The 106,188-nt window shown below is 40.9% G+C and overlaps 1 protein-coding gene across 2 annotated transcripts; it reads left to right on the forward strand.

Annotated features, from left to right (window-relative positions):
• Window positions 1–29,630: 29,630 nt before the first annotated feature.
• ccdc66 (coiled-coil domain containing 66) lies at window positions 29,631–102,780 on the forward strand. 2 transcript variants are annotated; one of them, XM_043708099.2, is made up of 19 exons: window positions 29,641–29,757; window positions 44,933–44,997; window positions 47,593–47,618; window positions 50,087–50,513; window positions 51,750–51,936; window positions 52,755–52,858; window positions 58,752–58,867; window positions 66,199–66,378; window positions 67,580–67,711; window positions 68,703–68,953; window positions 72,735–72,819; window positions 74,882–75,043; window positions 76,315–76,459; window positions 76,581–76,706; window positions 78,187–78,704; window positions 86,318–86,376; window positions 99,956–100,209; window positions 100,651–100,772; window positions 101,669–102,780. In XM_043708099.2, the coding sequence occupies exons 1-19, from the start codon at window positions 29,747–29,749 to the stop codon at window positions 101,771–101,773; spliced, it is 3,075 nt and encodes a 1,024-aa protein (XP_043564034.2). In that variant the 5' UTR covers window positions 29,641–29,746; the 3' UTR covers window positions 101,774–102,780. The 2 variants fall into 2 exon arrangements, with proteins under 2 accessions (XP_043564035.2, XP_043564034.2); XM_043708100.2 differs by lacking the exons at window positions 44,933–44,997; window positions 47,593–47,618 and having other exon boundaries at window positions 29,631–29,757.
• Window positions 102,781–106,188: the final 3,408 nt, after the last annotated feature.

The raw sequence follows: 106,188 nt of genomic DNA on the forward strand, positions 1-106,188 counted from the left end.
TGTGGTGACCAGCACTGCATGGGGTACTGTAGCTGTGGTCTCACCAAAGTTCTATACAATTTCAATATGAGTTCTTTGCTTTTGTAATATATGCACTGAGTTATCTGATGTCACTCGAGGCAATAGTTCATCATATATCTAGCAATTATTTCATGAAAGGATTATACACAGAGTCAGAGCAGGATCCAGGTGAATTACAAAGTCTCTCTCCACAGGCCACTTGCTGCTGGCCCCTGCTAACTAATTTGGACCATGTCTAAAATCACACGACACCAAGTTATAGTCCAACAGGTTTATTTGAAAATACAAGCTTTTGGAGCCTCGTTCCTTCTTCAGGTGTGAGCTAGGCTCCATATGCTTGTGTTTTCAAATAAACCTGTTGGACTATATCCTGGTGTCGTGTGCTTTTGACCTTGTCCAACCCAGGTCTAACACCAGCACCTCCACATCATAACTAATTCGGGATCTCTGCTTTAGAGAACATATACACGAAGAGAAAGTGAGGTCTGCAGATGCTGGAGATCAGAGCTGGAAATGTGTTGCTGGAAAAGCGCAGCAGGTCAGGCAGCATCCAGGGAACAGGAGAATCGACGTTTCGGGCATAAGCCCTTCTTCAGGAATGAGGAAAGTTTGTCCAGCAGGCTAAGATAAAAGGTAGGGAGGAGGGACTTGGGGGAGGGGCGTCGGAAATGTGATAGGTGGAAAGAGGTCGAGGTGAGGGTGATAGGTCAGACTGAGGTGGGGGCGGAGAGGTCGGGAAGAAGATTGCAGGTTAGGAAGGCGGTGCTGAATTTGATGGATTTGACTGAGACAGGGTGGGGGGAGGGGAAATGAGGAAACTGGTGAAATCCGAGTTCATCCCTTGTGGTTGGAGGGTTCCTAGCCGGAAGATGAGGCGTTCTTCCTCCAACCGTCGTTTTGTTGTGGTCTGACGATGGAGGAGTCCAAAGACCTGCATATCCTTGGTGGAGTGGGAGGGGGAATTGAAATGTTGAGCTACAGGGTGGTTGGGTTGGTTGGTCCGGGTGTCCCAGAGGTGTTCTCTGAAACGCTCCGCAAGTAGCCGGCCTGTCTCCCCAATATAGAGGAGGCCACATCGGGTGCAGAGGATGCAATAGATGATATGTGTGGAGGTGCAGGTGAATCTGTGGCGGATATGGAAGTTTCCTTTGGGGCCTTGGAGGGAGGTGAGGGGGGAGGTGTGGGCGCAAGTCTTGCACCTCCTGCGGTTGCAGGGGAAGGTGCCGGGAGTGGAGGTTGGGTTTGTGGGGGGTGTGGATCTGACGAGGGAGTCACGGAGGGAGTTGTTCAACCTCCTCGTGGGAGCACGAGGCGGCGCCGATACAGTCATCGATGTAGCGGAGGAAAAGGTGGGGGGTGGGGCCAGTGTAACGCGCAGCCCTCCACTCACTCCGTTGCAACCCCAACCTCACTATCAAACCAGCAGACAAGGAGGCGCGGTAGTAGTTTGGCGCACCGACCTCTACACCGCTGAGGCCAAATGCCAGCTCGCAGATACCTCCTCCTACTGCCCCCTTGACCATGACCCCACCCCACACCACCAAACCATCATCTCCCAGACCGTCCATAACCTCATCACCTCGGGGGATCTCCCATCCACCGCCTCCAACCTCATAGTCCCACAACCCCGCACCTCCCGCTTCTACCTCCTGCCCAAATTCCACAAACCTGACTGCCCCGGCCGACCCATTGTCTCCGCCTGCTCCTGCCCCACCGAACTCATCTCCGCATACCTCGACACGGTCCTGTCCCCCTTAGTCCAAGAACTTCCCACCTACGTTCGGGACACCACCCATGCCCTCCACCTGCTCCATGATTTTCGCTTCCCCGGTCCCCAATGCCATATTTTCACCATGGACATCCAGTCCCTGTACACCTCCATCCCCCATCACGAAGGACTCAAAGCCCTCCGCTTCTTTCTTTCCCGCCGTACCGACCAGTACCCTTCCACTGACACCCTCCTTCGACTGACTGAACTGGTGCTCACCCTGAACAACTTCTCTTTCCAATCGTCCGACTTCCTCCAAACGAAAGGAGTAGCCATGGGCACCCGCATGGGCCCCAGCTGTGCCTGCCTCTTCGTAGGATATGTGGAACAATCCATCTTCCGCAACTACACTGGCCCCACCCCCCACCTTTTCCTCCACTACATCGATGACTGTATCGGCGCCGCCTCGTGCTCCCATGAGGAGGTTGAACAGTTCATCCACTTCACCAACACCTTCCATCCCGACCTCAAATTCACCTGGACAGTCTCAGATTCCTCCCTCCCCTTCCTCGACCTTTCTATTTCTATCTCAGGCAACCGAATCAACACGGACATCTACTACAAACCGACCGACTCCCACAGCTACCTGGACTACACCTCCTCCCATCCTGCCCCCTGTAAAAACGCCATCCCATTCTCCCAATTCCTTCGACTCCGCCGCATTTGCTCCCAGGAGGACCAGTTCCAAAAACGCACAACCCAGATGGCCTCCTTCTTCAAGGACCGCAATTTCCCCCCCGACGTGGTCGACGATGCCCTCCACCGCATCTCTTCCACTTCCCGCTCCTCCACCCTTGAACCCCGCCCCTCCAACCGCCACCAGGACAGAACCCCACTGGTCCTCACCTACCACCCCACCAATCTCCATGTACAGCGCATCATCCGCCGTCATTTCCGCTACCTCCAAACGGACCCCACCACCAAGGATATATTTCCCTCCCCTCCCCTATCAGCATTCCGTAAAGACCACTCCCTCCGTGACTCCCTCGTCAGATCCACACCCCCCACCAACCCAACCTCCACTCCTGGCACCTTCCCCTGCAACCGCAGGAGGTGCAAGACTTGCGCCCACACCTCCCCCCTCACCTCCCTCCAAGGCCCCAAAGGAAACTTCCATATCCGCCACAGATTCACCTGCACCTCCACACATATCATCTATTGCATCCTCTGCACCCGATGTGGCCTCCTCTATATTGGGGAGACAGGCCGGCTACTTGCGGAGCGTTTCAGAGAACACCTCTGGGACACCCGGACCAACCAACCCAACCACCCTGTAGCTCAACATTTCAATTCCCCCTCCCACTCCACCAAGGATATGCAGGTCTTTGGACTCCTCCATCGTCAGACCACAACAAAACGACGGTTGGAGGAAGAACGCCTCATCTTCCGGCTAGGAACCCTCCAACCGCAAGGGATGAACTCGGATTTCACCAGTTTCCTCATTTTCCCCTCCCCCCACCCTGTCTCAGTCAAATCCATCAAATTCAGCACCGCCTTCCTAACCTGCAATCTTCTTCCCGACCTCTCCGTCCCCACCCCAATCTGACCTATCACCCTCACCTCGACTTCTTTCCACCTATCACATTTCCGACGCCCCTCCCCCAAGTCCCTCCTCCCTACCTTTTATCTTAGCCTGCTGGACAAACTTTCCTCATTCCTGAAGAAGGGCTTATGCCCGAAACGTCGATTCTCCTGTTCCCTGGATGCTGCCTGACCTGCTGCGCTTTTCCAGCAACACATTTCCAACATATACATGATGCACGCCATGAAGCAGATAAGGACTGGAGAGCTGCTGTGCATTTGGAGTCATATTTCGGTACAAATCTTTATTAATGAAATGAAGAGAGAGAAAAAAACGATTTTCATTCTTAGGTTTTGGTGAATTTCCAGTTAGAGATCAGTGTAAAGTTTAGTGACAGCAAACAGGCAACCATACATGGTAAAATAGGACAAAGTCAGCATGGTTTCTTCAAGAATAGGTCATGCCTGACAAATCTGTTAGAATTCTTTGAGGAGGTATTGAGCAGGTTAGACCATGAAGAGCCAATGGACATTATCTATCTGGACTTCCAGAAGACCTTTGATAAGGTAAACCTGAAAGTTGAGTCGGTAGTTAGAAAGGCAAGGTGGATAGGAGTAGTTAGGGAGGTGGATGGATCTGATTGAAACTTCCAGAATACTTAACAGCCTGGACAAAGTAAAGGTTGGAAAGATATTTCCTTTGACAGGACAGACGAGGACCCGAGTGCACAGCCTCAGAGTAAAGGGAGGACCTTTTCGAATGGAGATAAGGAGAAACTCCTTTAGCCAGAGAGTGGTGAATCTGTGGAATTCATTGCCACAGAAGGCTGTGGAGACTATGTCATTGAGTATATTTAAAACAGAGACATAGCTTCTTGATTGCCAAGGCTGTATAGTGTGATTGCATTGCCAACACTGTAAGTGTTATTTGTATTGCGCCATTCTTATATAGCGCAGGGTCGCATAGGAAGGCAACTATCACGCTACAGAAGAAATGAATGTACGTGATCACTAACAGCACAGGGTGTAGCCCTGAAATACACCCTGGTCCAATCCATGAATAGGTGCTTGTCCTTGGGCACAAAATATTCTGGCAGCAGCACTGCAGTGAAAGGTGAGGAGTGAGTGGTGTGGAGGGAATCTGAGGAAATAGTGGGTGGTAGAAATATGGAATGCATTACCTGAGAGGGTGATAGAGGCAGGTGCTCAATCAACATTTAAAAAGCTTCTGAATGAGCACTTAAAATGCCAGGGTATAGTTGGCTACGGACCAAGTGTAGCTAAATGGGATTACAATCGGTTCTACTATAACGTGCGTTTCTTCGACATGAATTGGCTGTAGTGCGATTGACAAATTAAGACCATTATTTGTAGAACGCAACCTTTCCTTACCTGTATTCGGTATAATATGATTCTGATCCCATTGGTTTAAATGATGTTGCTATTGCATGATTTCTTATAATGCAGGATCACACGGAAACGGAACTATTGCCAAATATCAGAACAGACTGGAAGTTAGTTTGGTGTTTGTTGGTCAGAGTAGACATTGTGAATAGTTTCTATGTTGTATGGCTGTAAAGAGCAGAACTCACAGGCTTTGTTTTTAATTCCTCAGGGGATGGTGCCATCACTTGTATACATTGGTGGGGGTGGGGGAGTGACCTGGAAGGTAATGCATTTCAGGGTGTTGTCATGGTAGGGCATAAATGACATGAGAGAATGGTATTGAGGTTTAAGTATGAAAGTAATTAAATGGGAGAAGGGATGGATTGGTATGGGAGAAATGGAAAAGGCATTGAGGATGGCATGGGAAGAAGGGGTGAGATGAGGGGATGGGATGATCATGGCATTAGAGTTGACATGAGATGTGGATTTAAAGAAATATCATTGCAACAAGATACTAATTGTCCTGCAAGTATTTTGCATGTATCTGCTCATGTAGATACATTACAGTACATTGTTAGTATTCAATGTTTACAGAATTTCAGTTGTAGTTTATGAAACCAGACACTAATGTAACCTATGCAGTACATTTTGTAAATAAGCAAAAAGCATGCAACATTAAGATTTTAAAACTGAAAATGTCATTGACAGGAACTTGATTGAAATGCTCTGAGGCATGGGATGACTAATGTATGACTCAAGACTGATACTGTGGAACAAAACCGTCAAAGTGATGGCTTTCCCAAAGAGACCCGAAGGCATCTATTAATTTATTTTCTGAAGACTTTCTCACTGCTGTGGGGTCCCAAGACTGTATCAATTGATTGAAATTTGTTTGGCCTATGAATTACAGGCACATGGATTATTATTTTTAACTGACCTGTATTTTCACTGCCATCAGATGCCAAAGCACCTTATTGCCAACTAAGAACTTTTTCAAGTGTAGTCACTGTTGTAATGTAGGAATGTAGTCAATTTGTGCATAGCAAACTCCCATTAAAAAAATGTGATAAAAATAAAATAAGCTATGTGATGTTAAGTAAAACAAAAAACTGCGGATTTTAGAAATCTGAAACAAAAACAGAAATTGCTGGAGAACCTCAATGGTCTGGCAGTATCTGTAGAGAGAAGGCAGAGTTAACATTTTCTTCAAATTGATTGAGAGATATGTATTGGCTCGGACACTAGCTGTAACTTGCCTGCTGTTCTTTGAAGGACTGTAATTAGATCTATTACATCCACCCAAGTGACGGGGGTGGTGGGGGATGTGGTGGAGGTCTTGGTTTAATTTCCATATAAAAACATGATCTGAAGACATTATGGGCATTTGTGGTTGCCTTTGTTTTACTCCAGATATCAGTCAGAATTAAATTAAAATAAAAAAATGACGAATATTAGTCACAAGTAGCAGACTCATCTGGCTAGACTTAAAGCAGATACTGATTCTCTTGTGGCTAACTTCTGTAATTTTTCAGACTTGCAATGCCTTCAAAGGATGTTGGTCTGGTTGGGATCAGGAACCAGTACTTGCACAATTTTATTTCACTTATTTTAATTTTAAAAATATTTTGAGCTTTCTATGCATGATAGGAGCATGTGAGAGCACTAGCCATCGAATTCAGGTCATCTCTCAAATAAATTTGAATTAATCCAAAACTATACTGCTCATTTTCTATCATGCATCACATCCCACGCACTGACACATTTTTCCAGTACTACAAGGTTCTGAAAACTCTGCTGCTTCAATTCTGACCATTTTCACATTCTACAAGCTTTGACCCAACATTGACTGTTCTCATCTTCAGCCATCTAGGTCAGATTAGTTTTGAAATCCCTCCTTTGAGTCCAGCTTCTCCCCTTTCTCCCAAGAACCCTTTGTTCCCCTGACTCTGGCCTCTTGTATCACCCTTTGGTTTCTTCAAACTATTCATGATCATGCCATCATCCATCTAGGTGATAAGCTCTGGAATTCCAAATTAAACAGTTCCATGTCTCCAAAATATCCTCTCTATCTTTAAGATCCTGGTTAAAATCTCTATATTGATTAAATGTTTTGTCATTTTTTCATTGTCTCCTCCTTTTATAATTTTTGACTGTTTTTTATTCTGTTAAGCACTTATGATTATCTCTCCCTTATCTCTATAATTGTGCACATCAAAAGGTGGAAGTGACAAAATGCTTTGATTATGTACAAGACAACACAAATGACTTCATTCCACTTGGTAGAAACTATGGTAATCTTGTCATTTACTTCACAATTATGAATTACAAGAAATTGTGACTTGCCTTATCATCAAATCTAATGACTTCGTGGGTATTATTACCCACAAAATGCTCACCTAAAAGATCAAATCTATATTAATATGTATTCCTTTCTAGAGATAACTGATTTATTTTATATCAATTATAGCTCAATTTATTTGCCAAAGACTGTACAACATACTGAGCTTAGCACCATCTGTAGATGGGAAAGAAAAATCCTAGAAGACAATACAGAGAACAGGACAGTGTCCTAGCTTACGTTATTTGTTACATTCCTATTCATCAATATGAATAATGTTATAATAATGAATATTAATAAAACAAGCATCAACTTTTCCATCTAATCAGACATAATTACAATTGTATTGTATTAATCTGTACTTTAAAATAAAGCATCTTCATTGTAAATGCCAAATTCCTTTGATATTTCTGGTTAGGTATTTAATTAATTTGTATAGACTTATGTATCAGTTAGGACACTTGCTTCGTGGTTCAAGCCCCACTGATGCTTGACAATTGAGTTCTCCAGCCAAGTGTATGATGTAATTTGATGCTGTACAGCTTGGTTGTTGGATCTCATGAAAAAAAATGACACTCAGTAAATGGAATTCCTGGCAAATAAATTGTAGGATCGAATAATATATGGACGCCATCAGCTATGATGGAACATAGAAAGGGGACAAACAAAAAACAGCAATTGAAGAAAAGCTGCAAGCCATTTATTTCGAGATAGAAAAATGCAAATTAGTATATTCTAAAAGTGAGAATGATAGCCTAGACCATAGTACCATAAGACATATAAGCAAAAATCAGGCCATTCGGCCTATCGAGTCTGCTGCACCATTTAGTCATGGCTTATAGGTTTTTCAATCCCATTTTCCCACTTTCTCCCAATGCACACATTTTAAAAGTCTGTGTTTTAGGAACAATATCCCTATCCATCAATTGCATTATAGTGAATTTGTCTTGACGAAATACGCGATTTAGCAGAACGACCTTTACTTTGAACCTACTTGATATTGGCAGCCCTGCCCTGCTTTTTTTACTTAGTACCCTCAGCCAGATCTTAAATGCTCACAATTTCTCTGTCTTGCATTGTATTTTTAGCACAGCCACAAAGCTAGGCAGCTTGTCGGGTTGCCAACAGTGATCAGTCAAGGAAATGGACTTGTTGCTGTACAATACCATGCTTTGTCAATCTTACACCATATGCCTGACATATGTGTGCCAATACACTGCATGTGCTTTAGCCAAATGGCCATGCCCTAAAGTTGACAGATAGGGTTACCAAGAAGGAAATTGTATAATTGTATAATGGTAAAAGGCTGAGCTTGAGGCTTACTGCTGAAAATGTGACCATTTCCACAAGCCTTCAATTGTGATGCAAATAATTAGTAAGAAATGGAGATGAAAATGGTGGGCACCACATCCAGAGTGGGCAGTGTAGCTGTTTTGTTCTGTGAAACACTTTCAAACAATATGAGGCCCTTCAAAGGCCAATAGCAATACACAGACAAACATATTGTACAACTAAGAGACACCCACATGCACTACATTCTGTGAACCTTAGGCATTAACCTGCTGAATGGACTTGACCCCAAGCACTCTTGTCAACATTATGCAGCATGAGGAATCAACCCCACTAATGGCTGTGATGCACAAGCAATATGTTACAGTCTGGAAAGGTTCACCCGAGTTGTCGAGATAGCAATCACCTTCCAAGGTACCACAGCCTGGATGTGATGCAGGAGCTGCTCACTTCACACCTTGGACCATAAGAACTCATGAAGCACCAAGGATGAGTGGCTTTGCACCTTATGTTTTCCACTTGTTCCTATACAAACATTCACTCTAAAAGCTGAAGATGGAAAGTAAACATATATTTACAAATATAAGAAACCATTTACAATGAAGTGTCACCTATGTCACCTACACACCCTCAGGAGGACCTCTTCTTCCTTTCCCTCTCACAGTATCTTAGTGCAAACTAGAAGTCCACAACCCAGGCAGAAAGAGGTTGATTCAGTGAGCATCCTGGACCTGGTTCTCCACAGCAGCCACCAACTGTTCTGTGGAAAATTGTCAGATGCTCACATACTAAAATTAGCTTATTACAAGCAACATTGGTACAGTCCTGCAACCTTTGTGTCAGTTCCCTCAGTGTCTCCAACAAACAAGCCTGTTACTTCTGTGTCTTTCTATGAGTATTTCTATGAAGTTGCCAACATCATGGGCTCCTTTCATGGCTATGCCTGAGCAGGTGCATGGTCTCCAGCAATCTGCCGAGTGCCAGCAGCCTGGACATTTCTTCCTCAACCAGCTACCAAGATATGGCAGTAAAGTGCTCACAGCATGTGCTTAACCTAGCTCACGTACCCAATTAGATGTCAGTATATAAGCTGTTGGTGGGTGGAGAAAGCAGCCTTACTGATGTATTTTCAGAGGGATCTGAGGCCTCTTCCTCCAAAGTGGAGGAGGAGATGCCTTGTGGGGCCAACACTTGATTGCTGAGATTGAGTAGGTGTCATTTATACCTGCAGGATGCAAATGAGTAAATGTATTGCTAACAAGGAATAGTAGAGCAAACATGTTAGAGTATATTCACAGTGCAAATAATGAGAGAGTTTCACAGCAATGGACAATGCATTTTACTTGGTTGCCTGGACATGGATGTTTCAGTATCATCACATGAGGGTCTCAGTCCTTACCATTTTCATGGGGGACGAAGAGCGAATGTCGGGTGACCCAACACCCATTGTGGCTCTCTTCACCTTGCTGTGAAAAGCAGGGACTGAGCGCGAACGCGATGGATGAGTTTGGCACAGCTAGTGATGCTGTTCCGGGTGGGGAAAAAGTGTTAAGAACTCCTGAGTGAGTGAATAGGCAGTGCACAGGTATACAGGGTTAGTAGTGGGTTTTGGTGGGTTTGGGAAGCTGAGAGCAAATGAGGGAAGATGTTGAGGCAATGAGTGTAGTACAGCATGAGCCTTGTTAGCTGAAAGATTGTGTCACTTACCCTGGTGGAACAAAGAAAGTAACTGACATTCTCCCTGTATTGCTGAGTGTTTCTCAAGACCAAGCACATCAAACTAACCTAGGTGGCAATCTCTGTCTAAGCTGGCAGTGTCTGGCGTTGTGGTCTCCTCTGCCAGTCCTGGGGTAAGAGGGCAGGCCTCCTCTGCACCATATTATTTACCAGTTCTCCAGGTCCATATCTGCAGAGACACATGCTAATCTTCTCTTTTCCGTCATGTCCGGGACAAGTAACATGATTATCCAGGGCATTCCAGACTGCCAGCTCTTAATCTGATGCACAATTGCCTTTTATAAATGGTGGTGACACCAAGGATCCCACGATATCCGAGAAGTGGCAAATACTTCTGTCTATAGAAAATCAGAGCGTAAGACAGACAGGATGCAAAAAGTAATGAGGCATAATAATAGGTTTGGGAGAAAGCGTGAGAAAGCTCACTATGAGCCTCACAGAGTGAAACCCTCCATGCAGCTTGCCAAAATTGACATTTAGCCGATTCCTGGTAAGATTCAGCCTTTGATTTCACTTTAAGGTGACCTAGAGTTAGTTTACTTTCAATTTGCTTTATTTATGCAAGCAATGCTTAAATCTTTGACACAGCTAAGAGATTTGTAGATGCAAGAAAATCCTGAACATGTTATGGAGATAACTACTTCAAGGTCAGAGCTACATTCTGAACAGAAGCTGTTTCGTTTTGGTTTTAAAATGTCAGTAAGTAGAAGAAGGCTTAACTTAGAGGCTGTCAAAGATATGGCTGCTGTTGTGAATGAAAGAACTCAGTTCTGTGTGTTTAGAGGGAGAAAGAGAGCTCTAGAGAGTTGGCTAAAATTAAAATATCTTGTAAATACAAAAGTCCTAATAGGAAATATATGCCAAAGGAGTGTGTGTCTCAGACTTGAAATATTAATTCTGCTTTCTCTCCACAGATGCTGCCAGACCTGCTGTTTTTCTCCAGCAATTTCTGTTTTTGTTTCAGATCTTCAATATCTGTAATCTTTCATTTTATATTTGTGTGGCTGGTAGGTTGTGGTGTGTGACTGTCAGTGATGTCTGTATTTGGACCGGGAGGTCATTATTGGTAGGAGTATACCATTGATTTGATCCACAATAACAAGTCACTGCCTTCAAAAGTATCAGAATGTCTAAAAGTCTAATGGAGTGAAAGTCACAGTAAAAATATAAAGCAGAATTAAATCTGTTGGATTGAATTTTGAGGTAGAAGGTTATGTTGTTTGTCTTACTTATTCAGAATATTATTTTTGTTGCTTTGTTCTAATTTGTATGGTAAAGAATCTTTTGGTGTTTCAATTTGGAGTTGTGACACCAATTTTCTTAACCTTGGTTTATCCATGAATTATATTATTTAAATAATTATGTTGTATCAATCTGGATCCTAATAAATATTTAGCTTGTCCAGTATCGTTCTCGTGCTCTATATTCGCATTTCAAAATCTCAAATATGTCACACTGCATAATTTAATAGTAAACAATGCAAAAAAAGTACAAAATCACAGATTTTCATTGAACATTTTTGGTGAAGTAGTAAACATTATATTAGCTAGAAATAAGAATACATAGTTGTTTCATCCTTTTTCCCAATGGTGCATCTTTTTAAAATCTTACCTTCCTTTTTGCTAAAATTATTGAAAGAATAAATGATCAATTGGAGGTTCACAATAAAATTGTTCCTCTTAGTGAAGTACAATTGTTGAGACCATGTAATTCAGATAATTCTTTTTCATAAATTGCAATGAAATTTTATCCTTCCCTTGCTGTAGTATTGTTGCCTCTATAAAACACGTGAGCATTCCATGTCAGGAGTTCACTGGAGTCGGATGCTATCAAGTCATTCAGTGCTGCATACTGCATTAGTACTGGCCAAAAGCAGACTCAAAGTGACATGTGTCGTGAGATGATAAGTCTTTAGTTATAAAAGCTGAACCACTGAGCTATAATCTATAACAGAACTTGAAGTGGATTTTCAAATCAGGCTCTTATGAGGAGACCACTTCCACTGATAGACTGTGTGAAGAGATTTATGTTTTCAATATGCTTGTTTATGTCGCTGCATGCCTTGCTTACTAAAAATGTATACAAAATGCAGTAAGGTCCATAGAACCATTTTTCACTCAAGTATTACCGATGTTAATCAGAACATTATCAGCAGTGGTCTTTTTACTGCATGAGATTGCAAGAATCACTTCCAATGAATGTAGATGTAAATCCTCCCACAGAATTGTTACTGTTAAAATGTCAGCCAGAAATGTGTCATGCAGATAGAGAATCACAATTTCTGATGCATGTGCTTAAGTTGAGATAAGTGTCATCATTTGGATTCAGTTGTGCTTTATATCTGAAAAATGGTGAATGTATTTGCTGCAGAGGAACTGAAATACATATAAAAACAATGCACACAATCACAGAGACAAATTATTTGAAAAATATGTCCAGATAGGTCTCCTATTTTTACAGTCTAATAATTAACAAATCATCAGTTTTGCTGTTAGGTATGAAGTGAGTAAAATGCCATTACGGGAGTCAGAGAACAGTTGGCCACAGAATAACTAAATTCAACAAGGAGTGAAAAGTCAAATGTAACAGTACTGTATTGGATAATAATAAAGTCAATTCAATAAAAAGGGATTTGGTTCAAACTGACTGGATAAAAAGTTTGAAAATATTGAAACAAATCAACAGTTGAAAATCTTCAAATGTAAGATTCAAAATTCATTATAAATATACTTATTTCAGGCAAAGAGGCAGTGCATGAATATATGGAACTTTCAAGAACATTAAAAACAAGGAGTAAAAGCAAATATTTAAATTGAGCCCACACTCCCATTCAATGCGATCCATGGCTGATTTTCTACTTTAATCCATTCCTGCTCTATTCATGTATCATTTGGTATTATTCATATGTAGAAATTAGCAATCTCAGTCTTGAACATGTTCGATGATTGAGTCTCATTTAACCCCAGGCAGAGAATTTCAATGAAATTCCTCCTCATCTGAGTCCTAAATGGTCTGTCCCATATTCTGAAACTGGGTCCCCTGGGTCTAGATCATCCCACCATCTTGCCAGCCAGCCAGCCAACCAGCCAGCAGGGGAAACTTGCATCTATCATGTTGATCCCTGTAAGGGTTAAGTATATTTGAATGAGATTACCTCTCAGTCTTTGAAACTTCAGAGAATATAGGCCCACTTTATTTAATCTTTCCTTATCGGACAATCCCTCCAGCTGAGGAATTAGTTTGGTGAACACTCATTGCACTCCTTAGACATAGACGTCAACACAAATTGATATATTGAACATAAAACATGTAGTAGTAAGATAAAAAGGAAGAATGGAAGAGCTAAAGGCAGATATGAAAATAGACCTTCAGATTGTGTAACGTAATAATGGATTTAGGTGTACATAAAATGTACATTAACTTTAAAGTGAGACAAAAGCAACTGAGGGAATGGATATCTAATTAGGAAGGATGATGGTCTACTGGAGATATGTTGTTGTTAGGCAAAATTCAGAAAGATCCTAGTTAAACTTTGAGAAAACTCTATATATCCTGATTCAGTGAGAAAGGGTGAGGAAACAAGTTGTTTCATAAAACAAATTTACTGGATTAGATACAGAATTTATTGGGATTGTTGATGAGCAAATATAATTTGATTAGAAAAATTACATTCCTATTCAAGAAAGGGAGTTAACTTGTTAACTAATGGCCAAAATGTCGAATGTTACTGGTGGAAAAACAACCAGAAACAATTATGATTATAATCAGGAACCTGTTAGATGAAAAATGTGTGTTGTTACAGGTGCACAATTCTTTCAGCATTTGGCTTTAAAGTGGCTGGCTACCATTGTTCTAAAAGCTGAATTCAGGTTTTGATGCACAAAGAATGAATATTGGGTCTTAATTCAGAATTCTACCATTCTTCTTGTCCAGATCAAAGATGGGGAGGAGTCTTAAAGATACTGGTGCTCACAACCAATACAGGTATTCAATAAAATGGTTAAATTGCAGCAGAATATGCTGGTATACTATTTCAACTGAATTTTGATTTCCAATATGAAAAGCTGCATGTTTTAGTGGATCCAAAACTTAAAAGTATGCGGGAAGACAACAAGTCAGTACCTGCAAAAAAATGGAGAGAAGGTCATTAACTAAAATGCAAATTGGAGTATGCAACGGTGTTTAAAATCAAAAGAGAAGTGAAAATATAAGCAAAGGCTGAATGGTGAAAAGGAAAATGTAGCAAGATATTGGAGGACATCAAACTAAGCACAAAACAGTAGAAACCAGGGGAGAGAGAATGATCGTGTAAAAGTGTTTCATAAAGTGAAGAGTCTGTACCCACACTAGCTAAGGTTACCATGAAGAACTCTCCTTCTCAATCTCTCCCTCAACTGAAGCGTAGGGACCTGAAAGTTAAACCTCCAACAGTCACCTCCCTCTAATGAGAAAACAGCCCTACAGTTCAATAGGACCATGGTGACTTTAGCTTTCCTTAACTTATAAGTGCCCCAGAGCAGAAAAAAAGAAAGTGAGGCAAATTGCCAACTATGAACTTTGTGTGTGACAGAGGCAAAGAGGTCAGAAAATAGTTCCGGAGTGTAGAGACCTTCAGTGAGGACAAATAAGGCAGCCTAACGACCTTTTCATTCCCAGCTACTTATTACAAGTCAAAATGAAAAGTAGAATAAACAATTAAGGAAGAAACAATGAAGAAAAAGAAAGGTACATGGATAAAGGGAACAAGAAAAACAGAAGTAGAAATGGGACTGAATGTCCCTAGCCCCTGGAGGATAGGAGTAATGGCAAGTCATTTAGGAAAATATGGCAAGATTGGAAAAATGAGGCTCCTGATATCGAGTGTATTTTTCACCCAAGGTGTGTGAGATAAGAATGCCGCTAGTGAGACACCTATTTGAGTACATTTACATCTCATTTACTTTATTTTATATGCAATTTGCTATTCTCCCACACCACGGAGAGAAATAGACAGCAATAAATAGGAAAGGCAGAGCAGATACATGGTGATTTCAGCTTGCCATATCCTTCACCTTAGCCAGGAGTCTCAAAAGACACCAACTGCATGTTCATGGAAGTTGGCATCAGAAATACACCACCTCTATCATATCATTATTGCATATCTCCAATACACTTAGAATATACTTCACCATTTCAATACTGCACTTTGGTGCACAGCAACATCTTGCAGTATTTTAATACTGCTGCCAGGCCACTTGTCATATTGAGAGGAGCACATCCAATCATGGGTTGAGCAGGGTGCATCTTGGGTTCTTTGCTTGTTCACACAGCACTCACTTGCCTTGCCTTATTGCACTTTGCCTCCTCATTCAGATGTTACACATTTATAGACTTTCTGTCTTCCCTTGCCTTCTAGCACAAACTCAAACAGTTCTGAAGAAGAGTTGAGAGTGCGGTGCTGGAAAAACACAGCCAGTCAGCAGCATCCGAGGAGCAGGAGAATCGATGTTTTGGGCATAAGCCCTTCCTGATGAAGCCCTTCCTGACTTTCTCCAGCATTCTCGATGTTTGTTTCAGACTTCCAGCATCCACAGTATTTTGCTCTTATCAAAGCCAAGCAGCTTGTTGTCAGCAATGCTCAGTCAAGAGTGTGGTCATGTTGTTGCACAGCACCACACTATCTCAACATCACACCTCAAGACATCTAAGGGGAGTGATCCTCAGTCAAGTCTCCAGGAGTTGTTGTCTGTCAGGGGGTATTAGCACAGTAAGTCCAATCTTAATTCGTGTGCTTGTATACAGTAAGTGGTTGTTTAGAATATGTAAATTAGGGGGTTCATACCAATAAAATCTGGGGAGTGGATCAGTCAGTCCTGCAGGTCCAGTGTAACCAGTCCGGGGATGAGCAGTAAGTCAGTTAGGGAGCTTCACAGAGATCAGTAGGGATCTGGTTGCTCATCAGAAGGGGTTGTCTTCTCAGAGGTGAGGTGAGAATGACTGTCTTGATATGAATGCAGCATTTAAACAAGTGTGGCATCAAGAAGCCCTAGCAAAATTAGAGCCATAGAGTCAATGAGACGCAGGGGGAAAAAAAGCTCAGCAATTTGGAGCTTCCCCGAGCACAAAGGCTGTGATTGTTGAAGGTCATTCATCCAGGACCTCTTAGCAGGAGGTCCATAGGGTAATGTCCTAGGGATAACCAACTTCAGCTGCTCCATCATTGACATACTCTTCATTGTAAGGGCAGGAATGGGGATGTTGTCAATGATTGCACAAGGTTCAGCACAATTTATGACTCCTCAAATACTGAAGCAGTCCAAATCCAGCAAAACCCAGACAATACCCAGGTTTGGCTGGCAAGTGGAAAGTAACATGTGCCACACCAGTGCTAGGCAACCACCACATCATAATTGTCAATGGCATTACCAACACTGAACACCCCAATATCAACAACCTGGGGAGGGTTACCATAGACCAGAAAGTAAACAAAATAGCCATTGCTACAAGAGAAAGTCAGAAGCTAGGAATCCTGTAGTGAGTAACTCACTCCTAACACTGCAAAATCTGCCCATCATCAATAAGGCACAACAATGAGTGTGAGGAATACTCCCCATTTACTTGGCAGTGTTTACCATAAATCATTTTCTTCTGTGTGGATCTCCAGGTTCCATGTGCAGCAGCAACCTTTGGAACCATAAGTCAATACTGTGATCTACATCAGCACAAAATGCCAGACCAGCTGTGCAAGCAATTTAAAGGATATGTTGTTGCCTGGATGAGTGCAGCTTCAACAACACTCAAGAAGTTTGATACCAGCCAGACAGTGCAACCCGTGTGATTACCACATCCAAAAGCAACCATTCTGCTAATGCTCAGTTGCAGCAAGGTGTACCATGCAGATTGATGATGCTAAATTGCCCATAGTGTTCAGAGATGTGCAGGCTGGGTGGATTAGCCTTGTGAAATGCAGGGTTACAAGTGGGGGTGTATGGTTGAGTGGGGGGGTTCTGAGTGGGATGCTTTTTGAGGTTTGGTGTGGGCTTAATTAGCTGAATGGCCTGCTTCCACACTGTAGGGATTCTATGATCCCATGATCTGCCCACAGCCCTCCACAGTGAATGCCCAAACATCAGGAACATAGGACTGAAGTAAACAACTGAAGAATTTTCAAATAACTAAAAAGAGGGTGCAAATGCCACAACCAATATAATCATGGTCCACAGACTCCCACACCACAAAGTAAACAGTTGGGCTGGGAGTCCATGAACTGCTGCAAACTGCAGTTATAAGGACTACTGTGTGCAAAACCCTCAATGGAAAATGGGAGGATTCCCAACTATAGCACTCTCCACTGGGGATTCCCACCACCCAGTGGCAAATAAGCATGCCAAGGTATGTCCAGGTGGTGGATGCAAGAGTCAAAATGGATGGTGTGCAGCAGCAGCCTGAATACCTCATTTTTAATGGGGTCTTTTAGACTGTCAAAAAAGTTTCAGATAACCAGACCAGAGGGTCTGTTTGCAGTCACCTCAGCCTCCACTGGATACCTTGTCTCAGTATAAATCATGGGAAAATGCCAGGTACTTTCCCTGCAGCTGTTGGCTCTTGATTGGCTCAGCAGGCTTCTCAGAGACCACTCCAATGCTATTAACTTTGATTCTACCAAGTCACTGCTGAGGAGGAGGTTGACCCCTTCCTCAGGTAAAGTGGGGATGACTTCCCTGATCCTAACACAAGCTTCCATTTTGCAGGCATCCAGTAAAAGAGGATGAGCATGTACCTTCCATCAATTCCTCTTGCCAGCATCTTGGCACATACTGCACTGTCCAGTGGGAAGACCCTGCCTTTGCTCAGCAATAGAATTTGGTAAGTCCTAGTATCCCTCAGCATCACAAGAGGCTTCGTTACCTCACCTTGGCAAAACGTGACCAACCTTTCTTTGGATACAAAATCTTAGTAATTCTTGCAGATTTGTATAATGTTATTCATGCTCTCAGGATTGCCTTTAAAGGGATTCACAACCACAGTGAGAGCCATAGCCTGGTCTGCTGTGCTTGCTCATTTACCTCCATTTTTTGCAGGCAGTGTACGTGATCCAGTATGTCCCATTGGTTTTTCCCTTATTCTCCAGCAGTTGGCCTAGACATATTATGTACCTTTCAGCAATTAAAACATCCATGCTATTTGGCCTTACTTTTGTCTCAGCATCATCCTTCCTACCATGAGGAAAGCTCCAGCATTTCTCTATCTTCCATGGATGCTCAGTTTCCCATCATTTGCTCCACCTTTACCCTTCCAGTTGGCAATTAGGAAAAAAAGTCAATTCTGGAACAGGATTTTGTTGATCAGCTTGTAACCACCAGCCAGAGTAGCTGCTGCATGCCTGGTCCCTATTACAATGTTCATCTAGATGTGTTATTCCCAAGGCTTCAGAACTTTTAAGGAGAATTCATTCAAAGATTTTCTTCAGTGGCAATTGTTGCAAATGTAAACATCTACTGATCAAATGTTTGTTTCTTAAGGCTTTCAAATTTTTAGTACTTCTAGTCAGACCATTTCCTGACTGTGTGGAATTTTTAATTGTACACCTTTGGCACGAACTAGACACTTAAAACAGCCATGTTTTCCAATAGTTACTGATCATTTCTACAGCAAGAGACAGCAAGCTTTGTGAGTCTCTACAGTAATAAACAGCAAGCAATATTAGATCAGCACTTAACTGCTCAAAAAGAGATAAAAACAGCACTGACCCTTTCTTCATCAAACTTTGCAATACACAAACCAGATTGCCTCAGCCCTCAAGTCTAAGCTAATGGTGTCTTTAAGAGATACAGTAGAATTCCTGCCCCTCACCTGGAGATGTTTTATTTTAAACTTCCTACCCTTCTTTCTCTCCTGAAAATTCTGTGCCCTTTCTTCTCCCTCCTTCTTGTACTCTTTCTTTTGTTTTCTTGAAATTCCAATTTCCGTTGCTTCAAATTTAATCTCAATCATTACGATGTTTCATCTTTTTCAATTTCCACTATAAATGTTTGGCCATCTCAGACCAGTTCAGTCAGGAACAAGCCCTTCACCTCTTAGAATTTCACTCAGAAGCCAGAATACCAGAAATTTTAATTCCAAGTGCCTAAATCTTTTAACTGATCGAGGGACAGAACTTGTAAATCCTCAAAAGTAATTTCCCCTAATTCTTCTGAAAAACTGCGAGCATCAGAGACATTTCTGTACTTTAGTCATACAGAATCAAGACAACCTTGTTGCAACAAAAACAGAAATTGCTGGGAAAATCTCAGCAGGTCTGGCAGTATCTGTGGACAGAAATCAGAGTTAACATTTCATGTCCAGTAATTCTTCTTCAGAACTAGACCCGAAACATAACCCTGACTTTTCTCCACAAATGCTACTAGACCTGCTGAGATTTTGCAGCAATTTCTGTTTTGTTTTAAGATTTCCAGCATCCACATAAGCATAGCTGTTTTGCAGTTTTTCTCTTTGTGCTTTAAAAGCTATTTTACAAATTTTACTTTTCATGCTCTAGTTCATTCATGTGTTGCTGGAAAAGCGCAGCAGGTCAGGCAGCATCCAAGGAGCAGGAGAATCGATGTTTCAGGCCTGAGCCCTTCTTCAGGAATCCTGATGCCTGAAGGAGGGCTCATGCCCGAAACGTCGATTCTCCTGCTCCTTGGATGCTGCCTGACCTGCTGCGCTTTTCCAGCAACATATTTTCAGCTCTGATCTCCAGCATCTGCAGTCCTTACTTTCTTCTAGTTCATTCATGTCATCTAAGACTATCAATTCCAGATAAACAAGAGCCCACGGACAGCGCCAGACACCCGGGTTCAATTCCCGCCTCAGGCAACTGTCTGTGTGGAGTTTGGACATTCTCCCCGTGTCTGCGTAGGTTTCCTCCCACTGTCCAAAAATGTGCAGGTTAGGTGAATTGGACATACTAAGTTGCCTGTAGCGTTTGGTGAAGGGCTAAATGTAGCAGAATGGGTCTGGGTGGGTTGCTCTTTGGAGGGTTGGTGTGGACTTGTTGGGCTAAAGGGCCAACACTGTAAGCGATCTAATCTAATCAAACTTGTTATTAAAACCGAAAGAACTGTGGCTGCTGGAAATCAGAAACAAGAATTCTGAGAAAGGGTCGCTTTCTGTTTTTTTCCCCCCAACTTGCTGAGACTTGTCTTGAGAGCCCAAAATCACTATGATGTGATGTGAAGAGGGAGGAATTGTTTCCCTGTTTTCTTCCACTCTTGCTTTCTGTTGATTGCAACAGGTTAATTTAATAGAAAGGATCCCTTCCTTTTTGGGTACTTTTCCCCATTCCTTTATATTTATATTTTAAAAACGAACCAAGAAAACCTGATTTGCTTTAGTGTTAAAGATTAAATCCTTTAGACAGTAAAACATGCAGAAAATTAAAACAGAACACACAGAGGTTAGAAATGAGTAAAAAGATTTTTTATTTCAAAAATACACATTATTCATAAAAATATCTTTATATACATAGTCACTAAAGCAGTTTGGTTCTATATAGTAGCATATGGAGAAACAAAGAAAAGTTGGAGCTTGACTTTATCCAGCAAAACAAACCAAAGGCATTTCTTACCTGAGGAGCAATAAGATAACAGGTAAACAGATATACAAAGCAGTTTTTGGTTTGTCCATGCAGAGGAGATAAGTAGTTGTTAAGTTGAATGATTCTGGTAATGTTGACTCTGGCAGTTGAGCAGCTGATTTGGAGAATCTGGATTCTGCAGATGAGCCAAAAGTTGTCACCTAGTTTCCAGGCTGATTGGCAATTTGATTTCAGCAGAGAGAATGAGAGAGGGAATTCACGTGAGCTTGGGGGTCTAGAAGATGTCCTTCAGCAGTAATATTCACAGCTTACTCCAGCGCACTTGCACTAGAATGCCAGGGATGGAGTTTAAAAACAAGGAGGTTATGCTGCAGCTGGTGAGGCCATACCTGTGGTACAGTATACAATTTTGGTCTCCTTAGTTGAGAAAGGATGTACTAGAAGGTGTGAGATTCACTAGGAGGATTCTGGAGTTTATAGTGTTGGCTTATGAGGAGAGGTTGGAGTAGACTGGGAGTATACTCATTGCAATTCAGAAGAATGGCGGGTGGGGGGGGGGTGGCGGGTGAATCTTTTAGAAACATATAAAATTATGAAGGAAACAGATAAGATAGAAGCAGTTCCACTGGCAGGTAAAACTAGAACTAAGGAGGCATAGTCTCAAAATAAGAGCAAGCAGATTTACGATTGAGTTGAGGAGGAACTACTTCTCCCAAAGGGTTGTGAATCTGTGGAATTCCCTTCCCAGTAAAGCAGTTGAGGCTACCTTGTTGAATATTAAGGCAAAGATAGATAGACTTTTGAGTATTAAAACATTAAGCATTATGATGAGCAGACAGCTAAGTGGAGCAGAGTCCACAAAAAGATCAGCCATGATCTTACTCAATGCCAGAGCAGGCTTGAGGGATAAGATGGCCTACTCCTGCTCCTATTTCTTATGTCCTTATGACTAGTGCACACACAAGGAGGGCAGTTGGTTCTTAATTCATTCTCTTGTGTATTACCGGCAGCAGAGAACACAAGACATCTTTTGCCTATACTGTTTTCTTTTACATCACAATATCATACTCTGACAATGTAACGCTCATTAGATGGTTCAAATCCTTCTAGACATTCCAAAATCTTTCTCAAAGTTGAGTGTAACCTAAAATAGGAGTTTTCCATAGTGATTTTTCAGCTGTCTCTAGCTTGCACATGCATCGTTTTTAATACCAAAACAATCTGCCTTATTTAAAAATTCAACATGTATCAGTAATTCAGGACTATGATCTGTGTGAAGTTTGCACTTCTCAGTGTCTGCTTGGGTTTCCTCCCAGAATCCAAAGATGTGCAGGTCAGGTGAATTGGCTATGCTAAATTGCACATAGTGTTAGGTGCGTTAGTCAGGGGTAAATATAGCATTGGGGAATGGTCTGGGTGGGTTACTCTTCGGATGGTTGGTGTGGACTTGTTGGGCCAAAGGGCCTGTTTCCATACTGTAGGGAATCTAATCTAAATTGAAAATCTGTTGTCATGACAGGAAGGAGGAAAGCAACAAATGGTGAATAAAAGTTTTACTTATATTTATCAGTAGTTTTATTCTTCACAACTACAATGTAAAATGCTGAGTTGCATATTGGGGTCCAGATTAAAAACCTGGAAGTAGCACAGAAAAAAAAAAATATTCTTAAAATTTATTGGTCATATTGACAATTAGCTTCAGCCAGCCTTTAATAAAGTCTTGTGATAATTTAGTGAGGTTTACCCGTAAACAGGCTTCCAAAGGCTTCACCAAGATTCCCTGGATGATTATGGGCATGAGCCCTTCTTCAGGAATGAGGAAAGTGTGTGCAGCAGGCTAAGATAAAAGATAGGGAGGAGGGACTTGGGGGAGGGGCGTTGGAAATGCAATAGGTGGAAGGAGGTCAAGGTGACCTCTCCACCCCCACTCCGGCCTATCACCCTCAACTTGACCTCCACCTATCTCATTTCCAACACCCCTCCCCCAAGTCCCTCCTCCCTATCTTTTATCTTCGCCTGCTGGACACACTTTCCTCATTCCTGAAGAAGGACTCATGCCCGAAACGTCGATTCTCCTGCTCCTTGGATGCTGCCTGACCTGCTGCGCTTTTCCAGCAACACATTTTCAGCTCTGATCTCCAGCATCGGCAGTCCTCACTTTCTCCCTGGGTGATTATGACTGTATATGCACAGATGTACAGCACAGAAACAGACCCTTCGGTCCAACTCATCCATGCCAACCAAAAAAAAAGCCAATCTCCAAATTCAGCAAAACCCAACAACATGCAGCCTTGGGATGAAAAGTAGCAAGTAACAGGTGTGCCACATAAATACCAGGCAATGGTCTTCTCCAATAAAGAGAAGTTTAACCACTAACCCTTGATATTCATTGCTGTTACTTCAACGAGTCCCCCACGATCAACATCCTAGGTATTACCATTGAAAAGAACTGAACTAGTTATATAAATACTGTAGCTTCAAGAGAGGGTCAGTGGCTAGAAACTGGAGCAAGTAACTTATCTCCCGACTTCCCAAAGCCTGCCCACCATCTACAAGTCACAGGTTTGATGGAATACTTCCCATTGTCTGGATGAATGCAGCTCCAACAATACTCAAGTAGTTTCACACCATCTAGGACAAAGCAGCCTGCTTGACTGGCACAACAATAAACATTCACTTCCTCCACCACTGACAGTCAGTAGCAGCAGTGTGTATCATTACATAATGCACAGCAGAAATTCACCAAGGCTCCTTAGAAAGCACATTCCAAACCCACAATCACTTCCATCTAGAAGGATAAATGAAGCAGATACTTGGGAATACTACCACTTGCAAGTTCCTCTCCAAGCCAACTCATTCACACTGACCAGATATCCTAAATTAATCTAGTCTCATTTGCCAGCATTTGGCCCATATCCCTATGAACCCTTCCCAATCATTTATCCACCCAGATGCCTTTTAGCTGTTGTAATTGTACCAGCCTCCACCACTTCCTTGGCAGTTCATTCCATACACACACCACCTTCTGTATGAAAGAGTTGCCCCTTAGGTCACTTTTAAATCCTTCTCCTCTCGCTTTAAACATGTGCCCTCTAGTTTTGGAAAAGACCTTGGCTATTCACCTGAACCATCCCCTCCACTCAATTTATAAACCTCTCAGGTCACCCCTCAACCTCTGACACACCAGGGAAAAAAAAATAGCCCCAGACTATTCAGGCGCTCCCTATCACTCAAACCTCCAACCGTGGCAAAATCCTTGTAAATCTTTTCTGACCCTTTCAAGTTTTGCAATATCCTTCCTATAGCAGGGAGACCAAAACTGCACACAGTATTCCAAAACTGGCCTAACCAATGTCCTGTACAGCCACATGACCTCCCAACTCCTGTACTCAGTGCACTGACTAATAAAGACAAGCATACCAAACACACCACCTTCGCTATCCTATCTGCTATCCTGCAATTACACTTTCAAGGAACTATGAACCTGCACTCCAAGGTCTCTTTGTTCAGCAACACTCCCCAAGACGTTATCATTAAGGGCGGCACAGTGGCTAGCACTGCTGTCTCAGCGCCAGGGACCCAGGTTTGATTCCAGCCTCTTGCAACTGTCTGTGTTCAGTTTGTACATTCTCCAGGTGTCCTGTGTGGGTTTCCTCCAGGTGCTTCGGTTTCCTCCCACAATCCAACGATGTGCAGGTTAGGGTGGATTGGCCAAATTAGATTGCCCATAGCCTTGGGTGCGTTAATCAGAGGCAAATTGGTCTGGGTGGGTTACTCTTCAGAGGGCCAGTGTTGGGCCAAAGGGCCTGTTTCCAAATTGTAGGGAATCTAATCTAAGTTAAGTGTGGAAATCCTGCCCTGATTTCCCTTTCCACACTGCAAAACCTCATATTTGTCTAAATTAAAATCCATCTGCCACTCCTCAGTCCACTGCCCATCTGATGAAGATCCCGTTGTACTCTAAGATTAACCTTCTTTGCTGTTCACTACACCTCCAATTCTGGAGTCCATCTGCAACTTACTAACTATACTTGTGTTCACATCCAAATAATTTATAGAAAATGATGAAAAGCAGTGGACCCAGCACCAATCCTTGTGGCATACCACTGGTCACAGGACTCCGGTCTGAAAGGCAATTCTCCATCATCACCCTCTGTCTTCTACCTTTGAGCCAGTTCTGTATCCAAATGGCAAGTTCTGTGTATTCCACATGATTTAACCTTGCCAACCAATCTCCAATGAGGAATTTTGAATGCCCTAGTGAAGTCCATATAAATCATATCCACCACTCTGCCTCGTGGGCGGCACGGTGGCACAGTGGTTAGCACTGCTGCCTCACAGCGCCTGAGACCCGGGTTCAATTCCCGCCTCAGGCGACTGACTGTGTGGAATTTGCACGTTCTCCCCGTGTCTGCGCGGGTTTCCTCCGGGTGCTCCGGTTTCCTCCCACAGTCCAAAAGATGTGCAGGGTCAGGTGAATTGGCCATGCTAAATTGCCCGTAGTGTTAGGTAAGGGGTAAATATAGGGGTATGGGTGGGTTTCGCTTCGGCGGGTCGGTGTGGACTTGTTGGGCCGAAGGGCCTGTTTCCACACTGTAATGTAATCTAATCTGTAATCTAATCTAATGTAATCTAATCTAATCAATCCTCTTTTTTTTGGAAAAGGTAACTATCATTAGTGAGACATGACATCCCATGAACAAAGCCATGTTGATTATCCCTAATCAGTCCTTGCCTTTCCAAATACATGGAAATAGTGTCCCGCAATGCCCTGGAACAACTCGCCCACAACTGATGTCAAGCTCACTGGTCTATAGTTCCTTGGCTTTTCCTTACCATCTTTAAGAAGTGGCACATTAAGCCAGCCTCCAGTCTTCCAGCATCTCATCTGTGACTGTCAAACAAATATCTCAGCAAGGGGGATAGCAATCACTTCCCTAGCTTCCCACAGAGTTCTTGGGTACCTGATCAAATCCTGGGGATTTATCCATGGTTGTGTTTTAACACATCTAGCACCTCTTCTTCTATAATATGGACATTTTTAAGATGTCGTTATTTAATTCTCCATGTTCTATATCTTTCGTATCCTTCTCCACATTAAAAGCACTGATGCAAAATACTCATTTAATATGTGCCCCATCTCCTGCGGTTCCACACATAGGTAGCCTTGCTGATCTTTAACGGCCTTATCCTCTCCCTAGTTACCATTTTGTCCTTAATGTACTCAAAATCCCTTTGGATTCTCCTTAACCCTGTTTGCCAAGCTTTCCCATGTCCCCTTTTCACTCTCCCAAATTCCCTCTTAAATATACTCCTACCTTTATATTGTTCTGAGAATTCACTCAATCTCTGCATATTTGACATGTGCTTTCTTCTTTTTCTTAACCAAAACCTCAATTTTTCTAGTCTTCTAGGATTCCCTATACCTACGAGCCTTGCCTTTAACAGGCACCTACTGCCTCTGGACTCATCTCATTTTTGAAGGCTTCCCTTTTACCAGCCATACCTTTACCTGCAAACATTCACCTTACTTATATAGATCACTTCTACCCTTGAGGATCTACATCTTAAGTTCCTGCCTAAATTCCTATATTCTCTCCTTGGAATCTCATCCTTTTCTATTCTTATGGAGTGTTAGTTCCAACTTGTACAACGACATCTTGCTGTTCCCTTTCGAGAATATTCTGCGCCCCAGATATCTTAACTCCAGGGAGGCAACACACAATTCTGATTTCTCACTGTTGGCCAAGGAAATATCTCTGTGCCTCTGACTTGAGAGTCCCCTATCACAATCGATGACTTCCCTTGTGGTCTCTGCCTTTGTCTCTCTTCCACCTTTTTAAAGTGCTATTATTTAGATTTTTATTTCCCCAAAGTTGCAAAACAACCCAGCTTATAAAACAGTAATTACTGCTTCTGGAATTCAAGGAAATCAGCTCCAACACTGAAAAATACCTCACAAATATCTAAAAGAGTAGCTCTTACAGCCACAAGTGTTTCCCATCCTCCATCTTGGATTACCCAGAATCCTATGTTTAAACAGATGTACTGGCGTGGTCCCTTCAGATAGAACTGCTTGAACAATAGGGCCCATTTACTGGAAAATGCAAAGGACTTTTCAAGTTTTAAGCTATTAGTTAACAGCTACTCAACTCCTGCATAAAGTCTGCATAGAAATACTCAAGGTACCAGATGGATATCACTTGAGGAAAAGAATAACTTGCACTAGAGAACGTAATTTCAGTTTTGGTCAGTTTTAGACTGACCTTTCAGAAGGATGTGCAAAGGTACGTAGTGGTGATTTACCAGAATGGTTGCATAGTTGAGGAAAATTAGTTAAAGTTCATCAATACTAGGAATAATTCAAATGAAACTTATGATACCACCACATGAGTACGAGAAAGCGAGGACTGCAGATGCTGGAGATCAGAGTTGAAAAAAGTGTGGTGCTGGAAAAGAACAGCCAGTCAGGCAGCATCTGAGGAACAGGAGAATCGATATTTCAAGCATAAGCTCATCAGGAACAAGGAGGTGGCCCAAGGGGACAGAGAGATAAATGGGAGGGTGCTGGGGTAGCTGGGAATGCAATAGTTTCACCAATTTCTTCATTTCCCCTCCCGCCATCTTGTTCCAGATTCACCTTCCAATTGAGCATTGCCCTCTTGAACAGTTCCTTCCAACGTCCTTTCCAAAATATCACCATCACCCCTCACCTCCACCTACCTATTGCATTCCCAGCTACCTTCCCACCAGCACCAGCCTCTCCCCCTCCCATTAATCTCTCAGCTCCTTGGGCCACCCCCTCATTCCTGATGAAGAGCTTACACTCAAAATGTCGAATCTCCCGCTCCTGGGATGGTGCCTAACCTCCTGTGCTTTTCCAGCACCATACTCTTCGATCCCACATGAGTAATGAGTGTGTCTAGATTACTATCCCAGTGACATTGCCAGTATATTCCTGCAATTAAACCTGGGGGGAGGAGAGAGAACTAACTTGCTCTGGACAGAACTGGTTTCAACAAGCCAACTGATTTCCTTCTGTGCGTTATGTTTCTACTACCTTTCAGGATCATGAGCCATCTTAAAAATCAATAACTGCCAAACAATATGACATAAACCAGACACTTATGATACTAACTGTAGATTAATTGCTTCTCAAGACACCATTCTTTTTTGGAATCCACATCATAGGATCTTTTATGGCTAGCTCAGAATTTAGGATGTCTGAAAAAGGACTCTTGTGATGAACTGTTAGTGTACTTACCTCTGGTCCAGGAAACCCAGGCTCAAGTTCCATGTGAGCCAGTAGTATGTCATAACATTCCTAAGCAGGATATTAGAAAATATCTACAAAGTTTCAATTAAAAATTTCTTTTCATCAGAATGAAGGCACCTCCTACAGCACAACTCTCTCAGTGCTGCACTGATGAGGTCAGCATTGGATTCTGTATTCAAGTTCCAGTCCCAACAACTGAAAGATAAAACGTGAACTGGTGAAACTGCTTGTAACTCATCAAATCTGTTCTTTTTTAATGGCTTTCTTGCTCCTGTTAATCAGCTCATCAACCACACCATCTACAACACAAGATCTAAGGAACAGCAAGGACCATTCTCTCCAGGACACCCTGGACCACTCTTCCTTGACTCCCAACAGCCCCCCACAGCCACTTCCATTGCAGCCACCAAAGTTGTAATATCTGCCCATTTACTTCCTCCTTCCTCAGGTGACCAAGCATCCAAACATACCATCCAGGTGAAGCCACACTTTACCTGCACTTCACACAATCTAATCTACTGCATTCACTGCTCACAATGTGCAATGTAGTAAACTCTTTGCTACCTTCTCCCCAGCCCCACACCCCCCATTTATCTCTGCACCCTGGAGGCTACCTGCTTCTATTCCCAATGAAGGGCTTTTGCCCAAAACATCAATTTTCCTGCTCCTCAGATGTTGCCTGAACTGCTGTGATTTTCCAGCACCACTCTGATCTAAACTCTGGTTTCCAGCATCTGCAGTCCTCACTTTTGCCTGCTCACAATGGGGTCTACTCTACATTGAAGAAAGGATATGTTGGTGCCAGTGTTGGACAGGGGCGTACAAAGTTTAAAAAACAAATCACAAAACACCAAGTTATAGTCCAACAGGTTTATTTGGATTTTGTAAGCTTTAGTTCCAACAAGAGCAGCAACAGAAACATGACTAGCAAAACTACTTATAACTTGTTCCAAATAAACCTGTTGGGACTATAACTTGGTGTTGCATGACTTTTAACTTTGAAGAAACAAAGTATAGACTGTCTGACTACTTCACAGAACACCTACATTCTGCCTGCAAAAAAAAGACCAAGTTTCCAGTCACCTGCCACTTCAACACGCTATCCTGTTCCCTGGCAACATTGCTGTCTCTCAGGTTTAGTACAAGATTCCAGCAAAGTTCAGTACAAGCTGGAAGAATCTTTCACATGGGGACACTACAACCCTCTAGACTCCACCCCAAGGCATAAATTTTCCTGCTCCTCACATACTGCCTAGCCTGCTGTGCTTTTCCAGCAACAAACTCCCACCTCTGGAGTCAATATCAAGTTCAATAACTTTAGGGCCTGAGCTCTCCTAGGTCCTACCCCCCCAGACCTTGTTACCACATATTCTGCCATTACACAATACCTATTGTTAGCCACTAACGGTCTCCGTTATCAGCTATTCACCCTCCCAGCCAGATCGTTATCAACTCTTTTGTCTTCCTCTCTCTTCGGGCTGCCTGCCGTTTACTCCATAACCCCGCCTTACCGCAATATAAACCGACATTTCCTTAAACTAACTTGAATTTCTCCTCACAAATCCTACCAGACCTGCTGAGCTTCTGCAGCAATTTCTACTTTTGTGTCTAAAGAACGGTATTGCCCATGCGCAGACAGACATGGGAATATGTGCTTTGCTGATTGGTGGGAGTCGGGCAACGGTTGTGACCAATCAGAGAGCCGTTTATTGCGTGAGTTCAGTAACGGGTGATATGGAGTTTGTGACGGATGGGAGCTAGGCAGCGGGCCCGGAGCGAGCGGCGGCGGCTTTCCACTTTACTGGAACCTTCCCCTTCCTTTCTCCAAACAGCTTATATGACGAATGTGCCATGAATTTGGGGTAATTTGTGAAATTTTTAAATGTTAAAAAAAAACCATGTTCGTTATGAGGAATAGCCCATTTCCGACCCCCCGCACCCGGGTTGTGAAGTCGCTGAAGGTGGTATTACGGGCTGACCGAAGCCAGGCTTATTCCTGTGAGCTGGCGATCGGGGAACAAGTTTCCATCGGAAATCCAGTGTAATCGCCTAGGTCGTGAGATAGGATAAGGCAGCCGATTGATGTGTTTGTTTCTAAATCAAAAAAAAAATCACTCTTACCACTTTTCCAGGGCAGCAACTTGTTTTTTTTTATATATCTCGGCAAATACTACGGTCATTTTGCACACCCAGAATGTTAACGTTACAGCACCTGGTCACTATCACCTGATGAAGGAGCGACGCTCCGAAAGCTAGTGTGCTTCCAATTAAACCTGTTGGACTATAACCTGGTGTTGTGTGATTTTTTTAACGTTACAGCAGTTTTGGCTCGCGACAGGAATGCCTAATTCATCAGATTATCCTCTCCCGTCCATCAGCACTGTGAGGACGTTGGCCCTGGCTCTGTCCACGTGCAATCTGTTGACACATATAGGTTCATCCCCCAAACATAGAACTTGTCCCACTGTCTGAGCAATTTAAACCCCTTGCTGTTTTTCCAGCTCTGTCCCAAGAAATACTATAGACATCATTACATTTTAGTTCCAGCTTGCTTCATTCCCTTAAATCTACCTGGATGGTCTGTTCCCTGTTTTTTACCTGTGGTTGTACCAATGATGTGGAGGTAACGGGGTGGACAATCCTGATGAAGGGCTTTTGCCCGAAACGTCAATTTTGCTGCTCCTTGGATGCTGCCTGAACTGCTGTGCTCTTCCAGCACCACTAATCCAGAATCCAAAGTCAGAAGTCAAATGACACCAGCTTATAGTCTAAGATGTTTATTTGAAATCACAAGCTTTTGGAGTGGAGCCCCTTCATCAGGTGTTGTGTGATTGTACCAATATAGAGAAGAATCTCTGATTACTGATCTCCTCAAAGTGCTTTGTAGCTGCTTAGTGACATCTTCTACACTGAAACGAGGCAGTATTCCATTTGAGAATCATGTCTGTGGCTGCAGATACACTGCTTGTTCCTCTAACAATAGAATCCCTAAGACTGGTGCTTCCCAATTATTTTTTCCTGATCCTAAGGTCCAATAGACTTGCTTCTGGCTGCTATCACTTCTACATGTTTTCAGAATTAGTTGCAGAGTGAAATGCACTCTGGAGACTGCTACGTTACCTATCTGATAATCTTTGCATGTGTAACCTTAAACTATGATTGACTATGTACAGTACTGTGTTTTAACATATACTGTTCTACAAATGTACCAAAGTGGCACCATGGGCTACTTGGGCTCTCAAAAACAGAATTTGAACTCTTCCAGCTAATGATAGCTCTTGCACACGTAGTTCTCCAGGATCAAAAATTGTCCTGGTGTTCCCATTTGGAGAAGCATATTGAGCTGACTAGATTGAGGTGCTCTGCCATGTCTCCCATTTATTGAAATTGAATTTCAGAAATTAAACTCCACTATTAATCATAAGATTTAAAACCTGATTAGTTATTCTATTTCCGTATTGTAGATGTTTACATTAATGCTTGCCTGCTGTACACACCTTCCTCTCCATTGATTAGCATCTCTTTGATGTTATTCTTGTAATTTCTACCCAGGTTAAGGTGGGTGAGGGGGGCTCTGCGCATCTACTGTGTCAAGCCTTCTAGGAATCTTTTATGATGTGATAAAGTTGCCTTAAATTCTTTTAAATTCCAATGAGTATGGCTTGACATACTCAGCCTTGCCTCATAAACAATCCCTCCACACCCAGTATCAGCCAAGTGAACCTTCTCTGGACTGCTTCCAATGCCAATATATCTTTCCTTAGGTAAGGGGCCCCAAAACCTCACTACTTTTATACACCATTCCCTTCAAAATAAAGGGCAACAATTCATTTATCTTCCCTATTAGCCTAGTGTTTTGTATTTCCTGCAAAAGGATTTCTGAATCCCTTATTTGTATTTTTTCTCCATTTAAATATTATTCAGTTAACCTATTCTTCCTGTCAAAGTGCATGACCTCACATTTTCTAACATTTTATTCCATCTGCCAAGTTCTTGCCAATTTGCTTAACCTGTTTTCCTCTGCATATTCTTTATGTCATCCTCATCACTCGCTGCATCACCCATCTTTGCGTCATCCAAAAACTCGTTTATAGTACATTCATGTTCCTCAGCCAAGTTATTACTATATATTATGAATAATTATGGCCCCAACACTGATCCTTTTGGCATTTCATTAGTTAAGGGTGGCCATCCTGAAAATGCCCTGCATAGCCTAACGTGCTTTCAGTTAGCCAATTCTCCATCAATCCTAATATACTACCTCCAACACTACGGGCTCTTGTTAAGTAGCCTAATGGGAGATACTTTATCAAATGCCTTCTGAAAATCCAAATATATTATATCCAAGCTTCCCTTTATCTATCCTGCTTGGTAACTCCTCAAAGAATGCTCGTAAATTTGTCAGGCATAGTTTCTACTTCATGAGGCCATGCTGACTTTGCTCGATCATTTTATGTACTTCTAAATACTCTAATATTATTAGAGTATTTATTATTCTTCATAATAGATTGTAACATTTTCCCCAATAAGACACTAAGCTAACTTGTGACCTGTACTTGTGTGTTTTTATCATCTTCTTTCTAAGTAAAGGTGTGAAATTGGCAGTTTCTATTCCTCTGAAACTTCGTATCCTTAGACGATTTCTACCAGTACATCCACTATCTCGGTAGCTACTTCATAGAGTCATACGGAAACGCCCTTCAGCTCACCATGTCTGTGCTAACCAAACTACACTAATCCTATTTACCTGCACTTGTTTCATTGCCTATTATGTCCTGATGTTTTAAGTGCTCATCCAGATGCTTCTCAAATGTTGAAAGAGTACCTGCCTCTATCACTCTCCTGGGCATATTTCTACCACTGTCTTGGTGAAAAGCAGTTTCCTCAGATTTTGTCTAATCCACTTACTCTTCACCTTAAACTTATGCCCTATGTTCCCTATGTTATTTGACTTGTCTGTCACTGGAAAAAGATTCTCTGAATCTACCTGATCAATGCCTCTAAATTTGAATATTCCAGTCAGATTCCGCATTCGCATCCCCAAAAAAGGGATAATATATCCAACCTATTCCATTTCTTCTCATAACAGAGACTTTCCATCCAGGCAATATCATGGTGGATTTCCTGTGCACCCTTTCCAGTGCCTTCACATCCTTCTGATAATGTGACCGGAACTGTACATAGCAGTGCTCATAAAGTTGCAACAAGACTTCCCTGCCTTCTTGAACTGCTGCAATCCATCTACTGTGAGTTGACCCACAATGCCATTAGGGAGGGAATTCGAGAATTTTGACCCAACAGCAGTGAAGGAATGGCAATATATTTCCAAGTCAGGATAGTGAGTGGTTTGGAGAGAAACTTGGAGGTGGTGGTGTTCCCATATATCTGCTACCCTTGGTCCTACTAGATGGAAGTGATCATGGGTTTGGAAGGTGCTCTCTGAGCATCTTTGGTGGATTTCTGCAGTACATCTTGGAAATAGTACACATTGCTGCTACTGAGCCTCAGTGGTGGACAGAATGGATGATTGTGAATGTAGTGTTAATCAAGTGGGATCCTTTGTCGTAGAGCCATACAACACGGAAACACACCCTTTGGTCCAACCAGTCCATGCCGAACATAATTCCAAACTAAACTGGCCCCACCTGCCTGCTCCTGGCCCTATCCCTCCAAAACTTTCCTATTCACGTACCCATCCACATGTCTTTTAAATGTTGTAATTGTACCTGCATCCACCACTTCCTCAGAAAGTTTATTCCACGCACACACCCTCTGTGTAAAAGAAAAATTACCACATATCTTTTTTAAACTCTCTCCTCTCACCTTAAAAATGTGCCTCCTAGACTTGAAATTTCCCATCTTGAGGGAAAAAGACAACTACCATCAACTCTATCTATACCTCTCATTATTTTATAAACATCTATCAGGTCACCTCTCCTGCATGATGTCAAGCTTCTTGAATGTTGTTGGGATCGCGCATATTTAGGCAAGAGGGGAGTACTTCATTACGTTCCTGACTTGTGCCTTGTAGATGGGAGTCAGGAGATAAGTTACTCACCAGAATATTCCTAGCTTCTGACCTGCTCTTGTCCCATTGTATTTATGTGGCAAGTCCAGTTTAGTTTCTGGTTGATGCTAACCATGGGATATTGATAGTGGGGGATTCAATGTTGGTAACACTATTGATTGTCAACGGATGGTGATTAGATTTTTTTTAATGGTAATGGTCATAGTGTGGCATTTGTGTGACATGAATGTTACTAGCCACTTGTCAGCCCAAGACTGGATATTGTTCAGATCTTGTTGCATTTGAAAATGGACTGCTTTGGTGTCTGAGGAGTCACAAATGGTGATGAACATTGTGCAATCATTGGTGAACATCCCCACTTGTGACCATATGATGGAGGGAAGGTCATTGATGGTGCCGCTGAAAGTGGTTGAACCTGGGACACTTTCCTGAGGAACTCTTGCAGAGATGTCCTGGAGCTGAGCTGACTGCCCTACAACAACCAGGGCCATCTTTCTTTCTGCCTATCCCTTCGAAAAGTCACATACCCCGACTGTTTAGTTCCCAGATTGGATCTTGTAACCGTACCTCTATAATGGCTATAAGATCATACCCATAAGCCAGTGTTTGTGCTATTAATTCATTTATTTAGTTCTAAATACTGCATATGTTCAAGTAAGGAGCCATTACTTTTGCTTTTGTCCATTTTTCCCCCTTTTGACCCTATTTACTGCTTTTCTTTATGTACACTCTGTATAATTATAGTGTTGGTTCTTTTCACGAGGTTTCACACGCAAGATGCAACTTGCACACACCAACTTCAGCAAACAGTTAAAGTTTATTATAGCTTGTACAAGCTAGGTGAACCCCCCCCACCGGACAATCTTCACTGGCTTGCGAAGTTGAGTCAAACGAGGCCCCGAACAAAGGAAACACAGCCCCTTTATACAAGTCAGTTGGTAATGCTCATAGGTTCTCCGGCCCCGTCTCCCTGCCCTCCGCCCCCCCAAAAAATCCCAGATACAATGGTAGAATGATTTCCTGATTCCGTGATTCCCCATGACAATGTAGATGTGATATGTCCCAGCTTTGAGGCGGCCCATCAAACTAGTTCTGGCTCCACTACTTCCCTGGACAACGTAGGTGTGATATACTTCAGTATCGGGGTGGGGGGGTTGGGGGGTTGATCACACAAATTAATTTGATTGGCTGGGGGATGGCTATGAAAGCATTTCTGAATGGAAGGGACTGAATGAGAGTTTAATTTGAAACTAGCAGTGGAGTAGTAGTAATTGGCTGCCCAAATGAAGTGTGGATTACAATGGATAGTCATGTAAATTCCTGCATGCTATCTGTGAGACAGAATGTCGCCCCCACCCACTTCCAGAGTGTTTAGCTTTTTAGAAAAAGATAGTACAATTTAATCTTTTAACATTACAATAGGTCTGAAGCTCTTCTGTTTTTCAGTCTCTTTCTCTCTTCGCCTCACTTGTAGCCCATCTCTCTGTGTCCCACCCCTTGGAAGTTTCACTCCGTCTTTGACTCCTTCCTCTACCTTCACTGTCTGTCCGAGTCACCCTTATAGTCTATTGGTTTACCCCATGCATCCCCTACCCCTAAGCAACAGCCCCCAACCCCACTTCTACTCCACTCCAACCTATCCCAGCAATTGTCTTGCAGCCTCATCTGTCATCCCAGGTAGTCTTTGTCCGTCACCCTGCCTTAACTTTCTCCCCAATTCTCTCCACTCTATTTACAGAACCAAGTTTTCTCTGATTAGTCACCTCCAATGAATTTTCCTAGGCAATTTGAGGACTTTGAAGAGCAGACCTGACTTTTGTTCACGTGCATTTTCAGCACTCATTGTTTTTGAGATGGTGGTAGATAGACTTTTGACTAACAATGGGTTTACTGCTATTGGAATAGTCGATTGTGATGTTGATGTTGTAATTGGATCAGCCATGACCTAACTTATTGATTGGCAGAGCAGACTAGAGTGGCTAGAGTTCATATTCTCATATGTTCATGGGATTTTAAAGCTGGAGTATTGTAACAACAAAAAGTTATAAAATACCTATGAACAGTCTTTCAAGGTAGGAGAAAGTGAGGTCTGCAGATGCTGGAGATCAGAGCTGAAAATGTGTTGCTGGAAAAGCGCAACAGGTCAGGCAGCATCCAGGGAACAGGAGAATCGACGTTTCGGGCATAAGCCCTTCTTCAGGAAAAGGGCTGAAGAAGGGCTTATGCCCGAAACGTCGATTCTCCTGTTCCCTGGATGTTGCCTGACCTGCTGCGCTTTTCCAGCAACACATTTCGAGTCTTTCAAGGTAGCCAGATATCAAAAAGAGGTGAGCTATAATTAATAATTGAGAGGTCAATTGATTAGAAAAATCAAGGAAAGGTCAGAAACAGTTTGCTTAGGGAGACACTACTGTTGATGATAGAAGTTGGAGGCTTAAGAATTACCCTGTGTTTAGGCTAATGGGCTATGAGTTTTACTACTTAGATAGGAATTACCATTTCATACTGTAATGTAGCTAACATTTAGTATTTTAGCTGTAATATATAGCATGATTTGTGAGGATAGTAAATGAGGACTTTCGATGAGTTCTCAAAATGCACTTTACTCTTTCACAAAAAAAATTCATTCAATTAATATTTTGTGAAATGTCTGAATCTCTATATGAATAGAATCATGTCTGTTGCTTGTATATAACATGACACAGCATGTATGGCATAGAAACAGGCAATGTAGCCCAACCAGCTCATGCTTCCTCCCATCATACTGACAATTTATGTAAAGTTTGCAGTTAGATGGTGTAGTGGACAGTGAAGAAGACTCTCTCTCAATACAATGGGATCTTGATCAGATGGACTGAGGAGTCGTAGATGGAATTTTATTTTTAGATAAATGGGAGGTGTTCCATTTTGGGAAAGCAAACCAGGGTAGAACATGTATAGTTAGTGATAGGGTCCTGGAGAATATTGCCAAACAAAATAATCTAGGGGTGGAGGTGATAGTTATTTGAAAGTGGAGTTGCAGGTAGGCAGGATGGTGAAGAAAGCATTTGGCACGCATGCCTTCATTGGCCAGAGCATGGATATAAGAGTTGGTACACCATGTTGCAGCTGAATGGATAATAGGTGAGGCCACCTTTGGAATACAGTACTGAGAAAATCTGATGATCTTTCTTTAGGAAGGATGTTATTAAACTTGCAGTGGTGCAGAAAACATTTACAAGGATGTTGCCAGGACTGGAGTTATAGAGAGAGGCTGAACGGTCGAGGGATTTTTACCCTAGAGCATTGGAAGTTGAGGGATGACCTTATGAAGAGGCATGGATGAGATGAATAGCCACGATCTGTTTTTCTAGGGTGGGGGAAGTCCGAAACTAGAGGCATAGTTTTAAGATGAGAGGGGAAAGATTGAAAAAAGACCTGAGGGATAATATTTTCATGCAGAAGATGGTATGTGTGTGGAAAGAGCCTCTAGAGGTTGTGGTACAGGTGGGTACAATTACAACATTTAGAGTCATAGAGATGTACACCACAGAAACAGACCCTTCAGTCCAACTTGTCCGTGCTGACCAGATATCCTAACCTAATTCAGTTCCATTTGCCAGCACTTAGCCCATATCCCTCCAAATCCTTCCTATTCATATACCCATCTAGAAGCCTTTTAAATGCAGTAATTGTACCAGCCTCCACCACTTCCTCTGGAAGTTCATTCCATACATGCAGTACCCTCTGCCTGAACAAGTTGCCCTTTGGGTCCCTTTTATAGCTTGCCCTTTTCACCTTAAACCTATGCCCTCTAATTCTGGACTCGCCTACCCCAGGGAAAAGATTTTGTCTATTTATCCTATCCAATATCCTCATGATTTTATAAACTTCTATTATGGCCACCCCTCAGCCTCCAATGCTCCAGTGAGAATAGCCCCAGCCTTTTTAGCCTCTCCCTAGAGCTCAAATCCCCTAATCCTGAGGCATCTGGATAGATTTATTAATAGGAAGAGTTTAGACGGATGTGGGCCAAATGCTGACAAATGTGACTAGGGCAGGTTGGAATGTCTGATTGGCATGGGCGGGTTGGACCAAAGGGTCAGTTTCATGCTGTATGACTCCGACTCTATCTATTTTCTTTCTTATTTACCTAGTTACATCTGCCACTGAGTTAATAAAAGTCAGGCTTTTCCTTCATTTGTTTAAAGATAAACAGACTAACAATATACTTCAGGCACTGATATATTTTCAACAAGTTAAAAATCACACAACACCAGGTTATAGTCCAACCCATTTATTTGGAAGCACTAACTTTTGAAGTGCTGTTGCTTCTTCAGGTGGTTGTGAAGCAACACCATAAGACACAGAATTTATAGCAAAAGATTAGTGATGCAATGATACATTGAACAAACCTAAATTAAGTCTTTCATCTTTTAGAATGGATTTTCTGGTTTTGGTTCTTTAATATGTAAATCCCAGAACTCCTTTTAAGTTACATTCTCAAGATAATTCTAAGGTTTTATAACAAAAGATGACATCTCAGCTTCGACAATGCTTTAAAGGTGTGAGTCAGACCAGTCTTGAGTCAGACTGGTTCTGTTTTCAAAGTGGAATTTCCAAATATTGTATGGATTCACTGCCTGCATTGACTGCTTGCAGGTTCTGCATTTCTTTGAGTAAAATAGAATGTTTCTGCCAATACAAATTTGCCCCATAAACTTATATGTGTGTGCACCTGTAGGAGAGAGAGAAAGAAAGACAGTGAGTGTACATGAGAGTGTATGTTTGTCTGTGTGCAAGCTTAGTAAAGTGTGAGTGTGATGGAGCTTGAGAGAGTGCATGTGTGTGGAAGGTATGGTGTATTTAAAAGAGAGTGTATAGTGCAGCGTGGTCATCTGCAGTGCGACATGAACTCAAAGTCCCGGTTGAGGCCATTTTTGTGGGTACTGAACTTGGTTATCAGCCTCTGCTCAGCCACTTTGCATTGTTGCCTATCCCAAGGTCCACCTTGGAGGATGGTCACCTGAAGGTCCTAAGACCACTGAAAAATTCCCCAACTGGGAGGGAACACCCCTGCCTGGTGATTGTTGTGTGGTGTCCATTCATCTGTTGCTTGGTCTCGCCAATGTACCATGCATTGGGGTATCCTTGCCTTCAGTGTATAAGATAGACAGCGTAGGCTGATTCACGTGAGTAACTGCTGCGTACATTTTGGGTGGTGTCCCCACGTGTAATGGTGGTATCTGTGTTGATACTCTGACACGTCTTGCAGTGGTTGCCATGACAGAGTTGTACGGTGTTGTGGTTGATGTTGTCCTGAAGGCTGGGCAGTTTGCTGCTAACAGTGATCTGTTTAAGCTTTGGCGGTTGTTTAAAGGTGAGAAGTGGAGGTGTAGGGAAGGTCTTGGCAAGGTGCTTATCCTCATGTGTTGTAGGCTGTGAAAAGCATGGCATAATTTTTCAGCTCCTGGGAAGTACTGGATAACAAAGGGTACCTTAGCTGCTGCAACCTATATCTGTCACCTGAGGAGGTAATTACTGTTTTTCACTGTGGCACGTTGGAACTGGCAATCGACAAGTTGAGCATTGTACCCTGTTCTTATGAGGGCATCCTTGAGCACCGTCAGGTGTCCGTCATGTTCCTCCTCCTCTGAACAGAACAGATCCTGTGTATGCGTAGGGCTCGTCCATAGGGGATGGCTGTTTTAATATGTTTAGGGTTGAAGCTGGAGAAGTGCAGCATCATGAGGTTATCTGTGGGTTTGCGATAGAGTGAGGTGCGGAGGTGTCCATCTATGATGGAGATGCATGTGTCCAAGAATGAGACAGATACTAAAGAGTAGTCCATGATACATCCGGTGGGATGAATCTCGTTGATATCACTGTGTACAGAGGAACCTTGATTATTTGAATCTTGATTATCTGAATATTGGATTATCCGAAGGTGATTTCTTGGTCCTGCAAAAATGTTACATCAAAGAGTAAGTGTATTCAATTTACCTGTACTAAAGATGCTATGAGAACACTGGCAAAAACAAAAAAACACAAGCATCAGTGACTGGATTTTTTTTAAAGGTAAGGGTTGTTACACAGCCTTTTGCAAGAGTAAGTATTTTACAGTATTCCCGGCACTTTACTGGGCTGTTCATTTAAAAAGAAAGGCTGAGAACATAAGCGCATGTGCGAGGAGAGGCTTCCATCTTTCTATCACTAGACTGCGTTCCAAGAAATTGATACTGTTTCTTTATCACTACTCCTAAATCCAAGTTTTCTTCCACTGTACAAACGATAAATTACCTCATTTATTTTCCTACCAAAGTGGACTATCTCACATTTAACTGTATTGAACTTGATTTGCCAATTATTTGTTCATGGTCTTGCGTTCATAGAAGCTGTTTGGGACCTTGTTTAATGCTGGGATTTCGTGGTAAGGTTTAGTTCTTATTTTAACCTCTAATTTGCAGACGTAAGGATTAATTTGTTTAAATGGCAGACTCATTAAAATTATAGATTTAAACAAATTCTTTGGTGGAGCAGTGTTATATCAGTATGGCTTCCCCTGTTTAAGCTAAAATCGATTATCTGAACGAAATAGTGCCCGCCCATCTGGTTGGGAGAACAGAGGTTCCTCTGTAGTAGGAAATAGAACCAGTCTGACTCTCACCTTTTTAAGGCATTGTCTGAACTGAGATGCCACCTTTTGTTATAAAACCTTAGAATTATCTTGAGAATGTGACTTAAAAGGAGTTCTGGGATTTACATATTAAAGAACTGAAACCAGCAAATCCATTTTAAAAGATGAAAGACTTAACAATCTAGGTTTGTTCAGTGTATCATTGTATCACTGTAATCTTTTGTTAAAACTTCTGTGTCTTATGGTCCTGCTTCACAACCACCTGATGAAGAAGCAGCGCTTTGAAAGCTAGTGTTTCCAAATAAACCTGTTTGACTTTGTCCACCCTAGTCCAACACCGGCTCCTCCAATTCAAATTTGTACAGTCCAAAGAAACACTGATACGTTTTAGCAAAGCTGCGGATTGGATTTTTTAAAAGGATGCATTAATGTTGGGAAATGGGATGAATTGACTTTTTATTTCAAATTGTGGATTGTTTTAATTAGAATGTAGCAAATTGTCTATGCTCTGTCTTAGAATTTATAACGCAGTCAACATCTGAGCAGATTTTGCAGAGCATGTTGTTAGCTCAGGATTGATCTGTAACCTTCTCGGCTGGGCTGTTATAGAGCATCAACTAGAGTTTGGGAATTGTAACAATATTCATAATGTTATAACCATATTGAATCTTAATTAGGACACACAGGTTGAGCAGAATTTCTAGAAAATTGAACTTAATTGTAGAAAAAGAAAGCATTGTATTCAGCTTGGATTTTTTAAGGACCTTACTAACCTATGGTACAAGTCTGAATGTTTGCTTTATCACTACTCCTAAATCCAAGTTTTCTTCTCCTGAACAAATAATAAATTACTTCGTTTATTTTCCTACCAAAGTGGACTATCTCACATTTAACTGTATTGAACTTGATTTGCCAATTATTTGTTCATCATTATGCAAGTTTATTAATGTCCTCTTGTAACTTTTTTTGTATTCCTCAATATTGCCTATCTCTCCCAATTTGTTGTCATACACAAATAGGAATTGTGTGTTCTTGATTCCGAAGCACAAATTGAGAGTGTAATTTGTGAACAATGTCGGTCCCATCACTGACTTTTGTGGAGCTTGCACCTTCTGTCATTCCGGATAACTACCTTTTATTGCTCATCTGTGCTTTCTGCAGGCCAATTAACAATCCATTTTGCCATTTCTCCCTTTCATGATAAAGGGGTCTAGAAAATCCAAATAAATAAAACTTACTGCATAGCGATTGTCTACTTTCTCTATTACCTCCGGTAAAGGCTCACAGAAATGCTTCTAGTGATCATGATTTTCAATTATATTGATAGATTAGAGAATTTAGGATTTGCAGTTGTTGTGGGTATGTTCGCTGAGCTGGGAATTTGGATTGTAGATGTTTCGTCCTCATTCTAGGTGACATCTTCAGTACTGAGGAGCGTCCTATGAGTCTGTTTACCTCGATTAGCCAAAGAAAGAATAGCCAACCTCTTGGACAAACAGACCAAATGACATGACTGGGAACCAATCAACAAGGACGGTATACTCAAACTACCGGACCTGTGCTTGGCAACACACCTCATATTCAATAGCCAGATATACAGAGAAATCAATGGGACACCTATGGGCTCACCCATCTCTGGACTTGTAGTAGAAGCAGTGATGGAAAGACTAGAACGAATAGCCCTCCCTCTAATCTGATCCAAACTTTGGATCAGATACATGGATGACACTTTTGTAATAATTAAAAGGACAGAGATCAAGAACACATGCCTGATTATCAACACCATGCTCACAGGGATCAAATTTACGAGAGAGGATGAATTTAACAACCAACTCCAATTCCTGGATGTGATGGTAGAAAGAACACAATGGGGAATGCACAACCAAAGTTGAGAAAGAGAATCCCCATACAAGGAACAGATCCTGAATTATAACAGCCACCATCCAAACTCTCACAACTGAAGCTGCACTAGGACCCTATTCAAAAGAGCCACAACGCAATGAACTACTCCCGACCTCCGAAGAGAAGAAGGACACCTCTCCAAGGTCTTTGCCAAGAACAGATAATGCCGCAACTTCACCTGCAGATGCCTGGCAGACAAACAATGCGATGACGACATGCCACAACCCAAGACACTAACTATTCTACATTCAATAAAAAAAAAGTCTGGAATCTGACAGCCAGACCCCTCCGACCATTTGGATTTATCACAGCACATGAACCAACAGCCATGCTCAGACAACTCATCAGAACAAAAAACCCAATAACCATCAAGTGCAGGTCAAATGTGGTGTACAAGATTCCATGCAGAGACTACATGAAACATTATATGGGACAAACAGGTGGACAACTAGCAATCCACATCATGAACATCGACGAGTCACTAAATCCCATGACCAGCTGTCCTTAGTATCTGTACACACAAATTCAACTGGGACAACACAACAATAATAGGACAAGGCAAACAGGATAGCCAGAGAATTCCTAGAAGCTTGGCACTCATCCATGGACTCCATGAATAAATACATTGACCTAGACCCAATATACCAACCACTGCAACAAGCGACTGGAACCGGCAACCAGAGGTAGTGGGAATAAACCAAATAAATTCCAACCTACACAGTATAACAGCGCTTCACAGGAGGTGCCACAGTACTGAGGATGTTACCTAGAAAGGGCATGAAACATTCTCAGTTCAGTTAATATACCTTCAACAACCGCAACCGGCACCTGATCTACAAATCTTTATACAAACGTAGAATTTAGGAGTGTTTTCCTTGGAGGAGATCTGATAAAGGTATTTATCATTTTGAGGAATCTGGGGAGAAACTAAACCAATTGGTGGAAGAGTTGAGAACAGGATGGCACAAATCTAAGGTAAATGGAAAAAGAAACAATGGTGGTGTGAGCAGAAATCTTTTCACACAATGTGGTTAAGATCTGGAGAAGGTGGAGGAGGCAGGATTGATTAATGCTTTAAGAGCGAAGTGGTTTATTATTTGGAAAGAAAAAATGTGCAGAGTTCTGGGAAAAAGCTGGGGAATGGCATGAAGTATACTGCTCCTTTGGAGATGTGGCACAGATGGGCTGAATGGTCTCCTGTGATTTTATGATCTTAAAAAAGAAGTCAACAAGCTGGATGCTGCAGCTGGCCTTTTCTGCTCATGGTCAACAGTAAAAATATTAAATTAAAATAGATTGAAACTAATCACCATTGATCCTTTGGACCACTGATTAGAATGGTTTTGGAATTGGTTGCTTTTTTATGTACTTTCATTCCAGATAATTATTTGCTGTATTATATGAACCCTGTGCTCTTTAGGGTCAACTATGCTCTTTAAGGTCAGCTTTATGTACTGGACTCTTTGTTTTCCATCAAAATGTACCATTTTTCATCTTGGCTCCAAGGCCTTATTACCTGCCAAAAGAAGCCTAAAACAAACCATGTATTATGGAGAAGAGGGATTGGTGGGAGAGAGGCCAATGCTTTTGCCTTCTACAGTTGCTTTGCAAAGAAGCAACAAACAATGTTGATCAGTAGTTACAAAATCTAAGTGGGAAAGACATTACATAGAAAAGCAAATTGTTGGAAAACTCGGCATGTCTGGCAGCAAGTGTGCAGAGAAAGCAGAATGTACATTTCAGGTATTTAAGACAATAAAAAAATGCCTTCCTTATGTGCACTTTAATGGAAAAAAAAAACTACATTTTGGAGATGCAACTCCATACATTTTTGTATACTCTGCAAAAATGAATTTCAGGACTAGAGAGTGTTGCTGAACCTTGGAATGCAGGTTCATAGTTCCTTGAAAGGAGATAGAATGGTGAAGAAGGCATTTGGTATGCTTTCCTTTATTGGTCAGAGCATTGAGTATAGGAGTTAGGAGGTCATGTTGCATCTTTACAGGACATTGATTAGGCCACTTTTGGAATATTGTGTGTAATTCTGGTCTCCTTTCCATCGGAAGGATGTTGTGAAACGTGAAAGGCTTCTGAAAAGATTTGCAAGATGTGCCAAGGTTGGTGGATTTGAGCAAAAAGGAGTGGCTGAACAGGCTGGGGCTGTTTTCCCTGGAGTGTTGGAAGCTGAGGAGTAACCTTATAGAGATTTACAAAATCATGAGGGGCATGGATAGGATAAATAGGCAAAGTATTTTTCCTGAGGCCGGGGAGTCCAGAACTATAGGACAAATGGCACTAGATTAGGTTAGGATATCTGGTTAGCGTGGACAAGTTGGACCGAAGGGTCTGTTTCTGTGCTGTACATCTCTATGACTCTGTCTCAGAACAACAGCTTTATACAAACCTGAATAATGTAATCTAAGTGCAAATAACTGTTTTCAAATATTTTTCAAATGCATTATGCATACTAACAAATTATGCTTACTTGCAGGGATGGTTTGAAACTTGAAACACATTTTTTTGATGGAAAGCCTAAGTTAATTTTAGCACCTTTTGGTAAGTGTTAACTAAGTAACTGACGTAACCTTATAAGTTCACCCGTCATAAACATCACCATTTTGGGCGTAGCAAAATCTCCTCTTCCTTGTTGAATAGGGAGAATAGAAATAATACAATTGTCCCACATTATTTGTGCAGATTATGCTCTGTTTGCACAATAATTAGTAGGTTCCAGTTCCAGACCACTTTTACCTATTTCAAAAAAAAAAGGGGGAGCGGTGGGGAGGTAGTGTGCATTAGTGAGCTGATTAATTTTTAATCATGGCATCTGTGACAAAGCTGTGTTCTATCTATCCTCTGTAAGATGTACTACTTTGCTTTTTATTCTGTTAGCAAAGTAAAGTCTGAAGACTTTCAATATTTCAGCCCACTTGTGCAGCAAGTTCTTGTTCCACTTATGAGGAGCATTTTAAAAGTGGTATCAAAACTGATTGAAAAAAACTAGGTCACTGCCTTTGAACAAGTACCGAGAGAAGACCAAAGCTACTCGCTCCAAAAGAAAACAATGTAATTAATGATACTAGTCCGATACTAATCTGGGTGTAAAGTCATTGTATACAGTCTTGGAATTCCATGTAAAGATCCTGCATGATACTTTATGAGGAGGAAATAAAGAACAAAAATTTAATGTAAAACATGTTTTTAAGGAATTGATTTCAAATTTGTTATCTCCATTTGAATGAACATAAACACATGATTTGGCATAGCACCTTAATGAAGTCATAAGAGAGTCCAATCCCAGTTATCCATATTTTCTATCAGCAAAGCATTCCGCTTCGGATCATGGTTGATCACTAGTATATATACTGCCAGAAGTCAGAAAATAATATTGAGCAGGTCTCTGGCATTTGCCACTGTCTATTTAATTAAATTGTTGAAACTAATGTCTGCCCTGCCAGGTTAGAGATTCACTACTGGCTGTGTGAGGAGCTTGTTAGCTCAGCCCAATCATCCTCAGTTGCTTCATCAATGACCTTCCTTTCGTTGTAAGATTGAAATTGGGGTAGTTCAGTGATGATTGCACAATATTCAATATCATTCGTGATTCCTCACAACCTTTACGCAGCAAGACTTGGAAAATGTTTATTTTGAGGTGTTGATAAATTGTGTGCGACATTCAACTAACACAAATGCTAAATAATGACTGTTGCCAAAAATAGTGAAACTAGTCATCTCCCATTGACATCAGTGATTTGATTACAACTGAATTCTTCACTACTAATAATCTGAGTTCACCATTTACTAGAAATTTAACTGGACTAATCATGTAAATACTGTGGCTACACAACCAGGTCAGAGGCTAGAAAGCCTGCAGCAAGTAACTCACTATTTGCCAGACACAAGGGAGTAGTGTAATGGATAACGTTCCCTGTTTTAAAAAAATAATAATTTTTTTGCTACTGTGTGGATCTCCAAGGTCTGTGTGCAGCAGTAGCTTCAGGGTGTAGAAGCCATTTATCAACATGTCAATTGACGTGTCCTGAGCTTCTCAGCAGCTATGTGGCAGTACAGCTTAGAGGAAACATTGGTGGAATTCTCCTTATGTATCTGGATGTTTGCAGTTCCAACAACACTCATGAAGCTTGGCACAATGCAGGTTAAAGTTGGACTGAGACACCAGCTATCAGCTTTACCATTCTCTTCAACCATCGCCGACATTCAGTGACAACAGTGTGTGCCATATGAAATATGCACTGCAACAACATGCCAAAACTGTTTCAACAGTACCTTCCAAATTTGCAAACTCTACCTAGAATGACAAATAGCAGATGCATGGGAATATCAGCACACTCAGGATTTCTTCCAAGACACACGTCATCCTGATTTGGACCTATTCTTGCATTCCTTCATTTCATTTGGTTAAAATCCTAGAATTACCTTCCTAACAGTACTCTGGGTATACCCAAAGAAAAGGAACTGCAAACATCACCTTTTCGAGGGCAAGTAGAGTAACAAATTCTGGCCTTGATGGGGTGCTAACATCCCATGAAAGAAGAAAAGAATGTAGTGTTCTGATTGCCTGGTGATTGTCCTTGTTGATAGTAGCATTAGCAAAATAGAATTAACCTTTGGTAAGCTTGTTTCCACCAGTAGTACTTGTAATACATAACTTTATATAATCTGTTTGTTTCTGCTGTTAAATGCTATGGTGTGACCTGATGTCCTCTAATTTTTGCGTTTATTTCACTTTGTGGGTGATGGTAATATTTCCATTGGGCACCAATTTGTCAATATAATAACCAGAATATGCTCATGTCATTTACATCCATTGTGTGATGATTTAAACTACACTGGAATAGATTTATTCATTAGTCCTTGTTCTAGCATTTCTTACTTTCAAAGTTTTGATTGGGAGCCTTGGGACCAAGTTTTAACCTTTCCCCAAGTGGGATTGGTTTCACACGTGTTCTTCTTTCCCACCATTTTTGCTTTCTTGGTTTCCAGAGGAGTGGCAGCGTAAAATAGGTGGAAGTCTTGCTTTTTGTTGGCATAATTGGGTGATTATAGTAGTTCTAGCAGAGTATATTTAATTTGGAAATGCATTCTCTTTACTGTTGTGTAATTTTCATGGCTGGTCTAATCTTATTACAGATGCTTCATCAAAAGATATTAAAAGGGTAAGTGCTCTAATCTAATTCATCTGCAATGGTATCAGAAAAGAATGTCAATAACAACATTCCAACCCTGCACCATTGATGTCAAAATTGAACTGATGGCTACCCACCTGCTTACGAAAGAATTTTGAAATTAACAGAAGCAAAATTTGATCTCCAGATTACTTCTCCCCAATGCTCAGCCTTCCTGTTGGAAGTCACAATAACAATAAAATGCCTACTATTCCTTCCCCGCTCAGATAAACTTAAAAACTCTACTTCTCGTTGAAACAACAGTTGACTCATTCTGTGTTGCATAATGTTTGTGACTCTCAAACTGAGGCTAATTCATTTTCCAGTAGTCCCTCCAATTTAATACATGCAGAAACATCTCCCTAAACCACTGTTGATGCAAATGCCACCTCCCAGAATTCATTACGAATAATTAGGGAAGAGTCACTATGCAGCCCACTGAGTTAGATGGTAACTCCCATTTCTCCTTTCACTTGTTCTTTCCCTTTTTTGTCGTCTTTCCCTAAGCTGCTGTTCAGCTTCCACCTCTACCTCATCTGCCACGACTTGCCTTTCCTTGTTTTTGGAAATTTATTTAAAATTACCAAAGGAAGTGGTATGATCCAGCTGATGTTATTATTGGGCAAGTCTGATTCCCAACTGAAATGTGATTTGATAGATCATGTTTTGTTTTGGTTTTAACAAGATGGTGTCTCACTGAAATATAAGCATTCAGAATTGCAAATTTGGTTTCAAAATAAAGAGGAAGTTTATTAAGCAAAAGAAATTTAAGATAAAGTTGAGTAAATCAGTGTACTTATAATGAAAACTTAAGATATTTGAAACATGTGACAAAAAATATTCCCATCAATCCCAATATAAACCTGTATGATACCCATGGTCCCCCTTGTACAATATTCACACCAGATTAAAAAAAAATCTTTCTAGCACCTTTGGTTTAATTAACTGTGACGTCCACTCCAGGTCGGGAAAATTTGATAGCCTCATTGTGGAGTATTCCTAAATCTGATTTTACATGTTCACAGATTCATATAACCTCATCAGGGTTTTATTCAAACACTTTGGTCTGGAACTATTGCTAAAATCCTTGCTGTAAGAAAATCTATTTTTACTATCTTCTCCTTTACTCAGGAGAACTATTTTCATGCAAGAACATCTGCAGCAAAATTAGAAATTACAATTTTGTCTCGCTTAAAAACATGCAATTCCTGAAGTCACTACCAGAAATCAATTGATTCACCAGTTGTTTACCTTTCTCGGTTGTAAAGTTCTCTCTTAATATGCACAAAAAACCCATAGTTGGGTCAACTAATTTCCTCTAGCTGTTTTAAAATAAGTTATGATGGTTACAGAAACACTTGCAAATTAATCATTTAATCTCTTAAGACATAGTAAACCTATATATCGTAATGTCTACATTGCAGAAGCATACACATTGCTTTGTTTGTTATGGATTTGTATACATACAAATGACAAATCCTTAGCAGAGATTCAGAATTTGAAATTATGCAGAAAGTTGAAAGGAAGTTGGGTTTACTTTCTTCTCCAAAGTTGAGGTGATTGAATTGAAATTTGTGGATTTTCAATGAAAAGTTGATGAAAGTTAATCCAGGTGAAAGGTACAAAATAGGAACAAAAACACCATTACTTTGGCAGAATCTTTGCCCAGAAGAATCTTGTGGAATAGTTCTCAGAATTTTAGAAGTGTGGCAATGCAGGAGGATGCTATTCAGCTTGGGACGTCTGCACTGACTCTCTGATGAGCATCAAACTGCTGTTCTTCTGTCCTCTTCCTGTAAGCGTGCAGATTGTTTGCTTGTTCCTTTTTGAATAACTATCTAATTCCCTTTTGAATGCCTCAACTGAATCTGCATCTACCATCTCTTGGACCCACGCTAACCACTTGTTATGTGAGAATGTTCCTCTGATTTTTTTTGTTTTATTTAATATTTTAGATTAGTGCCCTCTTGTACCCATTTGTAAAGAGTTGGGAACATTTTCTCCCTATTTATGCTGTCCATTTGTGATTATGATAATTCAATCCGATCTCCTTTCAGACTTTTCCAAGAAAAAAAACAGTCTAAATATCTTCAATCTATTTTCATAACTGAGTTTCCTCATCCCAGTGACCAAAGAAAAGTATTGAAAGAGAAAATATAATTCTGTTCATTTAGTGTACTTTTAGAATGAATAGATTAAAGGAAATGGTACAGAATGGATTAATTGGATGGAGATAGAGATCAATAGACAATCTTTTTTTAAGATGTTCATTGAACTGCATATCATTGATTTTTTTTAAACTTTTGAAATGTGGCATCTCTTCATCTTAGCTTTGTAGAAGATAATGTAAGTTGTAATGTGTTGGCATTCTGCAATGTGATATCTGAATGTGTTTTAAAACCTTACACAAAGAGGAGTTTCTAACAAAGTAAATGCTCACCATTCTATATGTTTGGCAGATAAAATACAAGAATAGAACAACAACGCATCAGCTGAGATCTAAAGTTTTACAAGAAGTTCCTTCAACTGCTGAACATAATTCAAAGACTGAGAGGCTATTACTGAAACATGCTGTAAATTACACTACTGTTGGATCTGGGAAAGGACCAAATACAGAACAGTTGATTGTAGATAAAAAAACTGATAAAAGCAAAAACAACAGTGACACGACTCTCAAAAATGGGCAGTCTGGAAATAAAACTACTGTGAAGAAACATGTTGCCACTAAGCAACAACCAACAAAGAAGCAAAAGATCTCCTCTGAGGTGTTAAAAGAGAGCTTGGTATGTCTGACCCAAGAGCAACTCCAGCAAATTCTTGCATCTGTAAGTCAAGTGAGTGGAAATTCAAACCAAAACCAGCAAAGAGACAAGAGTTCAAAGCCAGGTTGGTGTTATGGCGGCCATTGCTTTGGCATCAAACATTTCAGCAGGAATTTATTTTCTGTACTTGCAGTTGCAAATGCTGTGGCTTCAACATCTTTCCTCTGCTGCCTGTCCTGTTGAGTATTTGCAGATTTTTTTAATTTCAGATTTTAAGCATTCACAGTATTTTGCTATTATATTAGCTTTCCTCTGATATTATTCCCAAATGGTAATTCTTTACATTTAAAATTGGGCATTGAGTGTCAGTAATTTCTGTTTATTCTATCATCCATTTGAAGATGTATGAGGCCATTTGCAACAACACAAGCTGTCACGTTGGCTGAAATGAGGTGATGTGTTCATAGAAGGTTGTCACATACAACATTCTGAAAGTAATGATCTAAAGTGGGCTTCCCCCAGCCCACCTATTTATCTCTCAGCCTCCTTGGGCTCCCCTCCCATTCCTGATGAAGGGCTTATGCCCGAAACGTTGACTCTCTTGCTCCTCGGATGCTGAAAAATGTGTTGCTGGAAAAGTGCAGCAGGTCAGGCAGCATCCAAGGAGCAGGAGAATCGACGTTTCGGGCATGAGCCCTTCTTCAGGAATGAGGAAGGTGTGCCAAGCAGGCTAAGATAAAAGGTAGAGAGGAGGGACTTGGGGGAGGGGCGTTGGGAATGCGATACTTGGAAGGAGGTTAAGGTGAGAGTGATAGGCCGGAGAGGGGGTGGGGGCGGAGAGGTCGGGAAGAAGATTGCAGGTCAAGAAGGCGGTACTGAGTCCGAGGGTTGGGACTGAGATAAGGTGGGTGGAGGGGAAATGAGGAAGCTGGAGAAATCTGCATTCATCCCTTGTGATTGGAGGGTTTCCTAGGCGGAAGATGAGGCGCTCTTCCTCCAGGCGTCGTGTTGCCATGGTCTGGCGATGGAGGAGGCCAACAACTGCTGCCGCGACATTTAAAACAAAACCCTCCGGATCCTCGGATGCTGCCTGACCTGTTGTGCTTTTTCAGTAGTTCTAATTCTGCAGTCCTGACTTTCTCCTGCTGTTCTTTTACTGTTGCAGAGAATAAAGTATCAATAGTCTCTTTTTTTTGAAAATTGTTGAGCTTTTTCCTTAAATGTAATATTTTAAACAAGATATCACAAATACCAACTTTAAATTTGATGATGGCATTATTTTTACCTAACAATTTTCACTTGTCCAATGTACACAAAGGACAGTTATCAAGAATTTCTGCTTTGTTTTCTTTCTTATCAGGTAAAGAGGTTAAAGAAGCTGAGGGCGCATGTGAAGATAATGCAACCAAACCAAAGGAATTTCTCTGTACCAATAATGAGGGTTCAAAAGACAATAATTCATCTCAAAATGCACAAGCCATTTGTAAATTTGTAGCAAATGTTGAACAAGCAAACTCATTGCAAACTGATAAGACAATGGCTGTTAGGTAAGTACTGGTTTAAAAAAAAGCAAATGAGTACTGTCTGAATGTAAGTAAATCAAAAGCCTCAATTTCAGTATCATAATCTTCAATACCAGACTGCATAATTGTATTATGGTACATTATGTTTACGAGGTAACGTATAGAGATTATGATGTCATTTGATATATTGAGTGATCTCTGTTATCAACAGTTGGCTTCAGTCAAGCAGTATCTTGATTTTGGAATTTTCATTGTTGTTCTTCCTTTGGCCTTGTCCCTTTTTATGTCAACCAGTCTCCTCCAATATGTCTGCAGTCACTTAATTCTAGCTTCTTGGCATCCTCCTTTTTGGTCACTCCACTATTGGTGGCCATGTCTTCCACTTCATAGGGTTTTGGAGTTGTGATCCTGCACTTAATTGTCTTTTTACCTTTCCTCCTTGACACTCTTTGCAAGCTAGCTCTTTTACGAAGCTTTTGGTCATATTGCCTAAGATCTCCTTATTTGGCTGAGCAACATTTTGTTTTGCTACTTCTGTGCAGTGCTGAGGAACGTTTTAATGATATTAAATGTTCGGTGTAAAAACTAGTTATTGTTTTATATCACACTCTGAATGGAGATGTTGACATAATCAGTTAAATGTATTACTAGATAACCTATAAATGACATGGCTTTTGAACTGAGTACAGTTATTTACAACGAATGTGATATCGCTACTTGCTCCATAGAGAATTCAGTTGATTTTACAATTGCATTGCAAATGTAATTTTCATTTAAACAAGAGCAGAAAACAAATTATATACTTCTGTTTTTTTTTATGTGAATGGCATTACTTTGAACAGCACATTCAGCCAAGTCAGTGATGGTCTTTTCAGGCACCTTGGAGAACGAGACAATGAAAAGGATCAGTTGGAAGCGAAGAGACTCCAGTGGAAAAAAGAACTAGGTACATGATGATCCATGTCTATTTCTGTTTTTTTTTAAGAAGACCTCACATGTATCATTAAATGTGAAAATTCAGGCATTGCTGTCAGAGTTACCCTATTTCAGGATGTGTGACTGGGATACCCTCCAGTCTTCTGTTCTAAGGTACTTTGTTGAAAGAAATCCATGTAAAAGACTAAATCCATGTAAAATCCATGTCACTAAATAATGCAGATAAAGTTAGTAACTGTGCTTTCAGACATAAATGATTTTGTTTCAACAACATGACAAATCATTACTGGAAAGTCATCTTTCTGCATTGAATATTTAATTGTACAAATATGGAAGCTCATTCCTTCAAATTTTAAATAGTTTTGGAGATTTTAAGTGGGGAAACAAAAATACTGTTTTCTGCTTTTTATCTTTCTCCATCTCTCCTTTTTCTGCCATGTCCCTTTTATTTATTGTACATGATTTTACATTAAACCAGACAGGAGATATAAGATTTGATTCAGTCTTTGGGCCCAATTTTAACTGTCTGCTACTCGATGAGTTTTGAATTAGTTAAAATCTTGCTTTGTCAGCCCTCCTGAATATGGATGTTTGAAGAGCTACATTGTTGCTTGCCTTGCTCACACAAGCCTCATCATGTTGAGAGCACTGTACTGGATGAAGTGCCCAGTGATGCTAGCTGCTGTTCAAAAGCCTATGAAAAGTCTGTGTAGGCCTTTGTTCTGTAACTAAGATAACTTTATGATTGATTTCATTTTGTAGATCATCAATGTCACTTGGAAGTGAGGAGGATTTTTAGATCAAAAAATGGGAGACATTTAACAAATGCACTTTGCATTAGGTTTTTCTGATTAGAGAGGAAGTAAATTCTGAAGTGGTAGCTAGTAATATGATAGTATTATAATGGGTAAAAAGACATTTATATCAAAATTATTTGAGTTAGAAGAAGACAAATCTACAGTCTGCAACCAATTATATGTTGAGAGATGTTTTATGCATTCAGGGAATGTGGACATCACTGACTATGCCAGAATTTATTGCCCTTCTCTAATTGCCCAGAGGGCAGTTAGAATCAATCACATGGCTGTGGTCTGGAAATAGGAAGGAGGAAACTGCTGAGGTCTTAGACATGCTATTCCTAGGCTCCAGGGGACTGGAGGATGGCTATAGTGCCTATATTTTAAAAGGAAAAGAGCTAAATCTTGAAATTAATAACTAATGAGCTTAAAATCCATGGAGAAAATAATGAAATTACCGCATGTATAGGTAAAGACCAAGCAGAATCCGCCAAGATCAATGCGATGATTGTAATGTACTTAGTCTGGACAAGGCAACACATAGTAGATAAGTTATTTGAGAAGATTAAAAGGTATGAAATTTCAGGGTAGATAGCCAACTGGATTAGAAATCAGTCAGAAGGATCATAGAATTAAGCGTGAGGTGATACATTGTGATTAAGAATGAAGAGAAAATTATTGATGGGGGAAAATGGGCATAATATTGTGGAACAATGGAGTTGAAGGTATAGTCACATAATAAAAGCGGGAATTCAAGTCGATGAATTTTTTTTGAAAAAGTCGTGCAATTCTGTTTAAGATTATAAGCCAAAGTTTTTTTTTAACTATGAGATACCTACATTTCTATATAAAATTGTAAAACCTCAATTCAGGTTGTTAGTTGGGAGGTCATGTTGCGGCTGTACAGGACATTGGTTAGGCCACTGTTGGAATATTGCGTGCAATTCTGGTCTCCTTCCTATCAGAAGGATGTGAAACTTGAAAGGGGTCAGAAAAGATGTACTAGGATGTTGTCAGGGTCGGAGGATTTGAGCTATAGGGAGACATTGAATAGGCTAGGGCTGTTTTTCCCTGGAGCGCTGGAGACTGAGGGGTGATCTTATAGAGGTTTACAAAATCATGAGGGGCATGGATAGGATAAATAGATAAGGTCTTTTCCCTGAGGTGGGGGAGACCAGAATGAGAGGGCATAGGTTTAGGGTGAGAGGGGAAAGATATAAAGACTTGGGTTCATTTTTATACACTTAACACAGGTTAGAGGTAATGTGACAGAAATATTTGTGATTGAAATATTGGACAAGATAAATGAAATCAAGTTGTTTCTGATGTCGAAAAAACTAGAGACGGTAAATGCAATTAAAGCAATGTTGGAGACACTCAGCAGGTCTGTTTGCACATTGAAAGGAGAAACAGAGTTAAGTTTTCAAGTCGAATATCACTTTTCAGAAATTAAAGTCCTAGAAAGTGATGGCTATTATGCTTTTGACAAAGAGGGGAGAACAATAAGTGGAACAGGTGAATGTAGCCAGAGCAAAATGCAAAAGGAATACAAATGGTAGTAGAGGAATGATATATGTCTGCAGAATATATGTTAATGGTAGGTGTTCAGACTCAACCTTGCAACCATTATGCTGGGAAAGTAGTTTTAGGGTGGGTGGGAGATGATGGTCGTGTGTGGTGATGGTGTTGTAAGTAAATTAGACGTCATAGAACACATGTTTCCTGACTGAAGTTGTTGAGTTCAATGCAGAATCCTGAGGCTGTACAGTGTGGAAAATGAGGTGCTGTTTCTTCAACATGCAAAATTGACCTGTTTTCCACATCTAATGCCACACCTATCCTGCATTTCCATATTTTCTCTACTACTTTTGCCTACTGTGCTGGGCACCGTCACCCAGGGTTCTACTGACTTTTCCTTCCTCACTCCAAGTCACTTACTCAAACTCACAGCTACCTTGTTATTGATCCTTCATTTTGCCAAGGTAACTCTACAGCTCTTGTTTTGAGTCTTTTGCCGCCACTTCCTCCTCCTTGAACAAACTTTTTACTGTCTTCTATTTCATTTTTCTCTGGTACAACATTTGCCAATTGCAAGGGTTGCAAACTTGAGTGGTCTACTGAACTTCACACTTCTGAATTTTCTGGGTAGGTAAATGTAGCCTTCAGATTTCTTCAAGACCTTATGCTCCACATCTCCACTCAATTTCTGTCACCACCTATAGCCATCCAATCCTCTATTAACTTTGTGCTGCTCCAACTGTAGAGTCTTACGCTTCCTTGGCTCTATCATTCATCCTATTTCCTGCAGTCATCTGTGCTCATGACTCTTTGGTGTGACTCCATAATCTTTGCCAGCCTTTGCTTCTTGTATGTTTCTCATTTATCAATCCACCTCTTTCACTTTTTACTTAGCTCTTATTGTATAATCTTTGCTTATTGGCCAGTTACTGAGCCTCATTAAGTTACTTTGAGAGATTTTTCCATGTTACCATATGAAATATTTTTGAGGACATGTCTTGTTCAGCAACATTTTGAGTCTGGATGTAGGTTTGCTCACTGAGCTGCAAGGTTCATTTCCAGACGTTTCTCCACCCTACTAAGTAACCTCTTCAGTGGGCCCCCGGGTGAAGCACTACTGATGATTCCTGCTTTCTATGTATATATATGTTTGGGTTTCTTTGGGTTGGTGGTGTCATTTCCTGTGGTGATGTATTTTCCTGTTCTTTTTCTCAGAGGGTGGTAGATAGGGTCTAACAGGATGTGTTGATAGAGTTCCGGTTGGAATGCTGTGCTTCTGGAACTTCTCGTGCGTGTCCAAGGATGGATGTGTTGTCCCAGTCAAAATGGTGTCCTTCCTTATCTGTATGTAAGGATAGTGAGAGAGGGTCATGTCATTTTGTGGCTAGTTGATGTTCATGTATCCTGGCTACTTTTCTGCCTGTTTGTCCAACGTAATGTTTGTTAGAGTTCCTGCACGGTATTTTATAAATGGCATTAGTTTTGCTTGTTGTCTGTGTAGGATCTTTCAAGTTCATTGTCTGCTGTTTTAATGTGTTGGTGGGATTATGAACTACCATGATGCCAAGGGGTCTGAGTAGTCTGGCAGTCATTTCCGAGATGTCTTTGATGTAGGGGAGAGTGTCTTGGGTTTCTGAAGTTCAAAAGACTTCAGAAATCTGGATAAATAAATAAGACCAACTCCCAAAAAATGAAACCAGATGGATCCGACGCACCATGCTTCTACGGATTACCCAAAATTCACAAACCAGGAGCCCCCCTCAGACCCATAGTCTTGCTATCTGGAACGCCAACATACAGATTGGCTAAGGAGCTTCACCAAAGACTAAAACACTTAGTAGAAGACTCACACCACTCCATCCAAGAATTCCTGAAGACCATCAAAGACACTAAGATAGAAGAGGATGAAATAATAGTCTCCTTTGATGTAACAGCCCTGTTTACATCAATCAATGTTAACCTGGCCAAGGAAACACTGACTACGCTATTAGAATTCCTAAAGAGACATATAACAAACACCACTAACTTCATCAGCAAGGACAGTATCGTCAAGCTAGTGGACCTATGCCTTACCCCACACTTCACCTTCAACAACAAAACCTACAGACAAACCAACAGAACACCCATGGGATCTCTGATATCAGGGTTCTTAGCAGTGGCAGTAATGCAGAGACTCTAACATATAGCTCTGCCAACAATCCAATTCAAGGTTTGGGTCTGCTACGTGGGCAACACCTTTGTCATCACTAAACGAAGCAAATTAGAGGAAACCTTTAAGACCATCAATAATACCCTTACTGGCATAAAATTCACTAAAGATGATGAAAACAACAACAAACTGCCTTTCCTAGATGTCACACTAGAGTGAACAGCCAATGGGGAACTTCAAACCAGCGTCTACAGGAAAACAACACATGCAGACCAAATATTGAACTACAGAAACAATCATCCCAATGTCCACAAACAAAGCTGCATCAAACATTATTTCAATGAACCAACATACACTGCAGCACAGAGAAACTACGCAGCGCAGAGGGAAATCACCTATACTGTGTATTCAAAAAGAATGGGTACCCAATGAACACAGTCTGTTAATTTCTCAGCAGCAAACCCAAACAAGCAGACAATACACGTCCAGAAACCCTAGCCACTCCCCTACATCAAAGACATCTCAGAAATGACTGCCATACTACTCAGACCTTTGGCATCATGGTAGTCCACAAATCCACCAACACACTAAAAGAGCAGATAATGAACTTGAAAGACCCTATACAGACAACAAACAAAACTAATGCCATTTATAAAATACCGTGCGAGAACTCTTAACAAACACTACATTGGACAAACAGACAGGAAACTAGCCACCAGGATACATGAACATCAACTAGCCACAAAACGACATGACTTTCTCACTAGTATCCTTACAGATAAGGAAAGACACCACTTCCAACTGGGACAACTCATCCATCCTCGGACAAGCCAAACAGAGACACGCACAAGAATTCCCAGAATCTGCATGGCATTCCAACTGGAACTCTGTCCACCCTCTGAGAAGAAGAACAGGAAATTACATCACAGGAAATGACATCACCAACCCAAAGAAACTCAAACATGCAAATAGAAAGCAGGAATCATCAGCAGTGTTTCGCCCGGGGGCCCACTGAAGATGTTCCCTAGTATGGTGACTAAACGTCTGGAATGAACCTTGCAGCTCAGCAAGCAAACCTACACCCAGAACCTCAACCTGAGCTACAAATCTTCTCAAAACTCACTTTTTGAGTCTTTTTAGCAAACTTTTATTAAAACTGGCTAGAGCTAGAAGTGCTAGACTTTTGTAATTGTGCTGTTTTGGGGTTGCAACCAGAGCAAGTTATTATAAGATTATATAGACATTTAAATAATACGATATCCACCAGTACTTAAAAGTTTAAATGAATATTTTTCCACTGTTACAGCTATTTCTTGCTGACTAAAATATTTTTTTCCTTCCCACAAAAAATACTAAACCTTGGCTGTAAGATTGGATTTCACAATACAAATGGTTAACTGACACAATTGATAGTGTTTCTTGTTATTGGAAAACTACAGATGAACAGGTGGCTTTAAAGAAACTGCGAGCAAAAGATAATGCAACTTCAGAAGTTCTGGAGTGGAATCCATGGGGACGCCCTGGTGCAGCAGCACCTGCACAATCAAAAACAAAGGTATGGGTTTAAAAACACTTTAGGTTGTTATATTCTCTTCCTTTTGCAAACTTTGCATACTTCCCTCCACCTTTCTTTAACTCACTGGTTTTTTAATGTTTTCCCCTGCTGAAAGAAAGGTAAAATATTTTTAAAATTAAATCTGTAGTCTAACTTGAGTGGCCATAATATTGCTTGCTAATATTGCAGTAGCTATTTTGTTATACACTGTACATGAATGTCATTTTGCCCAATTTCTTGCTTATATATTTGCCTTATTTGTCACCCTCAAAATTTAGGAAATGGAATATTAATTTAATTGAGCCAGTTCATTTACAGTGCAAGAGAAAAACTGCGAGAAAGGCACTTTGACACCTTTTTAGCTTCCCATCAAAGCACACAAAGCTGCTGTATAAACTGCTGATGAAAACACAGAGATTGGGTGAGGTCAGCATATGAAGGGTAAGATGAAGTAGATTCTCAGACTGGTTCTCAGACTGGACAGAAAACAAATGCTCGACCTTGGACTAAGGCATTGATGAGAAAGTGAGGTCTGCAGATGCTGGAGATCAGAGATGGAAATGTGTTGCTGGAAAAGCGCAGCAGGTCAGGCAGCATCTAGGGAACAGGAGAATCGACGTTTCGGGCATTAGCCCTTCTTCAGGAATGAGGAAAGTTGGTCCAGCAGGCTAAGATAAAAGATAGGGAGGAGGGACTTGGGGGAGGGGCGTCGGAAATGTGATAGGTGGAAAGAGGTCAAGGTGAGGGTGATAGGTCAGACTGGGGTGGGGGCGGAGAGGTCGGGAAGAAGATTGCAGGTTAGGAAGGCGGTGCTGAATTTGATGGATTTGACTGAGACAGGCTGGGGGGAGGGGAAATGAGGAAACTGGTGAAATCCGAGTTCATCCCTTGTGGTTGGAGGGTTCCTAGCCGGAAGATGAGGCGTTCTTCCTCCAACCGTCGTTTCGCTGTGGTCTGACGATGGAGGAGTCCAAAGACCTGCATATCCTTGGTGGAGTGGGAGGGGGAATTGAAATGTTGAGCCACAGGGTGGTTGGGTTGGTTGGTCCGGGTGTCCCAGAGGTGTTCCCTGAAACGCTCCGCAAGTAGGCGGCCCGTCTCCCCAATATAGAGGAGGCCACATCGGGTGCAAAGGATGCAATAGATGATATGTGTGGAGGTACAGGTGAATCTGTGGCGGATATGGAAGTTTAAGGCATTGATGAAATATGTATGTTAGCAATCTTACATGTGATTCCTTATAAAATAAAGAAGTCAATATTGCTAAAGATGACGAAGACAATGCAATGCCAAGAAGAAAGAACTTGGACTTAGGTAGCACCTTTTAAAACCTTGTGATGGTACAAAGTATTTTACAGGTGCCATACAGAATTAAATAATTTTGTGTAATTACTGTTATAGACTGATATGGCAACCAAGTCTTGCACTGCAGAGTACCAGAAATGCAGAGAGAAAAATTATGTTAACTTTAGTAATCATAAATAATATGCTACGAAACAAAAGTTCCTGTGTTCTTCAAGTAGTAGCAAGGGATCTTTCACCTTCACTAGAGACAGGAAAGGGACTTTGGCTTAAGAACATAAAAATGTCAGCTATAACAGTGCAGCAGTTCCTCATTTCTTAAGTTGAAAGGACATCTTTTGTTCTAATATGTCTTCACAGTAGTTAAGCAGGTAGTTCCAACACATCTTGCGCAGAATCTGCAGCAATCATTCTGCTTGATGGATTTTTTTTTCCCTAAAATAAAAATCATTATTGTAATGAGGTTAACACTGGGCTCAGATGTTTATGGCGTTGGTGTAGCTGATCTGGATCACCTCAACAACCGTTGTCGATTTATAGCCAGTAAAGGGCCTGAGTTTAACTTTGGTAATGTTTTGCTACACTAGAACTGAGCATCTATTTCCAGGCATCTCATTTATGTTGAAGAATGCAAGAGAAGCAGTGAAGGGAAGGAGGGAGAATAGAAAAGCGCTAGTGGTAGGGGAATCAATGGTTAGACGGATTGACAGGAGATTTTGTGGTCCCAGTGCCAGGATCCAAGATGTCCCCGAAGGGGGAGGATGAGCAGCCAGAAATCATGGTACATATTGACACCAATGATCTAGCCAGGAAAAGGATTAAGGATCTGACAAATGACTACAGAGAGCTAGGTTGGAAGCTGAAGAGCAGGATAAGTAGAGTAGTGACCTCATGTTTGCTACTGGTGCTACGAGATAGTGAGGTGAGGAACAGTCAGCGAGTGCAGATTAAAATGTGGCTGCGAGGCTGGTGCAGGAGGCATGGCTTCAGATACCTAGACCATTGGGATGCCTTCTAGAGAAGGTGAGACCTGTACATGAAGGATGGGTTGCATCTGAACTGGAGGGGCACAAATGTCCTGGGTGGGAGATTTGTTCGTGTGGTTCGGGAGGGTTTGAACTAGTTTGGCAGGGGGTTGGGAACCAGAGCTACATATCTGAGATGGGGAAGTTGTAGATGGGGCAGTGACAGGATGTAGTGAATCTTTCAGGAAGGTTTTCTAGGTGATGAAACAAAGGGATTGGTTAAAGAATGTCTGCTTTAACGCAAGCAGTGTCAGATGAACTTAGAGCATGAATCTGTACTTGGGACTATGATGTTGTGGCCATAACGGAGGAATGGTTGCTAAATGTTCCAGGGTTTAGAATGTTTAAAAAGAACAGGGAGGGTGGAAAAAGAGGAGCGGGTGTAGCAGTGCTAATCAGAGAGTGCATCACAGCTACAGAAACGAAGATTGTCAAGGAAGGTTTGTCAGTATGGGTGGATGTTAGGAACAGCGAGGGAGCAGCCACCTCATTGGGGGATTTCTATAGAGCCCCTAATAGCAGTAGGGAGATTCATAGACTGGCAGATTTTGGAAAAATGCGGATGTACCAGGGTGGTTGTTATGGGTGACTTCAACTTTCCCAATATTGACTTAAACCTCCTTAATGCAGATGGTTTGGATGGAGCCGTTTTTGTCAGGCTTGTTCAGGAGGGTTTCCTTACTCAGTATGTAGACAGGCCGACGAGGCGAGAGGCCTAATTGGACTTGGTGCTCGGCAATGAGCCAGGACATGTGTCAGATGTCACTGTGGGAGAACACTTTGTTGACAGTGACCACAACTGCTTCACATTTACCACAGCCTTAGAGAGGGAAAGGAGCAGTTACCAAGGGAAGATATTTAATTGGGGGAAAGGAAATTATGATGCTATCAGACAGGAGTTGGGAAGTACAGATTGGGAGTAATTGTTCCACAGAAAGGGCATAACAGGCATGTGGAGACTGTTTAAGGAGCAGTTGTTGTGAGTGATGCACAAACTTGTTCCTCTGAGACAGGCAAAAAGGGGTAAGATTAAGGAGCCTTCGATGGCGAGAACAGAGAAGCTTGTTGTCAAAAGGAAGAAGGCAGCTTATACGAGGTGGAAGAAGCAAGGATTTAGCACAGCTTTAGAGGATTACAGGCCTACTAGAAAGGAGCTCAGAAATGGACTGTGAGGAGAGCCAGGAGAGGGCATGAAAAAGGCTTGGCAGGAAGGATTAGGGAGAACCCAAAGGCATTTTACTCATATGTGAGGAATAAGAGAATAATCAGGGAGAAAGTAGGGCTGGACAGGGATAGCATTGGGAACTTGTGCGTGGAGTGTGAGCAGATTGGGGAATTCCTAAATTAGTTTTCCCTGAAGAAAGGGACCTTGTTGCGAATGAGAACTTTGAGGAGCTGAGAAACAGGCTTGAACAGATCAAGATTGATGAAGTCGATGTGCTCGAAATTTTGGCAAACATTAAGATTGAAAAGTCCCCAGGGCCAGGCCAGATTTATCCTAGGTTGCACCGGGAACCGAGAAAGGAGGTTGCTAAGCCACTGGCGAAGATCTTTGCTTCCTCACTCTCCATGGGAGTCGTACTGGATGATTGGAGGGAGGCAAATGTTGTTTCTCTTTTCAAGAAGGGGAATTGGGAAATCTCTGGCAAATACAGACCAGTCAGTCTTACGTCTGTGATCAGCAAGGTTTTGGAAAGAATTCTGAGGGATAGGATTTATAACTATTTGGAAAAGCATAGTGTGATTAAAGGCAGTCAGCATGGCTTTATGAGGGGCTGGTCATGCTTCACAACTCTTATTGAGTATTTTAAAGAGGTGATTATACAGGTCAGTGAAGGTCGGGTAGTTGATGTGGTGTATCTGGACCTCAGCAAGGCATTTCATATGGTTCCCTATGGTAAGCTCGTTCATAAAGTCATGAGGTATGGGATACAGGGAGATTTGGCTGTCTGGATTCAGAATTGGTTGGTTGACAGAAGCCAGAGAGTGGTTGAAGATGGAAAGTATTCTACCTGGAGGTCAGTGGTGAGTGATGTCCCACAGGGTTCTGTTCTTGGGCCTCTACTCTTTGTAGTTTTTATAAATGACTTGGATGAGGAGGCTGAGGAGTGGGTTAGTCAATTTGCTGATGACACAAAGGTTCATAGTATCGAGGGCTTATTGCAGGCTGCAGCGTGACATGGACAGGATGCAGAGCTGGGTGAGAAATGGCAGATGGAGTTCAACCTGGATAAATGTGAAGTGATGCATTTTGAAAGGTTGAACTCGAATGTTGAATATAGGATGAAAGACAGGGTTCTTGGCAGTGTGGCGAAACAGAGGGTTCTTGGTATTCAAGTGCATAGATCCCTCAAAGTTGCCACCCAAATGCATAGGGTTGTTAAGAAAGCATATGATGTTTTGGCTTTCATTAACAGGGGGATCAGGTTTTAGTGCCACGAGGTTTTCTGCAGCTCTACAAGACCCTGGTGAGACCACACTTGGAATATTATAGGCAAAAGTGAGGACTGCAGATGCTGGAAATCAGAGTCTAGATTAGAGTGGTTAATAGTGGTTAATAGAGTAGTTAATAGTCTAGATAATAATCTAGTTAATAGTATAAATTAGAGTGGTGCTGGAAAAGCTCAGCAGGTCAGGCAGCATCCAAGGATTCTCCTTTGAATCCTACAACTTCCTCCAGACCAAAGGGATAGCCATGGGCGCCCGTATGGGACCCAGCTATGCCAGTCTCTTTGTCAGGTACGTAGAACAGTCCATCTTCCGTAGTTACACCGGCACTACTCCCCACCTCTTCCTCTGCTACATTGATAACTGTATTGGCGCCACCTCGTTCTCCCACAAGGAGGTTGAGCAGCTCATCAACTTCACCAACACATTCCATCCTGATCTTAAATTTACCTCGACCATCTCTGACATCTCCCTCCCCTTCTTGAACCTCTCCATCTCCATCAATGACGACCGACATGACATTGACATTTTTTACAAACACAACCACTCCCACAGCTACCTGGATTACACTTCTTCTCACCCTATCTCCTGCAAAAATGCTATCCCATATTCCCAATTCCTCCGCCTCTGCAGTTTCTGCTCCCTGGAGGACCAGTTCCACCACAGAGCACAACAAATGGCCTCCTTCTTTAAAGACTGCAATTTCCCTTCCCACGTGGTTAAAAATGCCCTCCAATGCATCTCATCCACATTCTGCCCTCAGGCCCCACCCCTCCAACTGTAAGAAGGATAGAACCTTCTACCCTACCAACCTTCACATAAACCACTTCATCCACCACCTCCAAACGGACCCCACCACCAGGGATATATTTCCTTCCCAACCCCTTTCTGCAAAGACCGTTCCCTCCGTGACTACCTGGTCAGGTCCACGCTCCCCCCAACAACCCACCTTCCCCTGCCACCACCGGATTTGCAAAACCTGCGCCCACACCTCCCCCCTCACCTCCATCCAAAGCCCTAAACGAGCCTTCCACAACCACCAAAGTTTCACCAGCACGTCCACCAATGTCATTTCTTGTATCCATTGCTCCCGATGCGGTCTCCTCTGCACTGGGGAGACTGGACACCTTCTCGCAGAGCACTTTAGGGAACATCTCCGGGACACCCGCACCAATCAACCCCACCACCGCGTGGCCCAACACTTCAACTCTCCCTCCCACTCTGCCGAGGACATGCCGATCCTGGGCCTCCTCCACCACCGCTCCCTCACCACCCGATGCCTGGAGGAAGAACGCCTCCTCTTCTGCCTCGGAACACTTCAACCCCAAGTCATGTAGACTTCCCCAGTTTCCTCATTTCTTCTTCCCTGACCTTACCCCAGTTACAACTTTCCAGCTCAACACCATCCTCATGGCCTGTCCTACCTGCCAATCTTCCTTCCCACCTATCCGCTCCACCCTCCTCTCTGACGGACCAACTTCATCCCCACCCCCATCCACCTATTGTACTTTTTGCAACCTTCTCCCCACCCCCCCCACCGTCTCCGATTTATCTCTCCACATTGGATGCTCCCTGCCTTCAGTCCTGATGAAGGGCTTTTGCCCGAAATGTTGATTTTCCTACTCCTCGGATGCTGCCTGACCTGCTGTGCTTTTCCAGTACCACTCTAATCTAGACTTGGAATATTGTGTCCAGTTTTGGTCGCCCTATTATAGGAAAGATATGGAGGCTTTGGAGGGGGTGCAACGAAAGTTTGCCAGGATGCTGCCTGGACTGGAGTGCTTGTCTTACAAAGTGAGGTTGAATAAGCTCGGACGTTTCTCTCTGGAGAGGAGGAAGAGAGGTGACCTGATTGATGCATGCATGTTAATGTGAGGCAAGGATAGAGTCAATAGCCAGAGACTTTTTCCCAAGGTCGGATTGACTGGCACGAGGGGTCATAGTTTTAAGATATTAGGGGGAGGGTATTGAGGAGACCTCAGAGGTAGCTTCTTTACACAGAGAGTTCTGAATGCATGGAATGTGTTGCTAGCAGTGGTGGTGGAAGCAGAGTCATTAGGGACATTTAAGCGACTGCTGAACATGCACATGGACAGCAGTGCATTGAGGAGTGCGTAGTTTAGGTTATTTTATTTTATTTTAGATTAGGAATAAACCTCAGCACAACATCTTGGGCCGATTGGCCTGTTCTGTGCTATTTTTTTCTATGTTCTATTGTTGCTTTCACAAAAGTAAATTGAAGAAAATGTCCAAAGACACGATTTATTTCTGTTTATTTAGCCTCAATCTGCAATTTAACAAATTTCAGATAATACAAATTAACTAAAATACAGTCCCTGATGTATTAGAACTTTAATGGATCAGAATCCAAACACGTGTCTGTGAAAGGTTTTTCATTTTGGACACCTCTTGGCAAGCTTCTCCCTCAAATTTTTTTTTAAAGTTTTAGCCAACCACTAACTCTAAATCTTTCTAGCATAATCTAGTATAATGCCGAGAATGCTACTGTATGTTATCAAGTTACAATGTGCAGATTGTTGCCTTTGTTTCTCTTAGTCGCAAGCAACGTTACCAGCCGCATCCGGACCATGTACTGACAGTCGAGTGATTAACACAGCCCCCACTACAGTGAACACTGTGGATATAAACATTCCTTCAGATCCTAATGTTGGTAAAGCTTCGAGCTTTAGTTTTCCAGATTTACCTGCTGCCATCCGTTCAGCTTTTGTTCTTGGGGTAAGAAAGACTTGTTATGTTCTTCCCCTGATGTTTCATGAGAAAGTAATATGTTTCTTGCTGAAGAAATCTAATGGTGAAGTGAACAGTATTACTTCAAAAGAAACGAGTTATAAATAACTAATTCTGCCAAATAAGCTTATTGTATTTGAGCTGGACTGATTTTTTTTAAAAACTGAGAATGCATTCTGTTGTGAAAAATGACTTGCTCTCGTGTTAATCTTTTGATTAGGTTTACAACCAATGGTTGACTCTCGACTGCAGCTGCCCTCTGGACAATAAATATTGGCCTGGCCAGCAATGTTCATGTCCCATGAATGAATAAAATATAAAAAGTTCTTGCTTTACACTTTTGATATTTTCACACATTTCCCTTGGGAAGCACTGTTAGTGGAAAAGTTTGCAGGTTGATTGACAATATTAGGTGCAGGCACGTAAATTCTCCTTCTATGACCACCTTCTATATCAAGTTATCCCCATATGATGTATGATGGGAACAGTTTGAACTACACAATCCACAAAATAACAGAGTTTGGGTGACAGCATAAGCTGTATCACCTATTCTCACTCCCGCTGGTTGCCAGAATATTCCAGAGTATTCCATATTTCAGAGCTGGGCCGCATGTCTCTACTCACCAGAATTGCCCGGAATGGGACATGATCCAACACAGAATTGAGAATGCTACCATTAAACCTTATTCCCACTCCATTGTCTGAACAGTACATTGATTTTATTTATCAAAGGCACGTTGATGTACTGATGCTAGATAACTATCAAAAGCAATATGATATATTTAACTATATTGTTGCAACAGTAAATACACTTTCAATCTTCTGTATTGCAGTGTAAATTTATCAGTCTAAACTGACCCAGCATACAATTGTGTAATTCATATTGATATGTTAAAAATTTGACCCTATATATCTGGATTGGTGCCAAAGTATGTCCCTTGATCCATCCTGCTTGTCCTCAGCTAACAACAGGTGTTAATTTTATTTTTTGAAGTTATTGTTGTACTAAATGTATGTTATGCACACAGAATTAAATGAAAATATTAATTGGTGGAATCATTGCATCATAAAAGACTGCCAGTTATCCCGTTAGCAAACCATCAAATCACATGTAGGGTGATATCTGCTTATCTTTAAGTTAATTTATTCTGCAAAGTGTTTTGAAGTGTTTCCTTTTGGTGTTATATAGGAATCTGCACCACTAGATCATCCTTTCAGTGCAGTAAAACGTGATCAACAAAAGAAGTGGCTCCAAGAACTGGATAAGCAAAGAGAGGAAGTAAAAATTAGGAAGATGCAAGAAAAGCTAAAATATTCAGAGGTACACATGGAAACAACTTATCCAACCTTTAGTTCTTCCTGTGCTGCACTGCGGCCATAAGATTTGGAGTTTATTTAATTAATTCAAAAGGAAAATATCTACTTTATCTCTAATGTAAAGTATATTGAGAGCTATACAGTAGAGATGTAAATTATGCTTTTATCTCCTAACTTAAGGCAGCTTTTGGGTATATGTATTTCCCACTCAATTGGGAAAGGTTGGTGAGGCATAAAATGATTTCCCAATTTATAATCGCATCATTTTTTTTTGTATCCATGAGTGATTCATTTGATCAGTATAATCACTTTAGTGCTTCTGTGTAGTGTGTGTGGCATGTGTGTGCGTGAGCAAGACAGACAGACAGACAGAGAGTGTGTGCGTGAGAGGGGGTGAAAGGTGGAGGATGGTGGAATTAATTTTCAGTTTGAAGTTCAGCAGTTTTTTACTCCCTACCCTCATTTGCCACCACCAAACAGCCAGACAATTCTCTAATGAAAATCAGCAAAAAAAATACAGCTGGCTGACTATGGGCAGGTAAAACTGCAGACTCCAGTGTTGAAATACTGGTAGCTAAATAAATTGTGGGAAGGGGATCAAAGCCATTTCACATTTCAAAGGTATAGAATCCAGAAAAATTATGAGGTCCAGAATCTTTCCTGCTTCTTTTAGCCCTGGTATGGAAAATTCTAATTTCAATCTGGCCTCCTGGTTCTTCCCCTTTGAGTTTTAATGAGTAGGGTGGCCTTGGTGGGTACCTCTTACAGCAGCCCTTTTAAAATGCCATTCAAGTCATAATGACACAACAAGGTGCAGCACTTAATAAATCAGATAGTGCATTGACTACATTAAAATATGATTTAGTTCAAATAAATGTCTTTGGAAATCTATAGAAATGGGCAAAGTACCACAATGGTCCAGCCAGTTGGGGTGGGTTAAAAATTTCCCTACACTTTTCTAACAATCAATCATTGCCTGTCTTTTGCTTTAATAGGGCGATGATCACAACAGATGGGCTATGCATTTTGATTCTTACCAGAGGAAACCTGAGCAACTGACTCCAATTTCTGTGCACACTTCTGAATCAACACTAGAAAAATCTTCTGAAAAGGGAGATGGAGAACAGCAGTTTCCTACACTCACTGTTCCTGTACTCAGTCACCATAACTCTTCCACTGGAGAAAATGTCAGCAACATTGGCGTTTTTATGGGACCTGATGTGCTGTCTAACCCACAGAAGACTAGGTTAGGCTCATCTACAATTTTTATATGTTCCACTGCATGACTCTATCACTCCCTCAACTCATCTAATATTTAAACTCTCATCTCTCATCTATGTCTTTGTTATGTTCATACTTGATTCCAGCACATTACTGGCTGGCCTTTCACATTCGGTCCTCCGTAAACCTGATAATCCAAAACTGCGAACTGAGTCTTGCACCTTGTTGCATATAGCCATAACATCTGTGTTCAGTCATTTACACGAGCTCCCCATCAAACAATCCCTCAATATTAAAATCTTCATCCTTGGTTTCTCATCCATCCATGCCTCACCTTCCTATCTTTGCAATCTGTTCCAGCTGCAAAACCCTCCAAGCTAACTGTGCTCCTGTAATTCTGGCCTCCTGAACTTCTGTGATTTTAATTGCTAGCCATTCATGATGTTGTCTTTTAGTCTCTGGAGTTCTCCTCTTAAACCTCTTCACTTCATAATCTCTCATTCCTCGTTTAAGACACTTCCATAAAATCTGTCTCCTGGTCATTTATTCTAATGGCGCTTTTGTGGTGCAGTGTTGAAGTTAGTTTACCATACTTGAGTGAAGCACATCGGATGTTTTTATTTCCGTGATGACAGAGGACATAGCTGAAATAATTGCATGCTTCTTTGCCATATGTATGAACAATTTCTGCCTTCACGTGAGGTCCCCAGCATCACACATGCCAATCTTCAGCCAATTTGATTTACTCCACATGATATTAAAAAACAGCTAAAGTCTATAGACATTGTGGCAGTAATGTTGAAGACTTGTGCTACAGAACCAGCCATGTCCCTAGCTGAGCTGCTCCAAAATGCTACAACACTGGTATCTCCCTATCAATATGGAAGACTACACAGGTATGTTTTGTACATAAAAAACCAGACAACTCTAACCTGGACAATTACTGTCCTATCTATCTACTCTCCTTCATTAGCAAAGTGATGAAAGAGGTTGATGATGCTCTTGAGCAGCACTGGAACTCACTGACCTTCAGGTCAGGTTCCCACAGGCCCACTCAACTCCTATCCTCCTTACAGCCTTCCTTAAAACATTGACCGAAGAGCTAAACTACAGAGGTGAGGCAAGAATGACTGCCCTTGACATGAAGGCAGCATTTGATCAGGTGTGGAACAAAGGAGCAATATTGGAGTTAGTGGAAATCATGGACAGCTGTCTTCAGGATGGAGTCATGTCTATTTATGAAGGAAGATAGTTATGGTTGTTGGTGATTGATCATTTTAGTCCTGGGCCATTATTGCAGGATGTTCCTTGGTGTCGTGTCCCAGACCCAACCATCTTTAACTACTTCATCAATAATCTTTTCTCCCTTATAACGTCACAAGTGGGAATGTTCATCGATGACTGCACAATGTTTTAACATCATTCACCACTCTTCAGACATTTAAACAACCCATGTCCAAATAGCAAGATTTGAATAAAAACCAAATTAATCATGTCAATTACATGCTATACAGTAACCATCTCCAACATGTAAGAATCTAGCTATCTCCCTTGATATTCAACAGCATTGCTATCACTGAATCCCCAACTATCCTCAGCCTTCAGAGGGTTACTGTTGTCCAGAAACTGAACTGACCAGACATCAGATACTGTGGCTACAGACATCAGATACTGTGGCTACTGAGATCAGAGGCTGGGAATTTGGCTCCTGTCTCCACAATGCCTGTACTGTACCGAAATAACACAAGACAGGAATGTGATCGAACACTCTTTACCTACCTAAATAAGTGCAGCTCCAACTACACTCCAGGCTCATACCATCCAAAGTATCATGCTTGACTGAAACTCCATCCACCATCTTCAATATTCATTCCCTTTAGCACTGCAGCAATTCACCAAAGCAACTGCAATAGCAACTTCCAAACTCTCAGCCTTTGCTCCTTAGGAGAACAATGGCAGCAAAGTCAGAGGAAAATCCACCACTTATAAGTTGCCCTCCAGGTCGAACACTATCCTGACTTGGAACCATATTGCTATTTCTTCACTGTTACTGGGTCAACAGATAGACAATTTTCCCAAACAGCATGGTGGATTTATCTATTCCAGGTGGTCTGTAATAGTTCACGAATGCAGCTCAACGCTACTTCCTTGAAAGTAATTCAGGATGGGGAATAAATGCTGGCCTCGTCAGAGCTTGTGAACAAGCTTTTGAAGAAATGCCTATTGATTATGCAACAGATAAAGAAAATGTTCAAATTGCTCAAACAAAATAGCAAATATAGCACTGTCAGTTGTAGTGAACCAGAAAAGTTAGTTATTATAGATGTCGCAATATATTTTTAAAATAAAAATCGGAAGTGTAATTGAATACTCCCCACTTGCCTGGATGAGTGCAGGTCCAACAGCACTCTATGCTTAACATTGTCCAGGATAAAGCAGCCTGCTTGAGTGGCACCACATGGACAAACTTCAATTCTGTCTGCTCAGTTGCAGACATGTATACTGTCTACAACATGCACTGCAGAAATTCATGAAAGATCTTTAGACAGTATCTTCCCAACCCACAACCATTTCGATCCAGAAGGACATGAGCAGCAGGTACCTGGGAGTGATAACACCTACAAGTTTGCCTCCAACCCACTCACCAATCTGACTTGAAAGTATATCTCCACTCCTCTATTGCCACTGAGTAAAGGTCCTGGAATTCCTTCTCTAAGAGCATTGTGGATCTACCTACAGCACATGGACTGCAAAGGTTTGAGAAGGTACCTCACCACCACCTTCTCAAGGCCAACTAGGACTGGATCATAAATGCGGGTTCAGCAAGCGATGCCCACAACCAATGAGTGAATTAAAAAAATAAATCGCTATGAGGCTATAGTAAAGTCCAAGAAGCTGTGAAGTGCTCAGAAGAAGCCTGTGCACAGTTAAAAGTTAGTCAACTGAGCTACATATGTTCTAGATAGTTGGGTCTCGAAGGATGACCTAAATTATTTGAATAGCTCTGTAGTTATAGCTCAAGAAAATCCTATTATCTGTGAAGGGTTTGCACACATACCATAGTTCAGTAAAAATCACACAACACCAGGTTATAGTCCAACAGGTTTAATTGGAAGCACACGAGCTTTTGAAGTGACGCTCCTTCATCAGGTGATCACCTGATGAAGGAGCGTCGCTCCGAAAGCTAGTGTGCTTCCAATTAAACCTGTTGGACTATAACCTGGTGTTGTGTGATTTTTAACTTTGTACACCCCAGTCCAACACCGGCATCTCCAAATCATAGTTCAGTAAAGTTGACAGTGGATGTTGAATATCCACATTAGTATTTGCTTTGTGCATTTGTGCAAGAAGAGCTCAGGAAAAATCCAATGTTAGAATTGACTTGGTGAAGCTTGCCACTTGTGAAATGCTTTAGTTTTGCTTATGAGTAAGTGCTGGAATGCAGTTATTAAGAATTATAATGAGATTTAGTGACTCTCAATATCATTATCATGGGGGCATGGGGATTTGCTGAAAACATTTGTGGGATCTCTTTAATTACATGCTATTTGATGTACTATGATATATTCAACCATTGTTTGTACCCATATTTACCTTAAGTTAACTTGTGAATGGCAAATGAAAGTCTCAACCTTTTGGTCAATAATTTATGCATGTCTGTTTGAGTTATACCTAATAAACTAGTCTATCATAATTGACAGTCAGGTTATACATTTATTTTAGTACTACTTATTGTTTTATCGTGCTTTCAACATTACCAAATCTTAAAAAAATGCTAGAAATTTTTCAACATTATGACTTTTCAGCTTTCTGCGATCCATGACTGCTTTATTAGACCCAGCACAGATTGAGGAACGAGATTTGCGTCGAAAGAAGCAACTAGAACACCAGGTGATTGTATTATCTTTGTTTTAAGAAAACAATCTCACGCATGCATGATTTAAATAGTCAATTTTTATTCTTTTTTCATCGTTTGGTTTGTGTACAGTCTTTTGATTCCTCCATTGTACTATTGTTAAAGAATAACAATTTATGGAATCAGGCAAGATCTCAAAATCAAAAAACCAAGGAAGTATTGTTAACATCATAATTTCCAGCAGATTTCCTTCATTCCTTTGGTTTCTCTACCCATATCCACAACCCAAAAGTGAAGCAATGTGTTACAATCCTTGCATAAGTTTATCTCTGACCAGTGTCAAAAGAACTGTAAAATCTAAAAACATAGGAGATGATTTGGCACATTATACTTAAGCCCACTATGTTGAATTTCATCATTTTGTATTTAGTGGTACAGATAGTTCATAATCCCTTGTGAATTTTTCATGAGATTTGGTGACCCGCTATGTTATTAAGACCTGTGGTCTGTTGCTGAGGAATCTGTAGGATCTACTTGATTACAGCATCATTGTCTGTTACCCGTATTTGCTTCATGTTTGGGATGTTAGAATATGAGTCATTTCTATCTTTGCACATTCTAAATTTTGTAAAATCAGTAATCTTTGCATGTTTGTTAAAGTTTTAAATCTGTTATCCTTAACAAAATAAACCCTGGCTGAATTGTTTCAATTACTACCAGATAGAGCCTATGCCTAGTTAATTGGTTAGATTATCACTCTAGTTAAATTTAAAATTTGTTCTAGCTTGTGAAGGAGTCCAGAAAGTAATTGATGCTTCCCTCTGACCTCAGCCACAATATCACTCTTTGTGTCAACTATTAGTTCCACTCGTGTTCTCTTTTTACATGCCTCTGCAATCCTTTTAATTGGATTTGAGCATTATTAGCAAGGTCAACATTAACCCATCATTTGAGAAGATGATGGTGAGTTGTTTTCTTGAAACGCTGCAGTCCATGTGGAGAAACCACACCAACAGCATTATTAGGAAGGCAGTTCTCAGATTTTGATAAGACTGTGAAGAAATAGAGCTGTAGGTTCAAGTGGGGAGGGTGTGTGGCTTGGTGGAGTACTTGTTGTGGATGGTGATGTTCCATTTGTGTATTGTTCTAGTTCTTCTAGATGGGAGAGCTGAGTGTTTGGAAAGTCCTATCGAAGTCCTTATCCTTGCTATATTGTTGCAGTGTATCTTGTAGTTAGTACAAATTGTAGCCACTATTTGATGTTACTGAGGGATCAAATGCTTAATTTCTTGGTGGGATGAAGGTTAAGTGGGCTGCTTTATCTGAGATGGTAGTAAGCTTCGCTTTTATTTCTGGAAGGACAGCACTCTTTCAGGCAAGTAGAAAGTAGTCCTTCAACCTTCTGACTTGAGCTTTGTAGGTATTATTGATGGTAAGTATCCAATTCTCTTTTTTAAGTTACTTCTGCCACTATCGAAGCATATTTTATTTATTCCACCATAATCCCCCCAAGGTTTGGATTCCTGTAATAAATCAATCCTTCTGTTACTCCTCTCTTGAGAACAAAACCAGATTTTCTAATCTCTCCACATCATGAAAGATGCTTGTATCCGTGGACAATTTTCTCCTTTTTCAATCCACAGATGTTTTACAGCAGTTGAGTCCAGTACTTGAATCTGATTAAATATTTCTGGATTTCATATACAATGCACCAGAAACTCCCCAATTGAACAACTTTGTTCACAGTTTCTGGAGATTACTATGATAAGGATCCTGGATGACTATCACAGTCTCTATTCCTGTTTCTAAGAAACGTAATTACGTGGTTTCACTCAAGCTATCACAAACAGCAGCAGCTGAAACAGGATCACAGATGAACAGTACAAAATGTGGAATTCTGTTAAGATATAAAAACGAAACAACACTGAGGAATTGACTAAACAACCTATTTCCTAGTAATTCAAAGAACAAGGTTTCATCGCCGCTTTACATTGTTTAGATCTTATTTAATGATATTTTAAGAAGATAGTAGATAATATAAAATTAATTGCTATCTTTCATGACATGATAGTTAATTTATTTAGTCTTGTTCTTTAGAAAGCTATAGCCATCCAAGTGGAGGAGCGCCGCAGGCAGAAGCAGCTGGAAGAAGATCAGAAACGCAAAGAAGAACAAAAGGAAGAACTTCGTTTGGCAAAGGAGAGAGAAAAATTGAAACAACAATATGAGGAAGAAACACGAGCACAAAGGGAAAAAGAAGTAGGTGTTGTTAACAATTTAACTTTAAATTATAGGTGGAGCTCCAGTTGAGCAATATCTTTACTGAGTTTTTAAAATACTATCTGATCTGCAACTAAGTTTAGTGCTTTTTTGGATATTTAACTCAGTAATATACATTTCCTAATCCTTGATGCACTGACAAAAATGTATTGTTATCTCAAAACTTAATTCAGTACTTAGTTTTTTTTTTACAGTTTATTGGCTCAACTGATGGAACTCTTCATATCTTTTTGTTAGATAGGCGTGCATTCTAATTCCATTTTGTGAACTGAAAAGAAACTCTAGGTGTACACGTCCTGTGAGAATGTTGTGTCCTCTCTAGAACTCTAGAATGAGTATGGTACTGAGATTCTTGTTTCCATGTTCGAAGTGTTCTGACCAATGTTCTTCAAACAAACAACACTGCCAAACTCATGAATCCTATTTGTACTTTTTTGCGGGATCTTGCTGCATACAAAATATTTACTATATTTGCCTTGCGAACAATGATACCTACTCTAAGGAGTAATTAATTGGCAGCAAAGTACTATAAAAATACGAAAAGCATAAATCACATTTACTTTTATTGGTCATGTCTGTAATGGGGCTTCATGTTTCTGGGCATTAGAGCAACCACTCAAATGTTAATAGACCAAAAAAAATCTATGTAATTGATTGCATAGGCTTGGCTGTGTTCTTATTAAAACAAATTCACCTGGAAGCTTAAATAGGTAGAAAAGAGGCAGCTATCAACCACTCTGTGGTGGCAGGCTTTCTAACACTTGCCATAGTCAATCCTGACCCCTATCTGTTGGCCATGGAGTCTGGGTGAGCTAACCTAAGAAAGTGCAAATAGTCTAGATTATGGATAAATCAGCTGAGGTCTGGGATATAGGTTTGAGACACAAGGTTCCCATCTACTAAATATGCACCTTGAATCGGCAGTGACAAAAAAGTCTAGGCTAAACTATCCTTTTGTTTGCTTCCGCAGCTCTGGCAGTGTGCCCAAAATCTTCCCTAGAGCATCACATTGTCAGTAATGTTTGAAATTGTATTTGCTGCGTCAAAGTGCATTGAGAGTGCCATTTGGTCTGAAGAAAGTGTAATTGCAAATCTTCAACTTTGGTGGAAGTTTTTTTGACAACAGCTAATTAATTGACAAAACTAACAAATTATGAATTTCTAGTTAAAACAATTAGAATAATGACTCCTTGTTTGTTATAAGCAAAACCTAAAAATGGATATATTTTGAAGTATCTTTGATCTTCTAGGAATTCCATAATCGTAAAATCAACATGCTTTATGAAACTGTACAGAGGGCACAAGAGGAGGCACAAAGGCAGAAACAAGAACAGCGCATTAGAGAGTTGGTTCGTAAAGGGCATGATATTTCAAATCTACAGAAGAATGTAGAAGGTATGTAAGAGATAATCACTACAAATTCTAAAATTTGGTTATTGTCAAAGAATGTAGTAAGGATTGTTCTCAACACTTTTTCCACTTCCTTTTGATTGACTACATTATTTATAACTGACAGATATCACAGACTGCACAAGCTCCTGCACAGTACCTGGCAGCCATGATTGTGAAGAGGTTAGTGAGGTACTGGGACAAGCTGAATTGGAAAAAGATTCTTCAAGAAAAGACAGAAGTATCCAAACGGGTCAGTATTTGTTCAGCAAAAGACTTGCTGAATTTTACAAAACCACAAGACTGCCCAAGTATGATGGCAATATCATCTGTCCACTTAGCTTGGTCTATTTATAACAACATTGAACTTTTCTCTCAAGCACTTCAGCCATTGGTTTGCTAGTTGGTTGTTGCTGGTGCTGTTGTCAGTCACCTTATGTCTGTTCCTTGTGCGTAACCACCTTTTACTGTTTGAAACAGTTTATTTATTCATCCTAAACATTGCTTGATATGTGAATAGCTCTATAAAATCTCTTAACCATCTCTGTTCTGTGAAGAGTTTTGTCAGATCTTCCAGTCTGTCCCCAAACTTTAGTAACTTATCCATGGACATAGGAACAGAAATAGGCCATTCAACCCATTGAGCTTACTTTGCCTTTTGCTTAGATTATGGTTGATCATCCACTCAATGCCACTTTCCTGCACTACCCCTATAATTCTTGATTAACTTAAAAATCACACAACACCAGGTTCCACAGATATATTTGGAAGTACTAGCTTTCAGAGCACGGCTCCTTCATCAGATAGCTGTGGAGCAGGATCATATGATACAGAAATTTTAGCAGAAGATCACAGTGTTATGCAACTGGTACGATATATTGAACAAACATAGATTGCTGTTAAGTCTCTCATCTTAGAATGGGTTACAGGTTTCGGTTTGTTAATATGGAAATCCCAGAACTACTATCAAGTCACATTCTCGAGATTACTTTAGGTTTTATAAAAAAAAGTGACATCTCAACTCAGACAATGCATCAAAGATGTGAGGTTAGAGTATCCCAAACTTGAGTCAGACTGGTTCTGTTTCCAAAATTGGAATTTATAAAATGTTAAATGGGTTGACTGCCTGCAGATTGTGTGTCTTTGGAACAAAATAGGATGTATCAGCAATTACAATTCTGCAAATGTAAATTCACCCCATAGACTTATGCGTGCATGTGATGAAAGAGAGAGAGTGCACGTGTGTGTGTACGTGTGTGTGTTTGTATGTATATGCCTATTGGGTGGAGGGGGGATGGGAGAAGGTGGTGTGTGTGTGAGAAAGAGCATGTGTAAGAGAGTGTCTACGTATGTACATACATACGTGTTTGTGTGTGTGTGTATGTATTTTAGTAGGGCCACCTGTAGTGTGACATGAACCCAAGATCCCAGTTGATTATGTTTGTTTTTCAAAGAAAATATCTCACAATTCATATTGTTTCATCTGCGCTGTTCTTGCCAATTCACTTAACCTGTCCAAATCACCTTGATGCTTCCCTGCATCTTCCTCACAACTTACTTTCAGAATAAATTTGTCATCTCAAAATTTCATAGTATAATCTTTTCAAATCAATTTGATCTTATTGAACATGGCTATGAATTTGAGGTGCTATATGCAAGGAGCAATGCTTATGTTAATTATGTGAGATCGCTCAGATAAAATACAGAATTGTAACAATGTTTGTATTTTCCAGAGGATTTTGAGTTGATTGCGAAAGTTGAATACAGTGCAGAAGTTACAGACCATAGTGCAGTGTCCGACACAGTAGAAACAGTTGCAGAATGCAACACTGTGCCAATCGCAAAGAAATCCAAGATGAAGCCAAGTGAAAAGTTTGCAGTGACTGAAAAAGAAAATGTTTTGTTATATGATGATTCATGCCATCAACTTGCAAAAACTAAAAAAGGGAAAAATGAAAAACGTCCAGAATGGAACACAAACAAAACAAGTAAGAGGTACATCCCTGCTTCAGAACGTTATCCTAAAGGTTTACAGAGAGAGAGAGAAGAGAAAAAAATGAGAAGACAGATGGAACTGTTGCAGTTGTTGGAAAAAAATGCTCCAGAGCATCGAGTGAAGAAAAAGCAGTCCTCTAAAGAACCCGTAGTAGAGAGACCACCTTCACCAGTGGTGCCAGCACTACAAGCAAAAATAGCTGTCTGTGTATCCCCTCAACCTGTAGAAAAACAAGAATTATTTGTTCTGCAGCAGGTAATGACGTTACTTTACAGATATATAACATGTTCAGAACTATCATGAGTAACGAGACCACTGTGTACAATGAAAACGAAAGGTAATTTCCAGACTTTTGCATTTGTGATGTGACTAACATCTGAATCCTGTTAAAATGTTAGACTTGATCGAAGGCCATGAGTATCTGGATGCGAAAGGTGATGCTCAATATGGAAATGAAATGTATGAACAGAAAGTTTTTTGACTTGGATTGATCATCATAATATAGGTTAAGCATACAAGTCCAGACAAATTTGGAATGCAGTTAATGAGATTCCTGCCCTCAGATTGAAGTAGGAAATATTGAACAGGATTCCAGCAAGATTAAGTACGATTAATTAATTCATACTATTGAGAGGTCAGCTATCTTCCAGTATTCACTGTTCCAGATCACAAATGAGGAATGTCCATTAAGTTATTGTATCAGAGGGTTTAAACTGAACATAAGTCATACCTGGAGAGAACAAGGAAGGGAGGAAAGTGGTGTTTGGTGGGGTGTGGAGGGGGAGGAATGTGGAAGTTGGGGAGAGAGGTGAAAGCTGGAGGATATATCACTGTTGCCATTGGCACATTATTGCTACTATGACTCACAACTTTATTCTTAATGAAATGAAATTCAATTATAACCATTCATTTTCTTCTTTCTGACAAACAACTAACTTCTAATCTGAAGGATTTACCATGAAAACAAAGCCTTTTAACATAAATTTATTCATTTTCTCAATGATATTACCTCAAAAGTCACAAAGGATTGCCCCAGCTTGCATTACTTTTTTGAAGTGTTGAAATTCAGGCTAATTAGATTTAATTGAGCAGTTACGCTGAAGCCAAAATAAGAATACTTTAAATGTTTGTTCTTTATGAAATGTATTTACATATTGCTATCATGGAATTAGATGAAATATTGGAAACATGGGCACAGCAAGATGAAACAATATTTTAAATTCGTCCTCAAATTACGACGTGGCAAGACAGAGAACCTCGAGCGTAATTTCTAAATGAAAAGCAACTCCATAGGTTCGAGTGTGGACTGTTTGTTTCTTTTTCCTTGTTTCCCACATCTGATAAATTGTCTTCTGTCCTCCCCTTCAAATCTGCTTAAACAAAATACTGGCTTCCATGTTGACAACCTAAGCGTTCCATGGAGGAGCAATTTATGCAAGTTGATGAATTGTGAGTGGTTGCCCTGTTCTAAAGGTATTTGCCAATAGATGATACTGTGAAGGTTCACATTCTATGATATATTGGCCTAGAATTTGCAGTTAGTGGCAAAGCGAGGGCACTTGCCATTTCTTAAGTAAGTCATACTGAGTGATCTAGCAAACTCTGAGGTGATGATTTAATCTCTTCTGCTGTTTAGGAGCATTGTAACTGATTGTGATATTCTTTCTAGGCACTCATAGCATGGAACAGCAGTGATATTGTTGGCCTGTCGTAGCTGCCAATCACATTAAAGAATTTTCATGCTATCCTAAAAAATGTAAAGCACCAAAATAAAGGCATTTGGGAAAAAATAATTTCTTGAGAGAAATTTAAAAGTTGGGAGCATCTATCCAGAGATGTAAATCAAAGTTAAAGCATTTTACAAAAAAAGCAAACTTTTGAATAAGTTATTTTTAAAAATAGCTTAAATATTTTATTTAATCATGATTATTAAGTAATTTTTCAGGTTAAGTTCTTTTCATTAAATTTTATTAATTTCATTGTTTTTGAAAATCTAGTCTCACACGAATAAATCAGATGTGTGCTGTAAGTAGATCCACAATACTATTAGGGAGTTCCAGGATTTTGACCTGACAATGTTGAAGCACCAGTCTCTGACGGATTGCTTTTCTCACTGTCTCCCTGTGTCTCACTACCACTACACTCCCCTCACTAATTCAATCCTTCCAAGCATCTCTGGCAAATCTCTCTGCCAGTATGTTAGTCCCCTTCCAATTCATGTGCAATTGTTTCTTCTTATACAGGTCTCTTCTATCCCAGAAGCAATTCCAATTATCCAAACATGTGAATCCTTCTCTCCCGCAACTGCTCCTCAGCTACTGATTTATCTTCTCTATTCTTACCCTCACTAGCTCATGGCACTAGGAGTAATCTAGGTATTACTACCTTCGAGGACCTTTTTAAATTCCTGCCTCACATCCTATATTCTCTCCTCAGAATCTCATTCTTTTTTCTTCCTATGTTGTTAGTGTCTATTGTGTACAACCATCTCCTGCTGGTCCCTCTCCTCTTTGAGAATATTCTGCACCCTCTCAGCGATATCCTTGATCTTGGCATCAGGGAGGCAACACATTATTCTGATGTGTTGTTGTTGACCACAGAAACATCTGTCTGTGTCTCTGACTAAAGATTCCCCTATCACAATCAACCGCTTGGAACTTGGCGCATATCTCGTTACATAAGAGTCAGTCCAGTACCAGAAATAGGGCTGTTAGCGTTGTGTTCCCTAAGAGTGCCCCCCCCGCCTCACATTTTCCAAAACAATATAATTATTTGAGACGGGGATAGCCACAGGAGATTCCTGCACTCGTTGCCTTCCCCTCTTACCTTTCCTGAAGGTAACTCATCTACCTGACTGTATCTATGGTTTTTCTTCCTTCCTGCATCTGCTATCCATTGCACCCCTTAGCTCCTGTAAATTCCTCATTGCTTCTAACTGATACTCTGACGGATCCATGTTATCCAATAGGATTCGCAACCAAACACACTTCTTGCAGACATAATAATCAGTAACGTGGAAACGTTCCCTATTCTTCCATGTCTGACAGGAGGAGCACATTACTCTACTAAAGGCCTTCTTTGAACCTTAAGAATTGACAGACCCAGAAAATAGCCCAGACTTACTGCTCTAAAAATACATCTCCAGACTAACTTAGTACCTATGTTTTATATTGTTAAAGTTTAATCAAGGGACCAATTTCAATATGATTGAGTTTTTTTGAAGAAGTAACGAAGAGGATTGATGCGTGCAGAGTGGTGGATGTGATCTATATGGACTTCAGTCAGACATTTGACAAGGATCCTCATGGTAGACTGGTTAGCAAGGTTAGAACACATGGAATACAGGGAGAATTAGCTATTTGGTTACAGCACTGGCTCGAAGGTTGAAGACTGAGGGTGGTGGTGGAGGGTTGCTTTTCAGAATGCAGACTTATAACTAGCAGTGTACCGGAAGGATCGGTGCTGGGTCCACTGCTTTTCGTCACTGATATAAATGATTTGGATGTGAACATAGGAGGTATGGTTAGTATGTTTGCAGATGACACCAAAATTGGAGATGTAGTGGACAGTGAAGAAGGTTACCTCAGTGTACAATATGTTCTTGATCAGATGGACCAATGGGCTGAGGAATGGCTGATGGAGTTTAATTTAGATAAATGTGAGATGCTGTATTTCGGAAAAGCAAATCAGACAGGACTTATACACTTAATGGTAAGGTTCTGGGGAGTGTGGCTGAACAAAGAGACCTTGAAGTGCAGGTTCATAGTTCCTTGTAAATGGAGTAGCGGGTAGGTAGAAGAGTGAAGGAAGAGTTTGGTATGCTTTCCTTTATTGGTCAGAGCATCGAGAATAGGAGTTGGGAGGTCATTTTGCGGCTGTACAGGACTTTGGTTAGGCCACTTTTGGAATACTGTGTGCAATTCTGTTCTCCCTGCTATGGGAAGGATGTTGTGAAACTTGAAAGGGTTCAGAAAAGATTTACAAGAATGTTGCCAGTGTTGGACGTTTTGACCTATAGGGACTACCTGATTAAGCTGAGGCTGTTTTCCCTGGAGCATCATTGAGGGGTGACCTTTATAGAGGTTTATAAAATCATGAGGGGCATAGATAAAGTGAATAGTCAAGGTCTTTTCGTGGGTGGGGGAGTCCAAAGCTTAAGGCGAGAGGAGAAAGATTTAGAAGGCATTTAAGGGGCAACTTTTTCACGCAGAGGGTGGTGTGTGTATGGAATGAGTTTCCAGAGGAAGTAGTAGAGGCTGGTATAATTACAGCATTTAAAAGACATCTGGATGTGTGTATGAATAGAGGGGAATGGGCCAAATGCAGGCAAATGGGACTGGATTAATTTAGGATATCTACACGAGTTGGACCGAAGAGTCTGTGTCCAGGATGTAGAGCTCTGTGACTCTAAATCAGGGTGGTAAGTGGCTTGGAGGGGAACTTGCAAGTGCTGGTGTTCCCATGTATCAGTTTCCTTTGTCCTTCTAGATGGAAATAGCCGGGAGTTTGTAAAGTGCTTTCTTATGAGTCTTGATGAATTTCTGCTGCTGAGGAAGTGAATGCTTGTTGATGTGCCAATCAAGCAAGCTGCTTTGTCCTGGATGGTGTGAAGCTTCTTGAGAACTGTTGAAGCTGCACTCATGGGAAGTATTCCATCACATTCCTGACTTATGACTTGTAGCTAGTGAACAGGCTTTGGGAAGTCAGGAGATGAGTTACTTGCTGCTGACCTTTTCTTGAAGCTGCAGTGTTTATATAACTAGTCCAGTTCTTTTCAATGGTAATCCCAGGCTGTTGACAGTGGCGGGTTCAGTGATGTTAACAGCATTGAATATCAAAGGTTAGTGGTTAAACTTCTCTTATTGGAGAAGAGCATTGCCTGGTATTTATGTGGCGCACCTGTTACTTGCTACTTTTCATCCCAAGGCTGCATGTTGTCTGGGTTTTGCTGAATTTGGACATGGGCTGCTTCAGTATTTGGGAAGACATGAATCGTGCTAAACATGTACTCATCAGTGAACACCCACATTTGTGACTTTAGGATGGAGGGATTATCATTGATGAAACAGCTGGAGGACACTACACTGGGAACTCCTGCAGCGATGGCTGACCTCCAACAATCGCAATCATCTTCCTTTGTGCTGGTAGGACTCTAACCAGTGGTAGTTTTCCCCTGATTCCCATTATCTCCAATTTTGCTAGGGCTCCTCAATTACTCTGTCTTTCTGGTCTTAATATCAAGGGCGAGAAAGTGAGGACTGCAGATGGGCAGTCACTTTCAATTCACCTCTGGAATTCAACTGTTCTGTCCACGTTTGAACCAAGACTTTAATGAGGTCCCTTTCAGAACCTAAAGTGATTGTCAGTGAGCTGGCGCTTGCTTAGCAATAACTACTTGGTGGCATTGTTGATGATCAATGGTAGAAGGATGGGGGACAATTGACCAGGCTGGATTTGTCCTTTGTGTGTGCAAGAGATACTTGAGAAAGTTTCCACATTGTTAGTTGAACACCAGTGTTGCAGTTGCACCGGAGCAACTTGGCCAGGGGTATAGAAAGTATTGGAGCACGTTCTTCAGCTGTGTTGCTAGAATATTGTCAGGGCCCACGAACTTAGCAGTATTCAGTGGCTTCAGCCATTTCCTGAAATCATATGGAGTCAGTTGTCATATTCTGTAATTTAAAAATCCAGCATGTCAGCCATTTGACGGGTGGATCTGGTGCTGGGTGACTGAGTACGAAGCTGGGTTGGTAGAAGGTGGGGTGTTGATGCACAAGGTGTTGGGGATGAGGGGCAGGTAAATGAAGTGTTCACAGTAGTTGTGGGGGGGGGGTAAGTGTCATGCCACAGACTGGGAATGGATAATGTGTGGAGGTTGTGATGGGGTGGGGGCAAGGTCATCTGGAGATGAATATTCGATTTTGAGCTGGAGGTTCCAATCCATTAGTGAGGTAAGGTGATATTGACTGGGGTCTGTGGGGTGTAAGGGTTTGAGGGATGTGTAGTTGGGGCTTTGTGAAGAAGTTTGACTAGATAGTTAATAACCTAACTTCTTCTGAGTGACTATTTACTGATTTTAGATAGATACTTTCAGAGGTTTTGAAGTGTACTGGAACTGCCTGATGGAATCTTCAATTTCCAAGGCAATTATTCTGAGTCAGCCATAATCTGGATTCTGCAGGATCTCCATGCAAAACTAATTTATACAATAGAAGTTACTGTCTGGCCACTGGAAAATCTAGGCTTTGGTTAGGAGGAGGGCGTGCAATGCAAGTAAAGCAGGCCGCCAATGCTGTGACATGCAAAGCGAATGACAGAAGGCAATGTTAAAGAAACTGCACTTCCATCCATCCAGCAGGAGATATCCAGCTTGAGCATAATAAGATGGATGAAGAAAGAATCCTATGTTCATATCAGAGACAGCAAAATTGATCATAAACCAATACAAACACAAGAGGCTACTTTTCTTCTACCTCCTTTTCCCTTCACCCGCCCTCCTCACCCATCTCTTCCACCTGTTTTTTTTCCTCTCCTTCCCTGCGACTTTTACTTGTTTCACTATTGCCAGGCATTCTCCCCTTTTCTTCCCTATTGCCTCTCCTTCTGGACCTTTCTCTTCTTTTTCACACATCTCTTCCACCCCTCCCCTTCTTCCCCAGTCTCTTCCAATCTTTGTTCTCCCTCCCCTTCCATGCTTTTCCTCCCCCCAACTATTCTCTTCCCTCCTCTCCCAACCCCTGCAATTGCAATCCTTCCACTGCTGCCAGCATTGGAAGGCATTGCCTGGGTATGTCAGAGGCAAGGAAGGAGATTGCAGGGGCTCTGACATTAACTTTCAAATCTTCTCAGGCCACAGAATGATTGTCAGAGGACTAATCTGAGCGTAGCTAATGTGGTGCCATTATTCAAGTAGGATGATAAGGATAAACCAGAAAAATACAGGCCATCTGAAGTGGGGTAACTATTGGAGAAATTTGAGAGACACCATTTACAGAGTAAAGGATCAATCATGGATGGTCAATATAGCTTTCTCAGGGGAGATCACCTCCAAGAAATTTAATTGAACCTTTCAAGAAGGTGGTTAGGTGTGTGGATGAGGATAGTAAAATATACATTGAATTTTTTGACAGTCTCACATGGCAGACTGGTTAAGAACCTAAGAACCCATTGGATCCAGGGCAGTTTGGCAAATTGGATCCAAAATTGACTTAATGGCAGGAGCAATGGTTGATGATAGAAAGTTTTTTTTTGAGGAGGCGTTTATCCAGTGGTGTAACACTGGGTACATTGCTGGGTCTCTTGCTATTTGTTATGAACATCAATGATTGAGACAGGAATGTAGGAGATATAACAGTAATTTGCAGATTCAAGAGTCATTATTTAAATACAAATAATGTGAAAGGTTTTGGAGATTAGTGCCATTCTCCCACTTGAAAGTCATAATGCTCTTTCACAGTTGGTGCAGATACGCACTGTGGGTCAAATGGCCTCTTTTTTTTCCAATTAACAATTCTGTTATTCCATAAGAAGCCAGTAGGGTTCAAAGGTCAAATGGATAATATTGGAAGCTTTGCAAATCATTGTAGCCAAAGGTGTAATACTGATGCATTCTTTCACAACATCCAAAATAACTTTTGGGTGCTTGAGGAGGTGTGTTTCTATTTACTCGGATGGAAATTTTGTTTCATTAATAAGGCTGTCTAAAATGTGTAAAACATGATTTTCTGCTTCACTGAAAGTTTTAAGTGAACAAGTGAGGAAATCTGTTTTTATTTTCTGCTTGTGAAATCATACATGCATTCACAAAGTTATATATCTTCTAAACTGTGCAAATAATTGTTTAACTTGATTGATAACTCTATTTGCAGGATGATCCTGTCCTACGAGGCAATTCAAACAGTAAATCATCTGCTGACAAAGATTACAGGTTGGTATTGCTGAAGTTTATCTTTAGATTTGGAAAAACGTATATATTGAGCTATGAACAAAACATATTAGACAATGCTTTGAGTAATTTATAAAATATTAGTCGACTGTTTATTCCTTATTTCTCAAGACAATAGCATGGACAGATCCAACACACTTACATTGTAACAGACAAAAGCTTATCCTTGAATCCACAGACCTTTGCAAACTGAAGAGAAGCTTCAGTACAATAAGTCAGATTGGAATTAAAATCCTGGATTCTTTCATTAACACCTTAACCAGCTGTTTATCTGCAGCTATCTCTTGGATTAAATATTTTATCTTAGTGATGGTCATGAGGGCTGCTGGATAAAGAACATCCCATTCAGAAAAAAGTTGTGAGTTGAATTGGGCATCACAGCATCTCACTCTACGAGTATGTCAAGTACTGCCAGCCCCCCTTAACATTCCCCAATATGGCAAGCATTAGCAGCGGCACCAGCTGGAAGGAAGGGATGAGAGAAGTGTGTCTTTGGGATCTTAATTTCTCCAACTAACATAGCTTTCAGCAGACACTGCCCATGCAACCTTACAATGTGCTGCTAAGAAGTGATGGAAAACTTTGCACGCTGGTGGGCACCTATTGAGAACAAGCAAGTGACAAGATCTGCTTGGCTATCATAGTAATTTGCAGTTGGGATGAGAAATTGGAGGTGCCAAGGGAGGCCTAAGTATTCCTTGTGGAGTTGGGATGTACACTTATGGTTTTTGTAGCCTCATGAGGAAACTTTTAAAATTTACCTGGAGTTCAATCTCTAAAATAATCTGGAAAATCAACCCTGCCAGTTTGAAAGTGTGTTTGCAAACCTGCTTAATTCAGGAAATTAAAATGTTGACCTGAGTAAATGAACTAACCTGTCCAATTTTGAATTCCCACCTCCAACCTGCTTTCAGTAGGTTGTGAAGACTATATCTTTTTATTTTTATGTTTGGTTTGTGAACCAAGGTGGATAAAGACTGCTTTAAGCAAAGGACTGTGGAAGGAGTTGCTGCGCATGTATAAACAAGTGACTAGAACTCATTCCGAATTGTATTTACACCATTGCTGCACTCAAGCAATAGGAGAAGATGTTTGAGATCCAAAGGTACTGTGGGGGTGTGCGCAAAGCAAGCTTTATCCAGCGACAAATTGGTTTTCAATTAGAACCAGTTTTTGTGCACTAGGATTCATCAGCATGACAACAACTGTCTGGCTCCTGGGCAAATGGACAGCTTCTGTTTGAGTGATACAGAAGCAGAAGATTGTCAGACTACAAGAGACAGCATCTCTTTTTCTCTCTCTGCAGTGAAGTAATTAAAAACTGGAAGACAGCTAACTGTTCCCTCCAACCATTTTCTATAAGCTGTTACCTCTAACCTGTGAAAGAAAAACTGACTTTCAATTTAGTCCATGATGGAGGACGGGAAAAATTTCTGGCTGTAACAGCTGCTCCTTTTTTTTGAGGTATTTTAGGTGTTGGCGGTGATTTCCTCAAATTCCAGGAGCAGCAATCACTTTTATATGCTGTTGCATTGTTTTGGAACTTTGGGAAAAAAAAGTCAAAACAACAGAACTTTTCAAAGGGAGAAGAATAGACAAAGGAAGCACATGGTGAGGTCAGTGCAGGGGAGAGGGAGAGAGAGAGAGAAACCCACATTGCTAACTGACAGAGTTAGCAGTTACTGCCTTCGCTGTTGAACTCACGTATCGCTGGACATCGGAGTGCTTCTGGGAAAATTAAAAAACAGTGAAATTCACAACTGATCTTGGAGGAACCTTTTGGGAGATGTCACTGCACAGAAACAGATTAGTGGATGTTTTAAGCGTGGTCTTAAAATAAGTCTGCAATAGTGAGTAGAGTGAGATCTTTCTTGATTATATGTTTTATTGAGCTATGTCTCTTAATTAAACTTAAACTATAAGCCATAAGTATTAATTTAACCTGAGCAGTGTTTTGTAGAGGAATAAGACATTGCTATTTTCTGGGTCTGTAGATTGAAAGAGCAAAAATGGCCTTCAGTAGAGTGAAATGCTCTTCTTGTCAGATGTGGGAGTTTAGGGAGAGTTTATGGATTACTGAGAATTTTATCTGCAATAAATGCCATTGGTTGTGAATCCCATCAGATCAAATGGATCGGTTGGAGAGGCAGTTAGAGTCCAGGAGGAATTTGCAAGAGCAAGGGAGTGTGATGGATGGCAGTTATAGGAAAGGGGGAGAGTCTCAGATACAGTCACATAGATGGGTTAACTCCAGGAAAGGTAAGAGAGGTAGGCAGGTAGTGCAGGAGTCTTCTGTGGCTATCCTTATTTCAAACAAGTATTCTGTTTTGGAAGATGTAGGAGGTGATGGATTCTCAGGGGAACGGAGCACAAACAGCCTAGTTTCTGGTAAGGAGACTGGCTCTAATGTAATGGGAGGTACGTCGGGTTCCAAGCGATCGATCGTGTTCAAGAACTCTCTAGTCCGAGGTACAGACAGATGTTTCTGTGGCCAGCAGCGAAAAATCAGAATAGTGTGTTTCTTCCCTGGTGCCAGGATCAAGGATGTCTCAGAAAGGGTACAGAATGTTCTCAAGAGGAGCCAGCAGGAGGTCATTCTACGCATTGGAACCAACGACATAGGAAGGGAAAAGATTGAGATTATGAAGGGTGATTACAGAGAGTTAGGCAGGAATTTAAAAAGGAGGTCATCGAGAATAGTAATATCTGCGTAACTCCTGGTGCTGTGAGCTAGTGAGAACAGGAAGAGGACGATAGAGCAGATGAATGCATGGCTGAGGAGCTGGTGTATGGGAGAAGGATTCACATTTTTGGAACGTTGCAAGCTGTTTTTTGGTCGAAGTGACCTGTACAAGAAGGACTGATTGCACCTAAATTGGAAGGGAGCTAATATACTGGCAGGGAGATTTGTTAGAGCTGCTCGGGATGATTTAAACTAGTAAGGGAGGAGGAGGAGTAGTGGCGTTTTTGATAAGGGATAGCATTACAGCTGTACTGAGGGAGGATATTCCTGGAAATACATCCAGTGAAGTTATTTGGGTGGAACTGAGAAAGAAGAAAGGGATGAACTCTTATTCAGATTGTATTGTAGACCCCCGAATAGAGGGAAATTCAGAAACAAATTTGTAAGGAGATCTCAGTTATCTGTAAGAATAATAGAGTGGTTATGGTAGTGAATTTTAACTTTCCAAACTGGGACTGCCACAGTGTTAAGGATTTAGATGGAGAAGAATTTAAGTGTGTACAAGAAAATTTTCTGATTCAGTATGTGGATGTACCTACTAGAGAAGATGCAAAACTTGACCTACTCTTCGGAAATAGGGCAGGGCAGGTGACTGAGGTATTAGTGAGGGAGCACTTTGGGGCCAGCGACCATAATTCTATTAGATTTAAAATAATGATGAAAGGATGGACCAGATCTAAAAGTTGAAGTTCTAAATTGGAGAAAGGCCAATTTTGACAGTATTAGGCAAGATCTTTCGCAAGCTGATTGGGGGCAGATGTTTGCAGGTAAAGGGACGGCTGGAAAATGGGAAGCCTTCAGAAATGAGATATTGAGAATCCAGAGAAAGTATATTCCTGTCAGGGTGAAAGGAAAGGCTGGTAGGCATAGGGAATGCTGGATGACTAACGAAATTGAGGGTTTGGTTAAGAAAAAGAAGGAAGAATATGTCAGGTATAAAGAGTGGCTCTTTAGAAGAGTATAAAGGCAGTAAGAGTATAGGTAAGAGGGAAATCAGGAGGGCAAAAAGGGGACATGAGATAGCTTTGGCAAATATAGTTAAGGAGAATCCAAAGGGCTTTACAAATACATTAAAGACAAAAGGGTAACTAGAGAGAGAATAGGGCCCCTCAAAGATCAGCAAGGCCGCCTTTGTGTGGAGCTGCAGGAGATGAGGAAGATACTAAACAAGTACTTTGCATTAGCATTTACTGTGGAAAAGGACATGGAAGATATAGACTGTAGGGAAATAGATGGTGACATTTTGAAAAATGTCCATATTACAGAGGATGAAGTGCTAGCTTTCTTAAAATGCATAAAAGTGGATAAATCTCCAGGACCTGGTCAGGTGTACCCTAGAACTCTGTGGGACGCTAGGGATATGATTGCTGGGCATCATACTGAGATATTTATATCGTCAATAGTCACAGGTGAGGTGCCGGATGACTGGAGGTTGGCTAACGTGGTGCCAGTATTTAAGAAAGGTGGTAAGGATAGTTCAGGGAACTATAGACCAGTGAGCCTGACATCAGTAGTGGGCAAGTTGTTGGAGGGAATCCTGAGGGACAGGATGTACATGTATTTGGAAAGGCAAGGACTGATGGGGGATAGTCAACATGGTTTTGTGTGTGGGAAATCTTGTCTCACAAACTTGATTGATTTTTTTTGAAGAAGTAACAAAGAGGATTGATGAGAGCAGAATGGTGGACGTGATCTCTATGGACTTCAGTAAGGCATTTGACAAGGTTCCCCATTGGAGACTGATTAGCAAGATTAGATCTCATGGAATACAGGGAGAACTAGCCATTTGATTACAAAACTGGCTCAAACGTAGAAGACAGAGGGTGGTGCTGGAGGGTTGTTTTTCAGACTGGAGGCCTGTGACCAGTGGAGTGCCACAAGGATTGGTGCTGGTTCCTTCATTACTTATATAAATGATTGGGATATGAGCACAAGAAGTATAGTTAATAATTTTGCAGATGACACCAAAATTGGAGGTGTTGTGGACAGCGAAGAAGGTTATCTCAGATTACAATAGGATCTCGATCAAATGGGCCAGTGGGCTGAGAAGTGGCAGTTGGAGTTTAATTCAGATAAATGCGAGGTGCTGCATTTTGGGAAAGCAAATCTTAGCAAGACTTATACACTTAATGGTAAGGTCCTAGGGAGTGTTGTTGAACAAAGAGACTTTGAAGTGCAGGTTCATAGCTCCTTGAAAGTGGAAATGCAGGTAGGTAGGATAGTGAAGAAGGTGTTTAGTATGGTTTCTTTTATTGGTCAGAGTACAGGAGTTGGGAGGTCATGTTGTGGCTGTACAGGACATTGCTTAGGCCACTGTTGGAATATTGCATGTAGTTCTGGTCTCCTTCCTATCGGAAGGATAATGTGGAACTTAAAAGGGTTCAGAAAAGATTTACAAGAATGTTGCCAGGGTTGGAGGATTTGAACTATAGGGAGAAGTTGAATAGGCTGGGGCTGTTTTCCCTGGAGCACCGGAGGCTGAGGGGTGACCTTGTGGAGATTTATAAAACCATGAGGGGCCTGGATAGGATAAATAGACAAAGTCTTTTCCCTGGGTGGGGGGAGTCCAGAACTAGAGGGCATAGGTTTAGGGTGAGAGAGGAAAAATATAAAAGAGACCTAAGGGGCAACGTTTTCACGCAGAGGGTGGTACGTGCATGGAATGAGCTGCCAGAGGAAGTGGTGGAGGCTGGTACAATTGCAACATTTAAAAGGCATTTGGATGGGTATATGAATTAGGGTTTTGGAGGGAAGTGGGCCAGGTGCTGGCAGGTGGGACTAGATTGGGTTGGGATATCTGGTCGGCATGGACGAGTTGGACCGAAGGGTCTCTTTCCGTGCTGTACATCTCTATGACTCTATAACTGATAGGACTTAGATAGGAAAACTGGACATCAGAAGGATTTAGAAGCAAAAGGGACACGTCATCAAATCTCCTGGACTGATGATACTGTATTTCTCAGTATTTTACCCTCCATCATCATAACTTTATTTTTGTTTGTCTATGTGTGCCTGCATCTGTGTAGTGGTTTAGGAAGGTGATACAGTTTAGACTTAGAGTTAGAAGTTGACTGTTCACATTTTGTTTTTCTGGGTTTCAAACTGATATATGTTAGCAAATTGTAGTTAGGTACAGAAACCTGGTAAGTGTTTTTTTGTTGACCATAGTCCACCAGACAGGTAAACTGGGGCACTTTGAGTAATTTGATTAAAGTCTTGAACTGTTGTGATGAATTTGCGAGTTGTGGGGCTTGACTATCAGCGCATTGTTGCAAATGGATCATGACAAGAGTTTGGAGAATCATCTCTGATGATTTTGAAACAAAGGCAACATAGATTTAGGTGTAGTATTAGTAAGTGATAAAGGATTAAAAGGAACACCAGGTTTGGTACTACAAAAGCAAATGACATTGAAAACTGCTAGAAACTCCTCCAGGTGGCACCATCGCTCCTGACAAGCTTGAAGCAGATTATAAAGGCAGGCTTATTGCATTGGCAAGTAAGTTGGAAGTGGAAATGCTTAGAAACAGACATAATCAAAGGGCTGGCATGGAACCGGTTCATATTGAGTTTCAATTGAAACAGCTTGAGCATGAGGAAAATCTTAAAGCAACTCCAAATAGAAAAAAACTAGCTGGAGCAGAATTCCAAAGAACTGAGGAGCTGTTAGGAACTCCAAAGGTCTTTGGAAATGAAAAAAAGGTGAAAATTGAATTTAAGAAGCTGGAACTAGAGTTGCAAGCAAGAAAGGGGAGAAAGAATTTTAGGCTTAAAATGATGCAGGTTTTTAAACAAAAACAGAAACTGTTTTGCGGCACGGTGGCACAGTGGTTAGCACTGCTGCCTCACAGCGCCAGAGACCCGGGTTCAATTCCCGCCTCAGGCGACTGACTGTGTGGAGTTTGCACGTTCTCCCTGTGTCTGCGTGGGTTTCCTCCGGGTGCTCCGGTTTCCTCCCACAGTCCAAAGATGTGCAGATCAGGTGAATTGGCCATGCTAAATTGCCCGTGGTGTTCGGTTAGGGGTAAATGTAGGGGTATGGGTGGGTTGCGCTTCGGCGGGGCGGTGTGGACTTGTTGGGCCGAAGGGCCTGTTTCCATTCTGTAATTAATCTAATCTGAACAGAGCTGTGTTAGGAAGTATCCAAATCATAACCTGGAATCCAGTGAGGAAATGTTTAAGTTTGTACAGGGCCGACCAAAGTTTGAGGAGAAGGATGTGGAGGCATTCGTTTACTATTTTGAGAAAATAGTGAGAGGTTATTTGGCTAAAGAAATGCTGGGACATTGCCCATTCAAAGTAAAGTGACAAGTAAAACACAGGAAATTTATGCTTCACCATCTGAGGGCATTTCTAGGGGTTATGAAGCTGTAGAAACAACTAGGAGAAAGTGAGGACTGCAGATGCTGGAGATCAGAGCTGAAAATGTGTTGCTGGAAAAGCGCAGCAGGTCAGGCAGCATCCAAGGAGCAGGAGAATCGACGTTTCGGGCATGAGCCCTTCTTCAGGAATGAGAAGAGTGTGCCAAGCAGGCTAAGATAAAAGGTAGGGAGGAGAGACTTGGGGGAGGGACGTTGGAAATGCGATAGGTGGAAGGAGATTAAGGTGAGGGTGATAGGCCGGAGTGGGGGTGGGGGTGGAGAGGTCAGGAAGAAGATTGCAGGTTAGGAAGGTGGTGCTGAGTTCGAGGGTTGGGACTGAGACAAGGTGGGGGGAGGGGAAATGAGGAAACTGGAGCTGAAGAGCTTCTGGGCAGAGGAGATGACCTGGGGTATGCAGTGAGAGAGAGACTCACTGAAATCCTTGTAGAGGGAGGAAGAGAGCTTCTTCAAGGAAGGCATCCTTGCAAGAGGATTCGCAGTAGGTTAAAATCTTCTAGGAGAAAGTGAGGACTGCAGATGCTGAAGATCAGAGCTGGGTGTTTACGAGTTAATACCTGAGCTATGTAGGTAACAATTTTGGTACTTAACTAAACAGCCTGGGCAAACATGCACTGAATTTGGAACATTAAGTAATTTTGACGAATGGGTACAAGCATTAGAAGGAAAAACAATGTATGAAATGCTCTCTAAAGATTTTCTTGGATGAATTAATAAAACTTGTTTTTCAACATTACAAAAAGTAAAGGGTTGCGGCTTCTACGCAGGTAGCAGTAATGGCTAATGATTATGAACTGATTCATAAATTTAAACCTTTTTCCTGTCATCCTCCTAAATCAGAAAGGGAAAGAAAGTAAATCTGTGAAAGGCAGATGAGTAATCGGGATAATGAGTGGATAGTTGGGAATGCTGTAAGATATCCTCTGGTTAGAGAGGAAAGAACTGACAGTGGAAGTGAAAATCGAAGGCCATAGTGTTTCCATTATGACAGTGGGATGCATTCATTGACAATTCTAGAGGTTGCAAGGGAAGCTTATGAGACTTACTGAGATTTATAAGACTGAGAGTCCAAAAGAGAAACTCAAAAAGAAGATGGCACGGATCAAAAGATATTGCAACTATAATCAAAAGATCTGAGGAAACACTGTTGTAAAAGCAGCAAGAGTCAGTAGGGAAGATGAGATATAAAAACAATTTTGGTCTGAAGGAAAGATTGCTTCAAATAATTGTCAAATCCATAGCTATATTAAGAGACACAAGATCTACACAAAGCCCTACTGGAGAAGGATTTAGCTTTCTCCAAGTCCTCAAATGGGATAAGTGAAGATTTTCCTGGTTCCTTTGTACAAAGTCCAAAGTGACTGTGCCTTGTTGTTTGGACCAGTGGTAGTCAGAGTTGTTAAAAAGTTAACCATGGAAAATGTTGATTTATTCCAGGGGAATGATTTGGCAGGCGTAAAAATTATGGAAAGTCCAAGTGAGGATAAAGAGATGGAACAGTTACAAGAACAGGCTTCATTCAGTTGTGTTGTGACCTCAATTAGGTGTTAGAATGGCTGAAACCCTTATTTACAAATGAGGATAGTTCAAAGGAAGTGTTTGTCTTCATTCATTAGTTGAGGCTGAAAGTAGATCTGGATGTAAATAAGCTTGCAAGACAGCTTATACTGAAGCTGGAGGAGATGTGGAGTACTATTACATTAATTATTGAGTTCTAATAAGGAATTGGAAACACCCTGATAGACTTGGATGAAGAATAGACTGTTGTTTATCAAACTGTGGGACTGTCCAGTTGTCTTAAGGAGATATTACAAGTGGCATATGAAGTTCCTGTGACAGGACATGTAGAATATGGAAAATGTGAGTATTGATAATCAGGCATTTTACATGGTCGAGAGTTTGTAAGAACATAGTGCATTCCTGGGAAAAACAAATGTCCGGCAGTAAGTAAACCTCAACATTGTAATTAAACTAGCATCTTTAATACCAATGCTATTTTTTGAAGGACCATTCAGTTGCATGTTAATACATTGTATAAGATCATTATCAATAATGAAAGTAGGATACTTGTACATCCTTACAATTATGAATGTGATCTATCAATTTCTAGAAACTATTCCTTTAAGGATAATTACAGCTAATGTAGTAGTGGAAAATTTGACTTTTTTCACTCATTGTGGCCTACCAGGCACCATTTGCAGTTTTGGTATATAACAATTGAAGTCAATTGCAAATTATTTGCAAATACACGAGCTTTGCAGATATACCATCAGACTCTCAAAACCACGATTTAGACATACTGTGATGCACACTTACACGATTGGGAGAAACTACTAGATTTTCTACATATATTCCCCAAATCGATCTTTGGGTTTAGTCCATTTGAATTGATCCTGGCTGTAAGAGGTCTGCTAAAATGTTTTAAGGAGAAGTTCTCAGGACAAAATATTCATGGGTGAGGTGCCAGAAGACTGGAAGTTAGCCAACATGGTGCCATTATTTAAGAAAGGTGGTAAGGAAAAGCCAAGGAACTATAGACTGGTGAGCCTGACATCAGTGGTGGGCAAGTTGTTGGAGGGGATTCTGAGGGAGAGGCTTGACATGTATTTAGAAAGGTACGGACTGATTAGGGATAGTCAGCATGGCTTTGTGCATGGGAAATTATGTCTCACTAATTTTTTTTTAAGAAGTGACAATGAGGATTCGTGAAGGCAGAGCAGTGGAAGCAAGGTTTGAGAAGATTTGTAGCTCAGGTTATGGTTTTGGATGTAGGTTTGCTTGCTGAGCTGGAAGGTTCATTTCCAGACATTTCGTTACCCTACTAGATAACATCTTCAGTGGGCCTCAGGCGAAGCAATGCTGAAAATACCTGCTTTCTATTTATATGTTTGGGTTTCTTTGGGTTGGTGATGTCATTTCCTGTGGTGAAATCACTGCCTGTTCCTTTTCTCAGGGGGTGGTAGATGGGGTTTAACTGGATGTGTTTGTTGATAGAGTTCTGGTTGGAATGCTATGCTTCTAGGAATTCTCGTGCGTGTCTTTGTTTGGCTTGACCTAGGATGGATGTGTTGTCCCAGTCAAAGTGGTGTCCTTCCTCATCCGTATGTGAGGATACTAGTGAGAGAGGATCATGTCTTTTTGTGGCTAGTTGCTGTTCATGTATCCTGGTGGCTAGTTTTCTGCCTGTTTGTTTTTTGTTAACCTTAATCCAACAGACAGATAAACTGGGCCACTGAGTAATTTCATTAAATCTTGAACTGTTGTGATGACTCCAGGAGGAGTGGGGCTTAACTGTCAGCACATTTTCCCAACTGGGTCATGAGAAGGTTAAGGAGAAATACCAGAAGTCCCTCCTTGAAAGCACTGGCCTAAGCAGTTTTTGTAAAAGCACACTAAAGTACCCCTTGAAATAAGACTTGCAATTAATAAAGAATCTATAAAAGCTACATAAGTTCCTGCATTGGGGAAATGAGCAAATAATTGACATGGTATAGGTGAGTGTATAGTGATGCTGATAATGAGTTACATAACTAGACCTATGTAATATGAATTTTCTATCTATCCATTTGTGTGCCACTACAAACCTGAGCTGACCATTTCTAATTCCACTTTTCCCTCTTTTTGGTTACTTTTCACTTTACCCTTCTTAGATCTTTTCCTGTTTCCTGGTCTGATATTCTGTTCTTTCAAGGCCCCATCCCATCCCTTCAGTACTGTTGACTTTTCTCATCTCTTGCTGACATAAGAAGCTTGACTTCCTTTTAATTATAGTCACCCTTTGTGCTTCCTGGAGCAACCACCAGAAGGTCCAGTGAAGCAATTGTCATTATTTCCTTACACTAGCAATCCCAACTGCCCAATTCTATTCTCTAGTTTACCTTAAGCACTCAGTGAACTTGCCAGGCAGAATATTGTCAATCCCCTCGTTCACATCATCTCTTTCTTTGTCAACCTGTGGATTTGCTATCACTGCGTCTCTTTCCCATCTCCCTGCAGAATGATGTCCAGTTCTGAACAATGCCCTTGACTTCTAATAACTTGCTTTGGACAATTACATCAACATTAGCCATAGTTGAATTCTGCCTGAGAGGTGAGGACACCAGTGAACCTTTCACTCCCTTGCTGTATCTGCCACCATTTGTCCCAGGCCGTCAGTCACAATGTGACTTTTACTGCAAAATCATATTTTGATTTATCCTCCCTGTCATTTGGAATTCTCTCTTCCTCTGAACATCTCCACTTGTTCCGATGTCTCACCTCTTATTTAAAATCTTGGCATATGAAAATACTGAGCTTTCTTCACTTTTTTCCTTCAGTTTCTGTCCTGAGTGACTTATCCTTTCTGAAATTGATTTCCATCTTAATTTGTCATGCGCTGTCTCTCCTCTGAGTTCACTGTCTTATATGCTCCTTTCATACTTGACACTCCATATTCAGGAGGAAGTGAGGACTGCAGATGCTGGAGATCAGAGCTGAAAAATGTGTTGCTGGAAAAGCGCAGCACGTCAGGCAGGATCTGTCGATTCTCCTGCTCCTTGGATGCTGCCTGACCTGCTGCGCTTTTCCAGCAACACACTTTTCAACTCCATATTCAGTCATCCTTAACCTTCCCATCTTACTGCTACCACCATGTAAATCATAGGACCATAATTGCTGACTTTCTTACCTCTGCCCCAATTTCCCTTTCCCTCCCAAACCCACTTTCTTCTGAATCCAACCACTTAACAACTGCACTTCAGAATCCCAGCTTGCTGTCACAATGTTCTACCATTGTCTTAGTTACCATAAAAATATATACTTCCTCTCACTCATTCCCTTAGTATCACCCTCACCTCTACTCCAAAGAACTCTAACTTCTACTGTTATGAAGGACACATTATTTAACTATTCACTGATCTAGTTGGACACAAACTACTATCTGTCATTTGCCAAATGAGAGATAAATGCACATTATATTAGAGTCATCCTAGAATTAAAAGATAATTCTGTTTTTTTCTTTACTGCTAATTGCTGACTTAAACATCTTTTCCCATTTTTTTAACCTCACCTCCAAAAAAGTGCAAAAGGCTCAAGGACTAGTTCAACACTCAGATTGAGAACATTTAACCAGCTGCATGTGCCACTTCCCCTTCTTTCTTACCAGGACAAACTTCTTTGAAGGTTCTTCCCTATGGTATTCCTCAACCGACATCCTACTTTAGTTTCTTTCCAATCTGCCCTTGTGCTCCCTCTGAGCTTATTTTCTTCATGAGTTCCAAACCACCATCCCCCCACTGCCACCAAATCCACACTATTTCTCATGAACTGTTGACTATTTAACTTACCTCCTTGAATCCTTAACTGATATTATTGATGATTATGTTTCCCTGTCCTTCAGATCTTCTCAACAGCTAACCTTTTATCCCATTCTTGTAAAATGCCACTCCATCCCCCTTTCCTCTCATCAGCCCATTCAGGGCCTTTAATGTTGCAAATCACTTCCTCTGTTTCCTGAAACTCTGTGTTTGAATTTACCCATTAAGACTCCTCTCTCTGTCATAGTATTGAAAAGACTCCTGTCAAAGTCACAAATAACAAATCACACATGATTGAGAAAGGTAAACTATCCCTTTATACCTGGCTGCAGCCTTTGACACAGTTGAACACATCATCTTCTTCCAGTGATTCTCCATATTAGATTAGATTACTTAGTGTGGAAACAGGCCCTACGGCCCAACAAGTCCACACCGACCTGCAACACACCCAGACCCATATTGTCCAACAGTGTAGGAATGCACTAGAGCCATTGCATCTTATCTCTGCTGTCATAGCCACCTGCTGTGGCTTTTCTTTCTAATCATGCAATATTACCGATATTTTTGGCACCTTTCTACATCTTATCTAATAACTGCTCCTTCATGACATCATCTGAAAACACACTTTTGCTTCCACATATATTTATCGACTGTATCCATTTGATCTTTCATCCACTTTTCTCAACCCCTGCATTATCTTTAAATTGTCAGATTACTTCACAAAGATGAACCTATTTGCATTAATTGGTTACTTACAGTTTACTTAAGGTTTTAGGGGGTAAGTAATTTAGATATTTATAGGCAATATCAGGCAAGTTCTGAGGCGCCAACAAACTCGATAAACACAGCTACTAGGATAACATTAGATGAACATATGTCTTTGTTGCAATCGATATTTTTGTGATTTATGCCAAGTTAATTTTTTTTCTAAATGCTGCATGATTCTATCTCCAAGAAGTTTAAGAAATATATGAAAGAAATTAACAATGTTGGATTAAGATGGTATTACATTTTCCTAAGAAATTTAAATCATATCTAAACAAATACCATTTTGAAAGAGTTTTGAGAAGTACTAGAATAAAAACAATTTTGCAAGCATAATTCAATAAGAAATGGAGGTTTAATGGAAGACTTTTTTTCTGTAGGTGTATATCTCCACCAGTTCCTGCACTGAGGAACAAACCTCTCCAAATAGAGCAGAAGGAGCTCCATTCAATTCCAAACATGAATGCAGGCGAATGGTGCCAAAAGGCTCTATTTGCTAATGAATCAGACAATGACAGACCACCATCATCAAACTTTGTTCCTTATGTGCGCACAGATGAGGTGTACCATTTGGATCCTGATGCACCACTGTCAAGGCCTTCAACAAATGACCCACAATACAAACATTTCAATGGTATTTATGTAGCCTTGTTTTTCACTTAGGGAGCTCGTTTAAAAAGTGGTGAACATTGTACCTCTGGGCACAGATATCTGCTATAGCCCTGGCTTCTATTTCTCAATTTGTTTCATTCTTAAAACTACTATGGTTTGAAGTCTTTCCCTTGGCTTAATGTCCTAAAATAGTATTTTTTCAGCAGATCTCTTAAAATGTTCGCTGTGACTTGCAGTAAATTCTGGATCTTGAAAGAAATCCTGTTTAACAAACCATGCACTGTTCGATCTTTTCTATTTTAGAACATACGTAAATTGGAAAATGTTTTGTGGGTTAATACTTACAGATAGATGAATGCATGTAGTCATCGTTAAGATGATAGATGTGAATCTAGAAAACTGTGTAAGTCCTGTTTTAACAAATATATCCAAATTTTCTGTTTCATCTTTTGTTTCGGTTCAGATCACTTTCAGCAGCAAAACTATAACTCAGACCATTCAAGAGATCCTCTCCTGAACCCTGATTTGGTGAGAAACAGGGAACGACAACAAGCTATTCTCAAAGGTCTTTCTGAGCTTCGCCAGGTAATACTTAATCCATAAATTGATTCTGATACATTATATAAATTTTAAAATTTGTATACAAGTAGTCTTGCTTCTTGCAAACTATTGATTCTTTGCTTCATGCCAAACCAAATATGTAGCTGCCATCTTGATTGGTGTCTGTAGTGGCTTCCCAGTCCTATAAGTTTTTGTACTTCAACTTGACACAGACTAATGTCTCCCTATCTCCACCTTCCACAAATTGTAGCTCAGTCCCCTCCCTGGTACAGGGTACAGTTTTAGACAGGTCTTCTTTGAGCTGCAAAAAGAAGGGAGCTTCATAAAATAAAATGGCCTGGATTGTAAGTAACCTTGTGAAATGGTAAAACAATGCTAAACTGGAAGTTCTTCTGCATATATGCTTCTGATGTCGTTTTAACAAAAAGGTAGTTTCATGATTTTTTAAATTTAGTGTTATTTGTGATACTCGAGGAGTACTGCATGAGAAACAATACAACATTCAATAACAGGCATACAGATGAAAGCAAAATGCTACTAAAACATTAAACGTGACTGCTTTTGGAAAAATTGATGAAAAGATCAGATATTTCTGGCCAGGATGTATGCTGGTTGATTATGTCAGACAAAGATAATGAGTGACAGTCTTGATCGAGAAGGCAAGTGAGTCAGATAACTGAATGCATGTGGTACCAAATATAAACTGCAAATGAAAGAAGTATAGTTTCTGAGAATGCCACTTTAGTAGGGGTTGTGCTGAATTAAGAATAATAGTGATCTTTAGATGCTACATTTTTTTTGGAAATCAAGTACCAATGCAAATATGAAGAGGTGCAAGTATTTAAATGTATACTGTGCATTTTAAAATACTAATATTCAAAAACCACAATAGCCTGAAATCAATTTTATTTGTTTTATAGGGCCTAATGCAGAAACAAAGGGAACTGGAAACTGGTCTAACATCCAGTCCTGCACATGAAGATGAACAGTATTCAGTACCACCTCAAAATGTAGGATCACTTTGAAGCATCTCCCTCTTGCCAGCTGACCAACCCAAGTCTGGAAAATATTAAACTCAAATTTGATTAATCTGAGCTGATCAGTGATAGCACTAGGCAGTTGTAGCCCTTTAGAAATGATTGTTGGTTACTATTTTTGTTTTGTTTGTGTTATCTACAAAGTTTAAATATTAACATGGAAAAGATGCATCCATGGCCAGGTGATGCTTAGTTGTGCACAGAAGAAAAACATCTCATTAAACACCTTGGATGTTCCAAAGTATTCCATATCCAATAATTTACTTGCAGTGGTGTTGACCATTACCCAGTACCTACAGACCAAACAGATTAGCCACTGTCTGATTGCACATCATTTATTGATTCAAATGCCAGATTGCTTTGCAATTTCATTGCATTTGAAAATGATGTAGCTTCAGGTTTCTTTGGGCTACGTTTTTCCGATTTAAAAGCAGTGGTGAGAGGTATTGTTACTCCCAACTATGTTCAGTTGTCAGGATACAAACAATACTGGCAGGGTTGTATTTTTTTGCCCAATTTTTATTTACCCAAAATTGTGCAGATTGCTTTCATGAACTGATGATGGTTTTGTCATCACGATACATTATTAGCTTTGTACTCTGGATAAAGAGCGTATGAAAATACATTAGCAAAGAAAATTTTAGTCTCCCACAATTTGTTTAAGTTGACTCCTGAATTTAAGGGCTGACAAATGTTTGCATCATGTGAGAAGATAAACAGCCAAATCAAATAGGGTCAGATGCCTCTGCTTTCCAGTAGCTAATTACATCGTAAAGTTCAGGAGCAAAATGCTGAGAAATTAGTTTGGGTTAGCTAGAAAGCATCAAGTTTTTATGGAACACCATTAAATTTGTGTTAGCAATCAATTTTAAAAGTTTACATTTAAGGGAGACTTCGATATTGTCTGATTCAATTATAGATTTTATTTATGTAAAAGCACTGTTTTCATTTTCAACAGAGTGAAATAAATTCTGCTCATGATCTTTAAAATGAAAGGGATTGCAACAGTAATTCTTTAACCTTTATTATAGATCAATTATTTGTTTAATGCTTTGTCCAGAGAAGTAGTATTGTTTATTCCCTCTGCATTTGTGCTTGAGGCCTTGCGTGTCACTATGAGAGATCAAGTTCTCTGCAGTAATAGTTAAAGCATTTTAAATTATGTTCTCACTCCAGTGTAATGTGTTTACATGCTGCTAGAAATTCCAGTACATTAATGCATTTATTTGGAGGAAATTTAAGCAAAAACATGTGGGCGGCACAGTGGCCCAGTGGTTAGCACTGCTGCCTCACAGCGCCAGAGACCCGGGTTCAATTCCCGCCTCAGGCGACTGACTGTGTGGAGTTTGCACGTTCTCCCCGTGTCTGCGTGGGTTTCCTCCGGGTGCTCCGGTTTCCTCCCACAGTCCAAAGATGTGCAGGTCAGGTGAATTGGCCATACTAAATTGCCCGTAGGGGTAAATGTAGGGGTATGGGTGGGTTGCGCTTCGGTGGGTCGGTGTGGGCTTGGGCCGAAGGGCCTGTTTCCATACTGTAATGTAATCTAATCTAAAATTAAATTAATGCCATTCACGAGGATGGTAATAATTTAGATCGTAAAGAAGACATGCAAGAGCACAATGAGTCTGTTAATCCTAAATTGGTTGTCTGTGCAATTCTTCACATACATGATCACCTACAAATGTGCCCAATTGCAGAATCACATCTAATGTTAAGTTTAGCAAGTGTAGTCAGTTTGGGAGCTTGTTATGAATAGTCAGATGTGCTGTTTGATGCAATCCGCCAGTCTTTAGGAAATATGCATACATTGGATCACTCACATTCTGCCCATCAAATGGAGTATTAGAGTGTAGGAATGTGTTTTTGGCTTGATGACAACATCCTGTTGGTGACAAACATCATATTGTGAAGAGGAGGTGTGGTACATATGTACTGGATGCTACATATTAATACACACACACACGTCTCAAGTTTGAACTCAACAGAATATGAAACTGGCTCATTTCTCAGGGCAATGTCTTGGTCAGTCAACCTGTCTGGTCTAACTTTAACTGGTACATTACCCATGTTAACACCTCCACTGAACAATCATTTACTCTTTGGAATATATGTTACTTAAATTAGTACTGAAAATGTGTTGCTGGAAAAGCGCAGCAGGTCAGGCAGCATCCAAACAGCAGGAGAATCGACGTTTTGGGCATGAGCCCTTCTTCAGCTCATGCCCGAAACGTCGATTCTCCTGCTCCTTGGATGCTGTCTGACCTGCTGTGCTTTTCCAGCAACATATTTTCAGCTCTGATCTCCAGCATCTGCAGTCCTCACTTTCTCCTACTTAGATTAGTAGCCTTGCAAATTTTCCTCAGAGCCAGGTGAAATTTTTTGGTAATGTAGAATATGAATGTTGCTGAAAAAAGACCTATCGTGAAAGCATTTTGAACAAGCTATTTGGATAGCCATTTATCCAAATTTTCTGAAGATGGTGTAGATGGCAAAATTACAAATAGTGCTTGTTTTTGTATCCTCCTGTTGGTTGAATACCAGTCCAAATAATAAATACTTAACTTCTCAAGACCATACTACCATTCAGTGATATCACTGACTTAACTCTAATGGTATCAGCTGAGGGATGTAGGAAAAGATTAGGTATAGGGTGTACAATTGGGTGCAGGGTGGCCCTGAGTGTCTTCAAGGATGAGTCTGGCTAAAGAAGGCTCTTGATCACTTGCTAGCCTATCAGTGTTGTCAGTACTTCTGATGACACTTATTTCATGAAAACAGGCCTGCAGAGTCTCTATTCACCCTCCTTTGCCTGGCTGAGCTTGTTCTCACTTTGAACAACTTCTCCTTATTTCCTCCAAGTTAAAGGTGTTGCCATGGGCCTGAATGTAGGTCCTAGCTCTTTGTGGGATATGTGGAACATTACTTGTTCCAGTCCTTTTCAGGACCCCACCAAAAATGCTTTCCAATACATTAATGTCATTAGCACTTGTTCTCATGTAGAATTGGAAAAATTCACCAGTTTTGCATCCAATTTCATTCTTCTCTCAGCTTTGCCTGGTCCATCTCATTCTTCCTTTTCTTGACTCGGCTGTCCAGCAACTCTTCCATTGACCTCAACTACACTTCCTCACTCCCTTCCTATAAGGATTCTGTTCCATTCTCCAAGTTTCTGACACCCATAAACACATCTTCCCCTCTGTTTAGGAGTTGATGTGCAGGGACTGTTCCCTTTGTGACACTCTGATCCAATCCTCCATTCACTTTGAACAGAGGGGTGATGGCCTAGTGGTATTATCGCTAGATTGTTAACCCAGAGACCCAGTAATGTTCTGGGGCCTTGGGTTCGAATTTGAATTCAGTGAGGATCTGGAATTTAGAGTCCAATGATAACCATGAAACTATTGTCGATTGTCAGGGAAAACCTATCTGGTTCACTAACATCCTTACCTGGTCTGACCTACATGTGACTCCAAACCCACAGCAACGTGATTGACTCTGGCATGACCAGTGATGTCTTCATCCCATGAATGAAGTAAAAAAAAACTACTTCACTTCATCAACTTTTCATTCAATTGCACAAGGTGTAATACTTGCCATTCAACACCTCAAAGGCCCCAAATGCACATTTCAGGTAAAGCAGCATTTCATTTCTTACAATCTAGGCTACTGCATTGGCTGTTTACAATTAATTCTCCTTTACATCGGTGAGAATACATATAGATTAGGTGACCATTTGCAGAACATCTCTGGCCTCCCAATTATTTGTCATCTTGCTGTCATGTTAATATTTCTGTTCTGGGTCTGCTGCAATGTTCCAAACAAGCATAATGCAAGTTGAAGGAACACCACCACATTTCTACTTAGGCAAGTTTACAGCATTGGAAGTGTCAGTATTGAATTCAATAATGTCAGAAATTGACTGCATCATGTCTGTTCTTCCTCACCCCTATTAAAAAGGCATGTAAGCCGTATGCATTTTTTATTCCCCCTGAAACTCCCTCCCTAAACGGCATTGATCATTTACCGACAGCCCATGGACTGCAATGCTTCAAGGCATCACCACTTTAAGGGCAACTAGGGATGGGTAATAAACACTGGCCCAGCCAATCTGCACATCCTATGAGTGCATGTTTAAAAAAAACACTTTGAGGAATTGAGTGGAATTTAAAGAGACGTAGTTCAATGTGAGAACAAGTCAGAGGATGGTGTGATGGATGAAGAGCTCTATTGGCTGCTGAATTTTGGACCTGCATTGGAAATAGGAGACCAAAGTACATTAATCATCAATTATCAGACTTTATGGGAGCTCTATAGTATTTATCTGCTCTAGTAATTGTAGGAGTGGGATGCTTTTCAGTAACTAATCATTTTAGCTTGATTAAGCAAGTGAGGAATTCAATAGT

This window comes from Chiloscyllium plagiosum, unplaced genomic scaffold, assembly GCF_037043375.1.
Source record: "Chiloscyllium plagiosum isolate Xiang-an unplaced genomic scaffold, Cpla_swu_hap1 HiC_scaffold_14, whole genome shotgun sequence".
NCBI classification, from domain to species: Eukaryota; Metazoa; Chordata; class Chondrichthyes; order Orectolobiformes; family Hemiscylliidae; genus Chiloscyllium; species Chiloscyllium plagiosum.

Excerpts from the sequence above, each read along its gene's own strand:
- ccdc66 (XM_043708099.2), top strand. Across the intron at positions 51,937-52,754 it reads GATAAGACAATGGCTGTTAG|CACATTCAGCCAAGTCAGTG; the intron begins GTAAGTACTGGT and ends TACTTTGAACAG. Across the intron at positions 75,044-76,314 it reads GAGCACAAAGGGAAAAAGAA|GAATTCCATAATCGTAAAAT; the intron begins GTAGGTGTTGTT and ends TTGATCTTCTAG.